Below are 144,179 nucleotides of genomic sequence, written 5' to 3' on the forward strand. Positions count from 1 at the left end.
ACATAGATTCAAGGGGACGGAGAATTTAGACTCCACTTTTCAAAAGGGGGGATAGCAAAGAATTTGCAGCCGTCTTCCACCCACCCTGTTCCAGTGGAAAGACACGTCCACCAGAGCCTGACTGCAAAGCCTCCAGAAACTCAGAGATCTGGGTGCCAGCTGTGGACCCAGCCATGTCACGGGCTTCTTTGGGCCAGGCTCCTCCCTGTACCAGGAGCCCTCTTGGAGTGCTCTCTGTGACTTCGGCACCCTTTGATTTTTACGGCCATGAGTGGCTCTGTCTGAAGAAAGAAGTTCCACACTTTGTCAGCTCACTGGGAGAAGGAGGAGGGGACTGATCACTCCTGTGGCCAGGGCTGGAGCTAGGGGTGTGACACAGGGAGAGGACAGCCAGGCAGCCCACACTCTCTCCCTGCACTCACTTCTGTCCCTGTTTGGGGCTTTGCAGGGAGGCTCAATCCTGGAGAGAAAGGCTGGCCCGAGGGGGTCCTTGGGGTTTAGCACAGGCTGCAGGGATGGCCCTGCAGAGTAGCAGGTGAGAAAAAAAAATGTGATCGGATCCAGAAAAGATGAGTCGGAGTGGGTCAGCAGAATGCAGCTGGAGGGGGGGCGGCTGGGATCTCCACACAGACCCCCACAGATACCACGAGCCTTTTTCAGCAGCTGCTCCGTAACTTTTTTTTTTTGATGTGAGCTCTATGCCCAACGTGGGTCTCGAACTTACAACCCCGAGATCAAGAGCCGCATGCCCTACCCACTGAGCCTGCCAGGCGCCCCTCTCCTCCGTAACTTTAGACAAGCCACACACTTCTGCTCGGCTTATTTTCCTTTTGAATCGTCGCTTTATAGAAGGGAGCCTGTGCGGGGCAGTGACAATGGACAAAGGCTTCCGAAGCCAGGCTGCTGGGCCCCATCCCGGCTCTGCCTCCTAGTTCCATATGTCCTCAGGCAGGCCATGTAGCCTCCGGTCCCTCTCTGTGAAATGGGTACTAAGAACAACACTACCTCATAGAGTGGTTGTGAGGCTTAGACAGGTGGGTTTGCATAAAGGGCTTAGAACATGGCCTGGCATGTGGGAAGTACAGGGTGGGTGTTTTCACATTACATCCATAATCCGTGTGGTCCCGTGGAGACGTAGGGGCTCTGCAGCCAGATGGAGCTGGGGTCAAATCCCAGTCCTTTCTCATGGACCAGTGATACCCCGTCGTATATATACCACATCCTCTCCGTCCACTCATATGTTGACGGACACTGGGGTTGCTTCCATATCTTGGCTACTGTAAACGAGGCTGCAGGGCGCCTGGGTGGCTCAGTCGGTTGAGCGTCCGACTTCAGCTCAGGTCACGATCTCGTGGGTTGTGGGTGCGAGCCCCACATCGGGCTCTGTGCTGCCAGCTCGGAGCCTGGAGCCTGCTTCGCATGCTGGGTCTCCCTCTCGCTCTGCCCCTCCCCCGCCAATAAACATTAAAAAACTTTTTTAATAGTAATAATGCTGCAATAAACAGGGGTGCCTGTATCTTTTCAAACTGATGTCTTCGTGTTCCTCAGGTATACACCCAGTAGTGGAATTACTGGCTTATATGGTGCTTCTATATTTAGTGGTTTGAGGAGCCTCTGTACGGTTTTCCGCAGTGGCTACAGCAACTTACACTCCCACCAACAGTGCGCGAGGGTTCCCTGTTCTCCACATCCTCACCAACGCTTGTTATTTCTTGTCTTTTTGGTACTAGCCATTCGGACAGGAGTCGGGTGATGGTCCACTGAGGTTTGGGTTTGCATTTCCCTGACGCAATAATTCCCTGATGGGGATTACCGATGAGCATCTTTCCCTGTGTCTGTTGGCCATCTCTACGTCATCTTTGCGGGGGGAGGGTGGTAAATGTCTATTCAGGTCACCTGCCCGTGTTTCAGTTGGGTTGTTCATTTTTTTTGGTGGGGAGTTGTATGAGTTCTTCTTGCCACTTGCAGCAACATGGGTGGGCCCAGAGGCTGTTACGCTAAGCAAAATAAGTCAGAGGAAGACAAATACCGTATGATTTCACTTACAGGTAGAATATAAAAAAACAAAAAACAAAAAACAAAAAAAACAAAGGAACAACCAACCACAAAGAAACAGACTCATGAATACAGAGAACAAACTGGTGATTGCCGGAGAGGATGGGAAAAATAGGTGAAGGGGTTCACCTTAAGAGGTTCAAACGTCCAGTTATAAAATAAATAAATCATGAGGATGAAAAGGACAGCATAGGGAGCATAGTCAATACTATCGTCATAATGTTGCACGGTGACAGATGGTGACGACACTTATTGTGGTGAGCATATCATAATGTATAGAATCTTCCAGTCACTGTTGTTCACCTGACACTAATATAACATTGTATATCAACCATACTTCAATTAAAATGTTAAAAAAAATTTAAACCTGATTGAGTCACGAGACACTAAAAACTTTTAAGATTTAAAAATCCCAGTCAAGCCGTGTGACCTTGGGCATCTCAAGTGTCCCTCAGCCTCAGTTTCCTCATCTGTCTCCCCCTAAACGCCGTGCGGGTTTAGCGACATTGCGCGCGGAGGGCCCAGGAGCAGCCGTGGGTTTGTCAGACAACTCGCTGTCCTTCCTTCTCAGTATTTGTCCGCTCTAACTTCTCACCCTTCGCGGGATGCTTCACATTAATGGCCATTGTCACGTATCAACTGAACGTGACGCTTGCAGCCTCCCGGCGAGTCTGTCTGCAAATTCCCAGTGACATACAGGGGTCCCAGTGTGAGGGCTGTTCTTTTCCATCCAGCCTCCCAGTCTCTCTTGCCTTTTCAAAACTGATTGCTCTGACTCAGTGCTCCAGGGCCTGTCTGCTGTCAGGGCTGAAGGAACCTTGTTTTCCAAACACCTGACTGTCAGTCTGTTAGTTTGCCCACGGCCCTGAATCCACAATATCTTTGTGCGCTCTTCGCAACCTGCCAAATCTGTCCTCGACCTCGTGGCCCTCTGGTCTTCTGGCTAGCACCATCATCTCCCCTGGGAATCTGTCCGAAATGCCCATCCTTAGGTCTCTCCCAGACCTACCAGATCAGAAACTCTGGACAGGGCCCAGCAAGCTGGGTGGTCACACGTTCCACAACTACTAAAAATTAAGAACCGGGGCGCCTGGGTGGCTCGGTCAATTAAGCATCGACTCTTGATTTCAGCTCAGGTCATGATCTCATGGTTCGTGAGATGGACTCTGTGTTCGGGCTCTGTGAGGACAGTGCAAAGCCTGCTTGGGATTCTCTCTCTCTCTTTCTCTGTCTCTGCCCCTGTCGCACTCATGCTCTCTCTCTCAAGATAAAGAAATAAGCATTAAAAAAATGAAAAATTGAGAACCACTTTAACCCTAAAGTCTCCTTCTGATTCAGATGAAATGTAAGGATGGAACACATTTCTTCCCAAGTCTAGTTTTACTCTTTATTTATTGATTGTATTCACATCCTTCTAAAAAAAAAAAAAAAAAGAATGCAGAGGGCTTAGGATGAAATGACAGTGTTGATGATAATGAGAAATGACACGTCCTGGACCTTACCCTGGGTGAAATAGTGTGCTGAATGTCTCTCGTGTGTTATGTCATTTAATCCTTATAAAAACCTGAAGAAATATTCATTTTCTTCATTTGCATCTGGGGACGCAAAAGCTCTGCTAGGTTAAATAAATTGCCCAGGATCAGATTTAGGGGAGAAAAGTTTGGTGGGCTCTTTTTGGTGAATTGGGCAATCGTGCCTTGCATTTATTTTAGGGACACTGTATCCAAAGAGTTATCTAGAAATCATATTTCAGGGTGCTTGGGTGGCTCAGTCGGTTAAGTGTCCGCCTTCAGCTCAGGTCATGATCTCACGGTTCGTGGGTTCAAGCCCCACGTCGGGCTCTGTGCTGACAGCTCGGAGCCTGGAGCCCGCTTCCGATTCTCTGTCTGCCTCTCTCTCTGCCCCTCCCCCGCTCATGCTCTGTCTCTCTCTCAAAAATAAACATTAAAAAATTTAAAAACAAAAATAATAATAAAAATAAATAAATCATACTTCCTAAGAGTTGGGTCTCGCTGAGCAGAATAGGGCTGAGTGATTCCGGTAGCAGGGCAATCCCTGGGCCCCTCCGCAATGCTGAGCGCTCATCCGGGTGAGCTGCCCTCAGCAGGATGACGGACCCCAGTTAAAGAGTTCTGGACTCTACGAGCCTGTGCTGCCAGGAGACGCTGTGTCCTTGTCGCTGAGGGAAGCTGTTCCTGCACACGGCTTCCCTCTGAGATACATCAAGAGGCTGAGACCCAAGGCGACGTCAGTTACTGGTCCTAAAGGATAAACCCAGGTCTTCCTGCTGACCTTGTACCATGGTCCACATAGGGGGCGGGTGGCTCTTTGTTTGACTTCTTTAGAGAAAAAGCCTTGCTTATGACAGAACTTAGAGTTAGTGAATTTGTAGTTTCTTCTGAGATTAAATACCTATTTTCTTAGTTTTTACTGTGTTCAAGTGACAGTAGATGCATGAGCCCATCGGGCCAGTGATGCCTCGTAAGACTCTGCCAGATAAATATTAGCAGCTGCAGGTTGCAGATGAAGAACACAGCACCCAGAGAGGTTAGGAACGTGCCCTTGGCCACAGAGGTGGTAAATGCTAATGTCCAGTCTAATACCCAGCCCCCTGTCTGCCCCACACCAGCAAGTCCTAAGGTATGTTCTGTGGGCACATGGCTGCAAATCGACCCCCGGACATAATTTCTTTCTTCCCTTCTTGTGGCCAGATGAGTCACAATTCTGCAGACTTACAATTTCAACTTAAAACCAAGGCTACTTAGTGGTGCCTGGGTGGCTCAGTCAGTTAAGCATCCGCTCAGGTCATGATCTCACGGTTCGTGGATTTGAGCCCCGCGTCGGGCTCTGTGCGGACAGCTCAGAGTCTGGAGCCTGCTTTGGATTCTGTGTCTCCCTCTCTCTGCCCCTCCCCTGCTAGCACTCTGTGTGTCTCTCTCTCTCAAAAATAAATAAATATTAAAAAGAATTTAAGGGCACCTGGGTGGCTCAGTCCGTTGAGCATCCGACTTTGGGCCAGGTCACGATCTCTCAGTTCGTGAGTTCGAGCCCCACATCGGGCTCTGCTCTGATAAGTCAGAGCCTGGAGCCTGCTTCAGATTCTGTGTCTCCCTCTCTCTCTCTGTCCTTCCCCCTCTCCCTCTCTCTCCTTCTCCTCCCTCCCTATTTATTTATTAAATAAGCATTAAATTTTTTTTTTAATTTTTAAAAAAGCTAAGGCTACTTACTAGTAACCTACTAAGAGAATTATTAAGGGCCCTTGGAGTCCGGTGTTCATAAACATTCCATGTGTCCCAGTCATTGGCTGTGTGATCCCAGACCCTGCATCCTGGCTCTTCCTTGCTCTGCTCTGTTTATCATGGGCTGACTCTCTTCTGACCTTGGCCAATGGCAGGCCTGGAGGGAGATGGGAGGGCGGGAGGTCAAGAGAAGACCAGGTACCAGTAATTTCCCCCATCTGTCCCTGGCATCATTTCCTCGGTGGCCCGAGCTCCTGGCTCCAAGACTCTGCCCCTGGCAATGCCTTCTCCAGCCCTGGGGGGGGGGGGGGGCGGCAGCTTCCCTCTTCTGTTTGCTTCTAGAGTCCCTCAGGGTCCCCTGTTTAGAGTCTCAGCAGTTTCCTTATCTCTGAAACCAATTGCCTGTATTCAAGTCCCTCTGTTTGAAAGGCCTGGAGCCCTTTCTCTTTTACTGCTATTCAGTGTGTCATTGGTGCTTGCTGAAGCTTCTCATTTTGCATCCTGCACAAGCGAAAGCCCAGCTCAAGGTCACAGACGTCCTTACAGGTTTTAGGGGGGATGCCTCCTTTTCCAGACATCATCAAAACTGTCTTCAGCCGGTTGTGGGTTTTAATCGCTACTGTTTATTTGGTTGTAGGTTGTTTGGAGGAACCGTGCTGCGTATGATGATTTGCATTTGCGTCAACAGTATTTTTGGCATTTTATTTTCTTACAACGAATGCACCTGAAATTTGGGGATGCCATTTATTCTGTTCCTTTTTTTGTTTTTTTTTTTTTGTTTCTGTTTTTGTTTTTTTATCACCCAGCTCACTTCTTTGTCCTTGGAAAGTGGGAACGAGCGAGGCAAGTCAGCTGCTCTGTCTCCCGTCTATGTAAGTGGGTTGTGGTCAGAATTGAAAAGAAAAATGAATCAAGTGGTCTCAGAAAACACTCTGCTAATTGTGCTAGGCACGTGCTTGTCAGGCTTTGAGGAACAGAGTAGTCACTTGGGAATCTTGCCAAAATGTGTGTTCTGATTGGGCAGGTCTCAGGGTGCGGGTGGAGGTCTGGGATTGTGCATTTCCGTTTAAGCCTTCAGAAGGCACCCAGGGACCATACAGGAAGCAGAGATAACAGGATCTCAGTCTTCCCCCAGTGTGAACTCAGTTTATGCGGTGCCCTGCCAAGCTGGGGCCGAGGGCCTGAAGACTTGCTTCATCGCTAGCAGCCAGGATCTGAGCAGTTTTAATGTAGGCAAATTCCACGCTTCCCACAATTATATTGTTTTAGTCCAATGAACCACAATCAGTCTGGCATTCTTGGGCAAAGCTTCATGTGATTGTAATTTCAGTGCCGCTCTTGTGTTACGATTCTGGTCTTCTAACGAGACTTCATCATGTTTACAAATTGACTCATGTCAGAGAAAAAAACCAAAGTAGACAGCTGCTTACACAGTAAGTGCCTTGAAGTGTTGGTGTTCACGATGGGATAAGTGGAGGGTTCTTTAGGAAAACAGTACAACGTTTTTAGGTTTTCCTCTGATTCCTTGATATATGGAGCTTTCTATTAGCTTAAACTTTCAGGCAGAAACCCTAATTTTCCATAAGAACACGAACCGGGATTTCTGGAAGGAAAACACGGTCTGATCAGACATCAAGGCAATGACCCAAGAATAGGGTCTGTATTCTGTTCCCGGACGTGCTGGTTCAGTGACAAATCAGCAAATTACCTAACGTGTTTCCATTTTCCTCAGTAAGAGCAGATGAAGATCTATGCCTCCGATACATCAATTAGTTACTGCTACCCATGGACCAAGAATTCCCAAATCTATATTTCTCGTCCGGATTTCTGTTGCCACTTGGGGTTGCAATGGGCGCCCCAAATTCAGGTGGCCTCGTTGAACTTCCACCTTCCACCCAAACCTGATCCCCTTCTTATATTACCTCCCCTGGTTATGTGACCAGGTTGTGTGACCATTATGCCCTCCTCATCCAAGCCAGGAGGTATCATTCCCTGTTAAACTGTGAGTCCTTGAAGCAGTAATTGGGCTTTACTCGCCTTTATAAGCCCAGTACCCTCTGCCGGACTCAGCGCAGCAAAATGCTCAAAAAATACCTGCATTGAACGAAACTTCATAAAGATGGATGGTCCTTACAACTCCCGAGAGTTGTTTTTAAGAATTGTGGAGAATTACAGCCCCCCGTCCTGCCAAAGAAAAAGTGAATGTAGGCGTGCCTGGGTGGCTCAGTTGGTTAAGCATCTGACTTCGGCTCAGGTCATGATCTCAAGGTTCATGAGTTTGAGCCCCGTGTCAGACTCTGTGCTGACAGCTCAGCCTGCTTTGGATTCTGTGTCTCCCTCTCTCTCTGCCCCTCCCCCAATCATGCTCTCTCGCTCACTCTGTCTCTCTCTCAAAAATAAGTAAACATTAAAAAAAATTTTTTTTAAGTGAATGTAGCTTTTTTTGTTGATTATTTCTGCCACCAGGTTATAGTGAACTGCCATGAATCTAGAATCCATGTGAGCAAAGCTTTGTACTTTTCTAATTTATTTTATATTCTGTGATCTAGATGTATCTGTGTATTTTCAGCGTTTTCCTTAACACGTTTCTTGCAGCCTGTCCCTCTCCTTCGTGGATGCATTCCTACTACGTACCTTTGGGATGCTATCTTTCATTTCACAACCTGGGAAGTAGATTTTGTAAACATCATTTTCAAATCAGGACGCTGAGGTTCACAGAGAGTAATTACTGACTTTCCCAATATCACACAGAAGTGAGTAGGCTGGAGCGCCTACCCTTTCTTCCCCATGGCCATAGACCTTCTTAACATACTATAGAGGAATAGGGTCTCTCTTCCTTTTACTTGGGAACTTCATAAAGATGCAGGACATTCTTTTCTGTTTATAAAATAGTATACGTTTGGGGTGCCTGAGTGGCTCAGTTGGGTTGCATGTCTGACTTGATTTTAGCTCGGGCGGTGATCCCGTGGTCATGAGATCAAGCCCTTGTGTTGGGCTCCACTCTGAGTATAGAGCCTGCTTGCGATTCTCTCTCTCTCTCTCTCTCTCTCTCTCTTTCTGTTTCTCTCTCTCTCCCTCTGTCCCTCCCCTGCTCACGCACCCATTCTCTCTCTCTCTCTCAAAAATAAATAAGTAAATTAATTAATTAATAAATAAGTAAATAAATAGTGTATGTTTGCACAGTTTGAGAAATCAAAGTTACCCATAATATCACTGTTCAGAGATATCAATAGTTATATTTTATACATTGTCTTCCAGGTTTCTTTCCTATTTGTAATTATACTTTTTTAATGTTTATTTATTTTTGAGATAGAGACAGAGCATGAGTGGGGAAGGGGCAGAGACAGAGAGAGACACAGAATCCAAAGCAGGCCCCAGGCTCTGAGCTGTCAGCACAGAGCCTGATGTAGTGCTCGAACCCACAAACCGTGAGATCATGACCTGAGCCAAAGTCGGACATTTAACCAACTGAGCCACCAGGCACCCCTGTCTTTATATTTTTAATATAACACACTATTTTAGTTATTATGCCTTTGTTTTAATATCTTATAGGTCAAGTTTACCCTGCCCCCATATTTTTTTCTTTCTTAAAGCTTCTCTTAGCTAGAAAAATATCCCTCATTTTTTTTATAATTTAAAGTTTATTTATTTTAAAAGTGCAAATAGGGGAGGGGCAGAGAGAGAGGGAGGGAGAGAATCCCAAGCAGGCTCCCAGCTGCCAGCGCAGAGCCCGGTGTGGGGCTCGAACCCACAAAACCACGAGATCATGACCTGAGCCAAAACCAAAAATCAGATGCTCAACCAACTGAGCCATCCAGGCGCCCCCCTAATTTAAAAAAAAAATTTTTTTACCATTCATTTATTTTTGAGACAGAGTATGAATGGGGGAGGGTCAGAGAGAGAGGGAGACACAGAATCTGAAACAGGCTCCAGGCTCTGAGCTGTCAGCACAGAGCCCAACATGGGGCTCGAACTCACAGACCTTGAGATCATGACCTGAGCCAAAGTCGGACCTTTAACCAACTGAGCCACCCAGGCGCCCCTCCCCTAATTTTTTTTTTTTTTTAAATGAGAACTTCTCTAAATCTTCTACTTTGTGGGAAGGGGCTGTTCTGAGTTTCTAGACACAGCAGCAAGAATTCTCTCCACGCAAAAAACATTCCATTTGAAAAAGCCTGGTTTGAGGAGGCTCTTGATAAATGATGGCAAAAATCCATTTAAACTGGGCTTATATCATTTTTAAGAGACCAGTTTCCTTAATGACTATGGAACTGCCAGTTTCTTCCTGATGCCTTCCTTAAGTGGGGAATTAGTGAAGACATCATGACACAGGATAATGAGACAGGGCGGAGAGAAAATGGGGAAAAAGGCTTTAAAGAATGCAGAAAATATGTTGCTGATTCTCCGTAGCTGCAGGAAAGGAGTGCCATCTTTTGTTTTGGTTGGACTTTAGCCGCAGAAGAGAACTTGACTCCAAGCGGGTGCCCCGTTGTCATCCAAGATGTTCCCCTGGACGCCTGGGTGGCTCCCTCGGTTGAGTGTCTGACTCCTGATTTCGGTTCAGGTTATGATCTCACGGTTCGTGGGTTTGAGCCCTGCATCAGGCTCTGTGCTGACAGCGTGGAGCCTGCTTGGGATTCTCTCTCTCTCCCTCTTTCTCTGCCCCTAGTGTGCTCTCTCTTTCTCAAAATAAATAAACTTAAAAAAAACACATGAGTTTCCCAAACAAATGTACTTACCCCCGCCTCCCCCCACTTTTCAGACTGAAAAGATTGGGCCCCGTGGCCGTGGACCGGGAGGTGCTCAGCTCTGACTGCAGCTGCCTCCTCTCCTAGCCCTTCTCTGTGCCCACCTGTGACTTTGAGAACCAGACGCTGTCACACTTTAATACGTCCAGAGCTAGACTACTTGGGCGGCAGACCAATTTCCCAGAAGCCCCACAGCTGGGGGAGTGGAAACCATAAGACCGCAGTTAGATATCTTCCTGGGTCAGGGCTAGACCAAGAAGAAACCTCGGTTCCCTCTGGGTGTGGACCCCCCCAGAGAGTCTGACACCAGACAGACCTCTTCAGGAAGCCCGACCCTGGGTGCATGAGGTTGCCGTCAGCCCTTCCTTCCTGGTTGGAACACGGGCCGTCCAAGAGGGTTGAACCACCGCAGGCTGTCCCCAGGGATGGTGCAGAATCTTTACCCGACCCCGCGCTACACCGGGGCCATGCGCAGAGACGGGCACAGTGTCCAGCGGCCGAGCCCGTGACATCACACAGCATGGGCTCACGGTCCGGTCTGGACGTGGACACATTCTCCCATCCCAGTCCAGCCCTCCTTCCTTGGGGCCTGGCGGCAAATTGGGTTTTGTTGGGGCTGACACACAGCCGTGGGGAGACTCCTGTGGCTAATGGACCATTGGTTCATGGTGGGGATTAGCAAACGTTGACGGGCCGATGGCGTGGGGTCAGAGATCACTGTGCAGCCCACACAGTTTTCCGTGCTGGGGAGAACGTAGAGCTTGTGCTGGGGGGGTGCCTATGGTCTTAGCATGAGGAGGAAGGTAGAGGGCATGAGATCTGCAGTGCAGGGCACGAGGGAGCTTTAAAGAAAGTGATGTCTGTTGAGTCAACCAGAAAAACAAGAATTCATCCACCCACAGACTAAGAACCCTCCTGCGAAGCCAGGAAAGATAACAACTTGAGAGCCGGTTGTGGTTGGGGTTTACAAAAAAAAAAAAAAGGAAAGAAAACCCGAAGCAATATATTCTTGTTCTCTTCGCGGAGATCATCTTAGGAGACACAGCATCGTAGTGCAGACCGTGAAGTGTGTCTGCAGAGGCTTCTTCTCTTAGTGGACACTTAGCAGTGATGACAGGTCCTAAAATAATTTATGAAAACAGCGCCGGAAAGTGCTCCAATAAAGGTTTGTGCTTAGAGAACAGATGAAGAGGTTGGGTGAGGTTTTCTTAAGAATGAGGACGATAGGGGGGCGCCTGGGTGGCGCAGTCGGTTAAGCGTCCGACTTCAGCCAGGTCACGATCTCGCGGTCCGTGAGTTCGAGCCCCGCGTCAGGCTCTGGGCGGATGGCTCGGAGCCTGGAGCCTGTTTCCGATTCTGTGTCTCCCTCTCTCTCTGCCCCTCCCCCGTTCATGCTCTGTCTCTCTCTGTCCCAAAAATAAATAAAAACGTTGAAAAAAAAATTTAAAAAAAAAAAAAAAAAAAAAAAAGAATGAGGACGATAGGTGGCAAGATATGTGTTGCAGATTCTGCTGGGTTTTCTTGTGTTTATACTGTGGACTGCTCCAGGCCTACTCCAAAGTTCCCGGCAGGCTACAAAGACACCCATGGGCCAGTCGTGTCCGTCCTGATGGGGCAGCCCTCATGGACCCCACTGGAACAGGTTTTACGGTGGGGCGCCTGGGTGGCTCAATTGGTTAAGTGTCCACCTCTTGATTTCAGCTCAGGTCATGATCTCAAAGTTTGTGAGTTCGAGCCCTGCATCCGGGTCTGTACTGGCTGTGTGGAGCCTGCTTAAGATCCTCTCTCTCTCTCTCTCTCTTTCTCTGCCCCTCCCCTGCTCACGACCTCTCTCTTTCTCTCTCTCTCTCTCTTTCTCTCAAAACAAATAAACATTACTCTCTCTCTCTCTCTCAAAACAAATAAACATTAAAAAAAAGAACAGATTTTATGGAGATGAGATATTACTGACTCTGTTGAAGCTCCATTGTGAGCCCTCTCTGACTCCAAACCCTTCTCTCCTTGAAACTGGACACATTGTTCCCATACAGATAATTCACTTTTGCAACTTATATATAACTATATATACACATACACATAGTCACTTTATGTGATGCTTCCAACTCACGTTAATGGCGTGATCAGCCCATAGGGTTCTGAAGTTCGTTTTATAGATTAAACATGTTGATAAGGGTAGATCTGGCTCATCCGTTTAATATCACTGTGTAATCTTTTAATCTTTTGTGGAATGAATAAACCGCAGTTTACTTAACCATTCTCTCATTGACAGACTCCTCACTTGGTTCACTCCCCTCCAGACAGTTACCTCTTTGTTATTGTCGTTCAGATATTGGAAGCAAACCAGGCCCCAGGGCCTTTGCACTTCCTGTCTCCTCCACCTAGAATGTCTGAAACCTTGTCCATTTTGTCCGTTGCAGGATACGGTGCTCACCCCAGCACCTGGCGTGTGGTGGGTGCTCATGAATGAATTTGTATTTGATGTACGAGCGAGTGAATGAACAAGGAATGAATGAATGAGCCAAGGCTGTTCACAGTTTTTTTTTCAGGGAATACCCCTGAGGACACCTGTGAGTGCTTCCCTGGGGAGATTCCAAGAGTGAAACCATCGGGGACACACGCACGCCTCCTGCGAGCACTTTATAAGGAAGCGTCAGTCTCCTCAAAGACAGAACAGACCATTAGGGGCCGGGGGAGGAAGTTGGGCGCTTCTGTCTGTGAAGGTGGGGTGCTCATGTTTCTGATGGGAGGTGGCGTTCCGTCCTACCTCCCGCTGTCGGTCCAGCCTGCAACAGGGCTCCTGACCTGTCTGCCTACCCTGCCCCCCCTCACTGTCACACCCCGCTCTCTTGTCACCCTCTCAGAGTGGGACACCTGACCCTCTTCCTCTACATACACTTCTTTTGAAGCGCCTCGAACTCAGTGAGGACAGCGGTTGAGTTGTGTCAGGGCCGAGCACTTGACTTGGATTTGCCCGGCAGCTGCTCCCTACGCGCTATGGTTGTCGTGCTTATCCCCATTTTACAGGTGAGGAAACGGAGGCAGGGGGAGGTTAAGTGACTTGCCTGAGGTGGGTTGTTGCCGCAATCGGCACATGCTGCATCTTTTGTTTGTCACGTCACCTCTCCGGCTACTTTGCAGAGGGGGCCAAAGCACCAAGAGGCGGAGTGACCTCGCAGGACGGCAGGAGAACCAGAATTCGGACTGTGCTTACCTTGAATTCGAACAGCTCTTTCCACGGTGCTGTGCTTCCCCGGTGTAACTCGAGGGGCTCACCCAGCCTGTCCTGGGGCCCAGCACCCACTCACTCACTCCTTCGGGAGCTTCATAGTAAGGTGGCCACACCCATGGCCTCGGGCCCTTGGGCACCTTCTTGTCCTGACAGGTCTATGAGGTCTTGAAGGACAAGTCTAGGCATACCCCTGTGGCATATGGTTAGTCGCATCATCTAAGTAGTTTGTCATGCCCAGTCTTGTTTTCTGCCTTACGTTGGTGAAACTACAGCGTGCTGAGAATCGCTGTGCAAACATTCTTAGGGATAACTCGGGATCATTTACAGAATAAGTCAGGGAAGTCAAGCAGGGTCCCTCTGGACGGTTCCGGGTTGGGAAGCTGTTGGCAAGCCTCGTCACCAGGAGGGTGGCTCCCACCCCTGCCTACGTCTCCTCTCCTCCACACGTAGTGTCGCATCCACCGGAGGGAATAATCCAGAAGCCAAAGCCTATGTCCGGCCACTCCTGAGATACCTGTGGCTTCCTTTTGATCCCATCTCATGACGCACCTGGCACTCTTTGAGATTAGTCTGGCAGCACTGAGGGGTAGCCGCCTTATCTGTGCGTGACCGCCGATATCCCTGGCACGGTGCCTGCCCCAGGGGGCACGCAAGAAATAGCGAGGGAATTAAAGAATGGGTGAGTGGACAAGTGAAGGAGTCCACATGCACGCACAGGATTCCATTCTGCCTTCCACTCGAGCAGGATGCCGACACGAGGTTCCTCCCTTCCCGTCCGCTCTTGCCCGCAGTCATGTCCGTTCAGGTGGAGGCTGGAGACCGGACTACCCTGAGGTCTCCAGCCTCCCTGAGACCAGGGAGCCCCCAGGAGCACATTTACCCAGTCCCCGCTGGTGCTGGCATCCTCACAGCCCCCTCCCCACACCCCTCCCCCACGAATCACGTGCGTCCCATGAGTTTCCTCTGGGCCCTGAGATTTTAAATAAGTGAGATAAGAGTGCTAATATGAAATGAAGGTCATCCTGTCCGAGCCTTGCCTGACTTCCAGGAAAGCTCTCCACGGTAACGCTAAGTCAAAACATAGTCTAAAACACATCACTTTGTAAGAGAAAAGCTTTCTGCTCCCAAATCAGGCTGTGGTTTTGACAGTCATTCTCCAAGGATTCGGTGCCGGCCTCCCACCTCCCAGCAGCCCAGGGCGGTGCCCTGGTCCCACTCCAAGACTTGAGCACACTGGGGCTTCCACTCTAGAGGTCACTAACGCGCTTCTGAATGCCAAAAGTTTGGGTATAACCAGGGAGGAAAGAGCTCATCCTTTTGTATACTTGAGGTATGAAGACTCTTGGTTGCCAATAAGGGAAACCAATTCCAAAAGGTGTAAGAGAGGGAAATTACTGGCTCACGTAATAGACAAGTCCAGGGCTTGACCTTGGGCTTGAGGAGATACACGTGTTCGAAGTGTAGCAGCAGGATCCTGTCCCTTTCCAACATCAGATCTGCTTCTGTCCAGACGACCACAAATATCCCCCCAAGTGATGGGCGGGATGGCCCCAGCAGTTCTGGGCTTTCCTTCCTCTGTGGGGCCAGCCCAGCAGAAGGGCAGCACCCCGCCTTCCAAGAGCAGCAGCAAAAACCTCCATCTTGACCTGGGTTTGCTGTTCTGTGTCGTGTGACCACCCACATGCTGACCAGGGCGGTGTTGGGGGGGGGGGGGAGCGAGGGGAAGGGGCGCTAGGTTTTCCAGAACAACTTACCCTCCATTAGGAGGGAAGGGTGAGTGTCCCAAAAGGACAGGGAATGTCCTTTGGTCGAAGGAATGTGGAGCACAGTAACAACTATCCCCCAACAGGACCATTGTGGACCCTCAGCCACGTTGCTGAGCCACCAACAGGTCCTTTGTGATGGTCGACGGCTCGGAGAGCAGGGCAGTGCACCGGGCACGTGGCCTGGAGAACATTTCTAGAGTCACATTCCGTTTGTGCTTTTAAAGCTATCAAATAAATCGTAAGCCCAGATGTTATGGTTTCCAAGGACAAAGTCTTCTGTACTTTTTTCCTGTCTGCCATGTTAGTGTTTATTCTGAAAATAGCTGTATGGGTTTTCGATAAAAGTGACAGATGCTAAACTAAATGACAGTTATTCTTTGTAGTAAATTAAAATGCTACAGGAAAATGCACTAAGGAGAGCCAATCTCTCTTCCCTTTGAATGCCCGTGGCGAGCACATCTGCATGGTTGAGCTCCCGTTTTGAATCCCTGCTGACGCACTTTGCTCCTTTGGGCGACACAGTCAATCTTACTACATCTCGACTTAACCATCTATCCCAATGAGGCTCACCCTTGTGGAGCTGTCTTAAGAAATCACCGAGCTGTCTTAAGAAGTCATGTTTCGCCAGGCAACTTACTGCTTGTGTTCTATCATTTAATCCTCAAACCGCCTGGGGCGCCTGGGTGGCGCAGTCGGTTAAGCGTCCGACTTCAGCCAGGTCACGATCTCTCGGTCCATGAGTTCGAGCCCCGCGTCGGGCTCTGGGCTGACGGCTCAGAGCCTGGAGCCTGTTTCCGATTCTGTGTCTCCCTCTCTCTCTGCCCCTCCCCCGCTCATGCTCTGTCTCTCTCTGTCCCAAAAATAAATAAACGTTGAAAAAAAAAAAATCCTCAAACCGCCTTACGAGGTGGTTACTGTCATCCCCATCTTATAGACGAAAAAACTGAGGCTTACAGACAGGAATTTGCTCAGCACCCACACAGGTAGCAAATCCCTGGGCCAGTCCCAACCTGCCTCAGCACGCATGGTCTTAACTCCCCGTGCTATGCTCTGTGAATTAAATAAAAGGATTCGAGGAAAGCTTTTGGCACAGTGCCTAAGACGGAACAAGCCCTCGCATAACCATGTCCATTTGTTTTAATGGCAATGATACGGGTGATGTCATGCAGTTTTAAATAAAAGGGATGAGATGTTTGGTACGTGCTGTTGGATAGCTGCTTTTTTCCCCTCAGCGGAGACCAGCCTCTAAATGCCCTCTTGGGGGTCAAACCGGAGTGCGGAGGAGGTGATGCTTGCCTTCCTTCCTGGGCTGCACGTAGGGACCACAGGTGGGCTTTGCACGGAGCCATCAGCCACTCCTCTGGGGCTTTCTTTTCAATGTGAGGCCACGTTGAGGATTTTAGAATCTCACGCCCAGGTGAGGAGCAAGCTTTCTGGTACAAACTTTATGAAAGATTGATATCTGTGAGCCCAGTGATTCCTTTTCTAGAATCCACAATCGTGGCTGTGTGAAACCATAGCCGCCAACATACGTGTCATAGAATTGTTGTTAATAGAAAACAAAATGGGGAAAAATTCCGCGTCCGAAGATAGGAGATCAGTTACGTAAAGCAGGCTGCATCCAAACCGCGGAGAACCCTGGGACTGCCAAAGGTGCTGTGGGGGAAGACTGTTTAAGGACATTGAACTCAATCAGGAATAGCAAGTGAAAACAGTAGGTTAGCACAGTGTGTGTCCCTCACTCACCGGATTTTATTGAGTGTCCGCTGTGTGCACACGGTGGCTCTAGGCACTTAGGATACAGGAGTGGGAAAAAAAAACCCTGTTTCCCATGAGCTTATTACGTTCTGTTGGAAAGGAGAAAGAAATCGTGACCAATTTAACAATCATTAATTAATGCATCAGCATATTAACTTGTAAGTAACTCTATACAATTATATATAATGACACGTGAGGGGCAGAGAAGTACTCTATGGGGAAACGGAGAGAGAAAAGGAGAGCGATACAAGACGTGTTGGTGTGGTCGTGGTATTCTAGCCAAAGTGGCCAGGCAGGGCCTCACAAGGGGGTGACGTTTGTGCCGAGACTTGAATGAAGTGACAGACTGAGCTCTGAAGGCATCTGCGGGATCGAAGTCATTGTGATCCCATGTTTGTTAAAAGACAGTGTCGGGGTGGGGGTGGGGGGGGTGGCGCCTGGGTGGCTCAGTCAGTTAAGCGTCGGACTTCGGCTCAGGTCATGATCTCACGGTTCGTGAGTTCGAGCCCCGCGTCGGGCTCTGTGCTGACAGCTTGGAGCCTGGAGCCTGCTTTGGATTCTGTGTCTCCTCCCCCACTCAGGCTCTGTCTCTCTCTCTCTCTCTCAAAAAATGAATACACGTTAAAAACAAATTAAGAAAAGACAGTGTGCGAATTACATGTACTGGAGGTCCCTCGCATGTGCTCAGGAGCAAGCCCGTCCAGAACTTCTCTTCAGTGAAGTCCTGAGCCTTTTACGGGGGGTGCCCCTCCACTGCCACCCTCACTGCCTCCTGGGTACTCGTGGTGGCTGCACTGATGCTGCCCCACAGCTTTTGTCGGCTGGGCTTTATCGGAAGGGGGAGGAGCTTCCTCCCTCTTAAACGTGGTCCCTCAGAGCGACACTGGCCCTGGGGCCCCTTCTGCACCAACAGACTTGAGACCGACACTGTCTTCCCCATGTGTGTTGCGTTAGGCGTGCATGCACACACGTGTGCACACACATACACACCCACACATACCACCTGTTCCCGGCGGCTATCATACAATGCCGCAGACTGAGTGACTTCTAAACAACAGGAGCATATGTCTCACAGTCCTGGAGGCCGGGAAGGCCAAATCAAGGCACGGGCAGACTTGGTGTCTGGCCAGGAGCCGCTTCCCAGCTCATAGACGGCCGGCTTCTCGCTGTGTCCTGACACGGTAGGAGAGGGGACGAAGCGCTCTAGGGTCTCTTTTATAGTGACACCATCCCGTTCATGAGGGCCCCACCTCCCAAAGCCCCCCACCCGCAGGTACCATCATATCGGGGATTTGGTTTCAACATAGGACTTTTGTGGGGATAGGGACTTTCAGTCCATAACAAACACTTCAGATGTCAAGTTCCAGTGGTAAGACTTTGGGGTGATTTTTTAAAAAAAACTTCTTTTACTTATGTTTTTTTTTTTTTTTGAGAGAGAGAGAAAGAGAGATTGAGAGCATGAGCTGGGGAGAGGGTTAGAGGGGGAGGGAGAGAGAGAATCTTGAGCGGACTCCACGACCAGCACAGAGCCCAACGTGGGGCTCGAGCTCATGACTGTGACATCACGACCTGAGCTGAAATAAAGAGCTGGACACTTAACTGACTGAGCCACCCACCTGACCGAGACGCCCCTTTTGTTTTTATTTCAGTGCTCTTACGTTAATGCGTGTACCTGGTTAAAAAAAGAATTCAAGCAATATAAAATGATATGAAAGTTAAAGGATCTCATGCCCCCAGCAACATGCCAAGTCCCAATGCCCCAAGCAGTCACCTGTAAACGTTCCTTGGGGTTACTGCTAAAATTCTAACTAACGTGTTGATCTTACCATTTCTTGACTCATCAACTTTAGACTTTCATGCCTGGCCCACGTCCTTGCTACCTCTTTCCCCTCCCCCCAAAGTTTTATTAATACCCGGTGGCCTCTGTCACTTTACATGACATATTTAAACCGTGATGGTTGTCCATATATTCGAGAAGCCGGTCTGGACCCCACTGTGCAAGATGAGGAGGTTAGCCTCCGTGAGCCGTCTGTGTTGTTCCGGCCTCTCTCTGCTTCCGGGCTTCCTTTCAGGCCAGCTGATGACTTGGTTTCGCTTTCAGCAAAAAATGCAAACGTCTTGACAGGGAGGGCCTTTCATGCCTTGTCTATAAATAGGGTGTGACAAGTAAAATGGTGTTGTCGTTGTACATATAAAATTATAATGCATATATTATATATGGAATACAATATATACAATTTGCTACAGACCAGAGTCTTGTCGTCAAGTCCGCAGAGAGAAGGAAATGTGATCCTTGGCCTCGAACCCGGGGCCACGAGCCGTTTGCCTCTTTTCTTCTGCTTCGTTAGTTGGCAGAACCTGACGGCCTTGAATGTGCTTCCTGATTAGCCCGTCGCTTTCTAGAGCTGCCGTTTTAGTTTTGTTTTTGTTTTCCCCGGGGCTTCTAATTATCTTTCTTTATTCTTATTGCCAAAAGAAAGATGTGCCTCCTTCTTCAGCGTCTCTCTACATTCGTTTGGCCGCTTAATTATGTGCTTATTGAATGGCCTGTTTGCACTGCCCGCCTTTCATACCTGCTGTGCAGCTAGCACCTGAGACTTCTGCCCATCCCTGCACCGACTCCCTCTTTCTAGAGGGCCGTGATTTCCTCTTTCTTAGATGGTTTTTTCACTCTCCTATGGTTTACCTTAAGAATTTTCTTCCTCCCAGAAAGCACATAAACTTTCTGAGATCTTGCATGGCTGAAGATATCTTTATTGGGCCCTCCTCCGATGACAGTTTGAACATAGAATTCTGAGTTCCTGTTCCTTCTTCTCTGGGCTTAGGAAACCCATGCTCCATTGCCTCCTTGCATTCGGTGTTACAGATTTCAAATGTTAATGTCATTCATATTTTTGTTCATTTGCAAAAATGCCCTTTTTTTCTGTCTGGAAGCCTTCAAAGCCTCATCTTTTTGAGGGTCTGAATCTTAGATGTATGTAGGTAGGATTGTCTGCTGTGTTTTGTTTGGTATTTAATGTATTCTGCTTGGCCTTTGGTAGACTCTTAACCTAAATACCTTTGCCTTTCTTAGCTTGGGCCCCTTTTATTCTGTTATATGTCTGATGTTTTTTCTTTCCTCTTCTCCCTTCCTGGAATCCTGTTAGATGCTGAGCCCACTGAATTGATCCTCATGTTCCTTTCTCCGATAAGTCCTATCTTTTTGACTGCTTGCTCTGCATTCTGGAAGATTACACCGATCATAGGTTCTGTGTCCAAGAAACTATTATTGCCTGATTACTTACTTTTCACATCACGTAGTCTTGTTATATGGATGAGGTACAGTGTCGTTTCAAATCACTGTTATTTATTAGAATGTTTAGAGCTATTTTCATTACCCTAGATTACCTTCATTTCTCTTTTTAAAAGTTCCCTCTTAGTTTCTCTTGGTCCTTCTTTCCCAATCCATTGGATTGTTTCAAATTTCTAGTGATCTCTGGTTGTCTATTCATATTTTTTAACAAAGGACTTGGCTGATTAATAAAGATGGCTAATATGGATAGGCTAGTATTTCCAGCAGACCTGTCCTTTGAACAGGGGGTGATGTGCTGACTGACAACTCCAAGTTTGTCGGCCAGGCCCATCTTCAGGTGGATGGACAGGATGTTGGCGGGGGGGGGGGGGGGGCTGCTCCTCCAAAGCTGCCCAAGGAAGGTTTCACTCCCAGGTGTGACCCTTGTATTCAAGCCCTAGTCTTCTTCAAGTAGATTGTCCAATTTTATTACAGGACTGTTTTCGTTTGGGGCCTAAGGACAAAGCATCCTGGACCAGTTGTCCATTTGAATAGGAATTGGGATGGAGACCGAGAGGCCTCACTGTTGTGTATGTAGCCATTAGATCAGCTTTCTGAATTCCGTCTCACAACCAGTGCTGCTCTTGGCACAAGCCAGCTCCAAGTTGGACCCCTCGGTCCAGGAGGCCCAGATCCTGTACCTGTCTGGAGGACAGAATTCTCTCTTACGTTCATGCTATCATCCACTTTCGATTTTCCAGAAATATGTCAAAATCTCTGGTGTTTTGCTCTCACCCCTATTCTTCGTTTGTGTAGATTTTTCCCTTTGGGTATCTTCTCCCATTTTACTGGCATCTGGGGAGGAAGAGTAGATACAGATGTGCTTGTTCATCCATTGAATTAGAGGCCTTTATGTTCGTTTCGCTTTTCTGAATTCTCTAAAGTGAGCATGTGTTATTACATTCATAATAAAAGTAACAGTAAAAGCTATTCTTGAAATGGAAGGGACTTAGAAATATGTCATCAAGCCAAAAAGAGAAGCATCTTGGGGGCACCTGGGTGGCTCAGTCAGTTAAGCATCCGGCTCTTGGTTTTGGCTCAGGTCATGATCTCACGGTTCATGACTTTGAGCCCCTCATCAGGCTCTGTGCTGATGGTGCAATACCCTGCTTGGGATTCTCTCTCTCCCTCTCTCTATGCCCCTCCCCTGCTCACTGTCTTGCTCTCTCTCAAAATAAATAAATAAACTTTAAAAAATTTTAAAAAGAGGGGCGTTCGGGTGGCTCAGTCGGTTGGGCGTCCAGCTTCAGCTCAGGTCACGATCTCATGATCGTGCACAGGCTCTGTGCTGACAGCTCGGAACCTGGAGCCTGCGTTGGATTCTGTGTCTCCTTCGCTCTCTGCCCCTTCCCTGCTCAAGCTCTGTCTCTCAAATATAAATAAACTTTCTTAAAAATTTTTTTAAAAATTAAAAAAAGAGAGAAGCATCTTGTCAGTGTTCTGGACCCACCGTTCCAGCACTGCCCAAGAAACTGCTTTCCCTCCGTGCTCCCAGCTGAATGCATAAGTGGCTGGAGAATCTTGTCTCTCCCGTGCTGAGTGAGAGGTGTTGTCAGTGCAACAGGAGTATCACATACAAAGCCTGCTATTAAGCAGGTGTATCAGTCAGTGGCTTAAAATGGCCAGCATTTATCCACTTGCTGTTTGGATGGGCTCAGGTGCATGCTTGCTCTGCTGGTCCTTCTTCAGGCCACTCATGCATCTCCAGTCAATTGTTTATTTGTTTAAAGAGAGACTGGCTTTAATAACAGCCAAGGTTTGGAGGAGGGGAGGAAAACGAACAAAGCGGAGGGCTCACAAAGAGACCGCTGGAAACATGCGTTTCTGTGCACAGTAATCGTGTCGGCGCCAGTCCCGGGGGCCCTGGGACTCGGTCACTGTGCCTGGAATCCAAAGCTGTGGCTTCACTGCCAGCCTCCTGGGCTGAGTGCTCGCTGCCCCTGGGGGTGACACTGGTACTGTGGCTCCGGCTGTGGCTGCAGCTCCCCTGGCCACCCCCCACCCCCGTCACTGCCACAGGCTGGCCTGTGTCCTCATCACCAGAGTCAGCTCTTTAATCTTCTGAATCCACACCGCTGCTGAGTATCTCTTTGTCCGGGTGGCCTGGACCTCATCCTCGCTGCTGTCCTCCTGGCTGCTATCACTCTTGTCACTCGCCAGGTCCCTGTCACCTTTTCCCTCGCTCACCTGTCTGAGATGGGCCGGTCATTGCCTGAGGCGGAAGGGGTGATTTGGGCCAAGTGTCCGTGGGCACCCCGAAGGCCAGCTTGGGCTTGCTCGCGTGGTCACGGGGTGCAGGATCTCCAGGAGCGGCAGGAGAGGTCACCGTAAGGCTCAAGATCTGCAGTGTCACACCCACCCATCTCCGCGGTCCGAACAAGTCACACACGCGCACCAGCCCGGACTCGAGAGTGGAGAAGGCAGCTGCCCGTCTTGATGGAAGGCGCTGCGGAGTATCACGGCACCTTTGGCCACCCACCATTTTAGTCACTCCGGTTTCTAATTCTGATTTTGTTTTCTAATTCTGTGTTTTCCGCAGGCTTCTGAGGACCCAGTCTCTGGAATGGTTCTACAATAACGTGAAGAGTCGCTTCAAACGCTTCGGCAGTGCTAAGGTCTTGAAGAACCTGTACAGGAAACACCGGCTGGAGAGCGGGGCGTGCTTCGATATTCTAGGTACGTGGGCGGTGCTCTGCTCTGGGAGTCTTTGCGGGGCTGGTGGGATGGAAGGAGGCCGGGATGGGAGGCCCCCGACACCGGCCACACTCAACTGGGACCAAGAAAGTTGCTTAACTATCTGGCCCCAATGAGGATCAGAAGTAGGAGGCTAAATACCAAAGATTCTGTTAAGTTTGAGTTACCCCGTGCCAGCATCCCCACTGGGCTGTCAAATGTGCTGAGAAGACCAAAGTATTGGGGCCCCTGGGTGGCTCTGTCAGTTAAGTGTCCGACTCTTGATTTCGGCTCAGGTCGTGATCTCACAGTTGGTGAGTTTGAGCCCTGAGTCGGGCTCTGTGCCCAAAGCATGGAGCCTGCTTGGGATTCTCTCTCTCTCTCTCTCTCTCTCTCTCTCTCTCTCTCTCTCTCTCTTTTCTGCCCCTCTCCCCCTTCAAAATAATAAATAAATTAACATTTAAAAAAGAAGACCAAAGTATTTCTGCGTGTTGTGGACATATTAATTCTAGATCCCTAGAAATCAAAGATTCTGGATCGTCTCCCCCTAAAGATTAAAACGTCAGAAAGTCCTCTTTGTTTGATCACATAGACTAGTCTGTACTCTGAGGTATGCCCTCCACTCCCCTGCCCTCCTACTCCAAAATTCTACTCACACCAGTTCCAGAACTTGATGTGTTGGGAGAGTCCAGGCTTCTCTCCCAGGAAGCCTGAAGGACTAATTCTACCTTCGCTGTTTTTATACAGTTAAGACAACCAATGTAATTAGAAGGAGAAATTATATTCTTCAGTTCTATTACACTAGCCAGTAGAAAGAAATCGTTGTCAGAATATGAACAGCATATCCTCCAAAAAAAGGCTGGTGTTTGTTGTTGTTTTTTTTCCCTTCTATCTAAAGACAGATTTTTTCCAACACTTTGCTGACACAGGTAAATGCTTTTTATCCACAAGAAAGAGGGAAGGAAAAAAGATCTCATCCGTCTCATTCTGGAGCTTTTTTGCCGTCATTATTTTACATTGTTGTATTTTCAATAAAGTCTATGGCCATGTCTTATCTAAAAATATGCCAGCCACTGAGACGAGGGAGGAAAGCATTAAAGGACGCATTAAACACAGAGAATCATTAGGGCCTTTTGTGGTGGTTGCTAGACTCTATCTTTCAAACCGTTCAGGAAGCCTAAGCTAAGAGAGCAGTGCTGAAGGTTTCCACAGATTATTTTTATCTTCGCTTTGCTGGTTTTTCGAAAAACCTTTTCTCCAGGAATGGAGGCCAAAAAGAAATAAAGCCTGAGAGGAATCCTGTTAACAGTCGTTTTTCAACCCAGAGAGATACCTCAGGAAGTTTCCAGAATATTATTGGCTCACTTGACTGCATCTCATCCTTTCTTTTCTCTCACATACACCCCCAGGTCTGCTTGGTGTACCCCTATACCAGTCACCAAATTCAGACCTCCACTGCCTACTGCAAGACGAAGTCTGCTCTCCTCCCCTCTCTCCCTCAGGCCCCAAGGGTGGCTCAGGCAGACATGCGTCCCAAGCGGGCCAGCTCAGGGCTTTGAAATTTTCACGCGTCACTTCTTGAGGAAAACCATCCACTGGGGGTAGCTGTCTGCCACCATAGAGGCAGATCTGGGTTCTGGGCCTTCCGGGATTCACCACTTCCTTCATCCGGGCCTTCAGGGAATGCTTTGCACGCCTCTCTCCTGCTCAACCCTGTGAAGCAATAGCTTCATCACCTCTGTGTCCCCAAAGTGTGACTCAACCCCTGGCACATCTTCTGTCCTCAGCGTGGCACTCGCTTAATCTTGAAAGCATTTTGCGGGCACGAAGACGCTTCGCTGAAGCATTCCAGTCAGTTGCTTTCATGATTCAGGGCGCCATTTAAACTAAGATTTCTGTTTAAGAGAAGCGAAGACCAGGGGACAAGAAACAGTTTGTGAGATCATGTTCAAAGCTGATAAGCCGCGATCATGAAACAATGGGATTTATTCTACACACCGCCTAGAAAATTCAGTCACGCCTCAAGTAGAGGGAAATCCCCCAGGGCACACGTGGCCTCCCGGTTACGCCAAATGACTGGGGCGCCCTCACAATGAGCTCCCACCTATCACCCAGCACCCTTGCATTGTTTTTAACCTGTCTTCCTCAATCCCAACCGTACATACTCAGTCCAGAATCACCTTCCAGTGACAGGGTCATCTTCCACGCTCAGCCACGTACTTCCGAATCTGTGGAGGTGAGCCCAGTACAGATGCTTTGTAAAGCTCCATGGGGTATGTTAAGGCACAGCCGAGATGGAGAGCCCCAGAGAGCACCTGACCACAATTTGTGAAGCAGCATTCTTTTTTTTTTTAATGTTTCTATTTATTTTTTGAGACAGAGAGAGACAGAGCATGAGCAGGGGAGGGGCTAGAGAGAGAGGGAGGCACAGAATCCGAAGCAGGCTCCGGGCTCTGAGCTGTCAGCATGGAGCCTGACGCGGGGCTCGAACTCATGGACCGCGAGATCATGACCTGAGCTGAAGTCGGCTGCTCAACCGACTGAGCCACCCAGGCGGCCCTATGCAGCAAGCATTCTAAACAAGAATGGGCCCATCTTCAGATCCAGCAAAGGGTACTCGTTTTCAGAATCGTGATGGTCAGAACATAACATGCAATATCTACGGCACGCAAGGCATGTGCTCTGCTCCAGAACTCTCGGGGTGGAGCTCCTTGTACCTGTGAAACCTCTCCACCCCCAGGACCAGCGTAGTTGGCCTGAGCACCCTCAGTCCATTGAAAATTCATTGAGTTCGTAGAATCTTATGGGTCAGCCACCAGGTGCCCGCCCTGCACCCACGTCAGTCCTTCCGGCCCTCCCAAGCTAGGCTTACTCCTCCCACAGCCCGTATCAGGTGACCGGGATAGGCCAGGCCTACAAGGAGACCCATTGGTCCCATCAGATAGATCTAAGAGGTATTCATTCCTTTAGTAAACATGCAGCAAACATGTATTGAACACCTACTGTGTGCCCACCTGGTTTGAGTGACAAGACAGACAAGACCCTACCATTCCAGAGCCAGCAGGCCAGTTGGAGAGGTCAGATCATAAGTAAATAAATTTTTTAAAAATATAGTGTCCAGTGGTAACGAGTGCTCACCTGATTCATCCGATAGATTGAGCGTGACATTTTTAATGGTTACCCTAGAGAGAAGCGGCACTACGTGAAATGATAAATGTAGTCGTTATTAATGTACTTAATCTCTAGACAGTTGGATAAATAACATACGCGTTTATTGGATAAATAAACGTTTATTGGATAAATACGCGTTTATGGGATAAATAAAATGGGAGAAATAAACCCTGCCTTTTTATTCATGAACACTGTATATCTATTTTGGATGTGATTCCCGTAAAGGTCTATAACATCCTTCGTCTGGATTTGACTGCCAAACGTGGTCTTTTGAAAATGCTGAGCCGTGTGAAATCAGAGGTTCCTGCAACTCACGAAAGATAGGATGACCTGGTGTGACTGCCACATCAGTGCTTTCCAGAACAGTTCAGCCGCTTTCTGCCATTCCTAAATAACACTGAAAGATCCCACCTGTGAATTTAAAGGGACACGGGGGGAGAGATGCTGTACTAGAAGGTTCAAAATCATGCACAGCAAGAGCTTGCCCTCTGGGCAGCTCATTCTCCCTAAGATATTTCTAGATCTTCTCTCTGCTCATTCCCCCCTCCACCCTCCCCCATTCTCTCGGCAGATGACCGCACCTTCTCCTTCACAGGGCAGGTAGTATGCGCCCCTACACTGGATCCTGTCACCTTCCAGGAAGGTCTCAAGGTCATGCATCCTTTCCTTCTTGCTAAGCCAGCCTCTCTCTTAACTGGTTCCTTCCTATTGATCTGTAAACATGCCCGGGTCTCTCTGTTTCCCAGACCATTCCTGGTCTGCCCATTCCCCCACTTGCCGCCCTGCCTCAGTGCTCTTCCCAGTAGGTGGCGGAGACCCTCAACCGAGAGCACACTGCACTCAGGGCTTCCACTCCCTGCCTTTCCTCACTGCCCCCACCAAGCCGTTCTCCCGATGGCAGCCAGAGTGCACTTGGACGTGCAAATCTGACCAGATCACCTCCATGGAAGCTTCACTGGCTATTCATGTGGCTGTTGGAATAAAGATCAAAAAATAAAGATACGGTCACCGTGCCCTGTGTGGTCTGGGTCTCCAAGCCCAGCCACACTGCCTCCTGTTTCGGTCCTCAGATGCACCTGCTACCCCCACCGCCTTCCCTGTGCACGCTGTTTGCCCGCCTCCCCACCACCCCTCTGCCTGGTGACTCACTGTCCCTGTTAGACATGTCCACCATACTGTGAAGCACCCAGTCAGGGCACTTAATGTATCTATAATTTTACATTGACTTACATAAATCTTTGATTGATGAATTCTTTCCCACTAGACTATCCAATTGGTCAGGGCAGCAAGAATTTCTGGCTTTGCTCACCAGTATACCCTAACACCCAGCCCAGAGCCAGGCACCTAGTTAGTAGGTGCTTGTGGACTCTTGGCTGGATGGATGAATGAATACTGGCTGTAGCCACGCCACAGTGAAATAGTTGCACTAAGATCTGTAGCTTAGGGTCTGCAGAGATGACATCTTAAAGCCTTACATTGTAAGTGAAGACACTGAGGCCCAGAAAGACAAAGCCACATCCTCAGGGTCACAGAGCTAGAATAAATGGACTTCATATATATTGTGAAAGGCTGGGCAAAAAACACAACCACAGAGAATGATATATGGTCAGACTGAGTCGCCATGACAGGCTACCCACTAATGGCTTGTTTCGTGAAGGTAGCCAGCTACTAAACCTGCCTCAAATACCTATAGCATTTACCCCTGGATTTCCCACATGGGAGCCCCCCTAACAGCCATCCAAGAAAGCACGGGGTGTATTATAAGCACTGGAGGCCCATTGCTTAGTTTGACATAGCATTACTGGCATTTGCCCCATTTTGAGCTAAGGCACATAGACCCATATTTATTTTCTGGGTTCCATCAGTGTTCCCACCAACATCCAATTCAATCCATTTTTCTTGAGCCACCCACTGTTAGGTGCTATCTTGGGTACCAAGGATATAATATCCAGTGACTTTAAAACAGTCCATCATCCCCATCTTCAGAGATCTCATTTGATGAATGAACACATATCATAAAAATCCCCAACTTGGAAAAGGGCTTTAAAAAGGGCTTAGCCAACTGCTCTGCCCGGCCTGGATTAAGATTAGGATTGTGTGTTCGCTTCAAAGAAGACCAGAGGAGAGGCAGCGGGCCTTCAAAGATCAGATGCCAGGGGGTTGACCTTGGCTATCTCTGGGCTTGTTCCACGTGGACTCCCTTCTACAGAAGAGAAGGGTGATAGTTAAATCATTAGCTAAAGGCAGCTGTGTGGGTCCGTGCCACAGACCGCAGCTAAAGACCAAACTCACAGGGTCTCATCACCGTCACGAGCTCTAGAGATTTCTCTTTCTTCTAGTAAGGAAGCCGAGTGTCAGAGAGGTTAAGTCACAGACTCAAGGTCACACGGCTAGTAATTTGCAGGTCCAGGAATCAACCTTTCCTGTCTCTGACTTCGATCTGTTGTTCTGTTTTTGACTCCACGCTGCCTCCAAAGAAGGTACCGGAAGAAAGCTAGGGGAGGCAACAACGTTACACCACGAATCAGTGTGAGAAGAAAAGGGTGACTGGTCCCAAACCGTAGCATTATTATAAAACCCAGCGGTTCCCTAAACCTGTTTGCAAAGCTGGCTTAGTCAGAGTGGGTACGGGTGACCTGCCAGTTCTGTGACCGTGCACCTGTGCTCCCTGGGGACCTGTGATAATCCTATTCTCTGTCCCGCTTTCTCCCTCCCTGTAGGAGGAAGCTTTTTCGAGGCAAACCTGGAGAATGAAGGAAGTGTGTCAGGCAGTGATTCAACATTTTATAGACAGTCTGAAGGTGAGTTTGCCTAAGAGTTTATAGCTAACGGGAAGTTGGAGGGCTAGGAACACCTTCAGAGCCCATCAGGGTCTCCCGGTTGCCCTGTAACCGCTGGACACAACTGCTTGTGGCTGTGTGTGAGTCTCCACGGGCATTCTTGTTGTTGCCACTTGTGTGACTCCATCGTCGAAATTGGTGAGTATACACAAGGCGTGGCCTAAAGAAACGCATTTGCTACCCCACCCCTGGGTACCTCACATCACCTGGTGAGTCAGAGCTCCAATACCATCTTCCGGAGTTGGAATATAATAATGAATACACCCGCGTAGCTCATATTAAAATATTCTTGCAGGGGTGCCTGGGTGGCTTCGTAAGTTGAACGTCTAACTCTCGGTTTTGGCTCAGGTCATGATCTCACAGTCCGTGAGCTCGAGCCCCGCATCCGGCTCTGTGCTGACAATGCGGAGCCTGCTTGGGATTCTCTCTCTCCCTCTCAATCTCTCTCTCTCTCTGCTTCTCTCTCTCTCAAAATAAATAGATAAACATTTAAAAATAATAATAAAATAAAAATATTCTTCTAAAGAATGTGTCATTTCCTGATTCACTTCTCCTTTTTTTATACCAATATAATAGTCCCCTTAGAGCACAAGTTAAACGCCAAACAAACTTCCGGTTTCAAATAAAACCTTCTCCACTATTTCACCTCCTTCTCCTGAGTGCTGGACCTTGAGAGCCTCCTGAGTCCCCGGCTTCTGGTGCCCTACAGCTGCTCTCCGTTCTCTCCTTTGGGTGCCTTCCCAGGAAGGTCCCGTCCTCCCCCATCCTTGCCGCCTGGAACCTCTCCACGGGGTACCTTACACCCCTGTGCCCCCCGCGCACCTCCATTCACTGCCGAGGCTGAAATGCCCGGCGCTCATTTCAGCCCAGAGATCTAAACTCACATTTCCAAAGCTTGATTATTAAGCCCTGTGAACCCTACAGTGATCTGAACCTCAACCCATCCTAATCAAGGGCCTCAGCTGCCTAGCTCCACCGGCAAGAGTTCCCTTTCCCTCAGCCCCCCTCCCTGCTACTTCGCCCCAGCCACTCAAGTTCCTGTCAGCTCTGTTTCCAATTCTGTCCTTCAATTTCTATCCTGATATTCTGACATCCATGGCCTGAGCACCTCCTGCCCACAATTCCCTGGTATTGATATTGCCTTCAGTGACCGTTCATATCCACCAGGGTCCTCCAGAGAAGCAGAACCGGTAGGACATATGCACACACACACACACACACACACACACACACACACACACACAGATTTATTTTATTTTATTTTATTTTATTTTATTTTATTTTATTTTAGGGACTTGGCTCACACACAGTTGTGGGGCCTGGTAAGCCTGAAGTCTACAGTGTAGGTCAGTAGGTGGGAGACTCAGACAGAAGTCCATGCTTCCGTCTTGAGACAGGCTTTCTTCTCTCGGAAACCTCAGTTGGTACCCTTAAGGCCTTTGCTCTCAACAGCTTGGATGACGCCCACCCACGTTACCTAAAGGGCAATGCCCTTCGCTTCAGGTCAACTGCTGTAGATGCTATACCTTCATAACCCCAGTTTGATTAAATGACTGGGGACAGTAGCCTAGCCAGGTTGATGCCTAAAACTGACCACCCCGTTGTCTGCTGGCCTTCTGAGCTTAGGTCAGTCTGCCTCTGGCTTCTTCTCCTTCCTCTACACCCCCCAGCAGTCTTTCCCTGTGTGGCGCCGACCTGAACCTTCACTTTCAAGCTAAACCATCTTCAGTGCTCCATTTCCTCCTCCTCTGGAAGTCACGACCTCAGCATTCAGAGCCTTTGGGTTATGGCTCCAGGCTCGTACTGGCGCGGGACCTGTGGAGCTGGGTAATGATCCCCGCCGCCCAGTAGCCTGGGAAGCACACAAGAGCGTGGACTTGGTTTGTCTCTCAAGGCATCATGGGGCCCCTCACAGAACTCGCAAGAGCTTACAAGCACTTCTTCTGTGACAAATATATTGGCTAGTATCTTGAAGAAGAGACATGGGAAATTCAGTGTCCTCCAGGGAGTACTGGGTGTCATGACAACCTCAATCTTGTAGCCTGTTCGTATGGAGACATTAGGGAACATACATGTTCAGTCGGGCACCCTGAGGTGCGCAGAGCCTCGACCTGGGTCGCCCCGATCCGGGTGTCTTGTATCATCATAGTCAGCTTACAGTGGACCCGTCAGCCGGCTGGATCGCTCTGAGCTTGACTGGCTTGGCTTTAGAGATTTACTCATGTCTGCCAGATGCCAATCTGGGTCCACGTTTGTGTCTTTAGGAGCCTAAGAAGCTTGAATTAAGTTTTTTTGATTGATTAATGAGTGAGTTGATGTATTTACACCTAGTCTCGCTCTACAAAGGATTTGAGGCAGCTTTCAGGAGGTTTGCATGTGTTAAATAATGCATGAGGAGGAGATTATAAATGGAAACAGGAAGTTGAAATCCGGGCAAAGGAGACATAGGCACGCAGCCCTTGCAGACCTGTGTTCTTGTGCCTGGTGTGAATCAGGTTTCCGGGCTGAACTAAGGGAGGGATGATAGAAATTCGCACTTTCAAGTAAGAAGAAGAAATCTAGCTTCTGGGGAAGCGGAACTCTTCCAATCACTTAGATCCAAAAAGAATTTGGTTGGGGCACCCAAATGGCTCAGTTGGTTGAGGGTCTGACTCTTGATTTAGTGTCAGGTCAACCCCCCAGGGTTCCAGGACCAAGCCCTACATTGGACTCCATGCTGAATGTGGAGCCTGCTTGAGATTCTCTCTCTCTCTCTCTCTCTCTCTCTCTCTCTCTGTCTCTCTCCCTCTCTCCCTCTCTCTTTCTCTCTCTCTCTCTTTCTCTCTCTCTCTCCAAAATAAAAAAAAAAATTAAAGAATTTTGTCACCTGCAAAAGTCCTTTGACATGGGGACATTTCTATCCACCCGTTGCCATTTGCAAACAATATGCCATTTGCAAAAAATACGCTTGCTAAAAATAATGATAGCATTAGACTTTAAATCACGTTAGCTTGTATTTGTCTCGCTTTTGCGGTTAAAATCGAGGGCTTTGGAGACAGTCTGGATCCCAACTTCATCTCTCTTCCTGTCTCCCTGAGTTACCTTGGCCAAGTTGCTTGACCTCTCTGTGCTTCAGTTCTCTTGTCTGTCAGATGGCACCTACTCAGTGGATTCTTGTAGAGATTAACTGTGGCCGTGGATGTGACACTCAGTCTGGGGCCAGCAGGTGGTTGAGCTCGGTGAACTTGGTCAGAGTTGTTAGTGATAGACTTGGTTTAGAAGAACCAGTATTTCCTTACATGGAGTCCTTCTGTGCAGTTATCCGTAAGCCACTCTGTGTGTCGGGAGCCATGCTCAGTGTTAGGCCACAAGAGGGACCGTGTGATCCAGTCGTGCTCTCTGAGAATGACCTGTGGGGGGAGGGACAGTCTTTCTGGCCCCACGGGAAGGAACTGCAGAACCTCAGATGGACATCCAGCCAAGGTGGGTGGACAGAAGGGATCTAGACAGGAGGATTTTCAGAGGAGGAACGCTTGGGCCAAGGCTTGGGGTCCCCAGAAACCAGCTCAGTTACAGAGCAGGGACCAGAGGAAGGAAGCCCAAGATATGGGAATCATAAAGGGAGAGATAATAACTCTGCAGCGATTCTGTTGTGCTGGAGTCGAGGGTGAGTGGGAACCACTAGGGGCCAGGGTGAACGGTGGGGAACTTATCACCGGGCCCCTGCAAGACTTAAACAGCAGCAGTAAAGTGGAACCATCATTTTACCTGTCTTTCCCTTTCCGAAAGTGGTCTGTGTTCTGTTTCCTGTCTAGGACACAGCATGATGGACACATTGGCTGTCGCCCTGCGGGTGGCTGAAGAGGCCATCGAGGAGGCAATTTCCAAAGCAGAAGCCTACGGGGACAGTCTGGTACGACGCCCTTCTCCTCCCTGCGGGGAGGTGCGGGTCAAGGTCCTGGCCGCCAGGACGAAGTATAGGTTGTCAGCAAACCGGCCTCATGGTGTCTGTCCTTGACTAGGGCTGGGCCCACCCTCCCTCTGCCTCTGTGGTCAGAACTCCCAAGAAAGTGATTGCCGGGTCCCCTGACCCACCCACAGCATGCGGCCCTTCTCTTCCCTCCCTCCGCAGGACAAGCAGAATGAGGCCAGTTACCTGCGGGACCACAAGGAGGAGCTGACGGACGAACTGGCCACGACCATCCTGCAGAAGGTAGGTAGACCCTGGCCTCCCGCACTGCAGTTCGTCACCCTGGCCCAGACCAGGGCCTCTGGCCGGCTGAGGCGCACCCGTGGGTACCATTGTTGCCTTGGGCGCCGTTTCTGTGCCTTGTCACTGTCCCCTCTTGTGCTCTGGGGGCCAATGCGAAAGGATTTGCGTTGCCCGGCAAAACGTAAGCAGAGGGGTCGAATATGGTTGCCTTTATGGATGGAGCTAGCGGGTGGGGAGCCAGGAACTCAGCACGGAGCAGGTTACTCACTGTCTTCCTGTTCCCTGGGCCTCCCACGAGTGTGTGTGTGCACGTGTGTGCGTGTGTATACGTGTGTCCTCTTCTCACATCTCTCAAATAGTCTCTTGCTGAAGAAAACTTGCAGTCACCCCCTGCTACCTCTATGCCCTAAACTGTCCCTTACATGGTGTGTCAGTTAATTACTGTTGAGAAGCCAGCCACCCCAAAACTCTGTGCCTCTGAGCAGGATTATTTCTGTGTCCCACAGGCAATTCTCTGACGCCACAGGGGTGTTCTTCAATTCAATTCAATTCAGTTCCATTCAGTTCAATTCAATTCCACTCAGTTCTGACACTGTCTACTCAGAGTTAGCACAGACCTCACAAGCCAAGGGCTCAGCCCCACTAGAGTGCCCCCACTCCAGGTACCAGTGAAGTTTCAGGTACGCCCAAGTTACTGCACTCCTGTCCAGCCTACTACACATTCAGGGATTCCCGTGACTGCCCTCGGGTCGGATGATTTCCATAAAACTCAGCAAAGCGCTGTACTTCCAATTACTGGTTTATCATAAAGGAGACGAACAGCCAGATGGAGAGATACAGAGGGTAACAAGGCCTGTGTAGGAGGGGTGTGCAGACCTCCATGCCCTCTCCGCCCGCCACACTCACTCCCAGCACATCAGTGGATGCACCAGTCGGGTGCACAGAGTTCCTCCCTCGCCCCGAGGGAGGCTGAAGGTGGGGCTGAAAGTCCCATGGTTCGCATGGTTGGCTTTTCTGGCCACCAGCCTCCATCTGTATAGTGGTCTAGCTCATCACCTCATTAGCCTAACAACGACGCTCCAAGCTTTGTGCCAGGAACCAGGGTCAAAGGCCACACATACGTTTTATCATACCGCAGTCTCTTTCTCACGCGTGCATCTGCAGTGACCCCATCTCGAGCTATGGGTTGGGATCTAGCCCGTGCAATGTGTTCGTTCTGGGGCCGGACTGAAGGCACTTCAGCTACACAGCCAGGACAGAAGCACGGGAGAGCAAGAGGAAACAGTGGTGTGGACGAGGGCCCAGGCCCCACCCTGACACCTGTCGCTACCCACTCCCTCCTCACCCGTCATTGGCCAAAGCAAGGCGCACAGTCAGCCACAGCCAAGGTGGGAAGTATATTCTCCCTGTCCTGGGAGCGATGAGGAGTCACCCAACAAAGGACTGCATGCGGGGAGCGATGAGCACGTTTGGTCGTCCCTTTTGGTCACAAAATCCATGTCCCTTATGCCGTGCACACTCACTCCACCCAGAGACCCCCAAGCGTCTCATCCCACCCACAGCTCAAAGTACGTTCAACCCAGATTCGGCTGCTTCTAAGCCGGAGACCTATGAACCAAGCAAACAAGTCACGGGTCGAACACACCCTGTGGGGGCACAGACGGCTGGTACAGGACTCTGGAGATGGGGGTACACCTCCATCCGGCCCTGGTCTGCCCGAGGGCGTGGCACATCAGTTCATCACTCCCCCTGGCTCTCGGCCTCCCGCTTTCTCATCCTGTCTGGTCTACAAAGACATTGAAGGATACACTCAGATCAGTGGCTCAGCCGTTTTCTCAGCTGCTTCCTGCCTACAAGAGGTTGGGAGCCCAGACACCACTGTATAAATGGACTCATTATATCCAAATGGCTGTGCCCCACGTAGCAAGCAGTACAAACGAGCAGAAGCCTTCCCTGACGGCTCTTGGTACCTGCCCGCTTCAGACTCTGCCAGCACTTCCTAAAACCAGGATTTATAGCCAGAGACTCTGGGTTTGAGATGCAGCTCCAGTATTCATGAGCTCTATGGCCTTAACTGATAACTTAACCTCGCCGAGCCCGTTTCCTCATCCATAAAATGGGAAGAGTTATAGAACATAGCCCTGAGAATTATTTCGATGATTAAATGAGGTAGACCATATACAGTGCCTGAAACAGCCTGGCATGTGCTGGCCCTTAATAAATAGAAGTTGTCAGCATCACAAAAGGATTATTTATAAACCGCAAAGTGCTGTAGAATGTTTAGGGCTGTAGTTGTGTCGTTTTTACCCTAAGGCAGATCTGGAACAGGCTGGTATTCTGTTGAAACTAAGCCCTTAAATGTGGCTAAAAGAAAGTGGCTAAAAAAATCCCAGAGGTGGCCCCAGTTGCTCCACCCAGCACCCAAAGGCCTTGCCAGTAACTTGCCCCCTTGTGTCACCCACTTCCTCCCCAGATCATAAGAAAACAGAAGAACAAAGGCGAGCAGCAAATGGGAGAAGAGACAGAGTGGTCACAGCCCCAGAGCTGCAGTGCAGAGGCCGCTGACGAGGGGACCGCAGCCCCCCCGGGAGGCCCCCGAGCTCCCTCCACCCTCTGGGTGAGTCCCAGGCCCCCCCTCCCATGCAGATGTCCTGCATCAGGCACAGGTCAGAGCCGTTGTCCCCATGGACGTGGGGCTGCCACGCCCAACCATCTGTAGTTGACTGGTGTGCCAAGGGTTCCTGAAGGGGGGACGGGGTGAGGCACAGAGAAAGTGTCGGGGGGGTGGGCGGCCTGGGAGGGGACAGAGGGAGGAAACACAGTCGGGCTCCTAAGGAATATGGAGGCAGGTTTTCACGCAGAGACCAATTTAGGAAGAACAAAGGTGTCAGTAAGCATGCTCCTTCTGGAAAGAGTTGTACTGGCCCTGTGAAAAGAACACCTGTATGAGGGCCACGTGTGTCCTTACAACTTCCGCCCCTTGCCTTAGTGGACCTGAGAGGTGACCGTGAGAAAATTGCCACCAAAGTGGCCACGGCCACATCTGGACACGGCTGGGAAGTCGGGAAGGAAGGGGCTCCGGCCTTTCTGCCTGTCACCTTGAAATTAAGCCAAGGGCCGAATCACAAGGCACGGTGGCCTTCCTGGGACCCAAGGGTCTGGGCCTGCTGATGTCTCTGGTGGAGCCACCAAGCCCGTACCCTGCCCCTCCTTGGGGTCAAGGGTCGAGAAAAGGGCGTGCACACCAGCTGCGTGGTCGGCGTGCAACTCCGGAAGTGATGCTCCGTGGCCTCACCAGCCACCAGATGCATGGGGGGTGACGAGAGGCACCTTGATGGCTTTGTCAGAGCTTTAACGTCATTGATTTATTGGCAGAACCTTCCCTTGCCAACATGCTGTCAGCTTGACTGCTGTTCGTTGTGTGTGCTCCTCCACAAAATAAGTAGGAGACCCGATCCCAGCCCTCCGGGACTCAATAACCTGCTTAGCAAAGCAGGACCGGGATACGAGTCAGTCCGCGGTGATAGGCACTCGGTTGAAAGGTTGAGACCAGAGATGGATTTGGGGTTCAGAGAAGGGAGAGGCACACGACCTTCGAATAGCCTGTCATGCAGATGTTTTGCTAAGTGATCCCTGCCCTCGCGGGCTCAGGCTGCGTGCACAGCATCACCCTGCTTTCCGGGGGTCTTTCTGAAGGAAACTCGAAGCGTCAGGTTTGGGGGTCTCCAGGAGGTGCAGATCTCCACAGCACCCCAGACCTGGCCGCGAGCTGAGGGGTCAGAGGCAAGCCCAGGGGGCTTGGGCGCTCTGCCTCTGGCACTTCTGGGCATGAGAGTCTGGAGTTGCCCTTAACCGTGACCTTGAGCAGCTGTTTAGTAACTGTCTGTAAAATAGGGATAATAAGAGAAATACAAGGGGACAAACTCTAGTCACTGTCGTCAAGAGGAGCCAAGAAGATGGCAGGAACAGAGTACTGAGGCAGGTGAAAGCTTGGCTAGGGGGCCGGTCAGGGAAAGCCCTTCCTAGGAGGTCACCTGAGACTAAGGTTTGAGAGACTTGGGAGCAGTGAGAGGAAGAGCATTCCCACAGAAGGAACAGCATGCACGGAGGCTCAGAGCAGGAAGGAACTTAATGTGTTCAAGGAATAGACTAGAACAGTAACCAAATGAGACGCGGCTACTGGCCACTTTGCATGGAGATGGCATTCCCCAAATGATAGGTATTGTTCTTCTTCTTATCACCTTATTTCTACATTTCAGAACTGAGGCCACAGTATCATCAAGGGACCCCTGCGAGTTGTGAGCTGAACCCGCCATGCTTTGGTCAGCTAGGGCAGCAGCTGTCAGGGGGTCACTGATCAGTCTGCTCCAACTCACAGTCCCCCCACCCCATTCTCCCCCAGCCCAGCCCCTGCCTCGTGTCCTCCCGGGTGCCCGCTCCCCACCCCTCCCCCTGCAGCCAGAAGGCATCATCTTGCTTCTCTGCTGCTGTCTCAGCTCACCCGCTGGATGCCTCTGGCCACTCACTGCGTGTTGGGCCATCCTGTTTTTTCTTCATGGGAGGCCGGAAGCTCCCCTCCCCACCCTGACCCTGTGCTGCCTCCCCAGGGCAGGGGAGAGACTCACTCCCCGGAAACACTCCTCCAACGCTCCCTGGTCACGTCAGGTGCCCGCAGCTCTGCACAGTAACTAACGGATGCAGACAGACTTGGGAGTCATCATAGAAAATGTAACTAATAAATAGCAGTAATTGAGGGATTGTCGGACATCTATAGGAATAGCATACGGCCAATAGTTTTCCCTTACATAGGCTTTTTTTTTTTTTTTTTAATTTTTTTTTTCAACGTTTATTTATTTTGGGGACAGAGAGAGACAGAGCATGAACGGGGGAGGGGCAGAGAGAGAGGGAGACACAGAATCGGAAACAGGCTCCAGGCTCCGAGCCATCAGCCCAGAGCCCGACGCGGGGCTCGAACTCACGGACCGCGAGATCGTGACCTGGCTGAAGTCGGACGCTTAACCGACTGCGCCACCCAAGCGCCCCGTCTTACATAGGCTTTAAACTCACAGGGTGTTCCCACGCATTATTTCATTCGATTCACGCGAGAGCACCCGTTATCACCCCCATTTTACGGGGCGGTAAACTGAGGCCGACCTAGTCCGAGCCACTGAAACGAAGTTGGGGGAGGAGGCAGGGCCAGAATCCAGGTCTCCTGGCTCCGAGCGTTTCCTCTGCTCTGCCCTGCTCCCGTCTCCTGGCTTATTGGATGCGAACTGCCTGTTTCCCCGCCAGGTGTTCCGGGGGACCCCCCCCCGTGTTCATAGCGCAGCCTAGAAATGATATTCCTGTCCCCTCACAGAGACTGGAGACACTCTGCGTGTCAGCAGACACGTGGGACGGCGGGCGCTGGAATGAGCCAGAACGCAGCGGCCCCAGCTTTCCACAGCGGGGCCGCAAAGTGCTTCACGCACACCCCCCAGTCAAGCACTGGCCGAAAGCAGCCCTGAAGCTGCCCGGGGGGGCCCCCTGCGCCGCCCCTCGGCCGGCTGGAGACACTCTAGCCCAGCTGGGACGCAGCCAGGCGGCGGGCACAGGTCAGAGTCGCACGGGACTCCCGTTGCTACGTCAAAGCTTCTCAGGGGTCCTTTTCTCACCAGAAGGTCTGTCTGGCCCAACGCCTGACCTCTGCACAGCACAATTGTCATTTTGGCTCCCACATCAAGGCAGACAAAGCTGACGCATTTCTTACTTTTCCCGAGGCAAATGGCAGAGTATGATTTGTTTCCAGATTTCGACATAGACCAAGGCCTAATGGAAGTCTCTCGGATCGAGTACCTCTTGAATCTCTTTCATGCAGTGCTTTGGAAGCTGTGTCCACCTGACCCAGGGCTTGCATCCACCTGTGGGAGAGGGGGTGGCAGGGGGTCCTTGAGGCTGTAGTTTGGGAACACCCCATAAAGGACATTGTTACACCTTCTTGCATCACACTTTAACCACCCAGGTCACAGGGCTTGGCAGGAGTGTGGGCACCTTACCGAGGGGATAAGATCACGAGCTGGCTGCTATCACTGACAACTTCATCTTTAATTTTGATGGGGGGTTTTAAAATTATTTTTAGTGTTTTATTTATTTTTGTGAGAGAGAGAGAGAGAGAGAGACAGAGTGCAAGCGGGGAGAGGCAGAAAGCGAGGGAAACACAGAATCCGAAGCAGGCTCCAGGCTCTGAGCTGCCAGCCCGGAGCCCGACGCGGGGCTCGAACTCACGAACCGTGAGATCGTGACTTAAGCGGAAGTCGGTCGCTTCAGCGACTGAGCCACCCAGGTGCCCCGTGAATTTTGATGTTTGATCAAAGAAGTCCTCTGCTGGTCTCTCCCTGTGAGTTGTGCCCGTACTGTGATCTGCAATATGTAAACAGCATATTTTTGTCAACAACAGCAGGCAGAGAGACATGAATGCTTCGTCTTTCTCCAACCACACTGTACTCATGGGAGCGGCCCCAAACGGAGCAGCCTGAATCTGGAAGTGAAGGGAAATCCAGCACGCAGCCGGGTCCCTGGCACAGCCTGTTCCACGTAGCGGCCTCTAGCATCAGCCCCCGGTTGTCACTGGTCACGTATGTTCTGGCGTTGGGCCAGCTCGGCATCAGGCACGTGGCGGGGGTTTCTCGGATACGGGGCCGTGGCCACCTGATGGCAGGATGTTGATCTGTGGGGACTCAGTCACGGCCCGGACTTGAGCGCTTCCCCTCTGGCTTCCGGGATACCCGTGAAGGAAGGAGAACATGTGGATTAAGGTCTCAGCAAAACGCTGTGATCCACACCCTCGCGAACAACCATTTGTAGCTCCTGGTTTGGTTTAAAGACAGCAGTGTGATTAGAGCTTTGCAAAAACGTCTGGAAGGAGAGCCTGTGCCTTACCCAGCCCTCGGTGATAAGAACCCTTCGAGTCTTGATTAGCTGACTGTTCGGAAAGGCATAAGCCAAGTGCTGGCTGTGCGGGGACAGAGAAGCCTGCATCCCTCCTCTGCCTGAGTTGCCATCTCATTTGGCCGCAACCACATTAACAAACTAACAGGACAAGCTGGCCGGCCGAGGCCCCCAAGAGGGCCTGCAGGAAAGGGCCCCTGACCCACCCGGTGCCCCTGACCCACCACTTTCCACCATGTTTCATGCCTTCCTCCCTCTGTCCCTGTCTCCGGCCTGTTGCCTTCCTCTCTTGCCTTCAGACTTCCATGTGACGCTACACCTGGGGCTTAACCCCTGGATAGACCGCAGCCTGACTTCCCTTGGTCAGGACCCCAAGCCCTTGCCCTCTGACCGGCACCACGGCAGGGCCAGCCTGGGGCCTCAGGCGGTGACACACCCAGGGGACGAGGGTCAGCTTCTCCAAATGCTTGCCCTTGAGGGCTAAGCTGGTGCTTTCTGCCGGCCCCTGGCCTGCACTTGGCCCCACTCCCCTGCCGTGAAAGAGTCTGTGCCAGCACCACATCCGGAGTGAGAGCCTAAGGGGGACTTACCCTGGCCAAGGCCACCACATTGCACAGCCATTCACCTAGAACCCGGGCCGAGCGGCACCCCCTGGGTTGTGCAGCCTGGTGACTGCTGATGAGGCCGTGTGGGGAGGGGACAGCAGCGCATGCGGGTCAAGGAGCAGGCACTCGTTTGCCCACCTCAGGGCTCTCTTACCCCTCACCATGAGGCAGGGATGCGGGTATTATTGAACCCATTTTATAGATAAGTAAACTGAGGCAAACGCTTTACCATAAACTGCCTGAGGTCCCACAGCCTGTGATTGGTGGGGCTGGGAGATGAACACCTTTCTCCTGTTCCAAAGCCTTTGATCTAGCTTCTTCCTCTATAGAATGAGATCAGCAGACTCAGTGACCTCCAAGTCCTGGGGCTGTGCTCTCCAACACGGTGGCCACAAGACCCAAGTGACCGTTGAAATTTAAATTAGTTAAAATGAAACAAAGCTTAAAACCCAGTTCTTCTGTCACGCTGGCCACATTTCCAGTGCTCAGCAGCACCTCTGGCTGGCGGCTACAATATTGGGCAGCCCAGATGCAGAACATTTCCATCACTCCAGAAAGTGTTATTGCACAGCATTGGTCCAGGGTTTTAGAAAAAGAGGAAGTGATAAACAGGAAGAGATAAACAGAGGAGGTGATAAACAGAAGAGGTGATAAATAGGAAGTGATAAACAGAGGAAGTGATAAACAGGAAGAGATAAACAGGAAGTGATAAACAGGGAGTGGTAAATGGAGGAAGTGATAGAGGAAGTGATAAACAGGAAGAGATAAACAGATGAAGTGATAAACAGCAGCGATAAACAGAGGAAGTGATAAACAGGAAATGATAAACAGGAAGTGATAAACAGAGGAAGAGATAAACAGAGGAAGAGATAAACAGAGGAAGTGATAAACAGAGGAAGTGATAAACAGGAAGAGATAAATAGATGAAGTGATAAACGGAGCGCATAAATGCAGAACTATGCCTGATCCCTGGCCAGAGCCCAGACATGAAGCAGCGGGCCAAGTCTTGGTTCTTGGGGACTTCGTGGAAGTTGGTCGTCCCCACCTCCCCACCTGCTGTTCCCACCCTGAATGCTCATCTGCGTCACCCGCCAGAGCCCCACTCCAGCGGTTCTGACTCATGGGGTCTGGAGTGGAGCCTGGGCCTCAGTGTACTTGACCCAGATCTGCCCAGGTGAGGCCAACAGGCTTAAGGACAGCCTCTTTCTATCCCAGGAGGACTCCCTGACCTCTGGACCGTGGACGGCCCTGACCGTCTGCGTGGCCTCAGTGCCCCATTGACCTGGCCCCCGCTGGCTCAGGGAATAACTATGCAGAATCCCAGACAGCGCAGGCCCTGTGACTTTCGCTGATCTGCAAACACACTGAGCCCATCCCCAGGCAGACAGGAGCTCTCGTCCCTTCTCTTGAAAAAAGTTGACTGCGATTGTTCTCTTTTTAATTTCCTCCCTTATTGTGTGGTGCTCTGCCGGGAGGGGGGTCAGTGCCACCCAGCTTTCCAAGCCTTAAGGTGCAATATCCTAAAACTGCAGGGGTTGTAATTCATTGAAGGCCTGTCTCTTTGGGCGTGTATATACACAAAATTGCTTTAGCAATAATTTGATGATCCTACCGATAATAACGGTGGCAACAGCAGGCGCCAGACTCTTAGGATGTGCCCGGTGACCAAGAGGCACCTCTCTGTCCCTTCTCTATTCCTCCCTATTCTTCTCAGCCTTTCCTCTGGTGTTTCGGTCCCTTCCTCCCTCATATTTGCTCTCTCCTTTGAGGGACTCCAGTATAGACCTAAAGTATTTCTCATTAGTTATGATTACCAGATTGAATTTAGTATCTATGCCTGACCCTAAAACTCCAAAGCAAAAGCTTGGTCTCAGTTGTCATTCATACAAGCGCCACTGTTGATCCCTTGGCCCCCAACGCCTGATACTAAAAACATTCTCTCCCTGTGGCGCGGCCTCCTTGAGAGCAAAGGCCACTGGGAGCCATGGTCAGGGCCTCAGGGAGCCTGCCCCGTTGAGAGCCCTAGCCACCATCGCAACAGCATACCCTTCCAAGGGCTGTGGGCAGCACATGATGCAAAGGAAGCTGTAACAGAGGTAACTTGTGGTCGCGCTGCGTGTTCGCCCAGAGCAACAGACCCAGCTGGTTCAAGTGCCAAATCCCGCCAGGCTGGAGCATAGTAGCCAGGAGCTCATTGTTCCCAGGCTTCCAGCACAGGCTCCACACAGCATGGAATAGCATCAGCCTGGAACCGGATAGACCCGAGCTCAGGCCCTGCCTCTGCCCCCTGACCAACGATGTGCTTGGGCAAATTAGTCCACCCTGGCCTCAGTTTCCTCGTGTTTGTTTCCTCGTTGCCCGGGCTAGGTGGCAGAGCTTAATAAACACTCTTGTTTTGACTGATATTCATCGAGTGCTTTTGAGGTGCCAGGTCTGACACTGATCCCTTTACATGAGGAAACTGAGGCATAGAACAGCTGAGGTTCCACCCAGGATCCCACATAGCAGGAGGAGAAGCTGGCACGGACCCCCTGGCCTAACATGCCCCATTAGTTAGTGCCTGAAGAGTTGAGGCAGGCCTGTTTCCAAGCTCGGGTTCTCAAGTTCATCCCTGCGAGGCTTTGCTGGCTTTGCAAGCTTCATATTCCTGGACCGTCGATTCCACCAACCATTCTGGGCCCTCCTTGCAATGCACGTGCGGATGCTAACTCAGGTCAGCCCTTCCTGACATCACCAGCCCTGTTTCTTCCATGGACACTAGGGTGGGTAAGAGAAAGGAAAGAGAAGAGAAGCAGAGGTCATGGGTAGGAACGAAAGAGTGGGCACAAAGGTCCAGCCAGGGTAATGAGCAAGTAAATGACTCAACTAATCCCATCACTTCCCAGGAGCCATAGAGGTTGAACTAACTGGTGAGTAAAAGCATTATCGTGGCGCCATCTGCTGGACCATGTGCTTATTGCAATGGATTTGTGGCAAAACCAGATCTGGGTCTCAGAACTGGGGTTTTTGCACCCTGGCTGGACACCTGGCCAGCAGCGTCCTGAGACCTGTAGAAGCCAGATCTTTGGGTCTTCTGTGACTGTCAGGATATAGTTCTCTTCTAGTGTGAAAGAGCAGCTTGCCTGAAATAGATTATAAAAGTCTGGTGTCCCCAACTCTCATGAAGAACACAGATTCCATCTTCCATGTTGGACCCAAAGCCCCCTTTCATTTCTTGGGCTTGGCTTTTGTAGGTGGGGGAGCATTTTTGGACCATAGAAATGGACCCAAGCCACCTCTTAAAGACACATACGGGCATACATAAAATACCATGCGAACCACCGTAAAATGCAACATTAAATATCATTTTTGTCATGATGTAAACATGTATTCAGTGGTTTATAGTTGAGAAGCTTGCAAATATAAAAAAGGAAGAGAAGGGCATATAAAATTGCTCATTGTGTCCTTGGCGATAGATCATCAGCTCCTTTAGCGCCAGACCTCCGTCTTACATCCTGTAAATTCAGTCACAGACGTGTAACCAACCATCACATCCAAAAGACCATCCCTGCCTTCAAGGAGCTCACAGTCTTTGGCAGAACTGACATGTCGTAATAATGACTGTATCAGAGTATGGAAAGATCTGTGCGATGACACAGAAGGGCGGTCTTCTTGCCAGACCTTGGAGACATGAGTGGTCAGGGGTGTAGGCCCTGAATACACAGGAGTTTGCCATAGAAGGATTTGGTCCTTCATTTTTTTTTAATGTTTATGTTTGAGAGAGAGAGGAAAGCACAAATAGGGGAGGGGCAGAGAGAGAGGGAGACAGAGGGTCTGAAGCGGGCCCTGCGCTGAGAGCGGAGAGCCCGACGCGGGGCTCGAACCCACAAACTGTGAGATCACGACCTGAGCCGAAGTCAGACACTCAGCCCGCTGAGCCACCTGGGTGCCCCTGTCCTTCATTTCTGGGAACTTCACTGGACCATCAGCCTTGACCTCTGTTCTCTCTGGTAGCTGATCATCATCTGTCAAGGATTTAGCAAAATCATAGATGGCTCCCTGACTACCCATCTCCATGAAAACCTTGGTTGTTGTCAAGCGTCAGAACTGTTGACGCATTTACTGTGTGCAGGGCAAGGCTAAGTTTCCACATCTCCCAGGGAATTCAGTCATCTGGCCAAGGTGTCGTAGCAGAGGCCGTGGTGGAGCCCGGGTACGACTGAGTCCTGACCTGGCTCCAACCACCACAGGGCCCTGCTCACGACTCTCCCAACATGCTCTCCTTTCTCTCCTATTCTTAGCACCTATGGTGGAGGGTGGACCTTACCAAGAGCAGCGTTTCTCCCTGGAAGGGAAGGCAAGGGGGGCTGTTGGCGCTGAGGTCTGCCAGCAGGGGGAGACAGACTGCCCAGGGGCCGGCATTAGAGCTCAGTGCCTTGTTTCCCGTGGGAGTCACAGAGGCTTGGAGTGGCTCTGTCCTTTCCCTCCTCACTTGATCAACACGAAAAGAGCAAAATCAATCACCAGGGAGGGATAATCCCTTGATGAAATGACAAAGGGAAAAATTGGCCTCTTTCTGTTTGATGAAACTCTTTAAATACAGAGAACAAACTGAGGGGCGGTGGGGGGTGGGGGAGGGGGAAACGGGTGACGGGCATTGAGGAGGGCACTTGCTGGGTTGAGCACTGGGTGTTGTAGGTAAGCGATGAACCACGGGAATCTACCCCCGAAACCAAGAGCACACTGTATACAGTGTGTGTTAGCTAACTTGACAATAAATTATATATATAATAATTAATTTATATATATTAATTAATATATATAATATGTACAATTAATATATAATAATAAATTAATATATGTAATTAATATATAATATATACATATAATTCTTTGTAACATTCGTAACATATATATGTTTGTGTATATGTCATAACATATACATGTGATACAATTCAAACGTGTTTCCCCCTCACCACTTCTTAGGTAACTGTCTTTTCCCTGCTGGGTGGGAACATGTTGCAATAGTTGTAGGTTTGTGGACGGCCACACTTGGCTTACTTAGCCGTCGTAGCATTTTCATGGTGCGAGATCTATCTGTGCTGCAGGAACTCTCGGGTTTGGAGGTCTTCGGGGGGAAGATGCTTTCCTTTTCCGGCACAGTTGGCCTCAGAAGTGTTGCTGCATAAAAGGAGCCTTACGACACAGGCTCTGTCGGAGGCCGCTGCGTCTCTGACACTTTCCGGAAGGCCTGGCCAGCTTGCGGTGCAGCAAACAGGGCACCGTTCCTGTGGTTATACAGCATTACGCACTGGTTCGCAGCTTTTAAGGCTCAGCACAGGAAAAGCCATCCTGCTTTCTCCACGTCGTATCGTCCGCCAGAAAGCGCAAGGCTTTCCTCCCGGTGACTCTCGCTCAGCTCACCCTTTTCCCCTCTTGTCTCTCCTCAGCGATCCCAGTCTGCGTTCTCACTCACCAGAGAAGATGCCCCGAGGACCCCTTCGCTGGAGGCTATGTCAAGGCCGCCCAGGGGCCAGGACCAGCCACCGAGGGAGGAGGCGGCCTTGCCCATCTGGAAGAGCGTGGACAGGCTGGACGACACAAGTAACTGTTTTAAGCAGCATCTGGTTGGTCTGTGGGTCTCCGAAGTGCTGTCTGGGGGCTTCTTGGCTGTTGAGTGACCCCCCTCCATCAGCCCGAGTCGATGTGTGCCCCCTGGGGGCCGCTGAGCCACCAAGTCACGAGGCCTCTAGCCCGGTCCACGCTTGTAATGTGGTCGTGTTCCCCACGGGGCAGGTTCCTGCTGAGACCCACGGGCCAGCAGGGGGCTCCTGGGCCAGTGCGCTACGGTCCTTGGTTCACGGTCTCACTCCAGCCTCCTGCCTCGTGGGCCGGGAGAATATGTCTCAGGCAGGCCAGAAAGGCTAATCCCACCTGGCAGGGCATTTCAGCGTTCAGAAGGATTTGGGTCCCAGAGTGGGTTGGTTTGAAGGGTGTCCTTTTTAAAACCCGACATACTAGTTGGGGTAGCACTCTCTACTGTCCCAAAGGAACCGAACATTTAGGTGACTCAACACAATAGTTTAATTTCTCACCACACACCGGTGCGGTGCCGCGAACGGGCCTTCAGAGGCCAGAGGCGGCTCCTGCTTTGTGGCTCTGCTGTGCCCTGTGGCCTCTGACTCTTCCACTGGGTCCTTCACCTCGGCCAGCAGTTAGAGGAAGAGAGAATGGAGAAGTCAGTGCACCTGCTCCCTACCCGCCTCAGCAGGGAAATGGCCCAATGGCCCGCACCACTTTCACTCCCAGACCGCAGCCCAGGACCGGTCACACAGCCCCACGTTGATGCAGAGGGCCTGGCAGACACAGTCCTGGCGTTGCAAACACATTCCGGCCACACAGCTGGGCCGTGAGAGGGGCTTTCGTGGCCAGCTGTCATCCCCGCCAACCTGAGAATGGCATGCTCCCCATTCTTCCTGCTCCTGCTTCCAGAAGGCCCTGTCTCTGCATAGAGCCCTTGAACTCACCTCTCCAGAGACCCGACATCCACAACACGCGGTCCCTTGTAAACCTGTCAAGTCACGTAACCCTTCCCAATGAGGAGGCTCGAAGTAGCCTGTCGCTTTCCCAGAGTCGCACCTCAGGAGGCCGTGAGGGGGTTGGAACGACATGGGTAACGGCCGAGGGCCATGGAGCGGCCTGGCCAGGCCACCTCGGTCTCCCCGGCCCGTGACTGACTGTCCACGTCAAGATGCTCACTCCACCCTGGCCCAGGCCTGTTTTTTCCTCACCTAGATACACGCAATGAGAGCTAGGACCACTGTCCTCACAGGAAGAAACCACAAGAGGGTTCTCAGCTCCCAGTGTATGTCAGCTCTGCCCTCCCCTTTTCTGAACAACACCACAAAACCTCGCAGCAAAACATTCGTCTTAGAAATATGCTTTTAAAGATGGCGCTATCATTTGCTGCTCTCTAAGGGAAAAGACTGAACTAACAGCTATTGAAGCAAATTCCAATGTTCCATGTTCTCCCAGGGCAAAGAATGGCCAATGCACTGTTTACTACAGTCGTTCTAAAACTTTTTCCACACAGGTCACTTCCATGCGTCCCATGTAGTAGAACCCATTGGGAGAACCTGCAGGGATTTGGTGAAACTCATGAAACGGTCTTTCTTTATGTATATGGTTTGGGCTTTGTTTTGTAATTGCATTCTTCCATTTAAATTTTTTTTTTAATGTTTATTTTTGAGAGGGAGAGAGACGGAGTGTGAGTGAGGGAGGGGCAGAGAGAGAGAGAGAGAGAGGGAGACAGAATCTGAAGCAGGCTCCAGGCCCGGAGCCGTCAGCCCAGAGCCTGACGCGGGGCTCGAACTCACAAACTGAAGTCGGATGCTCAACCGACTGAGCCACCCAAGCGCCCCACATTCTTCCATTTTAAATGAGCTTTACTTTCCCTTCCTCCTGCTGTTCATTCATTCAGATTCTTTCTTTTTTTCTCTCGTTAGCTCCCACCAGAGACTGAAAGTCCCCACAGAGAAGGGACTGTAAAAGTTCCGCAAGGCATATGAGGATGTCATATAATAGATCGTCACTTTTAAAAATACCCTACGACGTACAGGGTTCATCTGCAGGCACTGTTTTATTCATTCCTCCAGGGTCATTATCTTGTGAGGGGCAGTGAGGGTGAACGAGTTTGAGATCCCACAGCTAGTGTGCCCAAACCCAAACATCGTGGCCCCAGCTTGTGGGCTCTTTCAACCACTGCATGATAATAAGTGCGTCCCAACTCCATAAAAGCAAACCAATAAACAACAGCAGTGACAAAGAGCCTTTCAGAATCCATGCTTAACACACTGATACATTTAGAAGAGATTATAAAAACGTCTGACAAACACTCCAATTCATGAAATAGTTCCCTGCTGAATTATGAGCATTCCAAATAAATTTGGAAAGGATTTTAATTTTCAAAATGTGATTTTTTTAACCTAATTTTCTGTAAAATAAAGCACCCATATTATAATTCACCAGTTGTATATAAACAAAATTTAGGGGTGCCCGGGTAGCTCAGTCGGTTAAGCGTCTGACTTCAGCTCAGGGCATGATCTCATGGTTCATGAGTTCAAGCCCCATGTGGGGCTCTGTGCTGACAGCTTGGAGCCTGGAGCCTGCTTCGGATTCTGTGTCTCCCTCTCTCTCTGCCCCTCCTCTGCTCATGCTCTCTCTCTCTCTCTCTCTCAAAAATAAACATTAAAAATTTTTAAATATATATATAATTTAGTTCAACAATATCACACACAAAAGATTTCATACTCAAAAGCTCCATGCATCCCTCAGGATGGAGATTTAAAATTACAAACATATAAAGCCCTTGTGCAGAAAACTGCAGGGTGTTTTGAGGATTGCTTGGCCTTGCTAAGGTCTCCAGGCCAACCCCAGAGGTGCTGAGGGATGTCTGATATGTTTAGCAGGAAGCAGATTATACCCAGGGCCCTTGCCCCATGTCAGCGGAGCAGAAATGGAGACCAGCGGAGACCCAGAGGTGGAGAGCATCTTAGGTTAATGTCCACTGGGCTATTTTCAGCACTTCTGTGTATGCCTCAGGGGAAAGATCGCTTCCAGAGCCTGCTAATTCACGGTCAGGGTCAGCCGTAGAGACGCTGTGGGCTGAGTAAACCAAAGCAGATCCACTTGGGGCCTTGGCAGGGCCGACCGCAGTCCGTGGATGTCTCCCAAAACACATCTTCCCCTTACAGACCTTGGCTGCGTGCACAGCATGTGCTCGGTGCTGGGACATTGCAGTCAGGGGACAGCGCCTGCTCTGGAGCCGTTGTCTGCACCGTCGTGAAAGAGGATGTGGAGAGAGGAGAGAACGGAGGGACGCAGGGTCCCCGGTGCATATTCCCGGAGGACTGAGAGCATGTGGTATTGGAGCCCAGGCGCAGCCTTGAGCTGTTCCAGCCAGGAAGCTAGACAGCGAGGTTTCCATCGAGTCGGGCATTCAGGGAGCCGGCTCTGTTTTTGCGGAGATAGAAGTCGGTCAACTTCTAGCTTCCGCAGAGGCCCGTGGTAGATGGGACCATAAAAGGCGGAAGAGAGGAGCCAGCAGTGGCTGAAGCCCTGCCCGCCCTGGGGTGGGTGTTGAAGGCAGATGCGTGACCGCAGAGAAAACACAGTCTGCCCTGGAGCCAGGCAGGAGCGGCCTTCTCAGGGCCTTTCTCTTTCTGGCTTCCTCCCACGGCCCCAGACAGCCTCGCATCGAGAGTTCAGCCTCGTCCCTGCAGCCTGTGCGTGTCCGTGTTCACTAACAAGTAGTCTTTACCAGCCCAGGACAGGTTCCAGAAATGCTCAGGGACTGGAGGTAGAGCGGCAAAGAAGACCCAAGCTGTGGTCAGGGTGGCGGCGGGCCAGGGGTGATGGGGGTGGACGGCCAAGGAAGTAAGCTGTAGTGTAGTTTAAGGGTTTAAAAGTGAAAGCTTCCTGGAAGAGCCCAGAGAGCAGAGGGGCCAGCCTGCCCAGGAAGCAGCCGGTGAGTTGGGCCTCCAAAGACCACCCAGAAGGCAGACAGGGTGACCGATTGTAAGGCCCCAGGGCCACACCTCTCCCCTCGGAGTGAACGCTCCCCGCGGCCAAGGCCGAGTCTGCTTTGCATCGTGGGGGTGTCTCTGTTGGCAGACTGTAATGTGAAGACCTGAGGACCTGTGGTTTATTTGGAGGTGAGCCCAGGAGACACAGAGAGGGGAGGGGACAGGAGACAGGAAGGGAAGGCAGGCAAATGACTCATTAAACAGGATGGCTGTTCGTCCCCACTGGGGAACTCAGTTCGTCCCCACTGGGGAACTCTTAAGAGCCCGCATAGAATACTGTCCTGCGCCACAGACAGGGGAGTGGGGAGACTTATCCACCGGCTTCCCCTGTCATTCGTTGAGGGCTGCATCCAGGGGGCCGGGATCGCCCCCCGCCCCTGGGGCAGCCCAGCAGTCTCTGGTAAACAGAGCACACCTCAGGCAAAGAATCACAAGTGCTGGCAGTTGGGAGCCCAGAGGATATATATACCCTGAAATGATCCACAACGCCTGCTGCAGAGAAAATCAATATTGCCACTTACTGGCCATTCATAGCCTCACTGAGAGAGAGCCCGGGCATTTCTGGAGAAACCCGGGTGGGCTCTTTGGTCCCTGCCTTCCACACCAGCTGACTGATGCTATTGGGATGTGGCATTGGGAAAATGCCAGCAAAATAGAGACCCTTTTTCCCAGAAGAAGACCTCCGTTACCACCACGGCAGGTGGAGCCCATAACAGGTAAATGATAATAACACCCTCACTGGCCTCTCTTCTGAATGTTTCCATGGCCAATGAAGGCAGTGTTGCTGTGGTCCGGAATAGCAACTATGGGGTAGATGGATACATATACACATGTACGGAGTTCGTGGTGCTGCCCTGTGACGTCAGATAAAAATAATGATAGTATAAGCCCATTCAACAGGTAGAAGATAAAAAAGGCTGAGGGGTAGCGGATAGTATGATCGATGCTTTACGCAGGTTGTCTCGTGATAATCCTCTGACCGCCACGGAGGGCACACTGTCTCCATTTTCAGGTCAGGGAACTGGCACAGGAGGTGCTCTCTGACCAAGGTCGCCTGCCAGGAATCCCAGTAACTGGGGCTCAGCCCTGGATCTGCCTGAACCCACAGTCCCTGTTCTTCACCCTGCCCTAAAGCAGCCCAGGTATGGGCGAGGGGAAGAGTGCCGTTATGACCGTCCCCTGCTCTGAACAGGCACATGTAACACCCTTGATGGGTGTCCTCTCATTTAAACCCCACACCCAACCAGGGGGGTATTAGCTGTACCAAGGCTGAGAGGCTCTCAGAGCTTTCCGCCCAGGCCCCCTGACTCCACGGTGTCTGCTCTCCCCTCTGCACAAGCTGGCCGTGGGGCAGAGCGGGCTGGAGAGGTCAGAGATGCAGCCCCAGCCGCGGGGCCTTGTCCTGGGGGGGGGGGGGGAGGGCGCGGTCATGCGCGTGATCCGTGGGAACACAGATGGGGTCATGGAATGAGCCCGACAGGCTATCACACCAGGAGGACTCGGGGAAGGAGGAGGCCACATCTGGGCAGGGGGAGAAGCAAGTGCTCTAGGAAAAGGGGGGCCTAGGACGTGAGGCCTTTGAGGGGTCACCAGAGCTCTGCCACATGGAGATGTGCGGAGGGACCCCAAAGATAGCGGAACCAGCCAGAGAAAGGCAGGACCCAGGCCCTCAGGCTTCCGGGAGGGCTGTACTCCAATCAGCCGCCACCGGGCTCAGAATGTAGAAGGCCTGTGTTCTGACTCCCGGTGAAAAAAGGGAACTCAGGTGTCCTGCCAGCCTGGGCGGCTAAATTAGAACTGGGTCTCTGAGCTGAGAAGAATGTCCAGCCAACATCTGAATGCCCTTCAGGCTGTGGTTCTAAAGCAGGGTCCTGGCCAGGGCAGTCCTCCGTGGACAACACCGTGAAATACTGATAACCTTCATTTCGTTACGTGAGACAGTAATCATCTAATGGGTAAAAATGAATCTGTGTTTGAAGTGGCATGTGACGGGACTCTGCCCCCATGTCCCAGCACAGCAGCGCTGTGGCCCTGTAGGCCTCAAGCCCAGGAGCTGGTGTCCACACACAAGTTAGTCCCCAAAGCCCCAGGGTCCTCATCACCCAACCTCCAGGGGGTCCTGTAACGCTCCTCATAAAGGAAACAGCTTCTGGTGGCAGTTGCTGTGCCCAAGGCCGGTGAGCTCCGCCAGGTACTCAGGACTGCGTGACTTCGGATACCAATTGCAAGTCCCAAGCTGTCACTCGCATTTTGACCAGCCAGTTATACTCAGGGTTCCCACGACCTCCTCCCGAGGTGCAGTAGTTTGCTGGAACGGCTCAGCTCACAGAACTCGGGGAAGTACTTATGTCCGTAATAAAGGACACAGATGAACAAGCAGATGAAGACGTACATAGGGTGAGGCCCTGGAGGGTCCTGAGCACCGAGGAGCTGGGGTGTGCCACTCTCTAGGCACATGGACGTGCCGACCAGGAAGCTCTCAGAACCCCCTACTTCGGGGACTTTTATGGAGGCCTCATTCTGTAGGCACAATCAATTATCAACTCATTTTCCAGCCCTTCTTCCTTCTCTGGAGTGTGGGGGTGGGGCTGACAGCTCTAAGTTTCTACTCATGGCTTGGCCTTTCTGGTGGCCAGTCCCATCCTGGAGTCCCCCAGAGTCACCTCCTTAGCATAAAAGATGCTCCCAGAACCCAGGAAATTCCAAGGGATTTAATTTAGGAGCCCTGTGTCAGGAACTGGGGTCAGAGACCAAATGTTAGCAGGAACCTGGACAGAGTCTGGAGTGTGTGTGTGTGTGTGTGTGTGTGTGCATGCCTATATCTTCTTTCACACATGCCGTCTCACAGGGCTGTGATTGGTGGGATCTGTCCAAGTGCCAAGGGCAGGCAGGGTGTATTAACCTCGAGGGAGGCCAGGGAGGGTGATGGAATCCTCTCCCATCCAACCGGGAGAAACCATGGCCCAAGGGCAAAAGGCCAGACCCGCGGTTGCCAACGGTAGCTCTCCCTTCACCTCTTCTGTGCCCAGCCAGCCTAGGGGAGGAGGGGGGCCATTCTGAGGAGGCCGAGGTGACCAACTACCCAGGTATATGTGCAATAGAATCCTGATCTCTGAGTTTCTCCCCATCTGCGGAGCACTGGGGCCTCGAGGGACTTCCTGGGGACCTTCAGCTCTGCTAAAGAGGCGTGGCCTCGTGGACTTCCTAGAGTCCGCCAATCCAAAGACCACCACAAGCTGGTCATGGGGAAGAGACAGACAGCAGCCTCACCTTGCTGTCAGGTGATAACAGCCCTCTCTGGTTTCTCTCCTCCCACCCGCAGACCTGGCCGAGGTTTTGCAGAGCCCCGACGGGAACTGGGTGGCCCTGAAAGATGGCACTCTGCCGCCCACCCGCCTGCTGGTCAAGCCCAAGAGTGGCACGTTCCAGTCCCTGGAGGCAGCCTCCCGCGTGACATCCGCCTACGAGGAGATGGGCTCCGAAAGTGAGGAGGACTTTGACTGGAGTGAGGCCTTGAGCACGCTGTGCCCGCGGCCCCCAGGCCTGCCCAGGAGCCCCCAGCCTCAGCCCACACAGGCCCAGGGTTCGGACCAAGGCCCCTCGGCCACCTCCGCCTCCTCCGGGCTCTCTCCCAACCCCGAGGCCATGTGCTCCGACTCAGAGACGTCCTCTGCGGGCTCCTCCCGGGAAGCTGGACGCCGGGCCAGACTGTCCTGGTTGCAGAGGAAGGCCCCCAGGGACCCCGCCGCGGAGAAGATACGCCTGCAGGGAGAGCTGGACGTGAACTTCAACCCCCAGGCAGCCAGCAGGGAGACCTCGGACAGCAGCGAGCCTGAGGAGATGCCCCAGGCTGCGGACCGGAAGGCCAGGAGGTGGAGAAGGGCCCGTGTGGGCTCAGAGGAGCCGAGCGAGGAGTTGTCTTCTCCCAACGCCCATTGCCAGGGGCCGGATGCACATCAGGTAATAAAACCGGGTGCGTGCAGGTGCACGTACACGCTTCTCAGCAAGAGGTGCCCTTCTGCCAGCATGACTGGTGCCGAAAGGGCTGGGTTTAGAATTCACAGACCCAGATTCTCACCTTGGTTTGCTGGGAGGTAGCTGAGTGGCCCAGACAGCTCGCGTCACCTGTCTGGGGTTCCACGACCTCCTCTCTGGAGACGAGCGCCGACAGGTCAAAGTGGGTTTGCAGTGTTGCCCCCAGACCATCAGCATCAGCACCACCTGGGAACAAGTTAGAAATGCAAATTCTCAGGCCCCGCCCCACCCAAAAACCCTGGGGACCTGGTGCGGCATCTGCTGGAACCAGCTCTCCTGGTGAGTCTGCTGGACCGAGGCGTGAGGGCCGCTGGCTTAGGGTTAAAGGTATGCGGTCTAGAGTCAGGCTGCCTGGCTTCAAATCCGGCTGTGTGGCCTTGGGCGAGGGCTCAGTTCCTTCCTCTGTAAGTGTAGATGATTTTACCAGCCATTTCAAAGAACGGTTCTGATGCACGAAAAAGGTGAGGCTTATAAGGAACCGAGCTCTGTCCTAGACAGAGTACAGGGCTCAGTAAATATTATTCCAGTATGATAGCTCAGGCCACAGTTGACTCACATTCTGTGACTCTTTCGTCCGCCTCACACCCCCTCTACGTGTCTTCAGTGGGCCTTGCCAACATGAATTAGTTCATGAGCCTCCTTTGAGACTCTGTGATGAAAGTTACGGACTCTCTACCCGGAAAAATGTACCCATACACACACACACTCACGCACCTGACACACACACAAATATACACACACATACACATACACACAGGCGTGCACTCGAATGTCATTTTACGTACAACGTCACGTAGTTCGTGCACCCCCAACCAGATTAATTCTGTAGTCTCCAAAGACACCCTGCTCGCTCGCAACTCTGTGCTGGGATCACGCTGTGCCCTTGCCCCTCCCTTGCCTCTTCCCGGCGAAGCGCGACGCGGCCAACTGAATGTGGAACTTTGTGGAGCCCGCTCTCATCTCAATATTTTCTAAACTGAAAAGCGACACAGGTGGCCCGGAGAATTGAAATGACTTCATGAAAACAATGGGTTGCATTTGAAACTGAGAGTCTAACGGAAGAATCTTGTTAGGTTGCCCCTGCCTTCTGTAGGCTCACATTACTGTCGGGTTGACCTTTTACACTCCTAGAGAAAGCACACCCACTTCCGGAACCTCACCGCTTTGCCAGTAGCCCTTAGCCACCGTGCTCTGCATTCCTAGTTTGCGTCTAACCAAAAGCAGGCCCTGGGTCAAGAATTTGGATGCAGGTTTAGGTGGGAGGAGATCCCAGGAACCCCAAGAGTGAGCCAGGGTGGCGAGAAAGGCCTATTAAGGCTGACGACTGAGGCTGTGCTCTCCAGCAGGGACCCACTGAGAAGCCACGCGGGACACGCCTCCCCCCTGAGGACAGGAGCATTAGTCACAGTCTCCCGTCTCCCATTGGTAGAGAGTGGCCCCACCCAGGAGAGAATTAACTGGAGACACAAGCAGTTTCTGGAGAAGTCCTGCAGGCAGAGACACCCGGGTCTGAGGTGGGAAACTATCAGTAGCCAGAAACTGTCCCTCAGGACTTCAGGCAACTCAGGCACCTCCAGCGGATACAGGCTGGGACGTCACCAGTGGCTCCGACAGTGCCCTCTTGGGAATGCATCAGCCAGATCCCTGCCCTTGAGAGACCCCGTGGTGAAGATCGTTGGGGACGCAGAGGCCCTGGGTCACAGAATCTGGCAGCGGTCCTGCCTGAGCTGCTAATGTATCCCCTAGGAGACATCCTTTCTTTGCTCCAAGGTCTCATTTGCTCCTCCGTAACACCAGACCATTATTATCTAGCTCAAGTGGAGACTGTCCTACAGAGACTTTGGGTGACTTACCTGAAGGGATGTTCTTGAGGGCTGTTGGCCTGACTCACGGGCCGGCATCAAATGCCGCGTATCCACAACAGCTGGCTGCATGAAGCTTCCTATTTATTCTGAAGTGGCTTGAAAGTTGTCTTCCGGTGGCAATATTTGCAAGGCATTGATAGAGAGAGAAGGCAGGACCGGCAGAAAAGCGCTTGGGACCAGCGTCGCTTCTGCCTCCCTGCAGTGTCCTCTCCTCCCCAGTAGGTGGCAGTGGTGTTGCACCAACAGAGACTTCAAAACTGGCCCTCCTGGCTCTCGCTCTTAGTTTACTAGGGCAAGTCTCTCTTCTGTCTTCTCAAAAACAAAACTAACTAAAAATAAAAATAAGCACACACACACACACACACACACACATCTCCAATACTGAGGGATGCATCGTTTTTTGAGAAAAGTATGAAATCTTTTGTATATATGCGTGAACATATATATACGTGTATATATATGTATAGTATTTTTAACTGCATGCTTTTTATGAAAATTTATATTTAATATAAATATATATATATTATACGGTTAGATATATTTCATAAGGTTAGATCTTATATGTGTGTGTACATATATATATATACATGTATATATATGTGTAGTTATTTTTAACTGCATGCTTTTTAACTATCCAAATTTATATTTAACATAAATAAATGAATGTAGTAAAAAAGTTGTGAACGTACAAATACAATCCCCCTTGACCACAATCTAAATCCCTGCCACGTCCCCCAGAATAACTGCAGTTGTGTTTGTGCATTCGTACACATAGAGTACGTTTAGAAATACAGTTCTGGGGGCACCTGGGTGGCTCAGTCGGTTGCGTGTCCGACTTTGGCTCAGGTCATGATCTCGCAGTTTGTGAGTTCGAGCCCCGCATCAGGCTCTGTGCTGACAGCTCGGAGCCTGGAACCTGCTTCACATTCTGTGTCTCCCTGTCTCTCTCGGTCCCTCCCCTGCTCATGCTCTGTCTCTCTCTGTCTCTCAATAAATAAACATTAAAAAAAATTTTTTTTAAAGAAATACAGTTCTGGAAAGCGATCAGTATTTTAGCAAAACGGGCCTTTACTCTCCATATTCTCCCGCCACCTGCTATTCACAATGATGGAAATGTCAGCGCACATCTCCACGCACATCTCCGGTAGAGAATTTTAAAACAATAATAAGTTCAACAAAAGTCACCTTGCACCATGCTGGGACAATTCTGAGTAGCGTAACTTACAGTTAGGCCTTCAGTGGCTCTGCTCTTTGCTTTTCCGGATGATATGTGGTAAGATCTGACCTTATTTTTCTTCAAATGAAGCATTTGTCACCAAATCATTATTAAATAATTCATCCTTTATCTGCTGGCCTCAGGTGTCCCCTTTAATATATATTAACCTTCTTTTATTTCCATGGGCCTGGTTTCCTTATGCTCTGTTTTCTTCACTGACACAGAAGTCCATTCATGTACAGATACAACTTTATTTTCACTGTAATAACATCATAACGTACTTTGATATCCGGTAGATGATCTTCCCTTCGTGGTGGTTTTTGCCGAGGATCTTTTATAAAGTGTCTCAACTTGTCTCAGGCCTTTACTCACATAAATGATTTTTCACAATCTTCTCTTCCAGTTGAAAAAAATTTTAAGTTTTGATTGGATTGCTCCAAATGCATTTATCTATTTGGAAAAAATGTATGTCTGCATAATACTGAGGCTCCCCATCCAACGGTGTCCTCCTTGTCTCTATTCATTTACTTTCTGTCAAGTTTTAGAGACTTTTTTCAAAGCTCTCCTCTTTTTGTGAAGAAGTTTTTAATTATGTACATTTTTATTGACATTGTGGTTGAGATCTCTTTTTAAATTTTTTTTTAATGTTTATTTTTGAGAGATAGACAGAGTGTGAGTGGGGAAGGGGCAGAGAGAGAGGGAGACACAGAATCCGAAGCAGGCTCCAGGCTCTGAGCTGTCAGCACAGAGCCCGACGCGGGGCTCAAACCCACGAACCGTGAGATCATGACCTGAGCCGAAGTCGGACGCTCAACCGACCGAGCCACTCAGGCGCCCGTAAGATCTCTTTTATCCATTCCCTGTTCTGAGTTCTGACGGTGTATAGAACACTATTGACTTTATGTTTGTAATTTTATAACTCAGCCCTAATAGATTCTTAGTCCTAATAGTCTTTCCCGTGGTTCTTTTAGCAACTCCTGGTAGATGATCATCTTGTCCACAAGGAAGGACATTTTTATGGTTTTTTCCATGATTTACACTTATTTGTCTTGCTCGTATCATGGCCTGGCAACAATCGTGTGCTATACTATGAAGGACTAGTGACACCCAGCGTTTGGTGTCTATCTTGCTGCGGTCCTTAGCCATCTGCTTCCAGTGGTGACTCCTCTATGTTTAGCAGATACGGTTAAGTAAGTTACCTCCTGTACCTTTAGTAGATATTCCAAGACGAAGAAGCATCTGTCTGTTCCTGGCTCCCTCAATGATTTAAATCAGGAATGTGAGTTTCATCAACTGCTTTCTGCCATCCCTTGAAATGATCCTATAGTTTTTCTCCTGTTGATGTTTGTAAGTCCCATTAATACAGTGCTTAATTCTGAAACATCTTTTCATTTGCTGCGTAAATCTTACTGGATCCTGGTTCCTTTGTACAAAAACTGGTTTCTAGTCGCAGGTTTCCATTTTCATGCCACCTTGTTGAGCTTTGCTATCAAGTTGTACTAATGACTTGACAAAGACTCTCTGTTGTTTACTATTTTCTAGAACACTTTATATGACTTGATAATTTTCTGAAAGTTTGGAAGAATTCACCTATAAAGCTATCCAGGTCTGCCCACAGCTTTAAAAGTGAATTTTATACGTGAAATATTTTATGTATTAGAATCTGTAGAAAATATATATTAGAAATATATCAGAAAACAAGAAAGTTAAATGAAAATATTAATTAATATGAAAGCAAAACAAAAAAACCTTGAGATCAATTAATAAAATGATAATCTGGCTCATATATATATATATATATATTCATTATATATAATGTAATATATAGTGTGTGTATATATATGTGTATATATAATGAATTTCCCTCAAGTGCAGCTTTGTTAGCATCCCATAGGCAATGTAGTGTACCCATCGTCAAAGTTTTGCAAGTAAATTATCATTCCCAATGTGATTCTCTTTTCAATCAAAATGAAGAGGTAATCAGAAGATTTTATCAGAAGATTTAATCAGAAGAAGAGGTTATCAGTAGATAACTTTCTCGTTTGTTTCACTTTGTTTTTTTAGTCTTTGTGTGTTTTAGTCTTATAGCATTGTGAACAATAAATATGGCTTATGTGATTTTGCTGTTGGCATTTCCTTTGTGGCCCGGTCCATGGCCAGTTTTCATGACTGTTTCATTTGTGTGTTTGAAAAGAACACATATTATCTGTCTGTTGAGGAGAAACACCATGTACACAGGCACAATGTTGTGTACGTCAGCAAGATAGACAAGGCAGTGCTCTAGACAAGGCAGTGCCTCAGAAGCTCACATTCCTTTGCCTTCACGTCCGTCAGGCTTCATTCCCCTAACTCCCCACTCTTTTCTACTGTCGTCTTCGTGCTTCTGTGGTTTTCTTACTTTCCGTCTCTTCGGACTCTGGCGACTCCCTGGAAGACACACAGCGGGTACTGGAGGCTCCACCCCCTGCTGGACCCCTGCCCTCGCCAGCCCTGATCAGCAGGTAGAGCCATTGAGGGCAGAAGTCCCGTCCCACATTCTCTAACTGCACCCCCAGCCTCCAGTCTCACCTCACACATAACTTAGCACATGGAGGCGCTCTGTCATCTGTTACCATAGACTGCTGAGCACATTCTCTGACCTCTGGAACCCCAACCCCTGATGTCCGCCGATGGGATGAAATCCATGCGGCTGGACCACTTTCCCTCCAAAGCCCTGCAACAGGTATTTCACCATCTCTAGCCTTGGAGTGAATAGACGCCTGAAGACATCCTAATTTTTCCTTTATGTGTAACGATTTTCTCTTCTCTTAGACGTTTGTTTGGTTTGCCGTTATCTTTGAAGAGCAAACAGTTTGCCAGAACGGTAGTGTCTACTCATTTCATGCTGTTGCACATAATACAAAGACCTTTTTTCCTACACACTTAAGTATTGTTCCAACTCTAGTGTTTTCTTCTGCCATTTTGATTCTTACTTCTTCCAGCTCACCTGTAGTTCTTATGCTGAATCTTGATTCTCTATCTTCCATGTCTGCAGTCCTCTCTTATTGTTTTCCCCTTCTCTTATTGATCTTTTTCTCAGCCTCTAGAATACCTTCCCAAGTTTGTCCTCCCCATCACTCATTTGTGTTCCCAGGGTTAATTCAGCTATTACCATTGTCAGATATGAGTTCTAATCCTGCAGCCATGCCTACAGTCTTCCTGGATTCTTTTGCATCAGCAGTCTCCCCATTTTATCTCATGCTACTTCCTTGCCTTTCAGTCTGGGTGCTTAGCCCTCATAACTTTCTATACCTCTTCATTGAGACTCTGTATTATTATGCCCTAATGAAAATGCAAAACCACCGTCAGACATTGTGCCCTACTTGTTAGTGAAATTTACGTGATGCCTCTGAGCTAGCTTTTGTTTCCTTTGCTCTGCAGTATTTTTCCATAAGTTCCATGTTAGCGTGTTTCTGTTAGTCATCGCTAAATGAGAATAATGCTGTCTCCACCGCATTGTTTACCAGTATCTAACATGCTCAAACCATTTCCCCTCTGCTAGCTTAAGATACAAGCTTTCTCCTACTCACATTGTCTTGCTTTATGTTTCTTTGGACAAATGGCTAAAACCTACAATATGTATATGTATGTTGAACGAATGAAAGAATGAATGAATGGAAAAGAACAAAAATCATTCTATGTTTCTACATGGTTTTATAGTCTCTGCCCCTGGCGCTTTATATTTCATGACCATACCTCCTAGGAGGCAACATGGTACCATGGTGAGCTCTTTCCTCCGCCCACTTGAATGTTTGAAGAAGATACTTCCTAAGTGGCTGTAAAACAAGGAGGAAGAAAAAGGGCTAGGAGTAGGGCTTATCTCTGGATGTTTCAAATGGCCAATACCACAACAGCTTGGATAATGTGCTTTTGTTTGTCTGGTGTTTTGTTTTGCTTTGCTTTGTTTTGTTTTGTTTTGTTTTATTGTGAGCATTTATCTTATACTCTGAACCAGGAGGAGGTACTGTTTGGTAGGAGGGCAACCAATTATCCTGACCACTTAGGAGAGGGAGAGAGTGGACAGGCCTCCGCAAACATTTTTTTTTTCTCTCCAGTTCATTTCCCTGGGCTTTGTACTTAGTGAAAATTGTTCCCATCCATTTACCAGTAATGAGCCGACTTCCATTCCTTTTCTGTTACGTAAGTTTTCACCTTTATCTGCATCTTCCCACACAGTTCTGGTGGAAAATTTGGAGAAGCTGTAGAATGATGTTTGCCAGATGCCATTTTAAAATGGAAACCTGCTAGTTAATTTTTCATTGATTGAGACGTCAGGATTGCAGGGGCTGCTGTTTTCAGTTTCCTCTGAGGTTTCACGTTTTGTTGTACTCATTAGTGAAACTTGTTTCCTTGGGAGAAATTTGCCCCCTTGTCTAGCGTGCTAGGTCCCAGTTATTCTCAAAAGACATTTTAAGAATCTCGCCACATTGAGAAGCTAGTAATCCTTTATAACTAAGAATCTGTAAATGTTCCTTTATTTTTGCGTGTTTATGCCTTGCTACGGAGAGAATTTAAAGTGGTTTCTATAAATGTAAACAGAAGAGAATAAAATGAAAATATAAGAAAAGTAGGACAAAGGGGAAATCAGGATAGGAAAAATAAATGAAGCTAGGAGTCATGTTAGTTCCCAATACGGATGCAGTGAGGTTCCTAATCATAGGCTAACGGTACCAAAAATTTGGCTCTGAGCTTTCCAGAAGACAATAGGAAGAGAATGATGCGAGCAGCTTGCTGAGTCAGGGAAACCATATTAGAACAGTAAATCCATTCCTTAAAGCGGGCTGCTTCTGGAGCTGAGATCCATGAGAAATTTATCCCATGGGTCCTCATGGAGAGAAGGCAGGATGTATCACCCTTTGCTATAAATGGCTCCAAACAAGCACACACATTGGAGGCTGCTCCTCGCAGTGTCACTCAGCTTGAACCAGTATATCACCGCGGGCACAGTTCCATCAAGTCAGTCTATCAGGGGCCAAATACACCAACCTCTGCTGGTCCAGGTTGTTCGGGATTCAGTTCGGGATATGTGGAGGAGTGGATGGCTGCCCCCGCCCCAAGCCCTGGTTCATGAGCGTTGTTAAGTTCCGAATTCAAGGGGGTGCTCTCTGACAAGTGCTAGCAAGACCCACGGGTATTGGGGGTAGTGTGACGCCCCCCGCATCCCGAGAACACTGAGGCACCCAACAGGTGCACCTCCCTCTGAGGTGTGCCAAGAGAATATCCCCCAAGCAGGCCCTTCAGTCTACCCCAGTTGAATTTGAATTGCCTCCAGTACACAGACCAAAGGGTGGTAATCCCCACACCCTGCCCCCAATTCTTCACCTCCAATTGTCTTTTTTTTTAATATTTTATTTATTTTTTTAAAGTAGACTCCACACCCGATGTGGGGCTCAAACTCAAGCCCATGATCAAGAGTCGCACGCTCTACCAACCGAGCCAGCCAGGCGCCCCTTCGCCATTGATTTTCAGACCTTTTTAGGCATGGAACTTTGCCTGAAATGCAAACTTAAGGAGAAGACAATATATAATATAATTGAAAGCAGAACAGCTCTGAGACAGGGCTGGCCTCTGCCCTTGTCCCTTACTCCCACCTACACAACAGCCTAAGCAAAAACAAATAATAACCTGGAAACAGTTCCGAATGGGGGTGACCAATACCCCCCTCAACAGGAGCAAAATCTTAAGTATCTGGCAAATGATTCCCCTTGAACATGAGGACTGCTGGGTGTGCCCTCCAAGGTAACCTCCCTGCAGAGAACAGGTCTAGAAAACAAGGAGAGACACTTGCTGAATAATGGTGATTCTTAAATATGTTTGTGTCATAGGCCCTATTGAGAACCTGATGAACACAGACTCCTCTCCCCAGTGTGTGTTACATGCGGCAGCGGAGGGTTAAAGGGGGTAGGGGGCGGTGGAGCATAAACACAGTCACTCAAAGGTTTACATCCAATGTCAAGGAGTTTGGGGAGCAGGAGCTTCCCTGAGGCTCCACAGACTCTGGGTTAGAAGTCCTGCTGTGGAGGGTTTTTAATCAGGAGTCATTAGACGTTAAGAATCATCCACCAAAAATGATGACATTAGGTTTGCAATAAGTTCAAATGTAGTCTTTATTTGGGGCAGATATTAAATACCAGGGCTAATTATCAGTTAAGACCTTTACTTCTTTGTGGCAATCCAACCATGCTGACTCCGCAAGGAAAATGTTGGCCTCTCTATTCCAAATGGCTCAGACCTGAACCTAGCTCATTCAACATCATTAGCAAGTCTTAGAAACCAGTGAAAAGAAGGGGATCTGGAACATACCTCAGTCCCCGTACCCCAATCCCTGCCCTGAATGTCCTCACTTTTAGGAGACTCTTCCTCACCATTCTGAATCTCGTGCTGGCATTAAGGTCCAAGTCTAAATGGCCATCAGAATCCAAAGGTCACAGAACTTAGAGACTCCCCTCAATTGCAATGGAGAGTCAGAGAAAAAAAAAAGATGAAATCCACTGTTAATGATGCTTTATTCCTAACAGATTTCTCTACAAAGCAATAGACCAATTGTGGTCAGTATGAAAAAATACACAAATGATTGTGTCTCAAATGCCCGTCCCTCGAGTAAATACTGACCCGAGAAGGCCAGGCAAGTGATTTTCTAGCTGTTTTATATGGAACTGCCATCATTCTGGCCCTTTCAAGAAACAGCATGGTCTAATTACGTCAGAGAGGAGATTATAAAGAGAGGGAACACAGACGAGTGGCAGAGCCCATCAGTCAGGGAATGATTTTCTGTTCTGGGAGAGGGAGATGTGCCCCAGATTAGATTGAGGTTTTGTTCGTTTGGTTTTTTGTTTTTGTTTTTTAATTTTTTTAATGTTTATTTTTAAGAGAGAGACAGAGAGTGAGAGGGCGGAAGGGCAGAGAGAGAGAGGGAGACACAGAATCTGAAGCAGGCTCCAGGCTCCGAGCTGTCAGCACAGAGCCCGACGTGGGGCTCAAACTCACAAACCGCGAGATCATGACCTGAGCCGAAGTCAGACGCTTAACCAACTGAGCCACCCAGGCGCCCCTTGTTCGTTCGTTTTTAAATCAATTTTATAATATGAAAGACTCAGAAAACAGCCTGGGATCCATACAGGACAACGGACCTGTAATTGTAAAAGCTAAAATTAAGCCTTTCGGATCAGCATGTAGGTGCTAAGTTTTCACAACCTGCTTCACCAAATGCATCCGCAGCAGCTGGGGCCGGCATCTGCCTTCCATACAGTTCCACCGGCCAAACCCAGGTCCTTCCATGTGAAGGGCTTGTCACAGAGGCAGGAAGAAATAGATGATCGTATTCAATTTGATAAGATTCCAGGTGATGTGTTCCCATTTTAACCGTGATAGTTGGCCAGGGATTTGGTGTGTGGCTGTGTGTCTGTTCTTATCACACCAGTTACAAGAAAAATAAATGCCTTGATCACCAGGGCACAGCCTGTGAGCAAAACTGGTTTTAGGTTAGTGGCAGTACGTCGAGAGAGGACAGACCTCTGCCTTAAGGCGCCAGAGACGGAAATCGTCCGAGTCCTCAGAAGAAACAGGCCGACGGTAGAGCCAGCCAGCGCTGAGGCTCCTTCTCTCTTCTCCGGCTTCTGGACAACTCTGCCGGGGCATCTGCAAGGAAAACTACGTGCATATTCGCCACGCATGGTAGTCCCAGGGCGGGTGCACCTGGAAGCCAGGCCCCTTCTCTGAAGTTCACTGAAATACCTAAAAGCAAGCCGCACAACTGCTTTTTTAGGCCAGGTTCAGTATTTTTCATCAGCAGGAACAGAGAGAACCACGAGAACCCAGGATATAATCAACGAAGGCTGATACCTAACATGTGAAAGTAATCCTTCAGCCGGGTTTTTTCAAAGGTGGAGAAAATGCTAAGCCTCCCACCTCTCCCTCAAATGACCTGGCAGATGAAAGACGGGCTTTGCGAAAAAGCGTTCCTGGGACCGGGGTTGCTCAGTCTAGAAGACGTTGACATTGCTTCCCTTCAAACATGTGGAGAATTTTGATAAGGACGATGGAGAGGCGTAATAGGAGAAAAACTGCTTTAAATTAAAGCAGGCAGGATTTCAGGGTGCATAAAGACAGATCACAAGGGTGAGTGGAGGTAAGAACACTTTATCCTCTAAGGAAGTCTGAAGGTAGGCATCTCCAGAAAGCTTCCAGAGAAAGTATCTTCTCCCCCATTTACACTTGCGATTCATGAAAGAAGAGATTAAATCCTTTGCCTGTCGGGTTCTGTCCCTATTCTGTGGTTCTGCTGTCTTTCTCTAATGAGCATGGCTTCATCCGGAGCATCTGGCCTTGTCTTGGAAAAAATGGCAAGAGCGTGGCCTTCAGGGTCAGGCTGTCTGGTCACATGACCTCCGACAGCCTGCTCAACCTCAGGGCCCTCGTGGATACGCAGGGAATCGTCAGGACACGCGAGTGAGACCCCGCGTGTCCTGTGCCCAGCTCCGTGCTCACCCACGCTAACGTGCACAGCCACAGCTGTCCAGTTCCGGCCCCCCACTCTCACATCCCCATCACTTTCTTACTTAGCCGGGGTCTCCGGGTTCCACGTGCTAAATTGAAGTGTGCAAGGAAAAGGTGACCTTGTGTCCTTCTGTAACTGCCTCAGCCTTCCTTCTCTGCCTCCCCACGCTGCGTAGCCAGTGATGTAAACTAACCAATCCAAGAACACACTGCCTCTTGTGATTTCTCTCTTTAAAACTGTCTTTCCTGGGGCACCTGGGTGGCTCAGTTGGTTAAGCGTCCAACTCTTGATTTCAACTCATGTCATGATCTCACTGTTCATGAGATCAAGCCCCTTATCAGGCTCTGCACTGAGCATGGAGCCTACTTGGGATACTCTCTCTCTCTCCCTCTCTCTCTCTCTCTGCCCCTCCTCCACTAAATAAATAAATAAATACATACATAAATAAATAAATAAAATGGTCTTTCCTCTTCTAGGTAGATAATCAGTCCTCCAGCCCCTCCACTCTCTCCACTTTTGCCATCTTGGGGCACCCGTCGGGGAGCTTCTGTGTCCTTGTGGCTGTATGGCCATCTTAGAGTTCAGCAGGGTCCCCTGGGTCCTTGCAGGTCTCTTCAGTGACGGGGTCCCTGTTCACGAAGTCATTCCCACCCCGCTGGCGTCCTAAGGCTTGAGAACCGGTGGTCTGTTCCCTGTGTGCCTGGTCAGAACCCAGTATCTCTCCCTCGGGCCGCCCCCCCTCCCCCGTGGCCGTCACCGTCATCACCCTTGGGACCCGGCTGTCCAGCCCCAAGTCAGCCGCTTCCTTCCCACCTGAGGAAACGCTACTAAGCTCACCTTCCGGCACCACCAATGATCTTCTGCGAGCCGGCTCCTGGATGCTCTCTGCACCACACAGGAGCCCGGGGAGACCAGGAGCCCCTTCAGGTCCCTCTGAGGCCCTTCCTCTGGGTCTGATTCAACCCTGGCACGGCAGCCCCAAATTAATACGGTCCAAAGGGTGAGAGGCCACAGGCAGCCTGTGAGGGTCCTTCTCCCTGGCCCCCAACTGAGGAGCAAGCAAAATCCAGCGTTTGAACTTTAGGGAACTTGAGTCTCTAGAAGCCTCTTCTCTCTTTCCGTAAAATCTGGCTTTCTACATTATCACCATGTTAAAGAGGTGGTGGAGTGAGCTGATCCATGATCCTTCCTTTCTGGATCTACGCTCTTCTCCCCTGGGTAAAATGCTTAGGCTTGGCTAAGAAAAAGGAGGTGCGAACGAGTGTTGTTTTAATGGCAACTGAAAAACATTAGTTTCTTATTTTCAAAGTAATGTCATCCCATTATACATACCAATGCCGATCTATGAAGTGGAGTGGGCGGGATTGAGAGAAAGCACCAGTGGAAGGCAATTATGATTTTTAACTGATTATATAAAATGTCTTATGCCCAGATACACATATTGCTGTGGTATCCAGCTTGCCCTTCAGGAATTCCATTCTATGATTATTTTATTTTTTGAGTCGCCAAAGCTTCTTAGAATTCTCCACTGTCTTCATAATGCTCCTGGTAATCTGTTTGAGTCACCGTCCAACATTTTCATTTTCAAGGTCCCTTTGAGGTACAAGAATATAGTCTTCAGGCTGGACATTCTGCAGCCCTTCTCATCTTCTCTAAACCTTCTGTCCAGGTTCCCAACAGACTCTGGAAACCAACTACACTTCTCCCCCTTCCTTTGATTTCAACTGGAAGTTTGCTATTCCGTATTCGAGTAACGTGTATCTGTCTACTGTTGTCTTATCAGGAAGTAGGATTATTTATTCTTTTCCTTGTTTCTTAGTCTTATGGGGCCATGGATGCCAGTGAAAATCTGATGAAGGCCAGTAACCCTCTCCCTAGAAAATTGTGCATGGAAACTGAAGTGTGAAAACAGTATCAGGGATCCCCAGAGGCCAACCACAGACCCGTGTTAGCTGAGACCCCAACTTAACATCTATTGTTCCAGCTCTCATGGAGACTGACATTAAAATCAATACATGGGGGAAACCTGTAAGTTTATAACAGAGCAGGCATGATTCGATCCTTTGTAGACTGAAAACACAGACCCATTTTTCTTTAGAGATGTAACTATTTGTTGACATACTTAATATTACGTAAATATTACAGGGCCAAATATTACTTAAGTTAGTTTTGAAGCTCTCGTGGCTTTTGATAATGATGCTTTCATCTACGTTCATGGTACTACATCTCCTGATGTCAGATCCCTGTGCGTACGACTACAGTGTTTATTGAACTCTGGGGCCATCGTGTATCATTAATACAATTCTCAACACTCAAATAACACTGGACATATATCCCGATAATCTCTAGGACTTTATCCTTTAAGATTCTACTCCGCTATCACCGATTCCTCTTTCTTTCCTGACAACATCCATCCGACGAACTAGGCGAGGGCTCCCCCTGAGTCTCATCAAATGCTCGCACGCGTGTGTGGTACCCCATGTGTCAAGATGACGTCCCTCCACCACCAGAGAATTTCACCAGAGCGGCATGGTTTTCACTCCCACCTGTGGGCTCCAGTGGCCAGCACGGGCCCAGCACATAGTAGGCATTCGGAATGCATTTGCTGAATGTAGACTGAATCACCATTGACCAAGTCTTCAAAGGTTCCGGTGAGGTAAAGACATAAGCCAAAGCTAAAGAAAAGCAAACTGAAGTTAAGACGAATTGCTCTTTCAGTGTGTTAAATCTGTTGAGTGAGCTGAAAAGAGGTTGCTGGATGTGGATTGGTGGCCAGTTGCTGACTTCCAGGCTAGTGTGGTGCACACCACAAGGCAGCAGTGAAACTATCTGGTAGACAAGCTCAGCTCCTTGGGCTCATCCTCCACCCTCTGCAGTCTGACCCAGACCCATTTTCTCCTCCCTCCCAACCCCCCCCCCACCACTCTCCCATTTCTGAGCCTTATTCCTCCAGCTACACCAAGCAATCTCATGCTCCCTGGGTCTTACTGGCCCAGCTGCTTCCTCATCAAGAATGTCTGGCCCGACATCTGCACATTAAAATGTTCCTCATCTTTCAAGAACCTACTCAGAGGCCATTCTCCCCATTGAGCTTCCCTGTATCCCCAGGCAAAAGGATTTCTCCTTCTCAAGCACGCCGGGAGTACTGGTCACCTCGCATGAGGCCAGTTCATCATGGATTCTTGCTCAGGACCAGATAAACAATCATTTCCAGTGGACTTTTTTTCTTTTATCAATCCAGTCAGGGGCTCTTTATTTTCATTTCTATGTCATCTGTTTGCTCCTACTCCCCTTTATATAGACTGCTGCCTTTAGCATCCGTCCAGTTACAACTGTGTCAAGTAAATGTGATGTGCAAATGTCACAAAGAATGAAAGAATCTGTCACACATTTTTTAGCAGAACAGGACGGTCCCAATTCTTGCTATAATATGGTATATGATGAAGCCCTTCCTGTTGAACGGCCAACTGAATGAAAATACCGTATTTCCTTGTGTCCTTATAAATGCATTATTTACTGATCAGATTTTTTAGTCTGAGGAAATTCACCTTGAGGCACTATCATCTGAAGACTCTTGGGCTGAGCTTTTACTCATACAGGCAACTTACCATCATTGTTAGCTCTGAAGAGCCGCTCTCCTTCTCTTTGAATTCATCCTCTGAGTCATCTCATCGTCATGAAATGTTGTTCTCTGTCACTTTCCTTCTCTTTGCAGTTATGAAAAATTTTGAATTCTCAACTGTATGCAGTGAGCTAAAAGCAGAGTCAAAACGGCGATGATTTATTTCGTTACTGAATCATCCTTCCAGGCAATTCCGTTCTTCTGTTGTATTATTTTGGTGTCTGTTAGCATAATTGGGCATAATTGATGAGTAATGATGGAAGATAATTCCCAGGACGATGAAAGAGCAAAATATTTCGAAAGATAGGAAAAAGAAGACCACAAAGATCCCGTCATGTACCATAGATTGATGAAAGGGTCCAACGAACCCACGTAGTAATTACAAAATAGAATGAGTCTTATTTTATTTTTTAAAAAATCAGTAAATTTTCTCTTTGTTCTTAAGAAAGCCTTCAAGAAAGAATAAAAACAATAAAGCGTCAAGCCTTATAAATAGATAGAGCAACTAAGGGGAATTAAAGAACTGAAGTCTGGTCTAATGGACCCCAATGGTTTGCTGAGGGTTATCTTGTTAAAATTCCATGCACATCTGTCCACCCTAAGTCCAAGGCCAGAGCGAGAGTCACAGTCTCCATGTCTTCAGGGATCTACTCCCAGAAGCAGCTTAGGAGATACCCACCAAGTGGACAGTAGGAGCCAAAGGTATCATTATTAAGCTGGGACTGTAATTATCAAAGGAAGGTCACACAGTATTGCTTACCTACCTACAAGGACCTGACACCATCTCAAAATCTTTGCCCTTTGCCCAGAATGCTGTCCTTCCCTGTCTCCCTTTTAGCTCGGTAACTGCTGCACTTTGTATGGCCATTTCCATGAGAAAGCTTCTTCCATCTTCCGGCCCTCAAGTGGCCCTTAGGGGGGCCTTCAGAGCATCCTTCCCCACCCCCTTCTCGGTACTTACCACCAGGACAGTTTAGCACCTGAGTTTTAGTGTGTCCCTTCCACAAGGGCGTCGCCAACCAGGTGTCTCAGCCTCCTCCTACTCAGCTGCCTCGGTGGGCGCCCCGTAAGCATCTTGTGAGCGAAAAACGCTGAATTTGAACACGTTTCTGAGCACAGGCGCTCACCTGCATGGTCGCTTTAACGAAGCATTAAGGTGCATGTATTTGAGTAAGTAAAAGTGGAAAGTAAAAGGCCATCTGTAGAGCAAGCGGGTCAGGCAAGAGAGCTTGATTTTCCTGGACCGTCCCTTCCCCGGGGGGTGATGGGGAACGAGCACCAGGACTCTGGCAGAGGAGTCCTCAGCTGCTGATTCTGACTTGCATTTAGGCATCCGGTGATTTGTCGGAGACCGACACCAGCAACGACGCCAGGCACCCTCGGAGCCGGGCGGCCGCCACGGAAGAGAAACTGAGAAACAGGCTGTACGAGTTAGCAATGAAAGTGAGCGAGAAGGAGACCTCTTCGGGGGACGATCAGGAGTCGGAGCCCAAGACGGAGTCTCAGAACCCCCAGGAGAGTCTGTCTTCTGAAGACAACAGCCAGGGCGTCCAGGAAGAGCTCAAGAAGGTAAGCACCGTGAAGCCACCGGTGGACAGCTTGTTTTGTGTGGCCGGGGTGTGGGGAAAGTTCTATATTTGTGCCGAAGTGCCCTGTGCCCCCAAAGAGCTGTCTTTCAAATGCCTGTCCTGTGCACACGGGAGACCCCAGAAACCCCAGTTGTTTAGCACTGAGTAGTTCAAGCAGGAAAAGGGCCCCGTGTGGCCCGGGCCTCCCGAGCCCTGTTTCCTCCTCCTGCTGTCCTTCACCAGACAGCCCTTTACTTTCGAGACTATAATTTATTTTTTTTAATTTTTTTTAACATTTCTTTTTGAGAGACAGTGAGAGACAGAGTGTGAGCAGGGGAGGGACAGAGAGAGAGGGCGACACAGAATCCGAAGCAGGCTCCAGGTTCCGAGCTGTCAGCACAGACAACCCCACCCCAACCCAACCCCACCCCACCTCGAGCACCTACGGACATTGCTTGAAAACCACAGCGGGAAGGACCCCTGGCAGAAAGGGGGTCCCAGACCCCGTGCCCCCCAGTCAGTGCTCCACCCCCTGTCCTTCCCTCTACAGCTCCTCAAAGCACATCCATGCTAGACTTGGCCACATTAGAGTCGGGATAAGGCTGCTTCCAATGGAAGAGGAAGAAGCTAACATTTGCTGAGGGTCTCCTATGTGCCTGGTGCTTTGCTTATGTTAGTTCGTTCATTTCATAAAAACCCTCTGAAGACGTACAGGAGGAAACAGGCTTGTTGTGAAGGTACTTACCTGAGGCCCACAGCTAGTAAGTTTCAGAGCTGGGGCCGCTTCACAAACCTGCTTGGCCTTAAATCACAGGCTCCTTCGACAGCAAGCTGCTTCTTCTGTAACTCAGATAAGATCTCGCCTAGAAACACTTAGATTTCTTTGCGCTTGTGGTCAGGTTTGTCCCCCTATTCTGAGAGTACATTACATAGGCTAACAAGTTACCGGTAGCCCATGTGAATGGGGGAAGAGGCCCTCTTCATCTGCTCTGTAGCCAGGCTGTTGGAGCCAAGCTCCGTAGTACAGTTGGGTGCCATGGGGGAGCCAGGCCAAGCCAGGAATGACCGCACGTGGTCAAGAGCAGGCCCGGAGGGGTGTGGGGACCGTCTCCCATCGCTGAGCCCCCGAACCCTCCAATGTCTCAGACTCTGCCTTTCGCTCATTCCCACCCCAGCCTCCATAACCTTTGAGTCCTTGCACTCGTAAATCCGTCAGGTCATCTGCCTGTGGACGGTGCGCACATCTTTCCACTGGCCTGCCCATGGGCTGGAGCATGGAGCTTGGCCCTCGCAGGCAGCCCCTCCCAGGGATGTGGGCTCCAACCCGTGGCTTCCTCAATGGTAGTGGGCTTTGCTTCTCTCCGTTACTTGAACCAGTACCCCATTACTGTCATCATTTGTCTGCCAGAACTAAGAGCCAGAGGGTAACTGAAGAATGTCACGTTATTTCTGACAATGGCTCTACTGCCTGATGGTCACAAGGCTCCAAAAACTCCCGCTGTTCTGCAATTCCAGACCCCGATGAGTCAGGCACTCCCGCCCGCCACCCCACCCCTCCATCGGCCAGCAGGCGTCACCTTCTGGAGGCACAGCCACCGATCTGCGCGGGGTTCTCCTGGGCAGAGAGTGAACAGGGAAAGGAGGAACCAGTGGGCAAAAATCTTAGCTCCCCCATCCTTCCCCATGCCTCGCTGAGCAAGAAATGAGGAGAGTTGTTGAAAACGCCAGCTTTTATTCAAGCTCCCACATATGTCCATGCCTCGAAATTTAAGTCTTTCCCCAGCCTATCATGAATCAGTGCGTGAAAATATCAATCAGATCTGTTGTGTGCAAGAATCCACATAAGCAAACAAAAACAGATGATTAGCACATATCAGGCAGAGGGCTACTCTGGGATGGGAAAACAAATACAGGTGTCTATCTTCAATATTATTTAGAAGCAGAAAGATACAGGGATAGGCTTCGCCATTAGACTGAGTTTGAACACCAACCATGCAATTTGCAAACTCTGTGAACTGTGGTTAATATCCTAACTCGCCACCAGTGCTTTGAACAAGCTGGCGTACCCTACCCCCAGGCTGCTGCCCCTGTCCCTCCAGGCCCTGCGTGGTACTCCGGTCCTTTCTGCACTCAGCAGCCGGAACCGCCTTCCAGTCGCTGAGCTTTGCTCCCAACACCACCGACAGGCCCACACCTGTCTTGTTTTTCAGTTCATCCCTGGGACCCATCCCAGGGCTTCATTGTTGATTAGATAAACACATCTTGGCCTCATCTGTAAAATGAGGATAATCATACCCACTAATAGAGTGGTAAGGGTTGAGTTATACAGCATTGGGTTTAGCACGTTAGCAGGAGGCCAGCAAATATCATATCCCCTGGAACAACCTCCAGGAAAATAAACTTCACTGCTGTGAGATAACATCCATCTGCTGGGACTGAAGGAACAGCTCTGCACCTGGTTGCAGTCAGCACCTGGTACGTCAAGCCTGGGTCTGTAACCACCTTCGGGGCTTTGTCATGCGGCGTAGAATGTAAGTGGAAAGCCAGGGCATCAGAGCGCCCCAGGTTCCCATCTTTAGGATCAGAATTACTGGGACTATCTCTGGGACGCCTGGGTGACTCAGTAGGTTAAGCATCCGACTCTTGATTTCAGCTCAGGTCATAATCTCGTGGTTCGTAAGTTCTATCCCCGCATCGGGCTCTGTGCTGACAATGCACAGCCCGCTTGAGATTCTCTCTCTCCTTCTGTCTCTGCCCCTTCTCTGCTTGCACTCTGTCTGTCTCAAAATAAATAAACCTAAAAAAAGAGAGAGAGAATAACCGTGACCTTGGCACAGCATGGTTTGGGAGTGGAACTCACTAAAGCGACTATTTCGGAAACTGCCGGTGCTCCCCTAATCTTACTGTGGCAGTGCCCCCTGGCCCAAAGTCCAGCTGCCTGCGGACACCTGACGCGGCAGGAGCCCCTCTTCCTGCACAGAAGGCAGGCTGGGAGCGAGAAGAAAGTAAATGCTGTCCAGCTATTTGGCCCCCACTGGCATGATGATTCTGGGGCAGAGCTACACTGACTCCCCGAGCCTCCCCGGCACGCTGAGCTCTGGGCACGCACGCTGATGAGCCGTCCCCATTGACTCCCTTCCCATCCCTGCCCCACTTCCCCCTCCTCCACCACTACTTCCCCAGGATCACCTCCCGAATGAACTAAATCCCTATCTCAGATCGGCTTCTGGGTGAAACCAGACTAGGCCAGTAACCAAACAGGAGAAATGTAGGGTCCCCGATTGGCAAGTACTCCAGGGTTGTGACCGTACGTCGGTGCTCACACGTGGGCAGTGAGGAAATCCAGATGCCCGATTGGCTGCTAATGGCCTTTGCCTTACCAAGAGGAGCCTTGCCTCACACAGAGAGAGCTTTGCTCAGGCCCTACTGTCCCCTGCCTCCACCACTGGCCCTGCTCCCCAGGAGCCAAAGCAGAGGAATGTGCCTATTCCCGTAGACACATGACATCAGTGGCTGTTTAGTGTCCTTAGTATGATGACCCATGTGGGAACTGGGACTTCAGAATCCTATCCAACAGCAGAAGAACCATTTCAGAAACATTCTTTATCTTTCTTTTTTTTAAATGTTTGTTTATTTTTGAGAGAGAGAGAAAGGGTGCACGCACGAGCGGGGGAGGGCAGAGAGAGGGCGACACAGAATCCGAAGCAGGCTCCAGGCTCTGGGCTGTCCGCACAGAGCCCAACACAGGGCTCAGACTCACGAACCATGAGATCATGACCTGAGCCGAAGTTGGATGCTTAACTGACTGGGCCACCTAGGTGCCCCTGAAACATGCTTTACCTTGATGGGAGTCAGCCCTTTGCTGTAGGCAAACTTGTCATATAGGTGGCACTTGGGGGATAGTCAGCACCATCTGCATTTTAACCAACTGTAGAACAAGTCTGTGGAGCTTGGGGCAAGCCCAGAAACCTCTTGGGAACCGGATTCCCAAAGAGTCGTTCTTTCCTTAAGCCATCGTATTCCGTCAACCCTCAGTGGTCAGTCCTACAAACCATGTGATCCTTCGAGCCCAGGAGCGAGCACCTACTTCTCCTCTACCACTGGGTAGGTGGTCATGCCGATGGTTCTGGCAGAAAAGTCATGGACAAAGCGGTTCTTGGAACTGTCTGCTTCTAGGTATGCAAGCGCAGCATTCCTGAAAGAAGGAGCGAAAGAATGGCTAAGAACTCCTGGCCTGAGTTTGGAGACTACTTTCAGGGGCTGGATCTCCTGTAAGCCCCCTGATCTTTCCAGGCTTGGAGCAGTGGTCCCCAATGGCCCTTCAGGCTCCAAAGTCCCATGGGTCTAGATATGTAACAGATTAGATGGATTTTTGTTTCCTGACATAAGTATCATTTATGACACTGTTTATATGACAAAAGATGTCCATGGAATGTTGAGTGTCTGTTGAAGGCCCAAATCAGTAAATTCTTACATTATAGGCAAATGTTTGTATATCCAGGCTCCTAAAAGCGTTTTATTTAAAGTGGCTTTGTTTATTATTATTATAAGTGGCTGGATCATTGTGCTTTGCTTTCCAACGGAGTCACAGGCTTGCACATATCACCCATATTTATAGTTTCTTGAAACAATTTTCATTAAAGTATTAAGACTTCCCTGAACTATTAAATGACTTTCTCCCCAAACAAGAGACAAATTTGTGTATCTCCTGGCTGTTCCCCATTTACTAACCTCAAGGGACAGAAAAACACAATCCTGGTCAATGATCAAGGAGACCGATCTATTAACTGTTCCAGAAAACCTAGAGCCTTGGGTTTCTAAAGTTTAATGTGCTTGTGAAAAACTTTTCGTTGATATCAGTGTTGACATAAAGGCAAGTTTGTCCACATGTGTCACACCCCGTAAAATAACTTGCCATTCACATAAGGATCCAGTGTCTTTCAACCAAAGTCATATTCTATTTGAGAAGAATGTCTTCATCTTCAGTTGGTGCCAGAGAGAATATAGTGTTAGATACTGACTTGTATCTTACAAGTGACTCATCTCAGTAGGCCTGTGCCTGTTGAAAAATTAGAGCCTCTTTTCTAACTTTCCATTTAACCGTTGGGGTGGCGGGGAGAAGCTTTAGCCATCCACTGAGAACTACAGCTCTTATCCACGGTGCTTGAACAGGTGAGGAGGCTCCATACCACTCAGGATGTCATTGGCGTCACTGATTCCCACAACCGTATCCTGGGTGTGTATGGGGAGGGGCCTGGCTGCCTGCCTGGGAAGAGTTCCAGGTTCTCTCCTGGATCACTGGGGTTGCAGCAGAACACCATCTTCCCTTGGCAGAAGATGAACTGACTAGAGAAAGATTGTCCAGAACTCCAGTGCAAAGATTCCTTAACGTCTCTGTGAAATGCAGGTGTTATCTGAAAGGCCAGGAAAAACTGAGGTTGCCTCAGCGACAGCAATAGAATGGGACATAGGACAGATGTGGTTGGAAGAGAGAAAGGCAGAGTTGCCCTAGAAGGCTGCAAATAGGAAAGCACTGGTTCAGAGTTGTTGGCCCACAACAGCTCAAAAGTAGGATCCCCTGGGGAAATGGGACCACGGGAGGTAAGAAGGGAGAGAGACCAAAGAACATACTGTGTGCAGGCAGCTCCCCAGAATAAGTAGGAGTGTGCTCTTGGAAAACACTTCTGGGTGGAGAGAATATAAGAACAAAAGAAAGAAATATATACCAGTCTGACCTACAAACACACATACCAAAATCCTAAATAATTAGCAAACTAAATGTTGTAATATTCGAATTGCATGCCCACACAACTAACCCATTTATTCTGAGGATGGAAAACTGGAGGCAATAGCAGGACACCCCACTGTTTTAATAAATTGCTTAGTAAATACTGTTTTTTTTAAAAACACACGATAATCCCAGCTGATGCCAAAATGGCCCTTGGAAATATTCAACACATATTCCATTAAAAGAAAAAAAAAAACTCCCAATGAAATAGATAATTCTAATGAAGGATATTCATCTCAAAGCACCTAGGGAGTTTTTCCTGAATGAGAACTCATTGTAAATATCAAAAATGTCTTGAATATTATAATATTTCATTATTGATCAAATCCATATATGATGAGTCATGAATGCAAATGATTTTGCATAAATGCTTATCTTGTTAATCAAAATAGCATGTTCATACATTTGAAAAATAAGTATATGTGGCTTTAAGATTTATGTAAAATTATAGGTGAATAATTTGATATTTGTAATGATTTTTAAAATATTGAGTATTTTAAGAGAAGTAAATGAGCAAAACGGACCAGACAGAAGAAATTGGCAAAGTGGTCAAAGAACTATCATCAAAAAGAAGATAGTCCCCATGATCTTGCCAATAAAATCCATTTATCGTTCATGGTACCAATTACTCCCATATGATTTAGCATTAAAAAATTAAAGGTATACAAGTCCACTTTATTTATTTAAAAACTTTGTCTGAGTCTAACCCAAAAATCACATACCACCAAAAATTTGCGTACTATCTCACTGGTTGATAAATATTCAAAAATTCTTAATATGTTAACAAAATGTTTCCAGCTGCATATTAAAATAATAATTTACAGTGGCCAAGTAGGATTTTGTCTAGGAATGTAATCACATCAATTTTAGGAAACCTGTTAATACTTTTCATTATATTCATAGATCAAAGGGGGAAAACATAATTATTTTGATAAATTCCTAGATTGGTGTTTAACATGTAGTAGGAAATTCATGAACACTCATAAGTATTGAGTGAAAAATAGTTGATAAATTGGAAGATAAAAACTCAACAGTAATGACCCTTTTGAGTCTCGCTGGTCTCTTTAGGAATTTGATGAAAACTATATGCTGCTCTCCATAAACCTGTAAAGAATGAAAAGGATTTGGATAGAGTCCCGGGATGAGTCTCACTCACTTATGCATCAAGTCACAGGAATACAGAGCCCAGGCCCAGCTGTGGACCTGATGTGTCCCATCAGCCAGCTGCAGCCCATCTCAGCCATGGTCTAGAAGCCCCTGGAGAACACTGACCTAGACAATTGCACATAGGCGGTTAGGAATGTGGAAGGTCCAGGAGTCCATCCGAGAAGTTCCAACATCCTGTTGGAGCAAAACCAGTCCGAGCCTGGACACGTTGGAGATGGCAAAAGTAACAGTTTGACTTTACCTGCCTCACCCCTCCCCCAGGGGGGCGCATGGCCCATGATGTCTCCCGTGGGGGAAAGTAACAGCATGTGAGTGAGCACCCCGCCTCCCCAGCTGTGCAGGACACTACCAAAGAGGTCAGTTTCTCGCTTGCCCCATCCAGAATACTGAGTCATAAGCTACATGAGTAGGGGCTGGCGAGAAGCTACAGGAACAGCAGCCAGGGCTCAGAATGTATCAGATGGACTCAGATCCTGTTAACTGCATCATAGACTCCTTCTAGAGTCCTGCCCACCACTAGGACACCTCATCCACAGGCTCCCCTACAAGGATACCCCCAGTGGCTGCGGTGAGAGGAAGCTTTGCCAGATGGCTAGTGAGCATGCACACAAAGCAGGACTGAACCTGTGAGTACGAGAGAGGCCACAGACTTGATAACAGCACTGCCCTTTGGAAAGCAAAAGGCAGTCTGTCAGCACTCAGCCTCGTGCACTGCAGAATTGAGAGAAGGCATACAAGTTCAAGAATTCTGCCTCAGGAGGGAGGAAGAAGTGTAGGGCATGAGTATCCATAGAAGGTCTGAGAAAGCCTCAGAATCCCTAGTAAAGCTGCTGGAAGGTATTTCTCTCCTGAAGTCAGCCAGTAAAGACTGGAGGAGGTGACTGCTACTTCAAATGCAAAGACAGCAACACGACTTCAAGGAACATGGAAAATCAAGGAAACGTGATGCCACCAGCGGATCAAAATAATCTTTCAGTAACTGACCCCAAAGAAATGGATATCTGTGATTTACCTGATAAAGAATTCAAAACAGCTTTTTATTTATTTATTTATTTATTTATTTATTTAGAGAAAGCACCTGCAAGTGGGGAGCAGAAGGAGAGAGAGAATCCCAAGCAGGCTGTATGCTCAGCACAGAGCCCGATTCAGGGCTCAATCCCATGACCCTGGGATCATGCCCTGAGCAAAAATCAAGAGTCAGACGCTCAACTGACTAAACCACCCAGGCACCCCAAAACAGCTTTTAAAGGAAGCTCAATGAGCTATGAGAAAATACAGAAAGTTAATTCAACAAAAGTAGGAAAACAGTGCATAAAACAAAATGAGAAGTTTAACAAAGAGGCAGAAATCATATGAAAGAACCAAACAGAAATTCTGGAGCTGAAGAACACAATGAATGAAATGAAAGCTGCAGTAGAGAGTATCAAGGGCAGAATGGATCAAGCATGGGAAAGAATATGTGAAGTAGAAGACAGGATCTTGGAAATTATCCAGCCAGAGAACAACAAAGGAAAAAGAATGAAAAAAGAGTGAAGAGAGCCTATGAACTATGGGATACTATCAAGAGAAGCAATCTGTGAATTACTAGAGACCAAGAAGGAGAAGAGAGGGAGAAGGGGCAAAAAGCTTATTTAAAAAAATAATGGTTGAGAACTTCCCAAATCTGAGGAGAGATTTGACCATCCAAGTTCATGAGGCTCATAAGTCCCCAAAAAGGTCAAAAATATTTTCTCTGAGGCACATAATAATACAACTAACAAAAATAAAGGACCAAAAGAGAATCCCAAAAACAGCAGGAGAAAAGAAACTTATCACTTATAAGGGAATCTTCATAAGGCTATCAGCAGATTTCTCAGCAGAAGCCTTACAGGCCAAGATGGAGTAGAATGAGGTACTCAAAATGCTGAAAGAAAAAGAAAAGGAAAGAAAAAAGAGAAGAGAAAAGAAAAAGGGCACCTGGGTGGCTTAGGCTGTTAAATATCGAACTCTCGATTTTGGCTCAGGTCATGATCTCAGAGTGGTGAGATCAAGCCCCACATTTGGCTCCATGCTGGTCATGAAGACTACTTAGGAGTCTCTCTCTCCCTCCCCCACTACCCATCCCCCTCCTAAAAAGGGCTGGAAAAAAAACCCTGCCAACCAAGAATACTTTAACTGGCAAAGCTTTCCTTCAGAAATGAAGTAGAGATAAAGACATTCATTCCCAAACAAAAGCTGAGAGAGTTCAGCGACACTAGACCTGCCTTACAAGAAGTGCTGAAAGTTCTTCAAGCTGAAATGAAAATTCACTAATTAATAATATGAATGAATTAAAATATACAACACACTGATAAAGGTAAATATATAGTCAAATTCAGAATACTCTGATACTGTAATATGGTAGTGTCTTAACCACTTAATGCTAGTAAAAAGACTAAGGACAAGAATATTAAAATTAACTTATAGCTACAATGATTTGCTAATGAATACACAATATAAAAAGAGGTAAATTGTGACATCAAAAACATAAAGGGGGAGAATAGAGGGTAGTTTTGTATGCCATTGAAGTTAAGTTGTTATCAGCATAAAGTAGACTGCTATATCTAGAAGATGTTTTGTGTAAGCCTTATGATATAAAGCAAAATCTATAGTAGAGACACAAAAGATAAAGAGATGGGAGTCAAGGCATACCATGACAGAACATCATCAATTCCCAAAGGAAAACAGCAAGAGAGGAAGAAAGGAACAAGAGAACAACAAAACAGCTAGAAACCAGTTAATAAGATACATTCATTAGTCCTTACCTGTGAATAGTTACTCTACATGTAAGTAGATTAAATTCACCAATCGAGACACAACTACCCACTGCCTACAAAGGACTCACTTCAGCTTTAAGAACACACATAGGCTTGAAGTAAAGGGATGGAAAAAGATGTCCCATGAAAATGGAAACCAAAAGAGAATAGAGGTAGCTGTAATTATATCAGACAGAATAGACTTTAACTCAAATGCTATAATAAGAGGTGATGTCATTCTAGAATGATAAAGGATTCAATTCATTAAGAGCATATAAATTCATAAATATATATGCACCCAGTATTGGAGCATTTAAATATATTAAGCAAATACAAACAGGTCTGATGAGAGAAATAAATAACAATACAATAAGAGTAGGGGAGAGACAGAAAATCAATAAGGAAAGGTTGGATTTGAACTATACTTTAGACCAAATGGACATTTGCACCATTCCATCCAATAGCAGCAGAACACACATTTTTTTCAAGCTTACATGGGGCATTCTTCAGGACAGAACATATGTTAGGTCACAAAACAAGTCTTAACAAATTTAAAAAGGTTGATATCATACTAAATTTCTTTAACAGCCACAGTGGTATAAAACTAAAAATCAGTAACAGGAGGAAAACAGGAAAATTCACAAATATGTGGAAATTACACAACGCACTCCAAAAAATCAGTGGGTCAAAAAAGAAATCAAAAGGGAAATAAAAAAATACACTTCAAACAAATGGAAATGGAAACTAAATATACCAAAACTTACGGAATTTGGCAAAAGCAATTCGAAGAGGGAAGTTTATAGTATTAAATGCCTACGTTAAAAAATAAAGATCTCAATAAACAACCTAACTTTATACTTCAAGGAACTAGAAAAAGAAGAACAAACTGGGGCGCCTGGGTGGCTCAGTCGGTTAGACGTCCGACTTCAGCCCAGGTCATGATCTCGCGGTCCGTGAGTTCGAGCCCCGCGTTGGGCTCTGGGCTGATGGCTCAGAGCCTGGAGCCTGCTTCGGATTCTGTGTCTCCCTCTCTCTCTGCCCCTCCCCTGTTCATGCTCTGTCTCTCTCTGTCTCAAGAATAAATAAACGTTAAAAAATTAAAAAAAAAAAAAAGAACAAACTAAGACCAAAGCTACAGAAGATAAGGAAATAACAAAGACCAGAGCAGAAATAAATGAAATAGAGTCCAGAAAGCAATAGAAAAGATCAGTGAGGGGTAGCTGGGTGGTGCAGTTTGTTGAGCGTCCAACTCTTGAATTCAGCTCAGGTCATAAGCTCATGGTTCATGGGACTGAGGCCTGCATCAAGGTTCATATTGACAGCCCAGAGCCTGCTTGGGATTCTCTTTCTTCTGTCTGTCTCTGCTCTTAACCCAACTCGCGTGTGCTCTCTCTCTCTCTTTCAAAAAATAAACATTACAAAAAAAGAAAAGAAAAGATCAATGAAATTAGAGCTTGTTTTGTGGGTAACATCAAAATAGACAAACCTTTAGCTAGACTAAGAAAAGGGAGAAAAGACTCAAGTAAAATCATAAATGAAAGAGGAGACATAACAACCTATATCACAGAAATACAAAATACCATGACAGAATATTAGGAACAATTATATGCCAGCAAATTGGGTAACCTAGAAAAAAAAATAAATGAATTCCCAGGAATACAGAACCTACCAAAACTGAATCATGAAGAAAAATCATGAGTCATCATAGGAAATCTAAATAGCCAATAATGAATCAATAATCAAAAGCCTCCTAACACAGAAGAGCCCAGGACCAGATGGCACAGTGGTTCATTCTACCAAACACTTAAAGAAGAATTAATGCCAATCCTTCTTAAACTCTTGCAAAAACTTACGAAGAGGGAGTACTCCCAAAGTGATTTTATGAGGTCAGCATTACCCTTTTACCATAGGCAGATAAGGACACTATAAACTACAGGCCAATACCCCTGATGAATATAGATGCAAATATTCTCAACAAAATATTAGCAAACTGAATTCAACAACACATTAAAGAATCCTACATCATGATCAAGTGAGATTTATCCCTGGGATGCAAAGGTGGTTCAACATATGCAAGTCATTAAATATAATATACTACAATAATATAATGAAGGATAAAAACCTTGATCCTCTCAGTAGATAGAGAAAAAGCATTTGACCAAATTCATCACCCTTTCATGATAAAAACCCTCAACAAATTGTGTATAGAAGGAACATACCTCAACATACCTCAGAGATGACAAGCCACAGCTAACATCATACTCAGTGGTGAAAAACTGGAAGCTTTTCCTCTTTTACAAAGGGGCCCACTCTTACCACTCCTTTTCTATATATTACATGAAGTCCTATCCAGAATGATCAGGTAGGAAAAAGAAATAAAATGCATTCAATTTGGAAAGGAAGAAGTAATATTGTCATTGTTTTCAGGTGATAGGAGCTTATATAGAGAAAACCCTAAACTCTCCACCAAAAAACTGTTAGCACTAACAAAAGAATTCAGTAGATTTGTGGGATACAAAATCAACATACAGAAGTCAGTTGTGTTTTTAAATACTAACAAAGAAACATCTGTAAAAGAAATAAAATCATCTCATTCATATTAGCATCAAAAACAATAAAGTGCTTAGGAAGAAATTTAACCAACTAAGTGAAGGATCTGTACTCTGAAAATTAAGACTTTGATGAAAGAAATTGAAGATGACGCAAACAAATGGAAAAATACCCCATGTGCATGGATCAGAAGAATTAATAGTTAAAATGTTCATACAATGCAAATCCATTTATAGAATCAATGCAGTCCCCATCAAAATTTTATCAAAATTCCAATAACGTTTTTCACAGAAATGGAACAAACAATCCTAAAATTTCTGTGAAACCACAAAAGACCCCAAATAGCCAAAGCAGTTCTGAGAAAAAAGAACAAAGCTGGAGGCATTGCACTTCTTGATTTCAGACTATGCTTCAAAGCCAGAGATGTGAAAATAGTATGGTACTAGCATAAGCAGAAACATACAGATCAATGACACAGAATCACGAGCCCAGAAATAAACCCTCAAATACTCAACTAGGAGTACGGAATGGTAAAAGGATAGACTCCAATAAACAATATGGGGAAACTGGATAACCTCATGCAGAAGAATGAAAATGATCCCCTGTCTTATACTACTCACAAAAATTAACCTGAAATGAATCAAAGACTGAAACTCTAAAACACCTCAAGAAACAGAGGGAAAAATTTCCTTGACATTAGCATGGCAATGATATGACAATACAGCACCAAAAGCATAAGCGACAAAATAATAAGGAACTACATCAAACTAAAAAGTTCTTGCATAACAAAAGAAACAGTCAGCAAAAGGAAAAGGCAACCTACAGAATGAGAGAAAATATTTGTAAACTGTCTATGTGATAAGGGTTAATATCCAAAATATATAAGGAACTCATACAATTCAATAGCAAAAAAAAAAAAAAGCAAAACAACCTAATTTAAAAGTGGGAAGAGGAATTCAATAGATATTTTTCCAAAGAAGACCTACAAATGACCAAGAGGTAGGTGCATAAAAAGAACTCTTAACATCACCAGTCATCAGGGACATCCAAATCAATACCACGTTGATATATCACCTCACACCTGTGAGAATGGCTGTCATCAAAAAGACAGGAGAAAACAAGTGTTGGTGAGGATGTGGAGAAAAGGGAACCCTTGTGTATACAGTTGGTGGGAATGTAAATTCATACAGCCATTGTGGAAAACAGTATAGAGGTTCAACTACCATATGGTCCAGTCATCCAACTTCTGAGCATTTATCAGAAGGAAATGAAATTGGGATCTGGAAAAGATATCAGCCCTCCCATGTTTATGGCAGCATCATCCAGTAGCCAAGATATGGGAACAATCTAAGTATCCATCTACAGATGAATGGATAGAGAAAATGTGGCATATAGGTACGATGGAGTATTATTCAGCCATGAGGAATAAGGAAATCTTGCAATTTGTGACAAACTTGAGAGTGTTATGCTAAGTGACATAAGTCAGAGAAAAATAAATACTGTATGATCTTACGTGTGAAATCTAAAAAAGCTGAACTCCTAGAAACCAAGAGTAGAATGGTGGTTGCCAGGGTCTGTGGGATGGATGGAATGGGGAAATGTTGGTCAAAGAGTACAAACTTCCAGTTTTAAGATGAATAAGTCCCGAGAATCATACAGTGTGGTGACTATAGTTAACAATACTGTATTATATACTTAGAAGTTGCTAAGAGTAAACCTTAAATGTTCTCACTATACACCAAGAAAAAAAAAAAAAGGATTCTATGAGATGATTGAGGTAGTCACTAACCCTATTATGGTAATTCATTCAAAATATATAAGTGTATCAAATCCTGTTATACACCTGAAATTTACACAATGTTCTGTCTCAATTATATCCCAATAATTCTGGAGGGAAAAGACAAGTTGATTTTTCACAAACCATAAAATTAAAGGACAAATAACTGGAAAGACATATTGCTTAAATATATAATGGGCAAATAATTAATAGCCTCAGAATGCTAATGGATAAAAGGGCAATCCATGTAAGCAGGCAATTCACCAAAAAGAGGAAGGAAGGAAGGAAGGAAGGAAGGAAGGAAGGAAGGAAGGAAGGAAGGAAGGAGAAAGAACGTGAATGACCAATAAGCATGTGAAAAAAATATCTCACTTCATCTGTATTTCAACTGTATTCAATACAACACCTAGCCCAGAACTTAGCGTATGGTTTGCGCATTCGTCTTTCCCGTTCAACAAGAGCACAGTGAGGCTCTGGGAAGACAGCCATGAACAGGGCAAAGCTCATCATTCGTTTAGACAAGCAACAGAAATGCAAATTGAAATAATGAAATGTCACTTTGCCTAACAAACTGGACGATTAAAAAGAACGATCACCAAAGTTGGTAAGAGCTCAGGGAAACAGCCAGTCTAATAGACACAAAATAGTAGGGGCACATGTTAGCACAGTGGTAACTGGGTAGCTCTGAGCAATCAAAGGGGGCATAGCATTCGATCCAGCAATTAATTGTACTTTCCATGCTTTATCCTACAGAAAAACTGAACAAGCAGCCAAGGGTATATCAGTGCAGTTCACCAAGCATCGCATTATTCTTGTAGGGAAACAATGACCTTACTGTCCAACAATAAGGGATTCGGGGGAATGGAGGGGGATGGGGTCCAGAAAACAGATGGGCATCAGCACTGGAATAGCAGACAGATTTGGTCCAGACACAAGGAAGTGCATAAATTTGATGTCAGGAAGTTGGAGAAGTCTTATGTTCTGGGTTTTTCTCCCACTCTCTGAACTAGAAGGCAAGTCTGTCTTCTGAAGGTGAGGGGGTATTGGAATTGAAGTTTCAAGGTTTGAAACAGCTCTAGCATAGAAAGGGAAAGGAAACAGTGTGGGCAAATAGGAAGGGTCCCCACACGGCAAGGAAGGCCTGGGTGAGATCAGTGACCACAAACATTTACCTGAGACATAAAGAGCAAGTAACCTTGAGCAAAATAAATGCAAAACAAAAATCCATTCTATTTGAAGAAAAGGTCTGTCAGTAGCAGGTGTATTCATAAATCCACATCGTTCAGCAAAATTACATAGGACAACTCAAGTGTCAATTCTAGGATTGACATTACAACTCCTCATATCAAGCGTTTCTAATTTAACCATTAATTTGCAGTGAAATTTGTAGATGAATCTCAACCCAAGTTTGGGAGTTGGGGAGAGCAAATAAAATGGAAACAAATTATATATATGTATATATATATATATATATATATATATATATATATATATATACATACACACACACACACATATATATGATATATAACAATTATATATAACAATTATATATATAACATATAACATATATATAAATATAACATATATAATATACAACTATATATATATATATATATATATATAAAACTTAAAACTTAAGAAAACTGAAGTTCTCCAGGAAACCTAGCAGTCTGATGGAAGAAAAGATAATGTAAGAGAATTCTTCCAAAATTAGGGTAGAAGTTTAATGTTGGTCAAATCAACATCTGAACCAGATGTTTTTTAAACTTTTCAAATGGATTCAAAAATCATTGGATAGGGAAGAAAGTCAAGAATAGTTGAGAAATATTTAGAAAAACTAATGGAGATGACCCCTGTATTAAGATATTACAGTATGCTTTAAAGGCACAGTAATTAGGGGTGACTCAGTCGGTTAAGCATCCAACTCTTGATCTCAGCTCAGTTCATGATCTCAGCATCATGAGTTCAAGCCCTGCATTGGGCTCTGTGCTGGGTTTGAAGCCTACTTTAAAAAAAAAAATTAAAAGGGCACCCGGGTGGCTCAGTCAGTTAAGCATCCAACTCTTGGTTTCATCTCAGGTTATGATCTCACAGTTCATGGGTTCGAGCCCCACATCAGCTCTGTGCTGATGGCACAGAGCCTGCATGGGATTCTCTCTCTCCCTCTCTCTCTGCCCCTCCCCTGCTTGTGCTCTCTCTCTCTCTCTCTCTCAAAATAAATACATAAACTTAAAAAAAAAAAGTCCTAGTAATTAAATTTGTGAGATAGTGATACAAGATACAATGAAATAGTCCAGAAGTACAGTCTAGAATATATTAAAATTTAACTCCTGATTTATCTCATGATTCCCACCCACCTGTCACCCCTGTTTGGAAAAAGAACACTTTCTAATAAATGGTGTCGGGACAAACATTCACTTGTTATTTGGAAGAGGGGAAGATGTAGCGAGAGAAGAACATCCTTAATTTTCCCTCCAATGAAGGAATGAATGAATTTCCCCTCCAATGAATCTTCCTGGTCTGCAGGCCCAACAGTACTTACAGGAGACAATAAAGGAAGATTAAAGCTCTGGAGTCTGAATCCCTGTTCGCTTGCCATTTATCCAACAAATAATGGTTGAACTATTCCAAGAGCTGCAATACAGCAGGGATAAGAGAGAAAAGTCCCCTGCCTCGTGGAATTTACCTTCTACTGGAGGAGACAGCTGAGAAAGATGTAAACAGGTTGAGGGCAAGGTGTCAAATAGAGATAAGAGCTCAAAAGAAGGTTAAGCAGGGCAGTGATGGAAGGAGTTGGGAGGAAGGGGGGTCCTGGAAGGTCTTTTCAGACACCATTCTGCCCAAGTGTCCCCTGGATTGAGATCTGAAGGGCAAGACAGAAGAAGGCAGGCAAAGATCGAAAGGAAGCGCTTTCCAGGCAGAGGAACACAAGCAAAGCCATACTTTGGAAATGACCTGGACAACTTTAAGGAACAGATGAAAGAGCCAGGGTGGCCCGAGCACCGTGGCAAAGGGGAGGGCAGTGAGGGAAGGTGACAGAGGGCCAGGCGGGGAACTTCTGCTTTGACATAGGGAACATCTGGGAAGGTGTCAGCAGAAGTGACAAGGAGGACCTTACATTTACCAAGATCACCCAGGCTGCCATGTGCCGCTTCCGTCCCCAGTGAACGTGGAAGGTGGTTTCACGTCCCACTAAGCTTCTGTAGATGTGAGCGTGTTCCTGGGCAGCACCCTGGCTACGGCCAGCAGTGGAGAAATGTTTCCAATCAGGATCAGGAACTAATTTTTTTTAAGTTTTTATGTATTTATTTTGAGAAAGAGGGAACAAGCTAGGGAGGGGAAGAGAGAGAGGGAGAGAGAGAGAATCCCAAGCCATTTCTGCACCGTCAGCACAGAGCCTGGTACGGGGCTTGAACCCACAAACCGTGAGATCACGGCCTGAGCCTACACTAAGAGTCAGCCGCTTAACTGACTGAGCCACCCAGGTGCCCAGGAACTATTTTTCTTTCTTTTTTTTTTTTCATGTTTATGTATTTGAGAGAGAGAGAGAGAGAGAGCATGAGCAGGGGAGGGGGCAAGAAAATGCCCTCAGGAAAACATGCAGACCAGTGAGTTTAATTCTGGAACAAAAATGCAGATAGCACATTTTCAAAAACTCATTTCTGTAATCACCATTAAAAAAGGAAACCTTGGGGCACCTGGGTGTCTCCCGTGAGTTAAGCATCTGACTCTTGGTTTTGGCTTAGCTCAGGATCTCACGGTTGTGAGATTGAGCCCTGTATCAGGCTCTCTCTCCCCCTCCGCCCCTCCCCACTCGCTCACACGCTCACTCACTCTCTCTTTCTCAAAAAAAAAAAAAAAAAAAAGGAAAATATTTCTTTCTTTCATAAATGGCCTTGGCCATGAAAACCAAGATGATTTAAGAACCTAAACATTCCTAAGAGGTCAGTGCTCTAATCTCTGTTACGGTTCGTAGCTTCGTTTTATTACACATGCTAATGTATTAGGTTTGTGCTCCAATTTCTTTCTACAATTCTGTGTCACCCACTTTCATCAAGTCACTTCAGGGACATGAGTCTGTTCATGGAGAACGCATTTTGACGGGTTGTAGAGGCATCGCCAGAGCGCCTTCTGTTTTATGAAACGTATTTGCATTTAGTTTTTCTAGCAGATTTCTGTCAACTATTTAAGAGGACATATGGAGTTTCTTTTCTTACCTTTGAACAGGGGAAAAAAAAAAACATGAAATCGGGGCTCTTTTGGACAAATTTCCTTGCTTCCTCTGGTTGTCTGATGGAAGCATTTTGTAAAGCCAAGAAAGCACCTGTAATATGGGACAGAAAAGTAATGAGGAGACCGTCAAGTCTGGACCACACTTAGAGCAGATTTCCTTATAGACCGCATTCCTTCCCACTGAGTGTCCTTGGTGCCCCAGTCCTAGTGGGTTCAGTAAGGCTCAGAACTAGAGCTTGCCACCAGGGAGATCTCAAGCTCTATTGTGTGGCTTGGTGGTTGGTGTGGCCAAATTCTTACAGATGTCAACCAGTCGAGGGTGCAGAACATTCCGAGGGCTCTCACATGCCCTTCTCTCGCTGATCTGTTATTCCCTGACCTGATTATTCAATACAATTCAGTTCCACCATCACTTCCTAGAGACCGTTGGGTCCCAGGAATTATGCGCACGGAGGAGGTGCTATGACAGGTGGGAAGGAGCATGGGCTTGGGAGGCCAGTCTCTGGGTTCAAGTCCCAGCTCTGCGTCTGCTTGACTGAGCCATAGTTTCTTCATCTCTAAAGATGGGATTAAAACATCAACCATGTCCAGTTGTTGTGAGGGCTAAATGCAGTAACGAGAAGCCTGGAGTTGGCCGCCATCTTTCTTCTTCTGTTCCCTCCTAGAGGGGTCTCAGGAGCAGCATTCGGCAGGGGCCCATGTGTGTTTGATGCACAGTGAGCTCCTGAAGGACTTTTCTGTGCTGCATGAAAGGCCCCCTTTGTGTTCAAACCGGTCCCTAGAAGGGCCCTGTTAAAAAGTTCTTTCCTCCGATACCTGGGATGTCTGCTCTCCTGTCAGCCCCTTGAGGAACACTCACGTATCACAGGGCTGAAAGGAGACCTGGAGGGCTCCACACTCCCACCATCTTCCCTTTTTTGCCAAAGCCACCTCTGGAGGTTGTGTCCCCCCAGCCTGCTCAGGACACTTGACATCAAAAATGATAGATTCAAAATAAAGACTAAATAGATGACCTGGAGGTTTTCCATCCCGGCCGTTGGTAATCACAGCCTCTCGGGTTGTCAGAAAGGAGCTTTGGGGCACCTGGTTGGCTCAGCCGGTTAAGCGACGGCCTCTTGATTTCAACTCAGGTCATGATCTCACAGTTGGTGAGATTGAGCCCCCCATCGGGCTCCACGCTGACAGCTCAGAGCCTGCTTGGGATTCCCTCTCCCCCTCTCTTTCTCTGCTTCTCTCTCTCTCTCTCTCTCTCCCTCCCTCAAAATAAGTAAACTTAAAAAAGAAGGAGTTTTGAAATATTACATTGTCCCTTATTCCAAGAGCCCAGTGAACCGTTCTTTCTCTGCCGGGATCTAAAAATCTCCTTACTGGCGTCAGTTTGCACCCGCTCCCTCCACTGGGATTACAGCCTGTCCCGCCGTGTCCCTCCCCACCCTGCAGCCACAGCATGCCCTCAGCTCTCTTTCCAGAAAACTGCTCACCACCTACTCCCACGCAGCTGCCCCACCCCAGGGCCCCGGTGACCTTGGATTCCAGCTGCAGTAATGGTTTCCGACGCTTTTCTCTGCCACGGGTCCTCCCCAGCCCTAAATCTGTGCCTCCTCTGCCGGTCAGAACCGCCTTCCTGAAGCCTAAGCCTCTTGTGCGGCGTGGGAGGAACCTGGCTTTGAAATCGGGCGGGTCTGGGTGCAAAGCCGACTCCTGACGAGCAAACCCCCCTCTAAGGCCCATCTCCTCGTCTGTGAGATGTGATCAGAATACCTGCCTCGGAGGGCGCTCAGGAAAGTTCGGGGAGGCAAGGCCAGTCCAGTGCTTGTCCCAGAGCTTGGCATGCAGTCAGTGCTCAGGAAATGCCAGCTCTAGAGAACAGCAGCATCGAGGACCCGCGGTGGCGCCTGATTGCCGGGAGCACAAAACTCAAACTCCTGAGCTTGGCGTTCGGGGCACTGCCCTGCCCCCGCCTCCCTCCTGTTTGTCATCTGCACGCCCCAGGCTGTGCCCTCCAGCCTCCGGGGCCGGTGCCCTTCCAGCTGAGGCCGGAAGCCCAACTTCGCGGTTTCTTCACCTCTTTCTTGTGCCTCCAGACCAACCCCAAAGTCACATACCGGCGTGGCCTCTGCAGGTCTGCAGCCTGTGGTTCACAGGCAGGGTAGGGCCTCCCCTCTGCTACCTGCCGTTGGTCTTCGTGTCCTTCTCCCCTCTCTGCTCTCTGAGGACAGGGACCACGGCTTACTCACCTCTGCATCCCCTGCAGGGCTCCACGCCAGGGCCCTGGCACAGAGGAGACTCTTCCCGAAGGCTTTGCATTAAGTTAGTGCCGGTGAGAAACAGCAGACAATGTTTGAGGACCTGATTCGTTCAGTTTCCCAGCTAGGCAATGACATACCTTGTTTTTGTTGCATCAGCAGTACATATGGTTCAGTCTGCTTGCAGTCAGAGGGAGATACAGGGTCGGGGTTACGTGTGAGTGCCCAGGGCGGGGGGGTGGGGGGCTGTCCGAATGTCCATGTCAGGTCACCTACTGTCGTTGCTTAGGATAGACCTTCTATATTGTGATATTATGTTCTCTTTTTTTAATTTTTTTAATGTTTATTCATTTTCGAGAGAGAGAGAGAGAGAGAGTGTGTGAGTGGGGGAGGGTCAGAGAGAGAGGGAGACACAGAATCCGAAACAGGCTCCAGGCTCTGAATGGTCAGCACAGAGCCCCACGCGGGGCTCGAACTCACGGACCGAGAGATCATGACCTGAGCCGAAGTCGGCCACGTAACCGACGGAGCCACCCAGGCACCCCAAGTTATCTCTTCTTTATGAAATTGTGGTGATGGTGGTAGACAATACTAGATCACAGTGTTGTTGTTGTTTTGTTTTTTTAAGGTATTCTTAGTTGACGAGGAAAAAAACTGGGAAACGGAGAGCAGCAAAGTTTAACTTTTTTCAGGAAAGAACAATAAAAAACATTCTTCAAAACACCTCGTAGGCAGGGAAAGATGCTTCGAGAGCGTGGCACATAATGGAAGGCACGTAAGCCAGGCAGTAACAGGCCCATCTAGAGCCAGTGGGGCAGTTTGGCGAGGGGAGGAGGGGCGGCTCACAGCTCTGGCCCCAGACACTTTGTGGACACGACATATGCTGTCTGATTTAATCTCAGAAGCCCCTTGAGCTGGATGCTATCATCTCCATTTTGGGATGGAGGTTCAGAGAGGTTAAGGTATTTGCCCAAAGTGTCACAGACAGTGTAACCTGAATTTCCCAAGCCTCGTGGTCTGGTGTGTGCAATGGGGAGGTCACATTAGCATCAATCCTCAATAGGAAGCCGCAGGACCACAGCACCTACACCCACCGCCCCCCTCCGTCATCTGGGGGAAGCTCGGAAAGGTTCTCCCAAGTGTGAGTGGACAGCCCCCTCTCACGGGCCTGCCTGGGGACCTCACTAATATCTAGGGAGGACAGCAGTGCCCCCAGAGGACAGGTCTCACCAGGCCTCTGCTGCCCACATGCCTTCTCACAGAGGGGCTCCAGGCCAGCCAGATCCAGGCCAACTTACGACTTCCTTGCGCCCTTCCCTTTGCCCTCATGGGCCCTTTGCTCTAGAAAACACACTTGCGAATCAAATCTTACAGCTGTGTTGGTATATAGATTAATATATTAATATTATGTATCAAAACATGCTCCCGGGCCTAAGAGTTCTCTTTTATCTTCTGATTTTAAAGCATGTGTATAGGCTTCTAAAAGAACGATGAGCTGTAGGCTCGACACCTGCTGAGCCCAGTGGGCAAGGAGGCCATTGACCATCCCTGTCTCATGGAGTGACCCACGGACCTCAAAGCGTACCGCCTGCCTCCATATCTCACAAACACCTGGTGTCACTGTCCTTTCGGCTTCTGCCAATTTAGCTTTTCTGCTCCTATGATGGGACTCAGAGCAGTTCCCAAACTAGAAAAATTCCTCCTCTGCCCCAGATACCTGTACATATAACTTAATCCTCAAAGCTTCCCCCTGCCCCCGACCTTATATTCGATGAGATCATCGTAAGACTCATATCAAGTCAAATAAATAGACACCCCAGGCCTCTGTCACACCCCAGTTCATCGCACGCAGCCAGCCATGGGGTCTGTTCTGGCCCAGCCGAGGCAGGCAGACACGTGCATGCACATGGGTAGAACTGGGGCCAGAATCAGCCGTCTGGCATCCACAGCGTTCCCTCTGGATGAAGCCAGGCGTTTCACGCACCCCCGCTCTTTGCGTGTTGGCAAGCTTGGGGTATTCTGGTAAGGAACATTCCTGTCTGTTCCAGCTTGAAATGAGTCTGCATTTCTTTGTCCAGCATAAAGCTTTGAAATGAATGATGACGCCGGAAAAAAAAAAAAAAAATCTCAGGAGAGTTTGCAAGGGTTGCTAATAAGCAAGAATAGCTAATGGTTAGGATGGAAACTGTCTTTTCCGTAGAACTCCACAGACTCAGAATCTCCTCCTGGCAACACCCTGCAGTCTGCATGCCTTTGGAAAGCAGTTTCTAAGGAAGAGTAAATGGAGGAGGAATTTGTTCCAGAACATGTGTTATCTGAATAGGGAGTGTGTGGGGACAGGAGGGAGAAATCACTAAGGCTAATCTCTGCAGTCCCTAGTGAGAGAAGAAGGATGCTGGGGTTTACGACTTGGGTCCTGACCTGCTCTTCTGCCATTGAAATGGCCCCCGTGGCAGGACTCCCGCCTTCGAGCGGGACCTTCTGAAAGGTCTGCATCGGTCCTATTGTAGGTTACAGGCAGACAAGAAACAGGAGTCTTTGTTGAGGTTGCTTGTTCTGCTGCTGCTGTGAGCGATCAAGGGCACCGGAGAGTTTCTCATCACCCTCTCTGTACCCCGAGTGTAGACTGTTTGTTTCAGCCCCAGAGGTAGCAAAGTCGGCGTGATGGATGCGATGTTCCATATGAAGTCCCCGTGAAGTCATGATGGCCCACGCAAGCATTTTATTTTTTTTATTTTTTTAATGTTTATTTATTTATTTTTGAGAAAGAGAGAGGAGAGAGAGAATGAGCAGGGGAGGGCCAGAGAGAGACACGGAATCCAAAGCAGGCTCCAGGCTCTGAGCTGTCAGCAGGGCTTGAACCCATGAGCCGTGAGATCATGACCTGAGCCGAAGTCGGACACTTAACCGACCGAGCCATCCGGGGCCCCCCACACAAGCGTTTTAAATGGGAATCGCACGGGTATCTGGTGCCTGATACAATTTGCCATTTAACTTGTATCTCTTTGACAGCTGGGAGGTTGAATTTGTTACTGCGTGGCCGTTTTCATTCTGTCATCTGTGGGGACTTGGCCCCAAGTGTCAGTGAGGCCACCTTCCCGTTTGGAAGTTGTCCCTACTCTGTGGGCTAATGTCCACACTTTCACCTCTCCCTATTTGATCCCATGAAACTGTCACACTGGACCCATCTTATAATTGCTATCTGGAGTACCATCAGCCACCGCAGTAGCTCGCTTTGGGCTCTCCAGTTGTGTTCTGTTGGTGCCATTCAGCTCGGCTCTCTGGGGCTATGAGCAATAAAGCAGAGGGTCCTTTACCTCTTCACTTCTCCCACACACGGGGCTCCCTGCCAGCACCCCGGTCCACACCAGCTTTTCATCTGAACAAGATCCCGTCCAGTGCTAAATCTAGCTTTATTTAACGTAACTGTACAAGGTGCTTTCTACTTTTAACTCTGGACCGGGCAGGGAGCGGGACGTTTACATAACAAGTCCGTGTCAGCCCTGCACCAAATCTTCTGGTCTCCTTAATTGGACCAGCGAGTAAACCAAGGAGCAGGGAGGCTTGGAGCCCCGCTCCTGCCATGTGGCTAATTAAATCCCAGGTATCTTAACTTCCAGTCCACACACTGTTCGCACCCACCCCCACATCCAAGCAAAAAGCCCCGTCAGCCCTTTGTAGTGGACAAGTAGACCTGATTCCCTGCCGGGGTTGATGGTTTCCAGTTTGCACTTGCCCACGGAGAGCTCACCACCAGACAGAGGGCAGTGGTCCTGCCGACTGGCTCACCAACCAGAGAGATCTTGTCCAGTTTTCATATTCTTTCTTTCTTTCTTTCTTTCTTTCTTTCTTTCTGGCCACTTCCCCCAGCTGGCAGCTAGTTCGCTTCTGAACTTTCCCGGGGCTTCCCCCAGACCACAGATCTTCCCATTAAAGCTGTGGTTGCTGTCCTCGGACCGGCCACCGGGGACCCCATGCTCTGACTCAGCGGCACATGCAGACGGCCTTCAGGGGACAGGAAAGTATGTCTGCACGTCCAGTGGCGGGGGGTAGGACTAGAGGTGTGCCTCGAGGGCAGGGACTTCATCCACTGTCCACTGCTTGATCCCAGCACCTAGAGCAGAGCCTGCCCACCACAGACCACCCCCAGTGAAATATGTAGGGTGAGCCATGTGGGGACTGCAGAGACCTGGGAAGTACGTGTCTCAAGGAAGGCATTCTCGTCCAAAAAAAAACCCAAAAGCATGCCCCTGGGCAATGTTTGGCTTCCAGCGTGCAACCCCTGTGGCTGAATAAACAACACTATTTATGGATGGAATGGAACAGTGGCCGCCAAGCAACATGGATGCCCAGCTTTGACGCGATATGTTCAGTCGGAGTCAGGATGCAGATAACCCTTCCTGGCGAAGCACCTCTTAAACCCTTCCCATCAATAACCCTGGCCCTTGAATGACCCTGCGCCCACTGGGGACGTGTGTCCATCTTCACACTTTTCCCTCCTACTGTGCTGTGGTCCTTTGTTCTTCTTCGGAGTCTCCTAGTCATACGTTTTTCTTTTCAAAAAACTGTACAAGGACACCTCTTCTACCAAAGAGGGGGCAGAGTTTCTAAACACGAGCTCACATGCTAAGAGCAGGGCAACGCATCTGCTTTCGTACCTACAACGTTGCCTCTTCTGAAACGGACGCGAGCCGACAGTGGTATAGCCGTGTCGTGCCAAAGTCATGCCGAGCCCCGTTCATCCTCGCCTTGTGCCACGGCAAGTCCCAGAGTCCTGGAAAGTGGCGGGGTAGCCCCTGCAAGTCCCACCTCAGATAAAGAGTTGGCACTGGCTGCTGGCCCTATTCTACTGGGTCTGTGTACTTTCCCTTCCATTCCCTTCTCCTGACACCGCAGACCGAATTGTTTGGGTTTATAGCAAATCCCTTAAACCGAAAGGAGTGTGGCCGTTGGGTCAGGCAAGCAGCTGTTGTGGAGTGGACGGGCTAGATGGGGGGCCCTCTTATCACAGGCGCCCTAAGCCTACAAAAATTTGACAGATAGGAGACCATGTGCATGGAAGGCCAGAGCCAGTTTCTAGACTGTGGACTCACTCACTGATTTGTCACTCAAACACTTTGATTCCCTAGTGAATTGGGAAGGGTGTCAAAACATCCTCTGGGGCGCCCGGGTGGCTCAGTCGGTTAAGCATTCAACTTCAGCTCAGGTCATGATCTCACCGTCTACGAGTTCGAGCCCTGCGTCGGGCTCTGTGCTGACAGCTCGGAGCCTGGAGCCTGCTTCGGATTCTGTGTCTCCCTCTCTCTCTGCCCCTCTCCTGCTCACACTCTTTCTCTCACCCTCAAAAGTAAATAAACATTAAAAATTTAAAAAAAAAATCCTCCAGCAAAACAAAACCTGCAGTAGCATCATCTGCTTGGAGGAACAGGCTTTGCAAAATCAAGCCATAGCTGCCCTTAACATTTTGGCCAGGATACGTGAGTCAGAAGGGTACCTTAGAAGGTACCAAAGGGATTAAAATTCCAGATTTTCTTGAAACACTTTACTGGTAAATGGTAAACACACACACACACACACACACGTGCATCCGCAATATTTGAGTTCCAATTTACAAACCCTTCGATAGGATAAATAAACTTGATCATAGGTAGATGCCATTACTATCAAGAAACATTGATCTCCAGCTTATAATGATGTTCTATGTCCTGATGAACTCGAAGATGCAGATAATTCTTGGTGGTTGAAGTGCCCCTGCTCCATCAATGACTTTGGCCCAGATCCTGATTGTAATTTTCAGCCATGAATGTAAAAGCAGGAACTGACTTACGTCGGTAAGGAATCTTTTCAGCCACAGATAACAGAAAAAGAAGTGGGGTAGGAGAACATCAGCTAGATCTCTTCACTGGGTTAGGAAAACAGGGGCTTTGCTAGAGACCCCCTCAGCAGACTTTCCTGTCGGGCTCACTGGGCAGAACTGTGTCACATGCCTGCCCCTGGCTACAGAGGGGTGGGGAATGGAGTGCTCTGTCCCGCCTCTGTGGTAGAGGAGAGCAAGGGAGAATGGGCTCGAGAAGAGGTGTGTGTGAGCTAACACACGGGGGGCTACCGAACCCTTCAGGGAAACTCTTCCACTCTCATTCCACACATGACAAAACAGAGTTCCAGAGGCACGAAGTCACTTGGTCGAGATCCCAGCACCAGATGAAGGGAGAACCAGATCTGGAGCCCAGGTCTCTTAACATCCAGTCCAGACCTACTAGACCACACCATGGATGTGGTTTGACAGAGTCTGTGACTGACGTTCTGTTGAGGACATAGAATGCCATGCAAACAGTGAGGTGATGCGTCTAAAACCACCAGCAGTGGGCCGAAGATGTGGTAGCCTCGGCTTGAGGTCTCCTTCCTTCTCGAGGGATCAAATAACCCCATGTGAGTCCCAGAAGCGAGGCCGTGTCAAATCAGGCCTCCTCCAGGCGCCTTCCTGCTGTGTAGACTTTTTTTTAGCTTCTCGTTCCTTCGGCACAGCGATGTTTATGTGTTATGATGGAATAAGTCTCATGATGAGCACCAGATAATGTGGCATTCCCTTGTCATTGTTAATGTGCTGTTCTTGTCTTCTGTCCCCTTCTGTTATTGGGCCAAACAGAAGTATTCTGCTGTTTCTCTCTGCAACATCTCCACAGAAGTCCTGAAAGTCATCAACGCCACCGAGGAGCTGATAGCAGAGTCCGCAGGGCCCTGGGAGTTCCCACCTGTCCCTCCCGACAGAGAGAAGGGGACATTTCCTCTTGGGACAGACCAAGTGAGACTGGATGAACAGCTGACTTCTCTGGAAGAAAACGTAAGCCGGTGTGGGTGTTCCCTGTCTCGGGCAAACATAAGAAGAAACTGATGACGTTGTGACCCGTCACAGACAGTGCAAGGACACATGCACGCCACACAACGTAGCAAGTATATCCTCAGGGAGGGTGTCAGGCCTGGTCCTCCAGAAGCGGACCCTGAGGAGAGGATAGGCAATTTCTTTCGGAAGTGCTCCCCCAGGGAGGCTCATCAGGGAGCGGGGAAGGACTGGGGAAAGCTAAGGGGTCAAGCAAAGGTGTGACCTTAGACCAAGAGTCGCTTTGACCTGTAGGGAGCCCTGGGGTGTTAGCTGCATCTCAGAGTTGTCTTGACGCGAGCCAAAGGAACTGGCTTTTTCTACCCAGCCAGCAGGCACTTCGGTCTCTTGGCAAGCAAGCCAAATGTAGACACTTCTGTCTACACTAGCCCCAGGCGGTCTGGTGTGTAGGGCTGAGCGGGTGGGAACCCAGGAACACTGAAGCTGGGGGGGGGGGGGGGTGGGGCGATGCAGAAACTACAAAAGGGCCCCGGGAGGATCCAGGTGGAGCACTGCCAGTGCCACTGCAGGGCAAGGGCGTGGTTGCCCGCGGAACTTAGGTCACAAGTGGTCTGCCCAGCTTACAGGTCTGTTTGCCAGTAGGGCGTTTTTCTAGCCTCCCTCGGGAGGAAACGATGGAGGGAACAGATTCTTCCATATAAGTATCCCCCCTCATCGCCGAGCGTTTTCAGAAATGTCTGATGAGAATTTGCCAACCCTTCAGACGAGGGGGTGACACAGAGGGATCTGGAACATTAGCCCCTTGGGCCACACTCACCATCACCAGCTGGCAGAGCCCTGCCCATGAATCAGATACCAAATGAAGTCGGGTGGTTCCATCTTCCCACACCCAGCAAGAACCAACCCTGATTTTGGGGTGCTGTCAGGAATGCAGCTCCCAGAAATCAGGACCGGTTGGTAGAGGCAATTTTTTGCAGAAAGTGGCAACAACGACAAATCAGAATGCCTCCAGGTTAAAAAAAAAAAAGTGCCAATAGTCGCTTTATCTTAAAAGGTAAAGACTCTCTCCCTCTGAATTCCCACAAAACCTGAGCAGAGGTCTGTCTGCCAGTTAACGTCACTTGGCTGCCCTTTCTGTCCACTCGTCTGTCCCCATTAGATCGGCACCACTTACATTTTGGGTTCGATAATTCTTTGTTGGGCGGGGAGAGCGTCCTGTACGGTAGAGCATGTTCAGCACCCCAGCACCTACCCACGAGATGCCGGTAACAGCACCCTTCTAACTGTGACCATCAAAATGTCTCCAGATGTTGCCAAACATCAGAGAGGGAGATGCACGGAGGTGCAGTCGCCCCCAGATTAGGAATCAGGTGTATAAATCCCTGAAGACCAGGGTCCTGCACATCACGAGCTCCAGCCCTTGCCCAGAGCCTGACACAGAGGTGCTCAAAGAATGTGGTTACCTGATAGAAGATTCAGATGAATGAAGTCCTTTTTTTTTTTCTTTTTTTTTTTTTTTTCCGGAAAAAATGTTTTGCTTCTGACGCGTCGGGCCTCTGTTCTTTAAATACGTCTATAATACGGTTCTCTCAGTGCTGATGGTCCTACAGTGGCCGTAATCCCCTGGACACATAGAAGTGAAAAAGTGAAAGTCAAGATATGGTTCACCAGGCAAGGGGCGTGGGTTTTTGTTTGTTCGTTTGTTTGTTTTACAAGGTATTGTATTTAAAAAAAAAAAATACAGTGCGTGAAATTTTCAGATTTAAATGACAACCGTGGGTTCCCGTGGCACACACTTAAAGCGAAGACAGCCTGCCTTTTTTGCCCTCCAAGGGGGATATCGTGGGGGGTTTCATTTTGTAACGTCCTTTTATTACACGCTGTGTCTCCTTTCCTGGGGTTCCTTAACACTTTCAGTTCAAAACACATCCACTTCGCCGCCGATGTGAGAGGTCCCAAACCCCAGCAGGGACTGCGTTGCAGGCCGCCGTCTGTAGTGCACCTCACCCCTGCCCAGCGTCTGTAGTTTACTTCACCCCTGCGCGGTCCTGGGAGATGCCTCTCCTGGTCCCCAAGAGTTAACTGCCTCTTCCTCCTCCTCCCTTCCCCCCATCCAGCTCTTCAAACTGCACCTCAGAAGAAACTCCATAGCTGTTCCTTTGAATTCTCTGGGTTTTGAGTCAGAGAAGGGATGGCTGTTTTCTTTATCTCTTTAGAGACAGAGATCACAGCCCTGGGCGGGTCTGGCTCTGCGGTTTCCAGGATGGAATTCAGCGGAGCAGCAGAAGGGCAGGGAGATTCTTAAACCGGCCTCTGGGTGCAGTGATTTAATTAAACTGGGGCTTTTGTCTGTGTTCTAAAGAGCGGCTCCCACGTTCCTCATTTTCTCGCTGCCTGGCTCCTTTGTGCTCAGGGATGGGGACTGTCAGAAATAGCAACGGGGACACCTCTTGTCACCTTCTGAACATTGGCCACCGCAGACCGGCCCGGGGACTCAGAAATGAAAGAGAACATTGGCTCGAGAATGTTTCACCTTCAAAAATACTTCTGAAGGTTTCAGAGCTGCCTCCGATAACAAAAAAATGTCGTTCACATGGCGAACCTCCTGTTTTCACAAGGTGCCTTGTTAATCCACTTAATTAGAGTAGGGCTTGGGGACTTCAGAATTCCCTTAGTCTCTCTGTGTTGACACTTCTCACCTGCGGCCTGGCTGGGCACCGTGAAATCAGCTCTTGGCTCCCTTGCAGGCAGGGGGATCCTCGGGCCAATCCCAGCCTCCCCTGTGCACCACGGGGAGCTCGGTCCCTTGGATTGCGTGCCTGCGTCTCTTGTGTTTGAAGCTCTCGCTGACAGCTGTGGGTTGTAGGGTTCCATTGTACCTGCAGGGACTTGGCTGGGAAAGGCAAGTTTCGGGAAGGGACTACAATCTGAAGTGTGGGTAAGGTCCAGGGATGCTGCAGCCCCCAGGGAGTAGCAGTCGGCGGGGAGGCGGGCAAGCGGTCACCACTCCTGGGCAGTGGAGCCCAGGGAGGGCTGGAGCCTGGGGGATCGCCCCCTAGTGGGAGCTGTCACCAAGAAGCCCACACAGAGAGGGAGCAGGGGAAGGGAGACTAACTTCTTTCTCCTCCTGCCTTTGATCTCCTGCTGGTGTCTCCCACCGGCCCAACCCGCAAGGGGGCCTGGGTGATGAGGTCCACACAGGGCAGCCTGAGAACAGAGTGGGACAGAGAAGAGTGGAAAATGGATCTAGGAGTCCACAGAAGAACGGGCATGACCATTCTCAGACCTGTGGAGTGAGCAGTAGGGCCCCACAGAGGCCATCTTGTGGATTTATGCAGGGTTATGAGTAGGAGGGATGAGTCAGCTGCCTCACCCCTCCACTGCCACCATTTGAGGAACTCCCAGACAGCCTGGGGCACCCTGTAATTCCCGGCACAGAGGCAGTAGAGGGACAGTCCCAACTTCCCTTTTCGCACTACCCCGTAACTTTTGGCAACACCAAATCCGTCGCGTAGGTAGTGGCTGGAGACACCGGGGGACTTCCCCTTGAGGGGCCCCAGCTCTGCCACAGAATCCGGGACCGGGCAGAGGGTGTTGTCGGTCCTCCTCCTCAAGGCTCTCGGGTACCCCTACAGCACCGGAGAGGTTGTGGCCCTGGAGATGGTCCTGGCTCATCAGGTGCTCCTCTGCCCTCGAGAGCAAGCAAAGAATTGCTATCGGTTCCTGTCTAGCCTTAGTTCTCTAGAATGTGTTTCATGGAAGGTAAGTCTGACGAGATGCGATAAGACCAAATCGGTTTGATCAATCCGTATAGTGTCTTTCTAGGATCGTTGAGATACGGATTAGCACATTAAAGACTCCAAGAAGTCCTGCAGCAAAGAAATATGTTTCATTCTCTTCATCCTACAGGCTTTGACCACAAGGCCTCTTGAGACCAAAGTTAGGTCAAGTTCCTCCTTAATGAAACACCTGTTCTCGTCCCCTGACCCACTTTGAGAAGGGCGTTTTGAACCAGGAGCCAGTCCATGGGGTCATGGGCATCAGTGGCTGGAGCTTGGAGAAGGCACAGATTGCACAAACATGGGAGCCTTGGTTCTCGCCAAAAGTGGGCCTTTAGTCAGCCAGCAAGTCCAGGTTCATGGTTTTCAAATGGGTTGTTTTTTTGTTGGTTTGGTTTTTTTTTTTTTTTTAAGATTAGAATAACATTTCCACTGCTATAGAATGTTAACGTTTGTTATTTTAGCCCCAGCAACAGAGCCAAAGTCATGTTGATCTATAACCACAGTAACTCTAGGACTTGCAGGTCAGAGTTCAAAATGTAAAAAGTCATAACATAACATGGCAAGCAAGATTAAGTATCAGGCCACCATAGGACAGGGTGAATAAAGGCAAGGGAACTGGCATCAGCCCCCAGGAGCTCAAATCCCAGCTGCACCATTTCCCAGCTGCGAGGCCTGGGGAAGTCGCCGGAACTCCAGGACCCAGTGTTCTCCTCCTTCACACCGTGACTGTAATAGCACCCACCTCAGGGACTGCCATGAGCAGTAAAGAAATGTCACATCAAACCCTTGGCTCAGCGCCTGGCTCCATAAATGTGTGTCGTCACCATCATCACCGTCACGGGCCCTTTCGGCTCCACCACCTTGGCGGTGAGTTCCCGCTCAGCCCGCATCGGTGCCAAACCACAGAACCTTCCCTTTCCCCTCGTGCCAGGAGAGCAGGCTTTCAGGGAACACAGAGTAAAAGACGAACATTCTGGCCTTACTGAGCTATTTCTTACGGGAGCTCGGAGGCTTGGAGCTATTTCATATTGCTTTGATTTGGCAGAGAAAACAAAGAACGTTAGCGGATGACCATGCTGAAGACAAAACAAGAGACCGTTGAGATGATACAGCTGTAGGGTGTGATGATGTTGAGTTTTGTGTGTTTCCGGAAAAATCCAGGCTCTTGAGACCCAAGTCATGTCGAGTTGTGTTTAACCCCATTGTCACGTTCAAATTATTGGTCTCATTTAAATAATAATTCCAAATTTTGTTTCATCGTACAACACTGTAAGTTTATATTTAAAATTATCCAGGGGCGCCTGGGTGGCTGTTGGGCGTCAGACTCTCTGTTTCAGCCCAGGTCACGATCTCATGGTTTCATGGGTTCGGGCTCTGCACTGACAGTGAGGAGCCTGCTTGGGATTCTCTCTCTCCCTCTCTCTCCACCCCTCCTTCGCTCACACTGTCTCTGTCTCTCTCAACTCAATAAAACTTAAAAAAAAAATTTTTAATAATAATAAAATAAAATTGCCTTATCAAGGGGTGCCTGGGCAGCTCAGTCGGTTAAGCTAAAGCTAAAGCTAAGGCTCAGGTCATGAGTTCGAGCCCCATGTCAGCCTCTCTGCTGTCAGCCCAGAGCCAGCTTCAGATCCTCTGTCTCCCTCTCTCTCTGCCCCTCCCCTGCTCGCTCTCTCCCTCTCAAACTTATATATTTTTAATTAAATAAAATTAAATATTTTTTAAAATTAAATAAAAATTTAAAAAATAAAATTATCTTATCAAAATACATTTACTTTTATCCTCTCTCCTTGTCTCTTCCTCCCTCTCTTTCTCTCTCCCAATTTTCTTTCCCTCTGAAGAGAAACTTTTAACTTCAGAACTTTTGAGAGACTAATTTTTAAGGTTTTCTACCCTCAAATAGCTTTGAAATATTCATCATTTCCTTCAGGTGACAAACAATAAAGGAGTGTATCTTGTTTTCAAGGCGAAGAATAAATGTCTTCTATTAAACTGTGAGGATCTTTTAGAAACACAAGTTCTCTGATACTCACATATGACCAAGAAATGCACAACTAAGGGCAAACTGAAATATGGCAGTTGTCAACAGACGTTTGATTCGTGGCCCACCATGCGACTGACAAATGGCTTAACACGACAGACGCCCACTACCCCAGTCAGTGCCAGAAGCCCCCCAGCCAAGCCCAAATTGTGCCTGGTGTGGCACCAGTGCTCCTTCATCACACCTGCACCTGCTTTGCTGCGCTCTGAAATGTTGTGTAGAATTGCCAAGGTTTTTTTTATTATTATTTAAAAAATGTTTAATGTTTACTTAGTTTTGAGATAAAGACAGAACGTGAGTGGGAGAGGGGCAGAGAGAAGGAGACACGGAATCCGAAGCAGGCTCCGGGCTCCGAGTTGTCAGCACAGAGCCCGACAGGGGCTGGAACTCATCAACTGTGAGATCACGACCTGAGCCGAAGTTAGATGCTGAACCACCTGAGCCACCCAGGCGCCCCTAAAATTACCAGTTTTGATGGAGATGCAGGAATCGGGCTGAGGAATTGACGGGGTTCTCAGTGTTCTTTCCCCAACTGACCAACACTCGGTGTAGCTCAGTGCAAAACGCTTGCTTGTCCTGTGTGCACAAGCTCTTGGCTTATCCCAACTCTGCTTTATTTAACTCAAGTTAAAAGAGCTTGTGTGACCACCGTGTGTTTTCATTCAAATCAACTCCAAATTGCTGTAATCACATGCTTAGATCTTTGTGGATGTTGATTAAATTTCAAAAAACCCCTTGTAAGTAATTAGCTTCTTTAGATCAGAGTCGTCCGGTGTTGTTGGTCATTTCATCCACGTTATTCTGTAGGCAGAAAGGAATTTGTTTCACTCCTCCCCTGGTCTGAATGATTCCAATGATTCTACCTTCTGTTTGCCCACTTTTACGGCAATCGCTGTATTAACTCCTGAGTCAACGTTTTTTTCCCTTTAATTTTTCCTCACATCACTCCCTTTGTCTGACTCTCTTTAATTTTCAGTAGCTCTCAAAAAACTGTCTTCCTTGACAGATGAATAGAGTGGACAGGTTTGTTTTAACATCGCGCTTTTTTCTAAGAAATAAACTATTTTCCTGCTGTGAATTTCAGGTCCCTTTTAATGCCCTTCACCTGCTCCAGGCAAGCTGTAGGTAATCAATCAGAGATAATTCATTCGACATGTTTTAAATTGTTGTTTTAAATTAATTTCATGTCTTTTATGTTTTCTGAATTTTTCTCAATTACTAAATGCCAAGCAAAAAAAATTTTTTAATTTTAATTTTTTTTTAATTTTTATTTAAATTCAAGTTAGTTAACATTCCGTGTACTAGTAGCTTCAGGAGTAGAATTTAGTGACTCATTGCTCACATATAACACCCCAACAAGTGTCCTCCTTAATGCCCATCATCCATTTAGCCCACCCCCCCCAACACCCCTCCAGCAACCCTCAGTTTGTTCTCCATGTTTAAGAGTCTCTTATGGTTTGCCTCCTTCTCTGTTTTCGTCTTATTTTTCCTCAAACAAAATTTTTATTGGAAAAATCACATCACGAGTTGTTCTTTGCTTCTTCTGTCTTGGTATTCTGGTTGTTTGAATCACCGGACAAATTTGCAACTTATGTAGCTGACGCCATGTACTTTGGAGTATTTTATCAGATTTTCAAAACTTATAAGTTGCTTTTTCTTGCCAGAAAGTTGAGGCAGGGGAGGTGCAGTTGACGGAGAGGGGGTGGTAAGACCTCATGCTACCATTTAAGCGTGAAGAAGGTTTATAGATGGGGACATCCCCTGGCTTTTCCCCCAGTGCTGAGCCTGAATCACCTGGGCGCCCATAAGGGACCCCAACAGTCCTGGTTCCAAATCCTGAGCTCAAGGCTGCACCCCCTCTGCAGGTGTACCTGGCGGCAGGCACCGTGTATGGACTCGAAGGCCAGCTGAGTGAACTGGAGGATGCCGCCCGCTGCATCCACAGTGGCACCGATGAGACCGAACTGGCGGATCTGGAGGACCAGGTGGCCACGGCTGCAGCCCAGGTTCACCACGCTGAGCTCCAGGTAAGAGCCCCCTCCCGCCCAGATGGAGGACCACCGTGAACGAGGGGAGAGCACCCCATCTTCCACAAGAATTATTGCAAAGCCTTTGTATCAGCTCCCTAGCACACTCGCATTGTCCTTTCGGGTGGATTCCACCAAACCCTCCTTCTAAAAAATATATCAGAATTTTCTTTAAACCTATGTTGCCTTCCTCTTTGACAAATTCTCTGACCCACAGGCAGATCTCCTTGCTATATAGGTTCCCATTGCATCTCAAAACCACCCTCCCCTAACCTGTATCACACGGTTGATGACTTACTTGATGCCCTTTTCCCCTCTATACACTAAGAGCCCCATGAGGACATGACTATAGCTGTCTAGCTTAACACGATAACTTCAGTGCCTGACATCTGACATGGCTTTAGCACTTTGAATAAAACTGGGGTGAATAGCTGAATGAAACTGAAAATGTAGATTTCTTTATGAAAGAAATAAGGAAAGAAAGAAAGAAAGAAGAGAAAGAGAAAGAAAGGAAGAAAAACAAAAGAAAGAAAGAGGGAAAGAGAAAGAGGAAGAAAAACAAAAAAGAAGAAAGAAAGAAAAAAAAAGAAAGAAAAGAGAGAAAGAGAAAGAAAGGAAGAAAAAAAGAAGAAAGAAAAAAAGAAAAGAGAAAGAAAGGAAGAAAAACAAAAAAGAAAGAAAGAAAGAGAAAGAGAAAGAAAGGAAGAAAAACAAAAAAGAAAGAAAGAGAGAAAGAGAAAGAGGAAGAAAAACAAAAAAGAAGAAAGAAAGAAAGAAAGAAAGAAAGAAAGAAAAGAGAGAAAGAGGAAGAAAAACAAAAAAGAAGAAAGAAAGAAAGGAAGGAAGAAAAACAAAGAAGAAAGAGAGAAAGAGGAAGAAAAACAAAAAGAAGAAAGAAAGAAAGAAAGAAAGAAAGAAAGAAAAGAGAGAAAGAGGAAGAAAATCAAAAAAGAAGAAAGAAAGGAAGAAAGAAAGAAAGAAAAGAAAGGAAGAAAAACAAAAAAGAAGAAAGAAAGAAAGAAAAGAGAGAAAGAGAAAGGAAGAAAAACAAAAAAGAAAGAAAGAAAGAAAAGAGAGAAAGAGAAAGAGGAAGAAAAACAAAAAGGAAAGAAAGAGAGAAAGAGAAAGAGGAAGAAAAACAAAAAAGAAGAAAGAAAGAAAGAGAAAAGAGAGAAAGAGGAAGAAAAACAAAAAAAAGAAAGAAAGAAAGAAAAGAAAGGAAGAAAAACAAAAAAGAAAGAAAGAAAGAAAAGAGAAAGAGAAAGGAAGAAAAACAAAAAAGAAAGAAAGAAAGAAAAGAGAGAAAGAGAAAGAAAGGAAGAAAAACAAAAAGGAAAGAAAGAGAGAAAGAGAAAGAAAGGAAGAAAAACAAAAAACAAAAAAGAAAGAGAGAAAGAGAAAGAGGAAGAAAAACAAAAATGAAGAAAGAAAGAAAGAAAAGAGAGAAAGAGAAAGAAAGGAAGAAAAACAAAAAGGAAAGAGAGAAAGAGAAAGAGGAAGAAAAACAAAAAGAAGAAAGAAAGAAAAGAGAGAAAGAGGAAGAAAAACAAAAAATAAGAAAGAAAGAAAGAAAGAAAGAAAGAAAGAAAGAAAAGAAAGGAAGAAAAACAAAAATGAAGAAAGAAAGAAAGAAAAGAGAGAAAGAGAAAGGAAGAAAAACAAAAAAGAAAGAAAGAAAGAAAAGAGAGAAAGAGAAAGAAAGGAAGAAAAACAAAAAGGAAAGAAAGAGAGAAAGAGAAAGAAAGGAAGAAAAACAAAAAAGGAAGAAAGAAGGAAAGAAAAGATTTCTCAGACCAGTATTTTGATGATTTAGATATGGCCTTTTCAGAACTGAAATGATATTATCTGGAAGACAGATAGTATCATTGTGATATTAGCTTGTGAAGACACTTGTTTGCATCTTGCAAGGATATCCCCGTGGCCTCTGACTCTGGATCAGAATTGATTGTGGACTAAGCCACTGATGCTCAAAGTGGGGTCCTTGAGACGTGCTGGTAAGACGTGCAGTGTGAGCTCAGTACAAACCCCCGGTTCACGGATGGACACCTTGCATCCCTAAACTGTATCCTAGGAAAACTGGGGTCGGTAGAAACCACCTATGGAGAGAGAAGATGACAGTCTTGCGTGGTAATTATTTTTTCAACCAGGATTTTTGTTTTAGAGAGTCAAAAATCACAACCGCCGCTGACAGCGGGAAGCACTCTTGAGAGTGTGAGCGCGCCCATTCTCCACCCTGTGGGTGCGTTAACACTGTGTGCTATAGGCGTGGTCTCTTTGGACACGGCCCCGCCAACTATTCATTATCAGCAAGAATGACTGAAGAGCGTCTCTCCCCAAATACAAATCATTTCCCATAAGTGCCACCCAACCTTTAATCCGTTTGCCATAAAGCTACAGAAAGTGGGATCAAATCTCTTGTTTTCTGGGGTACACTCTGCAGCAAATAACTTCTTGAATGGTTTAGCCAGAAGTAATATTATTTGCGGGTGTCTGAGAGGGTTATATTGGATAATTAGTTATTCCTGCTTCTAGATTTCTCCGGTCTTCAATTGTAAGAGCTGTGTTTTATGGGAGAAAATCCTGTAGTCCAAACTACCATTTTCTGTCTTTGAATGTGCCTGGTTTTTCCACGTTTTTAAACATTACAGTAACGTTATCAATAATACCTACTGTTCAGCGGGCCTTTCTTTGTGCCAAAAGTTGTACTTGGCGCTTGACCTCATTATTGTAATGAATCCTTCCAGCAACTCCACGAGGGGCTCCGTGATGTGTCCCCTTTCATTTCTAGGGAGCCTGAGGATCAGAAAGGTTATCCCACTTGCCCAAGGTCAAATAACTAGCGGGTGATGGAGCCAGGGTTTTAACCTCTCTGACCTCACGGCCACGTTCTTCACCAGCCTGCGCCGTGTGGCTTCCTGAGAAACGTGTCGGTGCTGCCTTCAGTCCCGCAGACACTCGCATCAGTGCCCTTCATTGGCAGAGGAGGGCATCAGCCCTGCCTTCGGTTTTATGGACCTTGTCTCGATCCGGGAACCGAACTGCAGGCCGCTGTCAGAGCAGGAACCTCACACTCCCTGTAGTCTGCCCTTAAAGGACAGATGTGTCGCGAGCAGCTCAAGAGAGTGCAGGGATAGGGGAGGGAGGGGGGACCTCAGGGCAGAGGTCACGCACACTGCAGCCGCCTTTCAGGTTTCCTGCCTGACACCCCAGTAACACTCAGGCTGCGTGGGGAGAGCAGCAAGACGGCTGGGACCCCTGCCTCCTGCCGCCCCTCCACCGGCCCCCTCCGGCCTCTTCCTGTGTCCCCCACGGCACATCCTCTGAGAACGTGGCGGTGTGGCAAGAGCATGAGCGTTGGCATGAATCCGGAGCTCTGCCCCAGACCAGCTGTGAAACGTTGGCCGTATTACCCTCGGAGCCACGGTCTCCCCATCTTTCAAAGCACGGTACCTGCGTCACAGGTTCACGAATGAGTCCGTGAGCGAAGCGTGAACGAGGTCGCATATTTAAAGCACCTCGCATGATGGCAGCACATACTAATGCTCTTTTCCGGGAGCAGGGACTGTTGTCTTCTTCAACCCTGGGGACCTGATGGATCAGGCTTCTTTCTGGGCCCTGAGACCCAGAAAGAAGAGGCCCAGGGAGAACAGGGAGTTTCTCAAGGCACTTGTCCTTTTAGTGAAAGAAACGGACTTGAACCAGGGGCTGTTGGACCTCCCTCCTAAGAGCCGGTGCTCTGCGGTTTTGGTTCATGGAGTCATGGGAGATGGAAGGGCCTCTAAACCATACCTGCCTTTCAAAGCTCACATCAAGTGTTGCCTGCTATAGAAGCCTTCCCTGACCACCTTTCACACCCTCCGCCCCCGGGCTGAGCCAGGAGGCCCTGGGCCACGGTTCCCATCATGCCCCAGGCTTCCATTTATCCCCAGAAATACTCTGACAAGGGTGTTGATACAGTCTGGAGCTACCAAGCTAGACATGTAAATTTACAAAGAAAAACCTATGCTGTTTTTTTACTATGGCACTAGATGGAGAAGGGCCTCGTAGAAGTTGAATGAATGAGGGGCACCTGGCTGGCTCAGTCAGTAGAGCACGGGATTCTTGATCTCAGGGTTGTGAGTTCGAGCCCCACGTTGTGTGTAAAGGTTACTTAAAAAATAAAATCTTAGAGGGGCGCCTGGGTGGCGCAGTCGGTTGAGCGTCCAACTTCAGCCAGGTCACGATCTCGCGGTCCGGGAGTTCGAGCCCCGCGTCGGGCTCTGGGCTGATGGCTTGGAGCCTGGAGCCTGTTTCCGATTCTGTGTCTCCCTCTCTCTCTGCCCCTCCCCCGTTCATGCTCTGTCTCTCTCTGTCCCAAAAATAAATAAACGTTGAAAAAAAAAAAATTAAAAAAAAAATCTTAAAAAAAAGCAAGTTGAGTAAATGAGTATACATAAAGGCAGATTTAATCTTTATAGATTCCTAACACTTTTTTAAATGTTTTTATTATTTTTGAGAGAGAGAGAGAGGGCGAATGGGAGGGGCAGAGAGAGAGGGAGACACAGAAAAGGAAGCAGGCTCCAGGCTCTGAGCCATCAGCCCAGAGCCCGACGCGGGGCTCGAACTCACGGACCGTGAGATCGTGACCTGAGCCGAAGTCGGACGCTTAACCGACGGAGCCACCCAGGCGCCCCGAATTTTTTTATTATTTTTGAGAGAGAGAGAGAGACAGAGGGCGAATGGGAGGGGCAGAGAGAGAGGGAGACACAGAAAAGGAAGCAGGCTCCAGGCTCTGAGCTGTCAGCACAGAGCCCGACGCAGGGCTCGAACCCACAAACTGTGAGATCGAGACCTGAGCCGAAGTCCAACACTGAACCGACTGAGCCACCCAGATGCCCCGAGGTTCCTGACACTTTTAACAAAGATTCTCCCCTCCTGTGCTTTTTCGCCTACCAATTCTGTCTTTCTGTTGCATTAAGATTTCTGATATTGAGAGCCGGATTTCAGCCCTGACCATTGCAGGATTAAACATAGCACCGTGTGTCCGCCTCACAAGAAGACGCGATCAGAAGCAAAGGAACCAGGTGCGTTTGCCCCTCACTCCCTCTGTTGGACTATTGCACCACCTGGAAAATTTGGAAGATAATGTATCTTTGGCTTTGCAAAGGCGTACTGATTGCTGTGTTCTGTTTGTAGGTGCAAACCATAGACACATCAAGGCAGCAGAGGAGGAAACTGCCTGCCCCACCAGTGAAAGGTGTGCTTAAAGGAAAACAGTAGCAGAGCTATCAAAGAATTAAGCCTGACTTTGAGTGACTTGGCGATCTGAGTTTGAGAACCAGACCTAACGGGGAGTTCTTACCTAGAAGTGCTCTTGTGGAGAATCTGTCTTGACTTGAATCCCCCCAAGAAGCAGATCCATGGACAAGGGTGTGATTTGGAACGTGATTGCAAGAAATCGTGGTAGGAAAAGAGAGAAATGATTCAGGGAAGGAAATTAAATCAGTACAGTCCAATGTCTTTTTTTTAATGTTTATTTATTAATTTAGAGAGAGTGTGTGTGTGTGCAAGTGGGGAAAGGGCAGAGAGAGAGAGGAGGAGAGAGAATCCCCAAGCAGGCTCCGCACTGTCAGCACAGAGCCCGATGCAGGGCTCGAACTCATGAACCGCGAGATCATGACCGGAGCTGAAATCAGGAGTCAGACTGAGCCACCCAGGCACCCCGGTACAGTGCGATTTAGTTCATAGCTTACTTCTCTGGGCAAATGAGGCTGAATCCTGCTGGGGACTTCCTGGGAGACAGTATTGACTGCACCTCAGAGTTTCCTGCGCAAAGAACAGGAAGATGAGGATATCAGCTGTCAGCCCTCAGCCCCTGAAGTTTCCGGTGGGGGTGGGGAGGCATTAATCCCCTGGTACTTCTGCCCCACCCCGTGCATGAGCCAAGGGAGTGACGGTGCTTGTGGTCACATGCTTCCGGAATGTGCTGAATGACAGAATGTGTGGTGATGTCAGGGAAACGTGGGCAGGACACCGAAGGCATCTAACACAGCGCCCCTCCCAGAAGGGAGTCCAGCGATGCCGGGGTGGCATCCTCAGCCACTGGGCATTTTGAACACTTTCCCTGGATTTAGGAGCCGCTTACGATGATGCCAAACCAGAAATTTAGATCTACAAAGTAGAAGAACAGACAGACAGAAGATAGATGTTTGAGTCTTGGTTCCACCGATCTTTTCTTCAACAAACATTTATTAAATGCCTACTTTATATTCCATGAGACCCTATACAATTACAATTTATTACAGATCCACGGTCCCTTATCTGAAACCCTTGGATAAATATACGTTTTAGGACGTGTTGGACATCAGAAAGCTAAGACGGTATATGTACTGTATATTTCATAACAGTCCCCTCCCTCTGGTGTCTGGGGAAGCCTCTGATAAACACATTAAATCCTCTCAGCAAAGCTCGAGAATGTTCACACTGGGTGGGATGGACCAGGATTTTAAATGGCCACATGTCAGTTAAGTCAGGGTTTCCCATCAGACAGTTTTGGCCCCAAAGTTATAAAGATTTTGTCTTTACAGCCTTTTATAGTCCAGAACTGCAAATAAGGATTTGTGAACTATGTTCAATTATCTCCAAGCTACCTTTTCCTGGAAAGCCGCTAACAATTCTTGAGTTCATTTGGTGCATATCATAAACATAGACACAAAATTTAGAGATCCTACAGTCAGACCTGTGGACCGCAATGAGACGCCAAGTCTAGAGCAAAAATCTGGGTGATGGGGACACCTGGTCTTTCTTCCTCAACACTCGGCCCCGCTCCTGGGTACCGCTTACTTCCATGTGTTTCCTTTTAGCCGAAAACATTGAGGCGTCTTCAGTGACCACCATTAAAACATTTAACCGCAACTTCCTTCTCCAAGGCTCCTTGACAAACAGGACTAATGAAAGGAAAAGCACCACCAAGGATTTGATGGTAAGTCAGCCCTGTCTCAGTGCCCATCGCTTCCACTGCCGATGGTGCCTCCAGTCTGTAGCCGTTCTGTGTGCAGCTCCCCCGTCAGAGCCCCAGGAAGCATCCTCCGTGGATGGTTTCACGGTCCGTTGGCTGGGGAGACGGGCGGGGGCGGGGGTGCAGTGAGAAGTGATGAGCACCGTGCCGGTACCGCTCACCTCTTTGATATGCGGATACGTCCTCTCAGCCGCACATCCAGCTCCTTGTGGGGTTTGATCCGAGAGAAGTAAAAATACGTACATGGGAACGTTAAGGTCTGGTTGAGGTGCCAGAGTCTTTCTCCTGTTTTTGATCCAAATTCACTCTTCCTTAAATCTCTTATTAGCCCTGAATTACTTGTGCTCCTGAGAAAAGCCAGCAGCTGCCCCTAAATGCAAAGAGAGGGACAGGACATCATTGGCACGTAAAGAGGCGATCGCGTACAGAGGGCTAACGGACTGTTTGCCTGAACACCAACACATGCTTCAGATTTGGGCAAAGGCTTGGTGCTGTCGATACGGGAAGTGATAATCCAGCTAACCTGCCTCAGTGGTACCAATATGCTGAGGGCAGATGATGTCTGAGTGACAGGATTAGAGCAAGGGCCAGTTTATTCTGTGGTCTTTTATGCCTCGCCCCTCCCTCCCTTCCCCTTCTTCCCCCCCACCGTCCCTGTGCTCCGAGTGCGGAGCACCAGGTAATGATGTAATGGGGGGCGTGCCCTTTGGGGTTCCGGATTACTGCATCTCTTAGGCACCCCTTGGCAACAGCGCTGCCCGCTAGCTTTTCTTCACTGCTCAGCCGTTACCCTCGACCTTTTAAAGTCCAGTGACTTTGCTCCTGGCCGTCAGAGCGTTACTTCAAAGAGTGAAAAAAATGCATTACGCACTTAAAAGGGCAGACCATTAGGGTCAGGGAAGGAATCTGTTATAAATAAGAGAGTTACAAATAAATTACCTTTCATAGAGATAGAACACAGATCAGGGGGTGCCAAGGGCTGTAGGGAGGGTCCATCGGAAGAAGCCACTCGGTGGATAGGAGGTTTTACTTTAGAGGGACAGGAGGTTTTCAAACGATGGGTGCACAACATGGTGAATGTACTAAATGCCACTGGACTGTTCACTTTAAAATGGTTAATGTTGGGGCGTGCGGGTGGCTCAGTCTGTTGAGAGTCCAACTCTTTTTTTTTTTTAATGTTTTATTTATTTTTGAGACAGAGAGAGACAGCACATGAGTGGGGTTGGGGCAGAGAGAGAGGGAGACACAGAATCAGAAGCAGGCTCCAGGCTCTGAGCGGTCAGCACAGAGCCCGACACGGGGCTCGAACTCACAACCCGTGAGATCATGACCTGAGCCGAAGTCGGTCACTCAACCGACTGAGCCACCCAGGCGCCCCGAGAGTCCAACTCTTAATGTCGGCTCAGGTCATGATCTCAGGGTAGTGAGATCAGGCCCCACACTGAGAGTGAAGCCTGCTTAAGATTCTCTCTCTCTCTCTCTCTCTCTCTCTCTCTCTCCCTTCCTCTTTGCCCTTCTCCCCTGCTCATGCTCTATCTCTCCCTCAACATAATAAAATAAAATAATAAAATAAAATAAAATAAAATAAAATAATAAAATGGTTAATGTTACATCACCTAAGTTCACCTCAGATTGTTTTGAAGAATAAGTTACCTTTTAGATAATACAGCGAGGTTAAAAGTGAAAGAATGGGCAATATTTCCTAAACAAATGCAAACAAAAAACAGCAATATCACTTTCAAACAAAGTAGAATCCAAGAGAAAAACATTTGGAGAAAACGGGGAAGGAGGATGTTTTCATTTTGATTTAAAAAAATCGGGGTGCCTGGGTGGCTCAGTTAAGCGTCTGACTCTCGGTTTCAGCTCAGGTCATGATCTCACGGTTTGCGAGTTCAAGCCCCGTGTCAGGCTCTGTGCTGACCGCTCGGAGCCTGCTTTGCATCCTCTGTCTCCCTTTCTCTGTGCCCCTCCTCTGTGCACACGTGTGTGCTCTCTCTCTCTGTCTCTCAAAAATAAACATTTTTTTAAAAAATTAAGTACAAATGAGAGCATGTGAATAGTATAATTAATAAGCTTTAGTTAAGGCACTTCTCTTACTTTACACTTCATGGAAGATTCACTTTGTTTCCAAGCATCAATGGACCCTTTATAAAAGTTGATTTTTCACCAGCTACAAAGAAAACCTATTGAGGTTACAAAAAGCGACAAAAAGTGGGAAGCATAGAACAAACTTCTGTGACTCCGGTGCCAGAAATAATCTTCAACAGGGGGCGTCCAGATGGCTCAGTCAGTGAAGCGTCCTACTTCAGCTCGGGTCATGATCTTCAAGTTCATGGGTTCGAGCTGTGCGTCAGGCTCTGTGCTGACAGCTCGGAGCCTGGAGCCTGCTTCGGATTCTGTGTCTCCCTGTCTCTCTGCCCCTCCCCTGCTCATGCTGTCTCTCTCTCTCTCTCTCAAAAATAAATAAACATTAAAAACAAGTTTCAAAAAGAGAGACTCTCCAGCCGCGCTGTCATGCAGAGCTCTCCAAAATGATGGATACGTTCTCTGTGTGGTGCACAATATGGCAGCCACCAGCCACATGGGGCTGTCGGGCCCTTGAAATGTGGCTACTGCCTGCCTTGAAGGAACTGATTTTTTAAATCTCACTCATTTTAATTAATCTAAAGAGCCACATGTGCCTAGACTACCAGAAGTGACAGAGCAAACCTAGCAAATTGGAACAAAACTTAAAATACACAGAAACTCTACTTGGAAGTTAGAAAGCATGTACGCCCACATACACGATGCATTCCAGACATCAGAGATAAAGGCAGAAACCAATGAATGCAAGCCAGAAAACTACAGAAATGATCATAAGTTCAAGAGCTTATTCTTCGAAAAAATAAAAAGCAGAGTGTTTTGTAAGCCAAATCAAGAAAATAAATAAATAAATAAATAAAAATAAGAGACTCTAACAGATGTAAATTTTTAATTTAAACATACCATGTGATGTAAATATATAGTAATGAATTTTAGAGGCTTAATTCTAATAAAATAAGAATTACATCAGAATGTTAGTAAGAACTGACTTAAAACTTAGTAAAACTTAAAGAAAAGATTGTCTGGGGCCACCTGGGTGGCTCAGTCAGTTGAGCATCTGACTCTTGATTTTGGCTCAGGTCATAATCTCACAGTTCATGGGATGAAGCCCTGCATTCCAAGAGAGCTTAGAATTCTCTCTCTCCCTCTCTCTCTGCCCCTCCCTTGCTCACTCTCTCTCTCTGTCTCTCAAAATAAATAAACATATTTAAAAAAAAAAAGACTGTCTGGACAAATAGTTTTGCTGATAATTTTTTTTAAGTTTATTAATTTTGAGAGATCACAAGCAAGGGAGGAGCAGAGGGAAGGGGAGAGAGAGAATCCCAAGTAGGCTCCATGCTGTCAGCACAGAACTGGACTCAGGGCTCAATCCCATGAACCAAAGTGAGGTCATGACTTGAGCCAAGATCAGGAGCGGGAGGTTTAACCAACTGAGCCACCCAGACGCCCCTCAGGGATAGATTTTTTAAGCAGAAATTAATTCCAGGCAATATAAAGTACTCCGGAACACTTAAAAAACTTGAAAACTGAGGGGCGCCTGGGTGGCGCAGTCGGTTAAGCATCCGACTTCAGCCAGGTCACGATCTCGCGGTCCGTGAGTTCGAGCCCCGCGTCAGGCTCTGGGCTGATGGCTCGGAGCCTGGAGCCTGTTTCCGATTCTGTGTCTCCCTCTCTCTCTGCCCCTCCCCCGTTCATGCTCTGTCTCTCTCTGTCCCAAAAATAAATAAACGTTGAAAAAAAAAATTTTTTTTTAAAAAACTTGAAAACTGAAAGATTCGTGTTGTGAAGCTACACGTACGTGTGCACACGTGTTTCATGCCTGCTCACACACACACGCGTGCACACACACCCCGCACAACAGCTATCCTTCTTCACATGTACACACACGCAACTTACTACATAACGCATCAGCGAGTTAACTGCAGCCGTAACTTTTACAGAAATGCAAGGATATCTTTAATACTGAGGTATTGATTACTCAGTTACATCAGTAGTTCAACAAGAAAAGTCATTTCTTCCCAAATTAATTTGTAGTTTAATCCAATTCTCATAAAGCTCTCAGTGGGACTTTCTTTCGAACTAAAGTTCCTGAAAGAATGACTCAGAAAGAATAGACAAAAGCATTTTTGCAAAATTAAAGTGATTTTCCTGTTAGACTTTTTTAAATCTTTATTTATTTTTGAGAGAGAGACAGAATGTGAGCAAGGGAGGATCAGAGAGAGACAGAGACAGAGACCGAATCGGAAGCAGGCTCCAGGCCCTGAGCTGTCAGCACAGAGCCTGACGCGGGGCTTGAACTGACGAACCGTGAGATCATGACCTGAGCCGAAGTCGGACGCTCAACCGACTGAGCCACCCAGGCGCCCCTCCTGCTAGATTTTAAAACAAATTAAAAGCTATAAAAAATGGTCAGTGGAAAAGAAGGCTCAGAAGAGGTACAGGCATATATGAGAATGTGTTTTTGATTTGTTTTAAAGTATTAGGAACTACCTTTTGCAATTGCACCGAAAACAATAAGATGCCCAGGAATAAACCTAACTGCAGGGGTAAAGGATCTGTAGGCTGAAAACTGTAAGACACTTACGAAAGAAATTGAAGAGGGCAACAAAGAAATGGAAAAGCGTTCCATGCTTATGGATTGGAAGGACAAACATTGTTCAAACGTCTGTACTCCCCCGGCTGCCTGAGAGGCTCAGTTGGTGAAGTGTTCGACGTTGGTTCAGGTTATGATCTCACAGTTCGTGAGTTCGGGCCTCGCATGAGGCTGTTAGCGGGGTCCTGCTTTTCTGTCTCCCTCCCTCTGCTCCTCCCCCCTCTCAAAAATAAATAAACAATAAACAAATAAATGTTCTTTTAAAAATAAATAAATCAACGTCTATACTACCCAAAGCAATCTACACATTTAATGCAATCCCTATCAAAGTACTACCAGCATTTTTCACAGAGCTAGAACAAACAATCTTAAAATTTGTATGGAACCACAAAAGGCCCCAAATAGCCAAAGCAATCCTGAAAAAGAAAAACAAAACTGGAGGCATCACAATTGTGGATTTCAAGCCATATTACAAACCTGTAATCATCAAGACAATACAGTACAAGCACAAAAACAGACACATAGATCAGTGGAATGGAATCAAAAACCCAAAAATGGACTCACAACTATATGGCCAACGAATCTTCAACAAAGCAGGAAAGAATATCCAATAGAAAAAAGGACAGTCTCTTCAACAAATGGTGTTGGGAAAACTGGGCAACAACATGCAGAAGAATGAAACAGGACCACTTTCTTACACCATACACAAAAATAAATCCAAAATGGATGAAAGACCTAAGTGTGAGACAAGAAACCATCAAAATCCTAGAGGAGAAGAGAGGCAGCCACCTCTTTGACCTCGGCCGCAACAACTTCTTACTAGACACATTGCCGAAGGCAAAGGAAACCAAAGCAAACATGAGCTACTGAGACTTTATAAAAATAAAAACTTCTGCACAGCGAAGGAAACAACAAAACTAAAAGGCAGTCTATGGAACGGGAGAAGAGATTTGCAAATGACGGATCTGAAAAAGGGTTAGTATCCAAAATCTATAAAGAACTTAGCAAACTCAAGACCCAAAAAACAAATAACCCAGTGAAGAAATGAGCAGAAGACACGAAGAGACACTTCTCCAAAGAAGACATCCAGATGGCCAACAGACACATGAAAAGATGCTCAACATCAGTCATCATCAGGGAAATACAAATCAAAACCACGATGAGATACCACCTCACACCTGTCAGAATGGCTCACATTAACAACACAAGAAACAACAGGTGTTGGCAAGGATGTGGAGAAAGGGGAACCCTGTTGCACTGTTGGTGGGAATGCAAACTGGTGCAGCCACTCTGGAGAATAGTATGGAGATTCCTCATATCAACAATAGCCAAACTAGGGAAAGAGCCCAAATGTCATCAACTGATGAATGGATAAAGAAGATGTGGTTTATATACACAATGGAAGATTACTCAGCCATCGAAAAGAATGAAATCTCGCCATTTGCAACAATGTGGATGGAGCTAGAATGTATTCTGCTAAGCGAAACAAGTCAATCAGAGAAAGACAAATACTGTATGATTTCACTCATACGTGGAATTTAAGAAACAAAAAAAATGAACTTAAGGAAGTGGGGGTGGGAAGAGAAGAGAGGGAAGCAAACCACAAGAGACTCTGAACATAGGAAATTGGCCATGGGGGTGGTAATGGGAAGGGAATCAAATTAAATAACTGCTGTATTCCACATGCCAAATAAATTTCAGACAGATTAAAAAGTACAGGTAGGGGCACCTGGGTGGCTCAGTAGCTTGGGCATCCGACTTAGGCTCAGGTCATGATCTCATGAGTTTGTGAGTTCAAGCCCCACTTCGGGCTCTCTGCTGCCAGCTGGGAGCCTGCTTCAGACCCTCTGTCTGTCTCTGTGCCCCTCCCCTGCTTGTGCTCTGTCTCTCTCTCTCTCTCTCTCTCTCTCAAAAATAAACACTTTTTTAAAAAGTACAAGTAAAAAATGCATCACTTTTGGGGTGCCTGAGTGGCTCAGGCAGTTGAGTGTCCAACTCAGTTTTGGTTCAGGTCGTGATCTCATAGTTCGTGGGTTCGAGCCTGCTTAGCATTCTCCTTCTCTCCCTCTCTCTCTCTGCTCCTCACCTGCTCATGTGCATGCAGGTGCACCCCTCTTTCTCTCCAAAATAAACTTTTTTTAAAGTATCATTTTTTAAATAATTAAATATTCCCAGTCAATGAGCACAAACATTTTTTATGATATAGAAAACAGGGGCACCTGGGTGGCTCAGTCGGCTAAGCATTCAGCTCTTGATCTCAGCTCAGGTCTTCATCTCAGGGTCTTGAGTTCAAGCCCTGCATTGGGCTCCATGTTGGGTGCGAAGCCTATTTAAAAAGAAAAAAAAGAAAAAAAGCAGGAGACATTTTTAATCGCCTTTTCTTGCTCTTGCCAAGTGGCGGATGACCATGCGCTCATTGTCTCGCCGTAGGAGCCCAGTCTGGCGTCTGCTGTGATGTATTAGTGCCACGGAGCTCCACTGCCAGTGACCCACTGCCTCCGGCCGTACACGACAGTGCCTTGACCCAACAGCCATCCAATACTGTACCGATTTCCACCCGAGGAGGGGGCCTGGGGGGGCCATGGTGCACCACTGCACAGGGCTGTCCTGATACCTCACCCAGAAAGCAGCCCCAGACTTGAGCACTGCGGTCTTGCCCACTCGCTGCCTTAGGCTCCCAGGGGAATCCGAGACAGAAAACCGAGACGCTGGCTTCCAACAACAGAGCTCCCTGTTCAAAAGACGCATCTTTTCCGTGTTCGCTTCGCTACTGTGTGTTGTCTTTAAGATCTCTCTTTTTTTTAATCCCTTTGATTCAACTGAAAGTATATGTCAATAGTTATTCGTCCAAAGGAGAACCGTTGGGAGCTGGGGGGGGGGGTGGGTGGAAAGAAGGGAGATGGAGATTATCACTTAATTCATCACCAGTTCTTACTAATCTCTCAAAACCACGTTTGCCCCACAAATGCTAAGGAAAAATGTGCAGATGTCCCCGCAGTGAACATCCGGACCGTCCCATCTGGGGAGCGTGCACCCAGCAAGGATGCAGGTCTCCCTTCAGCCGCCTCCTTCCTGGGAAGCTCCTAGCTACCCCTCTCCCCACACCACACGACCATAACCAGTGGCCCAGTCATTTCCATCGCTTTGTAATCACACACCACGGAATGGAAAGTTTCTGACTCACCCACGCCAGGCCCAGGTCTTTCTGAATCGAGGTCTCATGGAGAACTTAGGGTTTCTCCTTGGACTCACTGACAGTTTCCCCACTGTGAAGGGGAGAGGAGCTTGAGAAAGCTCACCATTGGCTTAACTTTGGGGCGCTGTCTGGAATCCACGTGATGCAGCTTGGTGATGGCCGCGTCTAAATGGATTCTGACCACATGAGAAAATGTCCTCCAGAATTTATTTCCCAGTAGATAATTCGGCAAAAGTAGTAGGATGACCTTAAAGGAAAAAAATGGTTAAAGAATAGCCTTGGAAAGCTCACAGGCATGAAAAAAGCAAGGACAAACTGTGAGTTTAACAGACACACGAGCCGACACGTGCTCCACGTTTGCGGTCTCGAAGGCATGACCGTGTAGAGTGTGCTTATAAAAGCCAGTGGAGCAGAATTCCGCTCAATGCACTGAGCATTTACAGCCTTTGTTAAAATTTGTCCCTGAGACATTCTGAATCTTAGGAAGAAAGCAAACGATGGGGGGCAAGGGGATAGTTTGACCGAAATGTTTTAAGTGACTGCTTTGGGGAAGGCAGTTTCTTCTCATTTTCATCCTTGGAGCAACCCTCTTCAGTAGGTATCCCCACTTTTCAGATTTGGAAACCGAGGGGGCCAGAGAGATTAGTTTGCCGAAGTCACACCTCTAAGCCAAGTGTAATCAGAATGCCTCCCCAAAGCCTCACCCTGCGTTGGTTTCAACTTCTACCTTCTTTTGCTGCTACACACATTGCCAGACCTGATTCGCTGCTGAAATGTGTGTTCCGATCCATTCCTGATGCGATCTACCTATCTTCCGGTGATACCCTTTGCTGATCCTGTGTATGTGCTATCCAACAGAAGTGACTTCTTTGAAACACAGTAAATCTTGGCTTTTTGTTCTGTTGGTATGACTCAAAGCAGACAAATACAAATTTTAAAAACACAACAACAACAACAAAAGATCTGAGTTCCAAATCGAATGTTTCCTTTAAGAGGCATGAAAAGCAACTATTGGTGTGTTCCAGTGTTAATATTCAGTTTTCTTTGACAAAAATGTGTACTGTGTAAGCCTTGCAAAAAACAAAAACAAACAAAAAAAAAAACAAAAAGAAAAAAAAGAAGAAGCCTGCTCTATGGCATTTGAAATTTTATAAAGGTTTCCTTGTGCCAAATAAGTGCAAAGATTTAATTTACTATTAAAAACCATAAGCATATGTTATAGTTTCAGAAGAATTATTTTGTCATCAAGTGATTTTGATCTTCAGTGTCAATATTTATATTTAGATTAATTTTTATAAATGAAAATATTTTAATGGTTTAAGAAAACGAGGACAATAAGACCATATCTTTGATGACTTCTGAAAGTTATGCTTGCCTTCATGTTATATGCACATCGCCAAGAATTACTGTCAAGAGAAATGATAAAGAAGTAAAAGTCATTTATGAAAATAATGTGTGTGGGGGTGTGGTTTTTGGGGGTTGGGGAAGACTGGGAGTGGAGAGGAGGCAGGGAAAGAAGTCCGTGGCCAGTCATCAGAGGGGCCGAGATTCAAGGCTGCTAGCCTCACACCCCACGTTCCTTGCAGTTACACCACTGGCTTTTCCATTGCTCGTTATCCTGAGAACGGAATTTCCCAGCATAAGCCCAGCAGTCTCAAAGCAGGAGACGGGAGGGGAGTGGTGTGATTTAATCCCTCAGGAGACCTTTTTGATTGTCATAACTTGGCGGGGCAGAGCGGGTGGGGGGGGGCGGGTGCTCCTCCTGGCATACAGTGGAGAGTGGCCGGGGATGCTGGTAAATGCATAACCACCCACAACCAAGAATTATCCAGTGCCAAATGTCCATAGTGCCCAGGCTGAGAAACCTTAGACCCTGCAGGTAAGCCTGGACATCACCAGGGAGGCCCCTGCCCATCCCTGCAGGGACTACATAGCCAAGCAGGAAGCAGGACCGTGACTCTCCCAGAGTCTTGCACGGGATCGGTGGCAACTGTTGCTTCTCTGAGGCTGGCCTCCCCAGACCCTGGCCCCTGCCATCCCTGAAGAAGAGCAGGAACCTTCCTCTAACCTGAAATGAATGAATGAATGAATAGTAATTCTAATAGAAGCCACCAGCCTTCTCTATCTGGTGGCCTAACACAGTAATACTCCAACTTGAGTGGCACCAGAATCACCTGTTAAGACACAGATCCATAGGATTCACCCGGTCATCTCTAGCGCTCGGTCTACCTTTCTCCACACTCCCGTGAATGTGCCTGGCACATCGGTGTTTGCTAAGCATTGGTGACAAACAAGCTAACATTTAGGTCAACAGGGCATTTCAGATGGGGGAGAACAACATCGTCGACCCACCTGAAATTCTCTTCAGGCAGTGTTTCCTGGCTGGAGTTCCTGATTTCTCCATCCTTCCTCCCCACGGCCCCAGCCCTGCAGGATAGGATAGCAAGACAGTCAAGAGAGGCCAGTCACACTCAAGTGACGGGAACAGTCCACCTCTCTAACCCGTAGAAGTCCCCAAAGCCTGTGTTGAGCAACCAATCAGCATCATCAGTGCAGGTTTTCAAGAGAATCCATTTGAGCCAACAATTTGAATATCAAGAGTGATGGGCAGCTATGCTCACAGAAAAAGTATGGCGCTTCTTGCTTCTGGGGTATTAGAACAGTGTAATAAAAATATTTCCCCCTAAGAAGTCAGTGCTTGATTTGCCACAACAACAACAAAAATGTGACCCAACAGTCAAGGCACGTGAAGGCTGCCAGAAAAAACTAGGCTCCACTCCTAGACTGTCCACGTCCTAGCTCCTTGGCCTGTCACCTTATATGTGAAATGGGTTCTAGTGGTGTTAAAAGGTTCAGTGAAATAACATGGGAGAAAACTCAGTAGAATCTTGGAGTACCATAGGTACTCAGTGCTTGTGTCCTCCTTCTCTCAGGATAAGAAAATCCTTCACACGAGCACCATGACTTGTACAAAATGCTATGCCTCACTTTTCCTACTGATAGTAGAAAAGACCCTCGTTCTACACATATGCACGCCTTTTACACCCTAACTCTGAGAGGAGAGCACCACCCTTGACATTGGGCTTGACCACGTGACATGCCTTATGGTCGGTGGAACATACCCCTCTCAGTCCACTGGGGCTCTGTGATGAAATACCGGAGACCCAGCAGCTCATAAACAACAGGAATGTATTTCTCACAGTTCTGGAGGCTGGAAATCCAAGACCAGGGTGCCAGCATGGCCAGGTGCTGCCGGAAGCTGTTGCGGACTGCCATCTTCCCACTGCGTCCTCCCACGGTGGAAACAGGCGAGGAATCTCTCTGGCGCCTCCTTTAAAAGTACACCAGTCCCAATTGGGAGGGCGGACCCCTCATGACCTAATCACCTCCCCAAAGCTCCACCTCCTTATACCATCACCTTAGGGGTTAGGTTTCAACATATGAATGGGGGGGGGGGGGCGGGGAGGCACATTCAGATTGTAGCATTGGAGTCTCCAACCCTTGGTTTGGACTGGGCCACATGACTTGCTTTGGCCAATAAGATGTTATGGTGAGAGCTGCATAAGGGGCTTGAAATACGTTTATGGAGGTGGGTTTGTCCACTTACCTTTTGCCCCTCACTATGAGAACGTGTCACAGGTCCAAGGAACAGGGCCAGACCCAACCAACCTACAGCCTGCAGCCAAGCTGGGCTGAGCCCAGCCAAGATCAGCAGAGCCACCCCACCAACCTTTAGACAGACGAGCAAGAATAAACCACTGAATCTGGCAGTAGCTTATGACACAGGAATGGCTAATGGATACGCTACCTGAAAGATGAGTTTTATCACCTTAGATGAATCCTGCTGGGGAAGAAGTGAAGGTGAGTGGCTGTCAAAGAGAAAATCACGTGCCAGTATGAAGGATGCATAAGCAAACTATTGGGGTGTTTGTTTTTGACATTTCACAATTGAGGTAGGCAACTTCTGTTAGGTTTCCATCACGCGCCCTAAAACATAGCATCGCTCTCTTGCTCTCACTCTCGCGTGTGCGCGTGTGCCTGTGCGTGTGTGTATTGATCTCTCACAAAGGGTTCTCTTTCATTGAGATTTTCGATAAAACACTAAAGCACGGGAGACATTTGGTGTGTTCTTGTAAAAATAACCTCTCTCACAACAGCCACTCCATTTTCTCCCAGGGGAAGTATTTCCCATGCACAATTTGCATTCTACAGAACAGTTGGCTGTGCGAGCCTTCTGTCTCTGCAATTGAGTTCCAATTATGATAAAGTGCAGGTAAATGGAGCTGCATTTTAAAGAGTGTTCAAAGGGCTGGAAAACTTTAATATCCACTTCAAACACCGGAAACCTCAAAGAAGTTGTTTAGAAGGATCCAGGTTGGTAGAATCAAGTCCTACAATATGGAAAAGTATGTTTTATATCAAAGTTATCAGGTTTCACAAAGATGAGAGCTTTAAGGTAGCACTTCTCAGGGCACCTGGGTGGCTCAGTCAGTTAAGTGTCTGACTTCAGCTCAGGTCGTGGTCTCGAGGTTCAGGAGCTCGAGCCCCAGGTCGGGCTCTCTACTGTGAGCACAGAGTTTGCTTGGGATCCTCTGTCCCCCCTCTCTCTCTCTGACCCTTCCCCAATTGCACTCTTTCCCTCTCTGTCTCTCTCTCTCTCAAAAAATAAAAAATAAAAAATAATAAGCACTCAAAAAACGTAGTAGTCCAAGGTGGGGTACAGATAACACACAAGGTATAGAATGTGGTCAACTGCGGACAGGTGAAAGAAAATATTAGAACTTCTATTTATACTTATTTTTTATCTGGAAGCAAGTTTTCCAATATTAAATACATGATAGATGACAGTACATGTAAATAATTTATAAATGAAACTACATCTTTTGAGCACGCATCATCAAACAGTTTTTACTCATGGCATATGTAGCCAAAAAGGTTTGGAGACCACCCACGAACTAGAAAACCCAGTACACTTCTCATGACTCAAATTCGCCTTCCAGGTAGTCCCCACCCCTGCCCTGTCAGGGACAGTGCTAACTCTCAAGACATGACCCAGGGCTTGAAGGGCAGCTGAAAGCAGGGCAGAGGTGGGGAGGTCATCCTGAGAGCCCCAATCTATTGGTTTGCCTGGGATGAGTGTCCCTCCAACCCTTCAGAGAAAAGCTTTCGGTCAGTCCTGGCTTCCTTGCTCTCCCGCCCCCCACCCCCACCCCAGGGAGGGAATGTCTACTTCCTAGCCGGCCATCTCAACTGAGCTTCTAAAGGACATCAGGGTATTTTTGCCCAGAAACAACCCAGGAGGCAGCCTTGAGGTGTGGGGATTTCCAATCAAGTGTCCTTGTGGCTCTCTGAAGCGGACCCAAGTTAAATCTCTGCTAGTAGGGGTAAGAGCCACGTGGCGCTGTGAGGCAGGTGTAACAGCCTCTCCTCTATCCCGTTCTGCGTCCCTCCGGTTTATAGCCCCCAAAGCCCTCCAGCCAGGCAGGCTCAGCCGTTCACAAGCCCAGCAACCTAAGGACCTCCAGGAAGTCTACTTGCACAGGAAAAGGGCACCAAACATCCGTACATCTGCCATCTCTTAAGATCTCGCGTGAGTCCAGGAGAGGCTGTATTCTGCTCTGAGCAGAGCAATTTGGAGAGTATGCCCTTGGCACTTCCCCATCCAGTTTGCCAAGTTCTCAGTCTGTGCTTGCTCAGGAAGGTCTGCGAGACCGACCTGAGAGCCTTGTGGCCTGAGGACCGCGAGAGCCACCTTCTTCTCCGTGTGCTGTGTGATCAAATGAAAAAGTGATGCTGGCCCAGAGCCAGGGTGTGCCACAGCCATGAGGTGTTAGGATGACAGGATGAGAAGGCACGTAATTGCTGTCCTCATTCATTGAGCAATATGGCCATTACTTAATGGAAGCTAAAAGAGCGATTTGCAGTCAGTCGGGGTAGGATTTTTTGTTGCACTTCCGTCTTCAACACGCCCTCCCTGTTTTCTGGTAATGACAATAACTTGGCACTTTCAAGCCTGTCTTCCCTGGTTTATTCTTCCCTTCTGTTTTATTCATTTCATGACAAACGCACTCAGAAGTCAGAAAAAGATTTCCGTCTTTGAGGACGGGCCAGTCTTTAAAAGGGGAAGGCTGGACAAGCATTCTTTGCCCTGATAAATGTAGACCATGTGTCCTGAATGCTCTACCGGGAACAGACTGTGAATGAGCATTTCCACCCCATTTGTAATTTGGGTCTTTGTAGGACCATCCTGGTGATGAATGGGTTTGCTCTCCTCAGTCTGGCAGAGTTGAAGTTCTTTTTTGTCTTTGAATGACACTGTTTTTGCTTTTGCTGTGCCCAGTAGCAATTCTTCCTAGTGACCACGGGCTATTGAAATGCTGACTGTCTGAGGTTCAACAGCTCTGCTGATGTCACTCGGCCAAATGTCAGCTTGGTGCCCGTTGATTGTTGAACTGTCTGATGACAAAAGAATAATAAGTCAGTCCTTCTTGACTAGAGGGAGTTAGGATTCTGCTCTGCTGGCCTCCACTCTGTCTTTGATTGCAGGGGAAAATAAACATCTTGGCTAATGTTGAAATGATAGATCTACAATGTGGTTAGAAAGCCCATTTCAGGCATTGTCAGAGCTGGGCTGTACCAGATGGGAATTCTGGACCACAGCTCCTGGTAGGGTCCCATTTACCCTTTGTGGGTCACAAGCCATTAAAGCTAAGACCTTTCTCAACTCTGTGTCTTCCCACATCATATTCAATCCCCTGGAATGCCTCCCTCTGACTGGGAAAATCCCTACCTATTCTTTAAGAAGGCTGTGCTCAAGTGTCACCTCCTCTCTGATGGTGCCAGATCCCTCCCAGCCTAGGAGAATCCTAGTGTAACCCAGGTGGTTGGAGGGGGGATGCCACTCAAAACCTAGGTTCAAACCTATACTGGTTCAAACCCTTAATTCTATTTCCTGCGAAGCCCAAAGCCTTTCCCCAAAGCCGGTGAGTTTGTACTTTCAAAGATCTGTGGTTTCTGATCTTTGCTTCCCTGCTGCAGGCTCTGTTTCACACTGCAACAATCCAGACAGGAAATTTAAGCCCGTCGCCATTTTCATTTAAAACAACAACAAAGACAACAACCCACCATTTCTAAATAGTAGACCTCACTGAAGGACTTCAGGGCAGCAGGAGCTGGCAGAGGTTGGGGTCGGGTGGGGGAGTGGGTGGCAGCATATAACATGTCACCTAATGGCTAAAAAATCTCACTGAGACATTCCTGTTCCTCAAAAGTCCTCTTTCCAACCAACAGTGGACTTTCCATATGGCACCAGTCTCCCGCCATGCCCTGTCTCCTCCTCTCTGACCTCCAGGATTGCTTGGCCAACTCCACGGGCCTCCATGATGTTTTGGCCCCACTGAAAACTCAAGGCATACAATCTGTCCCACTTTCTGCCCCAAGCACTTGCCCAGAGACACCTCTCCACCTATGCAGAGTGCCGGGACTCACTGTTAACCTATCATTTCCCACCTAGTTGCGTGATTCACTACTTCCTCTCTATGCAGACCATTTTGCATGTTCCCCATCACCATCCCATTTATCACAGATAAATATCATTTATGTGCAAGTCTGGATCGATACAGAGAAATCCTACGCTTAGTCCATGATTTAAGGCAAGATATTGAAAAGTTTGTGAGGGAAGTGACCCAATCAGATTTGTGAGTTATTCTTTTTAATTGCTCTGGATTTTTAGAGTAAGGAATACATTGCAGCAGGACAAAGATTATGGGGAAACTAATTCAGAGACTTCCCAGAGAGTCCAGGAACAAATGAAGACAGCTTGGATCAGGTCAGGGAGGAAGGAGAATTTCAGTGGATCCAGGAGACATTTTGGAGGCAAAAATGGGATTGGGGAATTGGTTGGATATGGGGAGTAAAAAAGATTGAGGTGTGAAATAAGGAAAACATTGCTCCCATTCACTGAACTGGCGGATGGTGAAGGAAGACGAATTCCTTTGGGGATATGTTCAATTTGAGATATTGGCCAAGTGGAGAGTCCAGGAGGTAGGTGGGTCTACATTTGCAGAGATCAGGGCTGGAGGTGGAGATCAGAGGGCGACTGGGACATGGATGGAACCAGAAGTGTGCACATGGATGAGGTCACCGGGGGACCTTATAAAATCGGATAGGTCCCAAGGGCCTGGACCTATGGAACCGTATCGGCAGAAAGAAAGAAAACCAGGGGAGAATAATGTCTCAGGACACAGGAAGTTTAAGAAGGAAAAAGCGAGTGGCTACTGACGACTCAAGTTGTAGGCACACCAGAAGACATCAGGGTTCTGACTGCTCGACTCCATTCCACCAACCAATACGGAAGTAGAGGCACACGAGTAAGCACAATCCAAATAAAAAGATCAGTTTGGGGTCATGTTGAGTTTCAGGCGCTTTTGGAACATCTTGATAGAGATATCCAGGTGCAGATTAGAAACACACATTCACTCACTGAATTCAGCAGCATATGTTTAGTTAGTGTCTACCCTTTGCCAGGCACCAGATAGGTAAAAAGTAAAAGATTTGTAATTCCGCCCTCTGGCAGTCTGCAGTCTAGGAAGACACAGAATTAATGACGCTGGCATCCCCATTAGAGAAGGACACCCAGTCAGAACTGGGCAGAGCCTATTGCCCAGAGGCAGGCTGGGGGTGCAGGGGTGGCCAAAGATCCGTATTGAATATCTCAAATCTGGGTCTCTGGCTTGTCCTGTTTTATTTCATGTTCTCTCACATCTCCTTCCTGGTGCCTTTTTGTCCTTTATTTTGCCTGAATGACGCATCTGGGGTTTAGAATATCTGTTCCTGCTGTGAAAGATCTTGTATTTCCTTTGATCTTCAGAATTTGTATTATACCTTCAGGTTCTTAACTGTGGTGGTGGTGGGGAGGGGAATCAGAATCCCCGGGGGTGCTTTTTAAGAATACACATGCCAGCCCATGCCAGCCCATGCCAGCCCCCTTTCCCTACCAAAATTCTAATTTCACACAATCTTATCCCTATCTGATAGAATAGGCAGTTAGCTAGATATTAGCAGGGAACAGGATTTTCTGACCATTAATCAAACAAACAAACGAATATAAATAAAATCCAGAACACAAACAGCTAGGAAAAGCCCCAGGGAGCACACATGTGCCTTTCCCTATAACCACTGCCCTAAAGCAACCTATAGCTTCATTATAATACATCTACTTTGTAGTTTCGACTCCCCTTTGGAAGGGAAGGCTGCCATGACAGTTTGGACAAGGACCCTATAGGGCCAAAAGCTCCCCCCTCCCAACCAGTAGGAGGGTCCCTTAGTTGACTGGAAGCAATCTCAGAGGCTGCCCTAGCTATTGAGGCAAAAGCATAAAAAGAGAAGTCACCCCCCAGCCCTGGTGCATTTGCCGTCTCTGAGCCTGCCTGCTGTCCCATCCGGAGAGTGTACTTCTGCTTTTGAACTTTCTAATAAAGCCTTGCTTACCTGAGAGTTTGGCTCTGCATTCTTTCTTGGACGAACTCAAGAACCGGGGTCTGCACAGAGGCAGGGAAGGGACCCACCCTCGACATAGCCTCCTCCTCACCCAGGCCCAAGGCAATAGTGAGGCTGAAAACAGGTGTTCAAGGGTTGGAGGCAGACGAGGAGAACCAAGAAGAAAAAGCAGAGAGAAGGGAAGAAAGGCAGGAAGGCCCCCAGATTTCCTGCTAGGGCTGTTGGGTCAGTAGCTGAAACAATGGAACAGATATGGGATGTAGTTCTTGCTTTTACTCTGAAGTTTGCTCAGATTTTTGCTTGAACTGATTTTGCAATCTCCACACTTTTTCATTAGCTAAATTTATCTGAGTAACGGAGAGAAGACTGATTGTACCATTCCCACCACTCCTGTAACTTAGCACCCCAGCTATGTAGCGGTGATGTCCCCACGGCTAACCACGCAATTACATAGAAAAAATAGGGGGGGTGCCTAGGTGGCTCAGTCAGTCGAGCGTCTGACTCTTGATCTCGGCTCAGGTCATAATCTCATGGTTCATGAGTTCGAGCCCCTCATGGGACTCTGCACTGACAGAGCAGAGCCTGCTTGGGATTCACTCTCTCCCTTGCTCCCTGCCCCTCCCCTGCTCACTCTTTCTCTCAAAAGAAATAAATAAGCTTTTTAAAAAAAGAAAAATATATGTGTTTGCTGTGAAAACCAGATCTGGATTTTGTAACTGGGTACTTATTTTGGAATCTCTGACATTGCAGAGGGGAAACTAATGGCATTTCTATACGTCAAGCACATATACAAAGTCATAATAAGATTGGGTACTTTTAATACAACTGTTTCTAAGACAGTAAAGATATTCACTCCTTTTTCCCCTATAAGAAAAAGCTACACAGAGCCCCTTTCTGTGCTTACGGTGGAAATTGCTCTTGAAAATAGTCTGTTATATTGCTTGGGGTACTTTATTTAGTTTGGAATAGCCCAAGAAACAATGATGCTGCCCTCCAAACTCATGGCTCTTATTGATAGCTCTACAAATGTTCATGTTTCTGCATTAAAGTGAACTAATATTCAAAGGGAATTAAGGTGCCCTGAACTAAAGAGTAGATTTTGTTTTATTTAATCTGTTTTCTCACCCTCTCTCCGTGTCCTACCCACTTCTTAAGGTCGAATGCCTTTATTTACATAATTGCCCACCTTTGTTTCCCTTCCTCAAAGGTGTTTTTGATGCATGATGCATCAGTCAGTTGAGCATCCAACTCTTGATTTCGGCTCAGGTCATGATCTCAAAGTTCATGGGTTTGAGTCCTGCATCGGGCTCTGCACTGACAGTGCAGAGCCTGCTTGGGATTCTCCCTCTCCCTGTCTCCCTCTGTCCCTCCCCTGCTCATTCTCATTCTCTCTCCCTCTTTCTTTCTCTCAAAAATAAATAAACATGAAAAAAAAGATGTTTTTGATGCAGAAAAATTTCCTCTCCATCTTCATTCTTCTTTAGCTCAAGGGAAAATTCTAATGCATTTCCTTGTTACTGGTAGATTACTGTAACTAGTATAACCAAAACGTGGATGATCTGAGACCCTCCCTGGTCTCCCGAGTGTTTGGAAATAGCTACTTTCTCTACTTCGGCTCTATCCTCTTCACCCTGAAAGCATCGTGCCACCGAATAAAACTGTGACTTTGCCAGGCCACTGGGCTTGACTGTCCTCTGCCGGTGACTACTCCTCCTAACCCAGCCTCTAGGATGCACCCTTCCTTCCTTTCGTATCCAAAACACCATCTTCTGATTTTCCTCCTTTCTTGATGATCACACTGACACAGTCTGAGCAGAGAAGGAGCCAGCAAAGGTGCCGGAAATAGTGTGACAGAAGATATAGAAGAAAACCAAGGGAGGGTGATGTCATACAAACCAAAAGAAGAAAGGAGTAGTAGTTCACTTCATCAAATTCTGAAGTCACGTAAGGAAAAAAAAAAAATGAAGTTGCATTCAACTGGCAATATGGAGGTCAACCAAACTTGGACAAGTATACTCTTGGTGCAATGGAGAGAGAAGCCTGTTTGGAGGGGTTCAGGAGAGACAGGTCTTGAGCAAGTGGAGAGAGTAATACAGACAGCTCTTTGGAAGAGCAGAGAAACGGGTCCTGGCAAGACAAGGAATGAGGTCAAGGGAGGTTTTTACTTTTGTCTTTTTGAGATGGAAGATTCTAGAGAATACCTGCATCCTGGTAGAACTAACACTATACAGAGAAAGACATTATAAATACAGTAAAGAGAAGGGGATTCTTCCAGGACCAACATCCTAGAAAAGCCAAAAGAGGAAAACAGGGATTCTACATCGATTGTAACAAGAGGCAAAGTAGAGACCAGAGGTACAAACGCAAAGAAATTTGGAGATTTCATGGCTGGATGGTGTTTGTTCCCATCTGATTGTTTCTATCTTCTCAATAAAGTATGCGCAAGGCCATCAGCTAAGATGAATATAGGGGGAGAAGTTGGGTTTTGCAAAGAGAGAAGAGGTCTGAACTCATCACTGTAGGGAGTTACAAAAGGACATCCCAGGAAGTACGGCAAGAAGTGAAGTGCAGACTACCCTTTTGAGATTTGTGGTCTCAAATTTAAAATGAGGCTGGCTAATGAACACAGACGTATTTTGTGTAAAGCACTTAGCCCTGACCTGGTATATAATGCACATTCAGTAAATGCAAGCCATTACTATCTTCCCACATGAATATGTCTTTACTGTTTGCTTAGATGAGATACAATCCCGTCCAAAGAATGGACGGATGGATGGAAGGAAGGAAGGAAGGAAACAAAGAAAGAGAAAATGAATCTTGGGTGAGATGGCTTTACCAGCATTGTAAGTCCATTAAATACAGAAAACATTTCCAATAAAGTAAGATGACTGAATTTAAGAGTCTTGAAAAGTAGACCTAAAGCCTACGGAACCAATGAAACATGAAGAGCGTGCTATCAGTTAAATAAGATTTTATACAGACACGGTACCACAAGTTTGTCTCATTGTGGCTACTACATTGTGATAGCCTTGTGCAGCCCTGTAACATAAGGGCATGGTTAGCCTGGGATTACAAACTTTGGTGGGCAGACTACAGTATGGGTATATTGCACATAAAAAAATAATACTCTTGGTTAAAATTTTACTCTTGGTTAAAAATACTCTTGGTTAAAATATTACTCTTGGTTAAAAGAGTAATAGAATCGATTAAGCAGCTCTTATATTGAAGTGAGCTGTGGAAAGAATTTGGGGAGGCTATTATTACAATGAAAATATCAGCATAAATCTAGAACTTGGAAAGGTCACTGGTCTATCCTTGAGATTAGAAGCAACAACTCCTGCATCATCCCACTTTGAGAAAACATACAGGTGATCTAACATGAGGCCTTAACCCCCACTGTGGTCCTTGGCCCTTCTCACACTGGGGACAAAGCCAGGCAGGGGTTGTGGGGGAGGGCTGTCCTTAGAGAACAGAACAAGGTGATGGATTAAAATCACTTCTTATTTCACCTTATTGAGAGGACCACAGAGCTGGGGTTCTTTAATGTATCAATGTCTTGGGGAAGAGAGCTATCCCTCCTTTTACAACATGGTGGTGCATCACGTGCTTAACTAGGAGTTACAGCCTCCATGCCACTTTCCGAATGTATATGATCAGCATCGCTTTCCAAAGGGCCTTTCTGAAGTTAGCTGATTGTACTTATGATGTTGACCTTTCTTTCCCATGCTGTCAAGGGGTCTCATCTCCTCCATCTGGCAGATGTGGGTCTCCATCACCTCCACTTGAGTATCGCCAAGTCTCCATTCCCTCGTTGAGTGTCCCAAGGCCCCTTCAACCTTATTAACTGAAAGGAAACTCCCACGAGCGGTCTTGGTTATATATGGGTCATAAAAGCCTTCAACCTGATGTGTTAAAAACTTGCGGTGTGGAGGGTTCCTCAGTGTGGAGAGTTGGTAAACACGTCTCCCTGTTCCTCCAAAATGGCAAAATCCTGTATTCAAATCCTTATATATTAAATGCTGGATCTTTTACTGTAATTACAATAGTACATTTACTTATGCTTGATTACCCTTGCATGTCTGGGTTAATAATATTCTTTTTGATATAATGCTGTCAACATATTGACAGGAAATAGGAGAAACTGGTGTTCACTTTTTTTTATTATTCTTCCTTTTTATAACAATTTTATAGAGATACAAAATTCATATACCATACAATTCACCCATTTAAGGTGTAGAATTCAATGGTTTTTTTTAAGTATAGTTACAGAGTTGATGTAACCATCACCACAATTTTAGAACATTCTCATCGCCCAAAAAAAAAACACAAAAAATAAAAAAACAAAAAAACCACATACTCATTAGCTGCAACCACCCATTTTCCCCTTACCATGCACTCCTAACCCCAGGCAACCACTAGTCTACTTTCTGTCTCCGGAGACCAATTCTGGACACTTCACATAAATGGGATTTTGTAATATGTGGTCTTTTGTGACTGGTTTCTTTCACTTCGCATAATGTTTTCAAAGTTCATCCGTGTTGTAGCATGTAACCTTCTTTTTATGGCTGAACATCCATTGTACGGAGAGACCACATGTTGTGTATTCATTCATCAGTTGATGGACATTTGGGTGGTTTCTGCTTTATGACTCTCATGAATAAGGCTGTTGTGAACATCCATGTACAAATGTTTTGCGAACATACAGGTTTTCATTCCTCTTGGGTATTTACCTTGGAGTAGTACAGCTGGGTCATATTACAAATCTGTGTTTAACCTTTGGAGGAACTACCGGGCTGTTTTCAGAAAGACATTCCCTATTCCTACAAGTAGCTCCTACAAGCAATTTATGAAAGTTTCAATTTCTCCACATCCTCAATAACATTTATTATTATCTCTCCTTTTGATTGTAACCATCCCAGTGGGTATGAAGTGGTATCTCATTGTGGTTTTGATCTGCATTTTCCTGATGTCTAATGGTGTTGAGCACCTTTTCATGTGCTTATTTACCATCTGTGTTATCTTCTCCAGAGGAATGTCTATTCAAATCCTTTGCTTATTTTAATTGGATTATTTTTTTATTATTGAGTTGTAAGAATTCTCTATGTATTATGGATACAACTCTCTTATCAGGTATATAATTGGCAAATATTTTCTCCCATTCTGTGGCTTTCTGTTTCACTTTCTTGACGGTGTCCTTTCAAGCACAAAAGTTTTTTAATTTTGATGAAGCCCAACTTACCTTTTTTCTTTTGTTATTTGTGCTTTCGGTGTCGTACCTAAGAAACCATCACCTAACCCAATACAATGAACATATACACTATGCTTTCTTCTAGGAACATTATCGTTTTAGCTCTTACATTTAGCTTTCTTGTCCATTTTAATTTTTATGTATGATGTGAATTTAGAGTTTAACTTCATTCTTTTGTATGTGAATATCCAGTTGTCCCAACACCAATAGTTTGAAAAAACTATCCTTTCCTCCATTGAATTGTCTTGTCACTGTTGTCAAAAAATCAGTTGACCATAAATTTTAGGGTTTTTTTTTCTCTGAACTTCGAGTTCCATTCCATTGACCTACAATGTCTATCCTATGCCAATACCACACTGTCTTAACTACTGTGGCTTTGTAGTAAGGAGTATGAATCTTCCAACAATGCTGTTCTTTTTCAAGATTGTTTTATCTATTTTGGGTCTCTTAAATTTCTATACGAATTTTAGGATCAGCTTTTCAATTTTTGCAAAGAAGTCAGCTTGAATTTTAATGTATATTGTGTTGAGTCTGTAAATCAGTTTGGGGGAGATTAGCACCTTAGCAATATTAAGCCTTTTGATCCATGAACATGTTTCTTCATGTATTTAATGTCTTTCAAGAATATTGCATTGCATAGTTCTAAAAGTATAAGTTTTGCACTTATTTTGTTAAATTTGTTGCTAAGTATTTTATTATTTTGATGCTATTATAAACTATTCCTTTTGCTTTTAGAGTTCTAAAACAAGTTAGAAAGGTTTCCATCTTTTTCTATGCTTTAAAAATCCCATTTTAAATAAGATGGGATTTTTGATGTTTGATGAACTTGACCATCAAAAACTATTGGGCCAGGTTCCTTCTTTAAAAAAAAAAACAGGGGCGCCTGGGTGGCGCAGTCGGTTAAGCGTCCGACTTCAGCCAGGTCACGATCTCGCGGTCCGTGAGTTCGAGCCCCGTGTCAGGCTCTGGGCTGATGGCTCAGAGCCTGGAGCCTGTTTCTGATTCTGTGTCTCCCTCTCTCTCTGCCCCTCCCCCGTTCATGCTCTGTCTCTCTCTGTCCCAAAAATAAATAAACGTTGAAAAAAAAATTAAAAAAAAAAATAAAAAAAAAAACAAAACTTTTTTTAATGCTAATTTTTGAGAGGGAGAGAAAGAGCTAATTTTTGAGGGGAGGGGCAGAGAGAGAGGGAGACATAGAATCCAAAGTAGGCTCCAGGCTCTGAGCTGTCAGCACAGAGACTGATGTGGGGCTCAAACTCACAAACCCCAGACCATGACCTGAGCCAAAGTTGGATGCTTAACCAACTGAGCCACCCAGGAGCCCCACCAGGTTATCTTTATAAGCCCTCTTCCTCTTTCTTGTTCACACCTGCCAAGAGTTTGTCTATTTTGAAAGCCTTTAAAATAAAACAAAATTTGGCTTCTTACTGATCAATAAGTTATACTGATCACTACTCTTGCTTTTCCTAACTTACTAACTTTTGCTTTGCTCTTTATGATTTGGGGGATTTTCCCCATATTTTTGGACTTATTTTGTTCTTTTTCTAGCTCTTGAATTGAAAATATAGTCCGGGTATTTCCCATGTTCTCTCGTAAGTACAAGTAATGCTACGCATTTTCCCCTAATGCTGCTTTGGCTATACTCCCTAAGTTTGGATTATACTGCTTTCTTTGAAAAATGAATTTCTTGGGGTGCCTGGGTGGCTCAGTCGGTTAAGCGTCTGACTTCAGCTCAGGTCATGATCTCGCGGTTTGTATATACGTGTATATGTATATATATGTATATGAGCGTATATATATACACATATATATATGTATATGCACATATACACATATATACACCCCACTTTTCAATTAGCAGTTGCTTGCAATAAGTTTTTCAATCTCTCTGTCACTTGACTTTATTTTTTTTTTTTTTTTTTTTTTTTTAAATTTTTTTTTTTTTCAACGTTTATTTATTTTTGGGACAGAGAGAGACAGAGCATGAACGGGGGAGGGACAGAGAGAGAGGGAGACACAGAATCAGAAACAGGCTCCAGGCTCTGAGCCATCAGCCCAGAGCCTGACGCGGGGCTCGAACTCACGGACCGCGAGATCGTGACCTGGCTGAAGTCGGACGCTTAACCGACTGCGCCACCCAGGCGCCCCTGTCACTTGACTTTAAATGTGTCATAACTACAAGCTAGATAAAGTTTTGAAACCATTTTTAATTGAAACCAGAGGTTGTGTTATAACCAAAAAATATTATCATTCACTTTTTAACGTTTATTTATTTTTGAAACAGAGGGAGACGGAGCGCGAGTGGGGGAGGGGCAGAGAGAGAGGGAGACACAGAATCTCAAACAAGCTCCAGGCTCTGAGCTGTCAGCACAGAGCCCAATGCGGGCGGGGCTCGAACCCACGAACCATGAGATCATGACCTCAACCAAAGTCGGACGCTTAACCGACTCAGCCACCCAGGCACCCCATATCATTCACATTTTTTGTGGATTACTGATAATAATGTACTTTCTTTTTGTTACCACTTAATGTTTTTAATTTACTACATGATTTCTTCTGGACTTTATCCTTTTCCTTGCCTTTTGTTTAATTAAAAAATGCATTAAATTTCTATTCTTCTAGAAATCACCCATAAAATATTTCACTCTCATTACATACCAGTATGATTTAGACATAACCTCAATTTTTACTGATTTCTTTATATACCTATATTTCTTTTGTCCCATGCCTTTCTTTTCTGTGGGTTTTTAATTTTTAATACTGATTTCTTTATATACCTATATTTCTTTTGTCCCATATCTTTCTTTTCTGTGTCATCAATATTGCCTGTGGAAGAAAACTTTCTGAGTTCTTGAATATTTTAAAAAATGCTTTAAAGGGCCTTTATTTTGCCTTCTTTCTTGCATCTTCTTTTACTTAAATATAGGATTTGGGATTCAAAATCTCCAAATTTTGAAGATATTCTGTGATCTTTAAGAATCCAATGGTGCCAGTGTTTAAATATGCAGTTTCTTCCATCAACTGATTTTCATCTGTATTTTCCTTCAGGTGGAAGGAAATGTCTGATCCAAAGATAGTATACCCTTGTTGTCCAGTGCTAGATTTATTCTGTCCCAAAATATATCTTGTCTGAGACCCCCAGGGACTTTTTGATGGTAAAGATGCTGAGTTAACCATCTTGAGCCAATTACTATCCCCTTCTCTTTAAAGATAGTATAACCTTTTAGTATGATGATTACTATTAATGATCTGTCATCCAAGCTCCTACTGTAGGTTAAGTAGGTTTCTGGGGACATGATTTTACTTTTAGCCGGTGCAAATATGCCTAACAATAAGTTCTGCTGTGACAGAATTCTATTTTCAGTGATAAATAAAAGAATTAAATCCTTCTACCTAGTAATGTTTCCAGTCTTTCCTTTATATCACACGTTGCTGATACAACATCAGGTGCTCATAGTAAGTTGAGATTTTTTACTCTTTCTACCTGACCTGGACATGAGACGGTGTCTAACAAGCCTAGAAACATAAATAGTGTATTTATTGTACTTGTTTCAAAATAAAAAATAGACTGGACCTATTGCTTTAAGCTTAGTTATTTCACCTGAAAAGTTTTCCAGGGGTTCAAAAAAAATATCTTAGGAGCATTTGAAAATGTATTTGAAATGTTATTTGAAAATGTAATTACTATGCTTCTAAAAATGAGTTCAAATGTTCTTTCAAACGTTATTTGAAAATGTAATTAATATGCTTCTAAAAATGAGTTCATCCTTACGTTTCTTGACTTTTCAGACATTCTGTAATTATTTCCGTTTGCTCCAGCTCTGTGCATCACTGAGGTATGTTTATCCAATTTCTGCCCAAAGAGTACGAGGGAGTTAGAGCACAAGTCATCATGAGACCGGATCAGAAGCCCCGGATTCACGGCTCAGCCTTGAAGCTGTGTGAGCATGAACAAGATTCTTAACCCCCCTCTTAGCCTCAAGCTCCTGCTACATAAACATAAGAGTATCACCTGCTTTATTTACCCTCATTTAATAAAATCATATATATATAAACGCTCTGGTTTGGACATTTTTAGCCAGAGTAATTGTATGCTTCGAGTCTTAGGATTCAGACGTTGAAATATATGTATAACATAGGGAACAAGTCTTGCTTCTGTTTGGTGGCCTTAAAACTGCCAGATAGGGGCACCTGGGTGGCTCAGTCGGTTGAGTGTCTGACTTCGGCTCAGGTCATGATCTCGTGGTCCGTGAGTTCGAGCCCCGCGTCGGGCTCTGTGCTGACAGCTCGGAGCCTGGAGCCTGTTTCGGATTCTGTGTCTCCCTCCCTGTGACCCTCCCCCATTCATGCTCGCTCGCTCGCTCTCTCTCTCTCTCTCTCTCTGTCAAAAATAAATAAATATTAAAAAAAAAATCTGCCAGATAAACCATCACATGTCTTGGTGTCTAACTGGAACCAAATTTATTTCTTAAACTGAAATCTGGAAAGGCTAGTATTTACATTTGGGACCAGGCAACTCATCTCCAGGACAACAATTTACAGGTGACTGAGCCTCTCCATGTCACATAAGGCTCCAGGTAAGTTAAAAAATCACGAATATCGGTCACCATAAACGAAAGAAAAGGTGGGAGAGAGTCCAGACAAGTATTTCCCCACAGCTCTCAATTACTGTGAATGAATTTTAAAAACCTGTTTTTTAAAACCTATTTTACTATTTCAAAAGGGGCTTTGCGTATTTACATACATCGCTTCATTTGATTTTGCTAGCAGGTCGTTTTGGCAGGTATTCTTTTTCCCCCCATTAATTTACAGATGAAACTGAGGTTCAGAGAGGCGATGTTACATCCATGAAGCCATGTACGTGGTAGACAGAGTGAGCCTTTGGGCCTTTGCTTATTGATACGAATCTGCTCAGACGTTCCCATGATGGACCTTCACCGACCAGCTCTCCAGGCTGTTCCACCCCTTCCTTCCGTCCATCACCCCGCCCTGATGCTGCTGCCCAGTCTGGCCGGGTCTCCACCACGTGAAACGCATGCCCACCAGGAGCCAGTCGTGTTTGCTCCCAAATCTGTTTGTGCAGGTTTTACATGTTACTGCAATTATCTAATTCAACTATAATAAAACTGAGTAAGTGAGTGCACACAGAAAGACGGTCGTCACATCCAGGATAAATACACGGGCTACTTTGGAAAAATGAGATAAAAGCAAATCGCTGAAGAAAATTACGGTCAAGTACAAACAAAACCAACAAATGTTAGCGGGAAGTAGTCATAAAAATCTAGACAGAGTTCGCATTGAGAGCTTAAAAATACTCTTTAAGCGCTTACGTTAAAAACACAAAAAGAGGACACTGTAACCAGTGTGTTATTGGTAGAATTTGTGATCCCAGGGAGCTCCAGTTAGTAAGCCGATCATCAAAAAAAAGGCCTGAGCCCAATATTGAAAGACTATCAAATTACATATTTTAGTAAAATGCAAACACATAGTATGTCTATCGCTGCTATAGATCTTTAACGGACTTTTTTGATTAGCAAACTCTACCGTAAACAGCCCAAAAATACCTGATAAGAGTGTCTATTTTACTACAGGCTCCAAATTCCTCCCCACAAACCATAAGGTCCCCACAATCCCTGGATCCAGCTTGGTGGAGAGGGAGCGCTGCCCAAGAATTTGCTTTTCCAGAACTTAAAGCAAAATATAACCTACAACATTGCCGCCCTTTGCTACTGTTGCTATGTAATGGGACTCCAGCATAGCGAGGCCTCTACCCCGAGATGGGTGGGGGATTGAGGGAGGCATTTAAAACTGCTCTGCAGGGGCGCCTGGGTGGCGCAGTTGGTTGAGCGTCCAACTTCAGCCAGGTCGCGATCTCGCGGTCCGTGAGTTCGAGCCCCGCGTCAGGCTCTGGGCTGATGGCTCGGAGCCTGGAGCCTGTTTCCGATTCTGTGTCTCCCCTTCTCTCTGCCCCTCCCTGTTCATGCTGTGTCTCTCTCTGTCCCAAAATAAATAAAAAACGTTGAAAAATAAAAAATAAAAAAAAATAAAACTGCTCTGCAGGACAAAGTACCAGAAAACGTTCACCTTCCCCTGATGAGTGGTTTCCTTGCCCGGAACACGGGGAGAGGATGAGTCACATGGCAGTGGGAGGGGTCTCAGGAGGCAATGATGCCTAACCCTGAACTTGGAAGTTGATCCCCAGCCCGTGCAATGCTGTAGCCTCTTGGGTTCTCTCCAATTTTTCCATAAAAGTGCTATGCGCTATCACCCTGTGTTAGCACTGTTTAGGGAAGTAAGGGAGGAAGAGGGGCAAAGAACTCCGCCAGAGTCAGAACTGAAAGTAGGAGAGGACCAGGAGAATGCAGACCGCCAGAGAATCCTTGGCAATTGTAGGTAGGGTGCAGGACGGCCCAGAGTCCCGTGGGATTGGACTTGAATCCGTTTATTAACGAAAGGAAAAAAGGAAGCAGTAATCTCAGAAGACGCAGTGCTTGGATATGCCTAGATTACTTGTTTATGGAAATCACGAACTGCACTCTCCCTGTTTGCCAAAATGCAGATCAAGGCCGACAAAGACACTGTTACTGTGCCTACCTTCGAATGAAAGCAACCTGTCCAGGTATCATTCTACAAAGGCCCTAACTGTACTGAAGTGGTTATTTGCAAAAACATGGTGGGAAGAAGAGCTTAGAAGTGTCCCCAGACATGGCATTTAGAAAGAACATCCTCTTCGGGTACTTCCTGTTTGTACTTCACAGCTTTGAAAAGTGAAGTTCCTAATTGTTACTCGGTATAAATCCGTGATGAGTTCGTGTTGAGATTCCGCTGAGGAAAAAAAACATAAAATGCCTGTGTATTTGGGTTCCTTTGATCACCTATCTACTTTGATTTTCCGTAACTTTTGAGTGTTTTCTCCCTTCCTTCCTCCCTCCGTTTCTTCTCTGCTTCATTCCAGAAAGGTTGTAACAAGTATACTTACAAAGACAGGGAGAAGGGAAAATTGGACACTTATAGACAGGTTTGTAAGATTGAAAAAAAAAAAAAAACCCAAAAAACACAGTTTTCCCGGAGTAATACAACTGTTTTGCTTCTAAAACCAGTGAAGCAAGTCTCTGAAGATTCTTATAAATAGACACTGTGATATAAAAAAAAAAACACACACAGCTTGACAACGATCTGTAAGACAGATGACAGTGAGAGTCATTTGTGCCGGTCCCTTCCCTGTCTCTCAGCACAGGCTGATGACATCACCCAAAACAGTTCAGCAAGACCCGCTCTGCAGAGGGTGGGAGGCGGCAGGAACAAACTGAAACAATATACCCGTTCTCAGTTCCTCTGCTGACCTGATTTGATCCAGGGCTGGACTCTGGAACATCTAGAACAATACCCTCCACAGTGTTTCAATCAAACGACTGACAAAAATTGGGCAGCAACGAACACGTTGCTGGCAAAATGAGCACTGTGAGCTCAGATGCCTAATTTTAAAAGTGCAGAGGGCCCAAATCCAGGAGAAATTTTGCTGTTTTCGTTGCTTGTTCATGCAATGGTCGAAGAGGTCCAAAGGGATGAGCGGGCATTGGGGGGGGCTGAGCAGTAACTATTTGCCGACCAGCACGGGCGTATTTTAATAACTTAACGACTTGTATGGATGCAGTCACGTACACCAGCTGGATGTCAACACTCCAACAAATACAACCAAATTCTAAAAAGCCAAAGAATGTTTATTTAAGACTTTTTAAACTTGAGCTTTACGGACTCTGCTTCCAGTTCCATGGGGAGAGTCCAGGCGCGTTGTTTATAAGGCAGACAATAAACAGGGCTAAATTTCACCAACCCTTCCCCTTAAAACTCCCATAGGATGCCATCTGTCACCAGTGTTTATGGCAAAGATGTGATGAGCCCAAGACAGTTGATGGACATCTGCCCGGCCAGGTGGCCTCTGAAGTGTCAGGAGACACAATGTAACATACTGTCAGTTTGTTTCTAGCACATCCTCCTACAGCCCACGTTGAGCGGGCCCAACTTCTGGATCACGGCTAGCACAGAAGGCATGATCCATGCCACAGACAACCCCAACACAGGGCACCGGGAAGGTGCACGCCCAGCTTCCCTGGGTCCGGGGGTTTCCACTGGGGCAGCAGCACTCTGCAGGCTGGGTTCCGCTTCATTGAACAGAAAACCCAAAATAGCAGGGGCTTAAACACGTGGGCTTCCTTCTGTCACGTAATAAGACCAGAGACAGGCAGTCCATGGCCCCAGGCTCCCTCTATCATTCTGAGCCACCGGCGGCAGCACAACCATATGGCGAGGTCACCTTATCGTCCAAGATGGCAGTCACACTTCCAACATCGCGTCTCCATTCAAGGCAGCAGGAAGGAAGAAGAGAGAAGGGCAAACCGG

At 47.3% G+C, this 144,179-nt stretch overlaps 1 protein-coding gene across 1 annotated transcript; it reads left to right on the top strand.

Moving 5' to 3' along the window:
- Window positions 1-22,735: 22,735 nt before the first annotated feature.
- Window positions 22,736-113,927, top strand: MYRIP (myosin VIIA and Rab interacting protein). Its single transcript, XM_047099603.1, has 14 exons — window positions 22,736-22,802; window positions 28,691-28,771; window positions 32,605-32,702; window positions 32,922-33,002; window positions 35,476-35,619; window positions 45,964-46,117; window positions 53,420-54,057; window positions 70,701-70,940; window positions 98,124-98,318; window positions 106,004-106,165; window positions 111,124-111,228; window positions 111,341-111,401; window positions 113,008-113,126; window positions 113,898-113,927. Exons 3-14 carry the CDS (start codon window positions 32,613-32,615, stop codon window positions 113,925-113,927), a joined length of 2,019 nt encoding a protein of 672 aa, XP_046955559.1. The 5' UTR covers window positions 22,736-22,802; window positions 28,691-28,771; window positions 32,605-32,612.
- Window positions 113,928-144,179: the final 30,252 nt, after the last annotated feature.

This window comes from Lynx rufus, unplaced genomic scaffold (assembly GCF_022079265.1).
Source record: "Lynx rufus isolate CCGP_SWC_20201006 ecotype Redwood Valley unplaced genomic scaffold, mLynRuf1.p SCAF_5, whole genome shotgun sequence".
Lineage (NCBI taxonomy): Eukaryota > Metazoa > Chordata > Mammalia > Carnivora > Felidae > Lynx > Lynx rufus.

Bases quoted from the DNA above. Each gene is read 5' to 3' on its own strand.
- MYRIP (XM_047099603.1), top strand. From the start codon at position 32,613: ATGATGGACACATTGGCTGTCGCCCTGCGGGTGGCTGAAGAGGCCATC. The intron at 32,703-32,921 runs GTACGACGCCCT...CTCCCTCCGCAG, and splicing joins AAGCCTACGGGGACAGTCTG to GACAAGCAGAATGAGGCCAG. The intron at 33,003-35,475 runs GTAGGTAGACCC...CTTCCTCCCCAG, and splicing joins CCACGACCATCCTGCAGAAG to ATCATAAGAAAACAGAAGAA.